A 122192-nucleotide genomic window follows, 5' to 3' on the forward strand; every position below is an offset into this window, starting at 1 on the left:
GTTGATTCTTTTGAAGAGTTACTTATAACGTTGTGTAATGATGCTGCGAGATCATGAATTTGCCATGCTCGTTTCAATAAAATAATCATTTTACACATAAATCATTTCATGGGTCACACATCAAGTATGATCTTTTTTTGGTAACTCTTCCGACCCCCACAAATGTGGCCCAATAAAAACCTAATTCAATATAAGCCCACACTCAGAGTCTATGCTCAGAACTTACCTACTTACCTACCTACACTAAAGCCTATGTTCAGAGCCTAATTTATAGCCTACCTACCAACACGTGTCTTAAACACTTGCGAGAAAGTTGCTTGATTGAATTAAACAACTTCCACAACTTCATCCACATTCAAGATTTCATTTGCAAAACTTCCATCCACACTTTATATCGTGTGACAGTTCTCCAATTTCATCCCATGATTGGAATATTGAAAAAGGAAAAGTAACTGATTACCAATCCTATCTATAAAATCCAACCTTCGTCATTCTCCAAAACTATACCTCGAGACTTGATCCCAAGCAATACAACATTTGGGTACGTAGGCAATTTCAAACCGAAGTCCAGTCTCCTCTTTCTCTAACAACCATCTCCTTCATCATTTCCAAAAACATCACTTCCAACCCTCAACTGGTGTGTTTTGGCAAATCTTACTAAAATAGTAACTACACATCATGTATTATCATTCCTGTGCTATAAATAGTTCATCCGGTTATCATTGTGATAAATATCTATCTTCTTGTGAATTGTGATGAGTTTGTTTGAGACCTGCAAGTTGAGATAATAAGCACAGTATTTAAACAACTTAACTCAAGTTTGTTTGGCAAAAATGAAATATTGGGGGGAATTGAAGGCTTTAGGATAGATAGTTGATGGATTGTGTGTACGTACATAGGTCTAACTTTCTTGAAGCTCGTAATTAGGATGCATTATTCTAAAAATCTTTTTGGAAGGAAAAGAAGAAAATAAATAATGAATATGCATACCAACATTCTTATTTTATCTAAATCATGAGTTCACCTAAAAAACGATTGGTATAAATTTTAACTTCTTAATACCATCTGAATTGATTTTGAACTTCCAACTATCTATTTTCCAGCTTTAGCAATCAAATCATTAAATAAGTATTTAAATAAATAAACCCAACAGTTCTAAATGGTGCCCTGTTTTGTCTACTGATGTTAATATGTTATGCAATATAATCTAATCACATATATATGGGCTTGAAATGTTTATCAATAATTTTACAGGTCGGGTTTGGGTTGGGGCGGTCTAAAAGCCCGCGCGTCTACCGGTTATGAGCTGACACGAACTAGGATTCCTACCTTGCCAAGAGTTTAAATAACTACTCTTGTTGGCTTTTCCTATTGGCCTTGAGAAAAATCAGTTGTGTATCCTGGAGGTATTACATATGAACGTCATTATGAAGTTGCACAAAAGATTGGCATGAAATTTAAGGAGAGGTGTTGTATGGGACCCTCATCTTATGAGAAGAAACTTCCGTGAAAGCGAAGCTCAAGCACTTGTAAACTCATTGCTCCAAGGTGTACGTTCAACTTAGTGGAGGTGATGCATGGGAGTGGAAATGGTCAAAGAACAAAATCTTCTCAGTGAAGTCTTTCTACTTGCAACTTTTCAATGCCAACCGGGTCACTTACTTTCAAATCCTTATTCTCACAAACTTGTGTGGGAGGTATCTATCCCCTCAAATGTCAAGTTTTTTATGTGGTGCTTGTTGTGGAATAAGACTCTTATTGTTGATAACTTGAGAAATAAAGGAATGAGCATTCCAAATAGGTGTGTGCTGTATCTAGGCCAAGAAGAATCCATCTTGCATCTTTTCACGTCTTACACAGTCACTCATTTAATTTGGAAAAATCTACTATCCAGCCACCCCAGATTGGTAAACTCTATACATTCGGTTGAGGTAATTAGTCAAGTTTTCTCAAAATGGCCAATACTTCGTACTAGAGGACTTGGAGAACACATATGGGAAATCCTTCCCTACGCTATTGTATAGTCAATATGGTGTGTTTGAAATGAAATCATTTTCAGAAACGTGACACTTTGCATCAACAAGGTGATTAACAAGATCAAGAGAAGTGTTTGGGCATGGCTTTGCATGAAAGAAAACACCTTTGCAGCTCATCGAGATCAGCACTTTTCGAACTTGCATGGTTTTCAACTAGACAAAGATTATTGACAACCAGTGGTAATGTGTCTTTTTATAGTGGTATATAATCTGTGAGGCTCTCACTCACACTATCTTTCATTGACATGGAGAGCCAGTACCAAATTGTAACACAACCCTATTTTATCTTATATATAATATAACACTTTTTACTCATGAATATATATATATATATATATATATATATATATATATACAAAATTGACATACGCAATCCAAAAGCGGACTTGCACATTGCTCTAATGGCTGATTTTTTGTAGATATTATCTCCATACTATGGATAGTATCTCCACAAAAAATCCGCTCAATCGGATGTGTCTAGTCTTATCAAAAGAGTGTTAAAATTCTGGATCGTCAGATACATTTCTAATTTGAACTCAATTTTTGGTAGGGTTAGACATGTTCAAAGGAGCTGATTTTTTGTGGAGATGATCTCCATGTTGTGGAGATCACATCCTTATAAAATCAGCTTTTAGTTCATTATGTAGGTAGGTAGGTTTTGTTTCAGTGGAATTTGACACATTAATGGATATTGAGTTTAAAGATATAAATGGGAATCATGTTGGGTTGGATTTAAATAGTATGGTTTCGAGTCAAGGTGGTGATTTGGGGTTGGTAGGTGTTGAGCTTAAGAGTGGGGATCTTGTTAGTGCTTGGATTGATTATGATGGAGTGTCTCGGGTGTTCAATGTATCCGTTTCATACTCGAATCGTCGACCCGTTGAGCCAATTTTGTCATTTGATCTTGATTTGGATCGGTACGTGAATGATTTCATGCTTGTTGGGTTTTTAGGGTCAACTCAGGGGAGTACAGAGGTTCATAGTATTGAAGGGTGGAGTTTTAGTTCTAGCTTTAATAGCCTGTCGGCATCGCCATTGCCCTCTACACCATTTGGTTATGGATTGTCTCTACCACCTCCAACTAGTGATTTCTTCAATCCTACAGCACTTGATTCTTTAGCTCCTTCTGGTTCTGTTTCTTTTAGCCCTCAAAAGCGTGAAAAGATTAGCAGTTCATCTTCATGTCATAACCAGCTTTGTAAACAAGGACCTGGTGCAGTTGTTGGGGTTGTAACAGCTGGTGCTTTGCAAAAAGATGGTCATGGATTTCTAATTTGTGGAAGGAAATGACGATTATACCCCCACTTGTTTTTTATTTGGGCCAAATCATTGTAGTTGTTAGATCAGGATGAGATCTGAGGGACCAGGAGGGGTGTGAGATTAGAGTGGCACAATAAGAGTGTCACTATAGCCAAACCATATATATATATAACACCGATTAGAAATTTCCATAATAAGTCTAATTCGGATTGGCAGTCCAGTTTGACACCTTAGGGCATCTCCAATGGAGAGTGTAAATTGTTTAAAATGTAAAATTTACACTAAATGTCAAAAATATGTTTTCAATGGGGGGTGTAAATCTCAGGTGATAAGCTAATAGTTAATAGAGGGGGTGGGGAATTCCCCATCCGGCTATTAGTTAATAAACATCTCGGGCGTCACTTGAAGTAACGTTCCAATTAAAAAGAAATTCAAAGGTCACTTAAACTCACATCTATTTTATTTTTTTTAGAATTGTAACGTTTGCGATGGGTAAAGACCGTCATTTATTGGTTGGGCCAGTTTTAATAAACTACGGACGTTACTCAATGATGTGCATTTTATTTCTTTTTTTAGTTAAACCACTTGCGACGGACTTTGACCGTCGTTTTTTCTCAGTTTTTTAATTTTACAAATTCATAAACTTTGTTACATTGGATACCATTTTGGATGTGGAAACTATTAATGTGTAAGAGGAGTCATAAAATTCTAGTGGCACTTATGTGGAGGTGTATATATACACTCTCCATTGGAGATGCCCTTATGGAAAAATAATCATAACTTTTTCTAGAAACTTTCGTTTTGTGACTTTATAGCACTTTCATATTCATAAGAGACCGCCTCTCCTGCGGGCTATAGCATTACACACAACACCGTCAAAACTACCAGATCATATGAGAACCAAGTCTAGCAAAACTTGAACTCCCCCTTTCCAAACAAGCCATCTCACGCCCAACCAGATAAACAAACCTCTTTCCTTTGGTTTCATAGACCATATATTTCTTAGTATACGAAACCTTCTTCCTCAATGATGGGATATAGCCCTCCACTTCTAACCGGAGAGTCCTCGTCAAGTAATGCAAGTAAATTGGAGAACATACAACAGAAATTACAAAGTCTCTTCTCCTCCAAAAAGGAGATCAAACTAGTAAGCAGCAACGAGGTGGAAAACATGAATGGAAATAAAGCTTACAGTGCTAGGTAAGATGTTCGGTGGACACCTAATAGGCCTGACGGATTTAGGAGAAGAGCTCCACCGGATATGGCAGACTAGAGGAACAATATCCATGGATTTGATTTCCCCAGAGCATGTAAAGGTGGTGTTCGAACAAGAAAGTGAATACAAGTTTGTGGTCGACAATGGACCATGGATAGTTCATGGACACATCTTTTCGGTAAAAAAGTGGAAGCAAGTAGAAGATATTGAGGAGTACTTCTTTGACAGAGTGAAGTTCTGGGTGCAAATTTGGGGGCTACCAAGAGCTCGAATTAATACAGACAATGTGACAAAGATTGGAGCGGAAATAGGGAAAGTAAAGGGCCGGGATCGATCTATCATGTCCACTGGAATTCAAGAAACCAGTAGCTAGAGTCAGAGTAGATATGGACATCAAGGAAAGACTTACAAAGGATGTAACCATCAAGCTGGAAACAGGAGCCATGTTCCATGTTACGTTCAAGTACAAAAAATTAGATATATTTTGCTACTTCTGTGGAGTCATCGGACATGATCATCATCTATGCAGAATTCGAGCACAATATCGATATGATATTATCAAGTGTGGGGGCTCACCAAAAGACATCAAGCCTTTCTTTACAAGTATGATCAGGGCCAACAAGTTCTACAATGGCATAGCGGGCAGAGGCACACAATCCATTACCTTCTTAGGCACGCCACAAAAATTAAGGTATAATGAAACTCCGGCGGCCAGTGGTGGGAGCTATCACAGACGTGGGGTAGCTCAGGGAACACATAGACAAGATGATAGGTGGGACATGCATTTGATACTGAGGGGGCTACAGAGGACATATAGAGACAAGGAGATGAATAAAGCCATTAAGGAAGAAGGCATGGAGGGTCAGAGAATGGTAGGTTCATCTGACACTATAACGGATAGTTTTACAGAGGGGGATATGGGCAGGGGAGTAGAGCTGGACAGCCAGGCCAGGTCAGTGGCCACATCCATTGGGTCCATTGGAAATCATTTAATGAGGCCAGGCCCAATTGTAGAAACAGTTAGGATGGAAGAAGCAATGGACATGGGCATCGAGGATGTGGAACAACAGGAGGATGCCCAAGTGGTGCAGATTGGGGAGGCCTTGTTAATGGAGAGTACAAACACTAGTAGTGGGAAGAATCTTCTTGGGCTAGGCCCAGATAAAGAATCTGATATAGGAAGGCAGACAGACATGATTATGGGCCTTGATGATGTGGATCAGAGGGAGGAGGCCCAACTGGTTCAGATTGGGGAAGCCTTGTTAAGTACGGAGAGCACAAACATCAACACAACTCACGAATTTGAGACAGCTACTCAGCCACCCTCTAACCCTAGATCTGTCTTGGAACTCCAAGCCAATCTCATCCCGTCCCCTGTAGATGATAGAAGTCATACTTTGGAAACCCAGGTGGAATTCAATGCAGACAGAGGCTCCCCTTTCAAGCCGGCTAGGTTGGTTAGAATAAATGGGAAGACTTTTAAACAGCTGGCGGAGAGGAATCCGAGAAGAGGGGAAAGACTCTCGATCAGATCAAAACCAATTTCTCTCCCAACAAACACTCCCCTTTTAAACACATAACAGAGCAAGGAGAAACCAAAAAAAGGAAGTTCAGTAGCATGGAAGGCAAAAAGGAAGAGGATGGAATGCTAGGAAGAGGGGTGAGGATGCAGTAAACAGATCCAAGAAAGCAAGGCTGATGGCAGAGGATATGCACAAGAAAAGCAAAGGGCACAAGCCCATTCCCAGAAATGCACAGATAATTAAGCTCTTTAATGGATCAAGTAAGCAGCCAAGGGACCAAGCTAACAGGACGATTAACCACCCATCACATCGAAGAGAAATGGAACAATATGAATCGGATGAGAGTGTGACCCAACCCACTCCTTTGGCGGTGGATGCTTCACACCTGAGGAATCAAGGGGCCCCAATGCTTGTATATGAGGAACCGACTGCAATGCAAGAGGAGGAAACAGACAGTGGTGCTTGGACTGGCTATATCAACCATTCAGATGATCAATCAGTGGACATGTCTATCTCAAGTGGTTATACAAGGAGCTCAGGATCTGGATCAACAAAAGTGTTCGTGGTGGCTATCCCAACACAACCACCTTCACCTCAATGACGATCTATGCCTGGAATTGCCGGGGTCTTGGTTCTACCACGACGATTCAACATTTAAAGAACCAAATTAGGGGGCTAAAGATAGATGTAGCGTGTTTGTCAGAAACTAAAGTTGATAGTAGGAAGATAGAAGAGGTAAGAAAAGCTATTAAGTTTGAAGAATATTTTGTTGTGCCAGCAGATGGGCTCAGTGGAGGCCTAGTAGTGATGTGGAAGGAGGGAGTGCACTTGGAGATACTTGGGGCTACGAAGAACCAAGTAACAGGTAAATTTACACAGTATAATTGCTCAGTAGTTTGGTTTTTTTCTTTCATATATGAGGATCCGACCCCTAGTAAAAGGCAAAGAGTCTGGCAAAGAGTCTGGTCTGAGATAAGGGATGTTGCCCTTTAGTCCCAGGGCCTTGGTGCCTCTTTGGGGACTTTAATGTCATATCATCCCTTGATGAGAAGGTTGGGGGCAAAAGTAGGAGAACCAAGTACATGGATGACTTCAACAACCTGATCAATAAGCTTAGGCTTGTGGACTTGGGGTTCAGGGGGCCCAAGTTCACCTGGAATAATAACAGAAGACCTGGGAACCATGTCCTTGAAAGGCTTGACAGAGCTTTAGCCACTCCAGAGTGGCTGACTCTTTTTCTACACTCGTGTTAATACTTTTGTTAATGCTTCTTCTGACCACCTTTCCTTGCACATCATCATGAATAAAGAGGAACCCCATTCTCACAAACATTTCCGTTTCTTTGATATGTGGCTAAAAGATAGCTTTTGTAAGCCTTGTATTGATGAGGCATGGAATTCTATAATGAGTGAGTTACCTGATTGCAATGTGATATCTAAAATGCATACCACCAAAGAAAATCTCACTGGCTGGAACAACCATGTCTTTGGGAATATCTTTCATAACATCAAGATAACCCAAAAGAAGCTTGCTCAAGTGCTGATGAAACCTTTCAATATTGTCAATCATTATAAGGCTAAAGAGCTGAAATCCACCCTTCTTGATTGGTGTACAAAAGAGGAAAATTTATGGAAACAGAAATCTACCAATCAATGGATTAAAGAAGGGGGTAGGAACACTAAATATTTTCATCTCTCTACTATATACAGAAGAAAGAAGAATAAGATTGAGAAAGTAAAAGATGAAGATGGGAATTGGAAGGAGGGAAAGGAGGAAATGGGAGTAGCTATCAATAGCTACTTCACTGAGCTCTTCCCCTCTGACAACCCAGAACCAAATAGAAACTTTCTGATTCTTTTTCAACCTTGTATCACTGAAAGAGAGAATGAGATGCTTACTACAATACCTAATGATGAGGACATTTGGCATGTGGTTAAGAAGATGGGAAAGCTTAAGGCCCCTGGGAAATCATTGGCCCTAACATCAATGCTTTTGTAAAAGATTTTTTTATCAATGATAATATTAACCCTTCTTTCAATGAAACTTACATTGCCTTGATACCTAAGATATCCAACCCTGACCATATGTCTAAATTTCGACCTATTAGCCTGTGTAATTTTAGTTATAAAATCATTGTTAAGCTGTTGGCTAATAGGCTAAAATGCCACATAAGCAAAATTGTCTTTCCTTACCAAGGGGCTTTCATTAAAGGGAGGAGTATAGGAGACAATATTGGGCTGGCTTGTGAGGTTTTCCATAACATGAAACATATGAAAACCAAAACAGCTGGTTGGATAGCTCTTAAGATAGACATGGCTAAGGCTTATGACAGAGTTGAGTGGGCTTTTCTTGATGGCATTTTTGAAAGCCTTGGATTTAGTAAGAGGTGGAGAGAGTTGATCTTTCAATGCCTCTCCATGGTTACTTTCCAAGTTCTCTTGAATGGGTTTCCCTTGCAGAACTTCAAGCCTGAGAGGAGACTTAGACAGGGTGACCCTCTTTCACCTTATCTGTTCATTTTGGTTACTGAGGCCTTATCCAGAATGATTGCTAAGGTAGAAAATAATGGAGAGGTTCATGGCATAAAGATTAGAAGGGGTTGTATGTACTAGTGTACTCGTACCCCAACGAACGATCATCTTTGGGTACTACTATAAGAGCCGCCCACTAATGAGGTGTGTTTGCTTGCCCACTATGGCAGTCCCGCTTGCCTACTAGTGAGGCGTGGTTGCTTGCCCGCTACTGTGACATCACTTGCCTACTAGTGAGGCGAGCTTGCTTGCCCGCTACTGTGGCAGTCCCGCTTGCCTACTAATGTGGCATTTGAGCATGCCCTCTATTGGAGCAATGACACTGCCCACTAATATGGCACCCAAGTTATATATAGCAGGTCCAAAGATATGTCAAGGGATTTTTTCCATATGAAGCTTTTGAAAAGATTTCATACAAAAAGGGAAATATCTCATCAAATAAGGAAAGGGTATTTTAAGCACATATTCATTTTCCTATAAATACCCAACAATCATTTCAAACAAAGAACTACGTGCATTTTTGAGACTTGATTCCAGAGAATGATTTGGATACGTAGGCAGCCATTGGTGGTACAGTCTCTCTCACTTCATATCAACCTCTCCAACAAGATCATTGGTGTATTTGTGTGGTCCTTATTGATGGGCCCTCTTCCACGTTACTTCTTCCAAGCACCATTAATGGCAAAAACTACAAGATCTCAAGTGAGCAAGAATGCAAGATTACAACAAGAAGAAAAAGCAACTTACCCAATCCCGAAGTTCAGACTAATCAGGCGTTGATGAATCAACCAACCGCCCCAGATCTGCAACCTCAGCCTTCAAAACTCCAGGTGCCACGACAGCACAGATCTAGACGTACACAACTTCAGGCTCCAATAACTCATCCTCAAGATCTAGATGCTACAAATCCAAACGAGGCAGATCCAAAAAATATAGAGATCCATTAAACAAAGTGAGACAAAAATGTCAACTATCAACAATAGTGAAAACACAAGAGAATTTCCACAAGTGCTCCAAGACGTTATCGAATCTCACACCCTTACTAAGCAGAACACCGAAGTCAACCATGGCGAAAAGCCGAATGAAGAAGTTCAACAAGCATATATTCAAGTTTCAACTAGAAACTGCGTCTCACAAACATAAGTTGTTTCATATGCCATAGTTCCTATAAAAGTGCTCTCCCCTACCAAATCTACAACTTTCAAGGTTAATCAATGGTTGTTACTCGATCTCATACAAACAGGCAAACAAGAGTTCATAAGTCTAACACAACAACTCGCTAGATCAAGAGACTATAAGTTAAAGAGTTAATGACTATTTAGTACCACGAACTTTCACATTTTTTCCTAAATGGTACCCAAACTTTGTTTCTCGCCTATTCGTACCACGAAGTTTCAATTTAGTACCTCAGTTAATTTTCCATCCAATTCCGTCCAATTTCACTAACGGCGTTAGCACTATTCACACAGCACCATTCATGTGAACAGTGTTTTCACTATTCACATGAACAGTGTTTTTTCAAAAATTCAAATTTTGACAAACAAAAAAATACTATTCATGTGAACAGTTTTTTTTAAAAATCAATCTTAAAAATTAATTATTTAATGAAAAATATTTTTAAAATACTATTCATGTGAACATTTTTTTTTTGGTAATCTAATTTTTAAGATTGATTAAAGATTACAAAAAAAAACAACTGTTCACGTGAATAAACACTGTTCACGTGAATAATATTTTTTTGTTTTCCAAAATTTAAATGTTTGAAAAATACTGTTCACGTGAATAGTATCGTGTGAATAGTGCTAATGCCGTTAGTGAAATTGGACGGAATTGGATGAAAAATTAACTGATGTACTAAATTGAAACAAATCGAAACTTCGTAGTACGAATAGGCGAGAAACAAAGCCGGGTACCATTTAGGAAAAAAAACGAAAGTTCGTGGTACTAAATAGTCATAAACTCATAAGTTAAAAGACACAAGTTTTACATCCTCCAGCGTCTTAACAATGCAAATCTAGACTTTTATAGTCTCAAATTCCATTTCTTTTGTTTTGTTTTTTGGTTTTTTATCCCCAGACTTCAGGGATGGAATAATGCTTACGCAAACAAATTACTATCCATGACAATCCAGATCCAAAAGTTTGCAGTCTCAAAGCAACTCGTGGAGGAATAAGTTAACTACCTAACAATGAGGCACTACGACAAACAAGCGTTTTTAATAAGCAACAGTAAAAACTGACAACGAAGAAGATGGACAACACAGAGAACATTTAGATTGTATGCACACCATTATGTCTAGACTACCTATTGCATAGGAATAACAACGTATAATGGAGGAAGATGATACATGGCTAGAATGCAGAACATCAAGAAGGATTCAAACCAGATATTCAAGACATACCTGGTTTCACCACCAATCTTGGCCAACCTAGCTACAACCTACAGGGTAACCTATTGGAGCTTACTTTGCCGCTACATATACTGCAGTAAGTGCAGTACTGTTCGTTGATGGAGAAGACAGTCGTCCGATCTTCTTCATTAGTAAGACACTAACGGGGGCAGAAACCAAATATTCGAGAATTGAAAAAAAAAAATCGCTCTAGCATTGGTTCATGCTGCCAGGCGCCTTAAACCATACTTCCATAGAAGACTAGTTAAAGTATATATGGAGTATCCTCTTCACAAAGTTTTCCGATGTGCTCAAGAATCAAGCAGACTCGCGGAATGGGACATCTACTTGAGTGCTTATAACATTACCTCCGAACCTCACGTTTCAAAAAAGGGTCATGCACTTGCATCCCTAATGACAAATTTCCCTATCGACGATTTCATCCACGAAATCAACCAAGACGAAGGTATCTCTAGTGAATCGGCCACAGTTGGGGACGAGGAAGCCTCGTCAAACCATACTGACTCTTCATCCAATTCATAGATTGTTTACACAGATGACTCACATAACAAATCTAGCTATGGATTAGGATGTGTTTTTTATTAAGCCAAATAAATCGGCTATTGAGAGCTCAGTTCGTTCTAGGTTCAAGGCCTCTGACAATGTAGCAGAATATGAAGTCGTTCTTTACGCCATGCGCACAACTTTGGACTTAGCGAATTCAATAAAGAAAGTCATCTGTGTTTGGGCGAGTTTCAGCAAATGAACTGTGTTCAATTTTCTCACCTTGCCCGTTCGCAAAATGGGGTTTAGACATCATTGGGCCTTTCCCTAGTGCTTCGGGGAATGTCCGTTTTTTGTTGGTTGCTACTGATTACTTTACCAAGTGGGCAGAGGTACAACCCTCAGTGCACATACAAGTTTCCGACGTTAAGTGGTTCCTATGGAAGGATATAGTGTGACGTTTTGGTGTCCCTGCTGAGTTAATATCAGACAATGGAAAGCAGTTTGATGCAGAAGAAATACACAAGTTCTGTGCTAGTCTCTATATTCAACACAATTTTTCAACACCCTATCACCCTCAAGCGAACGGGGAAGCCGAGGCGACAAACAAGTCAATCTTAGCAATCCTCAAACGTCGACTTGAGCAAGCTAAAGGAAAGTGGACAAGAGAGCTACAAGCCATTCTATGGGCATGAGCAAGCTAAAGGAAAGTGGACAAGAGAGCTACAAGCCGTTCTATGGGCATATAGAACCACTCCAAAGCGCTCAACAGGAATGTCACCATTTAACCTGGCTTTTGGAGCAGAAACCGTATTACCTACCGAAGTTTTTGCTGGGACAACCCACACTGCTGCCTTAGATGATGGTCTTATTGACGAATTACTAGTTCATTCAAAAGCCAATGTACATGAAGTATGTGAAGAAAGTATTGCTCGCCTGCTCTATTACCAGGCAACAATGAAGAAGCAATATGACAAGAAGCTTCGCTTGAAAGCTTTTCATTCGGGTGACTAGATCTTATGCAGAAAATCCAAGATCATTGATGTAGGGAAACTAACTAGGCAAAAATTGGGAAAGACCTCAGCATAGGCGAAAATGTCGTGGAGTTTGCGTTTTCAACACCTTTCTCCATGCACTAAAAAGTCACGGAGTTTACGTTCGCAACACCTTACTCCGCACATCACCGAGTCATGGAGTTTGCATTTTCAACACCTCTCTCCATGCACCAAAAAGTCATAAAGTTTGCGTTTCAATATCTCTCTCCATGCACCAAAAGCTGTGGAGTTTGCGTTTTCAACACCTCTCTCCACGCACCAAAAAATCATGGGGTTTGCGTTTTCAACATCTCTCTCCATGCATCAACAGTCGTGGAGTTTACGTTTTCAACACCTCTCTCCACGTACCAAAAAGCCGTGGAGTTTGCGTTTTCAACACCTCTTTCCACGCACCAAAAAGTCATGGGGTTTGCATTTTCAACACCTCTCTCTATGCACCAAAATTCGTGGAGTTTGCATTTTCAACACCTCTCTTCACACACCAAAAAGTCATGGGGTTTGCGTTTTCAACACCTCTCTCCATGCACCAAAAAGTCGTGGAGTTTGTATTTTCAACACCTAATACACGTCTAAAACATCCTCCATACCTTTCGCATTATTCGAACTCATCTCCGTTACCAATGGATTATTCATATACTCTTCGACCATCTCGGTAGAGAAAACTATATCATCTGTCAGCTTTCGCACCTCTATCACATCATCATCAAGAAATACAGTGGGAATGTGATCTGTGTTGTGGATTGGTATACCATTTGTGGCATACAAGCAGACACCAGGCACACCATTTTTAGTCCCATCTTCAATAGCACGATTGGGGGAGGCTTGGACCCGTTCAATTTTCGTAAACGGTGGCTGCTTCTCCATAGTTTCAACATCCTTTTCAGAAACAAGAATATCAGTAATCATATCTTCATGGTTTAAAGCAATATGATGTGGCTGATGCTTAACACCCTAGGTAAATTGCCCCTAACCAGCTCCTTTGACATTAATACCAACACTAGCATTAACAGATGTCATGTCAAACGGGAGGTTGCTACTATAAGCTTTGTCATGCACTTGCATCGCAGATATTTCAATCACATTGTTTCATTCTTTTGCAGTAATATAATATTTATTCTTTACCATAAGAAACGAATTCCATCCGACGAAGAGGGGGCGGTATATGTACCAGTGTACTTGTACCCCTACGAATGACTATCATTGGGTACTACTATAAGAGCTGCCCACTAATGAAGCGTGTTTGCTTGCCCACTACTATGGCAATCCCGCTTGCCTACTAGTGAGGCGTGGTTGCTTGCCCACTACTGTGGCATCGCTTGCATACTAGTAGGCGGGCTTGCTTGCCCGCTACTGTGGCAGTCCCGCTTGCCTACTAATGTGGCATTCGGGCATGCCCTCTATTGGAGCAATGACACTGCCCACTAATATGGCACCCAAGTTATATATAGCAGGTCCAAAGATATGTCAAGGGATTTTTTCCATATGAAGCTTTTGGAAAGATTTCATACAAAAAGGGAAATATCTCATCAAATAAGGAAATGATATTTTAAGCACATATTCATTTTCCTATAAATACCCAACAATCATTTCAAACAAAGAACTACGTGCATTTTTGAGACTTGATTATAGAGAACGATTTGGATACGTAGGCAGCCATTGGTGGTACAGTCTCTCTCACTTCATATCAACCTCTCCAACAAGATCATTGGTGTGTTTGCATGAGTTCTCACCCAAACAGGGGCTCCCCCTCTATCACCCACCTTCTTTATGCTGATGATCTCATCCTTTTCACCAAAGCTGACTTGGAGGATAGTGTTCAGTTGAAATCTATCTTAAAAGATTATTGGGAGGCTTCTGGGAAAAAAATAAATTTTGATAAGTCTAGTATCTTTTTTAGTAGGAATGTGAGGTTTAAAAGCCAGATTAAGTTTAAAAAGTTCTGGGGGATGAGGCTGTTTGCCTCAAAAGAGAAATACCTTAGGGTTCTTATTATGCTTTCAAGAAAAAAAAAACATAAGATTTTGAGTACCTTGTGGATAGAGTTCATAATAAAATTAAAGGGTGGCAAGCCAAGGTGCTCTCCCAGGCTGGGAGAGCAACTCTGATTCAATCAGTGGCTCAAGCAACACCTTTGTATGCTATGGACACTTATATATTGTCTGTGTCCATCTGTGATAATTAAGATTGACAAGGCATGCAGAGACTTTTTTTGGAATGGTACTAACTCAACAAACAGTGTCCACACCATTGGGTGGGAACACCTATGCAAACCCAAAAGCTCTGGTAGGCTGGGGTTCAGGAAGGCTAGGGATATGAACATTGCAATGCTTTCCAAGCTACCATGGAAAGCAACTACTGATTTGGAATCCTTATGGACTAAAACTTTCACTAGTATCTATGGGAAAACTTGGATTGGAGATGTTACTAGACCCCCTGAGTCAGTCTCTTTCTTTTGGAAAGGCATACATAAAACTTTTCCGAAGATAAGTAGTAGGCTTATATGAAGCATAGGAAGTGGTGCCACCACCTCTGTCCTGAATGATCCTTGGCTAAGAAAGAATGATATACCAGCCACTCTCAAGGAAATGAGAATTGATGACCCATTAGTTGAAGGGCTCAAAGTGGTTGACCTGTTTCTTGACAATGGCAATGGATGGGATACTAGAAAACTTGATGGGCTATTCCATCCATTCATCAGCCAAAGGATTCAAGAGGTGGTGGTGAGACCACAAGGTGCTCAAAGGGATATCATGAAGTGGTGTGGCACAAAGAAAGGAGACTTGACTGTCAAGTCTGTCTACACACACCTTAATAAAGCTAAATGGACTAGAAGCTCATCCAGTTATAGTCAGAGCACTGTGGCTCAAATATGGAAAGCCCAGCTTCCTGCAAATGCCAAGTTGTTCCTATGAAAACTCTATATGAAAGTTTTACCTTTGGGATCCTTGCTAGAACAAAGGAAGATGGTGGGAGACTTTGCCTGCCCATTCTGTGGAAGGACCACAGAGTCTGATCAACATCTGTTCTTTGATTGTAATTGGACCAAAGCAGTTTGGTATGACTCTGAGCTAAGCTTAAGGGTCCACAATCTCCAAGGAGATAGCCTCAGGGCCTGGGTACAGCAGTTCCTGAACTGGTGCACAAGTGATGAGGAGCCAATAAGGAGAGCTGGAACCTTAAGTTATCTCCTCCCACATGGCATTTGGGAGGCCAAAAATGCAACCAAATTCGAGCACAAAACAGCCCACAAGGGAAGCTTGCTAAGGAAATGCAGCATGGCAGCAGACAAATGCCTTAAGGCATTCAGAGAATCAACTCAGCATACAAATACTCCTAACCTTCTGAATTTAAATCCTTTTAGATATTATGTTCCCGATTATGCCAAATGACTGTATAGTAATTAGATTTGATGCTTCGTTTCATAGGGACACATAATGGGATGGAGCTGGATGTCTAGCATGGGATGATGAAGGGCAGCTAGTGGGCACAGTAGTTCGTAGGTTCAAGGCACAAGAACCAGAGGAAGCGGAGATGGTGGCTGCAGAGGTGGCAGTACTGCTGGCTAGTAGATTAAGGAGGACTAAGGTTTTGTTTGAGGGGGACTGTGCTAATGTAATCATTGCCTTAAAGGGCACATAAAGTTCTTGGGTATTAACAGCTTTACAAAAGTCTATAATGAACCATGTTAGTTTGTTTGAATTCTGTAAATTTAACTGGATTAGTAGGTTTTCAAGTAGGGATGCGCATCAACTAGCTGGATGGACTTACCATTAGTTGGAGATGCCGCATCTTCCGAAGTGTATGTTGGATGCAAACTCTGATCCGCTCATGCTTTAAGCTTTTAATATATGCAATGTTCTTTGGTGGATTAGGTGACGAGTTCTTCTTAGTGAAACAACTCTCATTTCTTTGGTGGATTCGGTGATGAGTTCTTTGTTTTATCTTAAGATTGTGCTTGTGTTTACTTCCTATTACACCATTATTCTAATCGGTGTCTATATACTTCCTATTAGACTTAATCGGGATATTTCTCAGACTTTTGACTGGATGTTTGGTGAGCATTATACTTTTCCTGTTTCAATTTTTATAGAAAGGCGGCAACTGCATGGTTGTACACCAGTGTGTATGCCATTTGCGTTGAGTGTTTGAAATTAGAATGAACTCAACCTAGTGACTGGTCAAACTTTCAGTAATACGAAAATAATTTTTCTACGATTCCATTTCTTGTATATTGGATGATATTTAGATGGGACATCAGACATGGGAGAGTTGACATGCTTCATACATACGCAACATCTTTTTTTTCCAAAATTATACATACGCAACATCTGAGTATGACAGCTAGAGACCTTTATATAGTATATGAGAACTCATTTTAATTCATCTTTCCTTTAAATTCGGAGGTTCCAACTTCCAACCACATGGGAAAACAGATGAGCTAATCGAAACAAGTCTACCAAATTAAAAATAAAATTATGGTGCAACAACGAATTTAATGAGTCAAGTCTGTTCCTTTGTCCCACTACCTATCCACATGCTGCAATATGTAAATTGACAAGTCTACAACGACCACACATGAACCCATGACTTTGAATCGGGTTTAAATTGCTCTATTTTACTAGTATTGTTTTTAGGTGCCACTTGGACCAAAGTATATAACAAACATAATGGAATGAAAGAGCTGTTTTCATGAGATGTTGAACACGAAGGAAAATGGTGGAGAAACAAAGGAAGATAATAGAATGAAGAATTGCAATGAGATTGAGCAACAAGAATTGCGTGTTATGAGATCCTTCGTCGAAAGTCAGAATCCCGCCTCAAAGGTACTCTTTCCTCTTTCTGTTCACTGCTATTTGTGTATCCTACATGTACGTGTTCTTCACTAATTTTCTTATCACATATATGCTCTTTCTAGGAAGTGGATGATGTGATGCTGAGAAGGTTTTTGCGTGCTCGCGATCTAGATGTTAAGACGGCATCTGCATTATTCCTGAAGTATCTGAGCTGGAGGCAGGAATATGTTCCTAAGGGTTCCATTTCCGAGTCAGACATCCCAAATGAACTAGCCCAAAAGAAAATGTTTTTGCAAGGATATGATAAGCAGGAGCGACCCATAGCAGTTGTCCTTGGTAAAATGCATATTCCAAACAAAAGGACAGGGGGTCTAGATGAGTTCAAAAGTAAGTTTCTAAGCTACTCCATCTATCTAATGCAAATAAAAATGTGCTTGAATTGAGCCTGGAGCAATGTAGAACAGATTAAATTATCACATCAGGTTTAATCATTGTGTAGACCGTTGGATCTTCGCCTGATTTATGTAGACACGATTTTACCGAGCAAAAAAAAAAGTAGACACGATTTTCACTGCATGGGTCTCAAAGGACCACGACAGTAGACAGATCCAGAGGTACACAAATTTAAGCCTGATGTTATTAGGTCAGGTCTCCCTAATGAAAGCTTGAATATGCTAAGAAGCAACTCACACAACTAAAAACCAATTAATCTTTTTAACTGCGCTAAAAAGTTTGAAAGTTACCATAAGTTAGTTTTAAAGATCAATAACCTTTACTTGTATATATATTCCTTGTAGGATTTGTGGTGTACATTCATGACAAAGTATGCGCAAGGTAACTCATTTTTTCCCAGTAATATATTTTCTACTCGAGTCCTAATTAATAGTTAGTTCTCATCGAATCCTTTTAAAGAAAAAGTCATTCCACCAAGGAGATTTCCATCATTTACAAATTCGCTAATTGGGGTCCAACGTAATGGCGTCTCACAATAGAAAAACATTATCTCAAGTTTAACAGTATATAAATACAATTAAATTAGTATTTATCCGGGGTTCGAATCCCGCTAGCTCCTCACTTTTTATTCGTTTTGTTTTTTCTAGTCAAATAAACTGTTCCGCTCCCCTCCAGATGACCAAATGGCTGATCTGGCCCGGGGAGTGAACCTGGGATGGATTGGACATACTTTTAACATCAATACCACTAGACCATACACCATTTAATGATATGGATCTTTTAAAATTGTTATAAATCATATTTAATCTGCATATCATTTTTTACTAACTTTTTAAGGTTTTATAAAGCCTCCCATTAAAGAGCTGGCCTAGGGCCCCTACAATCTAAGAGCCGGCCCTGTCCCTGATAAGTCATTATCATGATCTAGAAATGCCACATGCTCACGTTGGTTAATATTTAACAAACAAATAGCTGGAAAATGTTTTAGTTTCTTGTTGAGTGTAGTAAAAGTAAGATCAGCTCCTAAGATTCCAACTCTAGCTAGTACTAATTACAATTAGAACTCGAGAACGAGGGACCATTGTTGAGGAAAACGATACCAATTGATTCCTACTAAGATAATTTGTACTTAGACAATCTACTACTCCAATCCAAAAATTTAAACTTTAACTACAACCAACAACCACAACCTAAACTATGGATATAATTATCACAAACAGACAATAGAAATATAGATAAAGTAAAACATACCACAATATAAAGATATACCGTGGTTCGGCCAATGATGTCTACTTCTACAAGAGCTAATCTTTTTATAAGTATGAGAAGGAAGATTACAATCACTCCTCTCAAGTCTCTTCACCTTACCAGATCTCTCTTCTCTCCTTACAAGTTTTTCTCTTTGCATGAGTTTTCTCTCAATTTTGGTTGTTCTCAAAATTGGGTTTCTATACAAAACTTGGTTTTCCAAAACCTAACTTTTGTTTTTATAGTAATCTGAAATTTCGGTGCTTCTATGAAATTTTGTGTTACTGTAGAAAAATCAGAACCTGGCATCTTCAGGCATGGGCGCAGGCTAGGGGTGGGAATTTGGCCCTAACGACTCTAACCCGGCCCTGACCGACCCGACCCTAAGCCATATAAAGCCCTTACAACTAAAGCCCTCACAGAGTTTAGGGCAGGGCCGACCCAGCCCTAATGCCTTCTAAGACAGGGTTAGGGACTTAGGGCTAAGGTTCTGAAACATAAGCCCGACCCTAACTAAACCCTAACCAAGCCCTAGTTATAATTTCACTATAAAATACACAACTAAAATATTCAACTCCTTGTTACATATTTTCAATTAAAATAACACTGTCCTTTGTAATTTATCACTTACCGTATGGGTACTTCTAATAACTTGTCTTATATCATAAAAACTTGTAAACTTAATTGTTTCTATCTCACAACTCACATACACCTCACAACTCCCCGTCTAACCTAGTCGCCAAGAACAATAATGAGCACTAGGCACTAGCCTAATGAAAAATAGGTTGACGTCAGTAAAAACTCATTCCATACTCTTATTTGTCTTTGTGTTCTTCAATGTTAAATGTAATTTTGGTGAGATTTGAGTACAAGAAATAACGGATTTATGTCAGTGAAAGCTCATTCCAAAATGTGTCTTGTGCATTTTAACTGTAATTTTGAAATATAAATATGAGTCTCTATGTACTTCAGTTTATTAGATTGTGGATATACATTTTAAATTGTTGGACTTATCAAGAATTATTACTAGATTGGTTGTTATTCAAATTTCAAAGTGGTGGGACTTTGAGTTTGCAAATCTTTGAATTTTTTTTGTAATATAAATGAGTTTTCAAACTGATGCAGTAAAAAGAATAAAATATATTAGCCCGGCCCGACCCGGCTCTAAACTGTTAAAGAGGCTTAGGGTAGGGTCAGGGCTTGAAATTTAGACTTATGACCCGGCCCGACCTGGCCCTATGGGGACTTTAGGGCCGGGCTGGCCCGGCCCTAATAACTGAAAGACTTTAAATGTTTAGGGCCGGGCTAGCCCGACCCAGCCCATTGCCCACCCCTAGCGCGGGCGCTCTGGAATAGGTATAGGAGGGCGCGCATATGAACCTCCTCTTATTCCAACATCTAGAATTCCAGTAGAGTTGTTTCGCGAAGTGGCTGAAATATCTTCTTTTTCACGGCAAGGGCGTGCCTTGGGCAAGGCTAAATCAATCGCGCGTGCTCTCTTTCTTTCTCACGAACGGTACATGTTTTTTCTATTCTTCCTCATGTGAGGGATAATTCCAACAATCTTCCCCTCCCAAACAGTGAGGGGAGATACCTCCATGCATTTCCAAATCAATAGGAGGAGTGTGCTACCATTCCGGCGGTATCACAACAAATATCAAACTTACCTTTCGGTAAAACTTTGGTCATCATATCCGACCCGTTCTTGTCGGTATGGATCTTCTCAATACATAAATGTTTGTCTTTGAGAAATTCTCTAATCTAATGATAACGCACATGTATGTGCTTGGATCTAGAATGAAAACTCGGATTCTTGCTCAAATGGATGGCACTCTGACTGTCATATAGAACTACAAACTGTTTCTGCTTTAGCACTAGTTCATCGAAGAATTTCTTCATCCATAACATCTCTTTGTAACACTCAGTGGCTGCAATATACTCGGCTTCTGTAGTAGAGAGGGCAACATATTTTTGCAATTTAGATTGTCAAGAAACTGCTCCCCCTACAAAAGTAAACAGATAACCGGTGGTGGACTTCATGGAGTCAACATCACCTGCCATGTTTGCATCTGTGTAGCCTTCAAGTAAAGTCTTATTTCCACCAAAACACAAACACGCCTTGGAAGTGTCGTTGAGATATCTCAATATCCACTTAACACATTGCCAATGCTTTTTACCCGGATTTGACAGAAATCGACTTACAACACCAACGGCGAAAGCAATATCCGGTCTTGTACACACCATTGCATACATCAGCTGCCCACTGCGGATGCATAAGGAATCTTTTCCATTTCATTTTGCTCATGTTCAACCTTTGGACACATATCTTTGGTCATGCGGAATTGGCCACCAAGCGGACAACTGACTGGCTTCGCTTGACCCATGTTGAATCTCTTTAACACCTTCTCAGTGTAGCTTTCTTGAGAAAGCCACAACTTCCCACTCTTTCTATCACGAATGATCCGCATCCCAAGTATCTTCTTTGCTTTACCCAAATCCTTCATCTCAATGGACTTACTCAAGTCTTTCTTCAGCTTGGATATCTTATTGATGTTCTAGCCAACTATCAACATATCATCCACATACAACAAGAGCACTATGAAATCCCGATCCGGAAATTTTTGATAAAATACACAATGATTGGAAGCAGACTTCTTGTATCCATGCTTCACCATAAAGGACTCAAACTTCATGTATCACTGTCTCGGTGCTTGCTTCAACCCATACAAACTCTTTCTTAGCTTGCATACCAGGTGTTCTTTGCCTTTGACGTTAAACCCCTCTTGCATACAAGGTCTCCATGAAGAAAAACTATCTTGACATCTAGTTGCTCAACCTCTCGATTCATACTTGCGGTCAGACCCAATACCACCCTGATAGAAGTCATCTTAACTACAGGAGAGAAAATTTCATCAAAGTTAATACCTTTCCTTTGACCGAATCTCTTCATAACAAGGCGAGTTTTGTGCCTTGGATATGGATTATTCTCCTCATGCTTGACTTTGAAGATCCACTTATTCTTAAGAACTTTCTTTTTTTTTCGGTTTCTCAACTAAGTCATAAGTATGATTCTTATGCAAAGAACCCATCTCATCTTACATGGCCTTCAACCACTTCTCATTGTCTGTACCTTCAAGAGCCTCTTGATAGTACATAGGTTCTCCACCATCAGATAGTAAAACATACATATGTGGTGGATACCTAGTTGAAGTTTGTCTCTTTCTATCGGACCTCCTTACCACATCTTCTTGTGGCTCAGGAGGATGCACTTCTGCTTGCTTAGGTGGTGGTTCATGCACTTTATTTGCATCTTATATATCAATATGTTCTATCCCATCATGAGCAATAGGATCATCATCATGAGCTTCAAACCCATGGTTCTCTATATTTTCAATGCCTTCTTCACATTCCACAATAAGAACTTCTGGTTCTAAGTCAACAAGATCATCAATGAATGCTTCTAGCTTCTCACCATTCTCAAAGTCTACTATGGTTTAGTCTTCTAAGAACACAATATCTCGACTTTGGATTACTTTCTTGTTGATCGGATCATAACGTTTGTAGCCAAACTTCTCATCCCCATAACTCAGAAAAATGCACTGCATGACTTTTTCATCAAACTTGGATCTCTCATCCTTGGGAATATGAACAAATACTCTGCACCCAAATATCCTCAAGTATCTATAATCAACATCTCTGCCTGACCATACTCTCTCTAGATAATCACTATTCAGAGGCTTCGAATGCAATAGGTTGATCACATGTACGGCTGTACGCATTGCTTCTACCCAGTAACTCCTTGGTAACTTAGAGTGATACAACATGCATCTCATCCTCTCTACAATGGTACGGTTCATCCTCTCGACAATATATACTATTGTGTTGCAGTATCTTGGGAACGGTCAGCTCATGACGAATCTCATGACTCTTGCAATACTCTTCAAACGGCCCAATGTACTCTCCCCCATTATCTGAGCGAATACACTTCAAAGGCTTCACTGTCTCTCTTTCCACCATGCTATGGAAAGTCTTGAACACGCCAAGTACTTCATCCTTGGTCTTCAAACTATATGCTCATATCTTTATTGATGCATCATCAATGAAAGTCAAGAAGTACAAAGCTCCCCCGTGGGATTTCACTTTCATAGGACCACATAAATCTGTGTGTACTAGCTAGCTCAAGGACATTGTCCTTTCTGTGAGAGAGGAATCTTTGGAAAGACACCCTGTGTTGCATTCCAACCAAACAATGCGTACATCTATTTAAATGCGTACCTTTTATGTTTGGCAAGGCATTTGCTTGACAAGAACTTCCATGCTTTTTTCTCCCATATGACACAGTCTCTTATGTCATAATTCGGAGGAAGCTTCTTCTTGTGTCGTATTTAAATATGTTTTACATAAACTAGCTTGTGTCTTGTAAAGTGAGCAAGTTTTCTTCCCTTTCGCTACTACAATGGAACCTCTGCTCAATTTCCATACCCCGTTACCAAACGAGTTTTGAAAACCATCATCATCTAACTTCTCAGCGGAAATTAGGCTTAGCCGAATGTCAGGGACATATCTTACATTCTTGAGTGTCAAGGTGTAGCCGACATTGGTTTTTACATGTACATCACCAATGCCTATAATCTTTGAGACTCCACTGTTACCCATTTTTACCTCACCAAATTCACCACAGCTGTAGGTAGTGTAGAATCCCCTGTGCGGTGTGACGTGATAGGATGTTCATGTATCTATCACACACTATGTATCCTGGCATGAGGTACTAACACAGCACTCACCACAATCTTACACAATTCCCACTAAACTATCGTCTACTAGTGCAGTAGTATCTCGGCATGTGCTTCCGTTCTTCTTTTCCATGTCTTCATGTACACAGTTATTTTTCTCATCCATCTTCAGTATTCTACACTCATACCTGAAGTGACCTCTAGAATGAGATGGTTTTCTGCTCTTACATCTCCCCCGCTTCCCTGTGACAAGGATCTCTGAGTGAGAGGAGCTGCTTCGTGAACCCCTTCTTGTCTCCTCATTCAACAATGCCCCGGTAGCCATCTCCATGGAAATAATTCAATCCTTAGCGGCTCCACCAAGAGAAACTGCTAAAGTCTCCCAACTGTCGGGTATAGAGTTTAATAGTAACAAAGCCTCAATTTCGTCACTGATTTCAATCTTCATCAAATGCAACTGATTGATGGTATTCTGTACTTCATTAAGATGCTCAAACATTGAAGAACCTTCTTTGCACTTCGTGTTAGCAAACTTCTTAATGAGTTGTACCTTGTTTCCGACCAACTTTCTCTCATAGAGGTCTTCGAGTTTCTTCCACAAGCCAAAAACGGTAGTCCCTTGAAATACATGGTGGAAGACACTATCGTCAATCCACTATCGAATGTACCCAATTGTTTTTCTGTCAAACTTGCTCCACTCAGCCGCAACAATTGCATCTGGTTTTACTCATCCATTCTCAATGGGTTATGCCAAGTCCTTGCAATAAAGCAAGTTTTTCATCCTAGCTTTCCAAATAGTGTAGTTAGCTCTATTTAGACTAGTCATGGAAGTGTTTACAGAATGGTCCATCTTAACAAGCTATTTCAACTCAAATCTCATCTCGGAAATTTTATCAAACACCTTATGGGCAATCTTTGGATAACAACCTTGTTGAAATTAATCCAACCTGGCTCCAATACCACTGGTTGGGAAAAACGATACCAATCGATCCCCACTAAGATAGTTTGTCCTTGGACAATCTGCTACTCCAATCCAAAAATCTAAACTTTAACTACAACCAACAATCACAACCTAAATTATGGATATAACGATTACAAACAGGCAATAGAAATATATAAAATGTAAAAAATACCACAACACAAAGATGTACCGTGGTTCGGCCAATGATGCCTACTTCTACAAAAGCTAATCATTTTATAAGTAAGGGAAGAAAGATTGCAATCACTCCTCTCAAGTCTCTCCACCTTACTAGATCTCTCTTCTCTCCTTAAAAGTTTTTCTTTTTGCAAGGGTTTTCTTTCAATTTTGATTGTTCTTAAAATTGGGTTTCTATCCAAGACTTGGTTTTTCAAAACCTAACTTCTTATTTTTATAGTAATCTAAAATTTCAAATGTGTCTCCGAAATTTTCTGTTATTAATAGAAAAAATCGAAACACGGCATCTTCCATGACCATGGCCAGCTGGCGTTCTAGAATAGGTATAGGAGGGCTCACGCGCACCTCCTCTTATTCCAACATCCAGAATTCCAATAGAGTTGTTTCGCGAAAGGGCTGAAAAAAACTATTTTCTTTTCCACGGTAAGGGCGCGGGCGCGCCTTCGGCAAAGCTAAATCGAGCGCGCGCTCTCCCTCTTTCTCACGAACAGTACATGTTTTTTCTATTCTTCCTCATGTGAGGGATAATTCCAACAACCATTAAATACATTTGATACTGTTTCGATCATGCAGGATGTTGAGAGGACAAGAAAAGTTTATTGTGATAGCAGATCTTCGTGGATGGGGATACTCAAACTGTGATATTCATGCATATAGAGGAGCTCTCTCGATCTTACAGGTTTACTCTTAATGATTTATGAAGCACCCTTGATTTTATACTAGTGTTACATAGTTATATACTGATATTGTTCATAAAGCCAATCAAGATTTTGTCTTAATTGAAGGAAAAAAAAACATTCAAATTTCAAACTAAAAGTCTAGAATACAAGCTGACATACGGATATGTGTTCGATCACATCTAGCTAAACTTGATTTTCAAAGCAAATACTAATGTGGAAAACTGCAACACACAAAGGATCATATCACAGTATGCTGGAAAGTCTGCGGAGGGTCAGATGTACGCAGCCTAACCCACCCAAGCAGATAGGCTGCTTCGAACATAGCCGAGGTCACGTAGGCAAGGATCGTTCTAGATGCTGAAGAACCATTCAGCTCTCCCTAATACTCTGAAGTCTAAACCTAAGAGCGAGTCCAATGGAGAGCTGCCAAAATGAGATGCTAAAGGGCGCCATGTTAGTTAAATAGGAGAGTCAAATTTGAAAGCAGCTAAACAGAAAAACCGTTCTAATGGAGGGATGAAAATGAGGTGCTAAAGGGATACCGACGGCGTTTCTGCCGTCCGTCCATTAGTTGCAAACTTAAGTTGAAATTTTTTTGGACAGACGGCACAGTTTCTGCCGTTCGTCGAAATTTAACACACGGACGGCAAAAACTATGTAGTCCATCTCCCGAAACTTATTATAGCAGCTGCTAGCGAAGGCTTTAACTTTGACTGGGTTTATGGCTCCTTCCAAATTTATGAGCCTTTTAGCAGCCCCATTGAAAACACATTTTGATGGTTTGGGTGCTATATTTGGCTTTAGCAGCCAATATAGCCCCCATTGAACTTGCACTAAGGAAAGATCCACCTTACATTTGATAACCAAAGAAGACACTTTTCCTTAAACAAACTTAAGAGACGAGCGGTGAATATTAATTCCACATGATATAATTAGAAACTACAAAAATGATTTGGGATGCCCAACAACCCACGGTCCAAATAACTTCACAGAATTGGCCAATAGTCTAGAACATGCCTTTGAGGAACCAAACTGCTCGCAGTACAAGCTAGAAATACCCCAATAATTTCAACCTCGGCACGTATTTTCTCACTAAGATAATCTATAAGTGATCTCCTTTGCACAGCCAAATCGAAGTGTGGTGATCTCCTTGGCAATCAAGTACAAGTCCCCAGCAAGTGTCCACTTCGCAATTATCCTTAGCCTAGCCTAATCTTTTTTTCACTTGCAGTTGCAGCTCTGTTGCCATGCACACTGCTGCCCCGGCCCGGAATGACTGAAAGTCTGAAAACCACATTCACAGTACTAGAATTGAAGTTTCTAATTGGGTGAACCATGAGACCTCTAAATCTACCATGACCACACAAACCAAATAGGAGGAATTACGAGCTTCTTAAGAGAAAGGATCCTACATAGACAAAGTAAATTGCACTCACATCAGCAACCTATGCTTGGTTTAATGGCATGATCTGATACATGATTTGGTCACTCGTCATTGACAAACTGTGTGTCGTTATCGAGTCATACAGCATCCACGCATGCCTTATAACACTCTTTGGGTTGTCCTCAGTTCACGCCACAGAATGCAAAACCTTTTCCTTCAGTTTGCTCCACCTCCTTAATGTGATGAACTTATGATACTTACCGCATTCACAGCTTTTTGAACGATCTGTATTCTAACTATAAAAAGTGATGGCAGGATTGCTACCCAGAAAGGCTTGGCAAGGTACTCCTACTTCACGTGCCTTACATATTTATGACAACATGGAAGATCGTTTATCCATTCATCGACAGCAATACAAGGAACAAGGTAACTCAACTCTCCTTACGGACAAGTCTGCATATTCAGGTGTCAAGCAAACGACTGTATCAACGTAAACTCCTTACTCTATGTCTCTTGCTCATTTCAGAAGAATGGTAATTAATTACCAAGTTACAACCACCTGATATATATATGTGACTAGAAATGCCTCAAGAATCATGATATAAATAATCTAACATGAACTATATAATATATAAGATGAAAGAACCAAAAGATCGAAATCGAGCTATGCTTTTGCACCAGTGCAACTCTTAAATGGGATCACGCTCCTCCATTCTCCATTTTTTTTCTCATTAAGCGAAAATAATCATTTGAATCAAAGCACTAGTGTTGTACCAGGCCATATGTGGACTCTCAACTTGTATATTTTTCTTATATGTTCATGTACTACATGCAGATTGTGTTTGTGGAGAACAAAAATCTGACATCAACACTGCTTCAAGAGATTGATCGGAGTCAACTCCCAGATATCTATGGAGGAAATCTACCACTAGTACCAATCGAAGACAGCTAATTATTCAACTCCTTCATACCTCACTCCACCGTTCCTCAAATCAGTTCTTGAAGTAAAACTGAAATTGATCTGTTCATACTATTGTAGCTCTCAACCAAAGCTACTCGGAAACTTTCATTGCGACTGAACGCTGAGATACACTCACCACCACCAAAAATGTGTGCGTACATCAGTCACAGAATGAGACGGGTACCAAATGTATAACCGGCCTATTTAGCAGTCTCACATGTTATCGTAACTGCATTTCATGAATTGTCTAATATAATGTTGGCATTCTGAACTCAAATAACACTACTTCGACAAATAATGTGTCGCAGAAACAAAATAAAAAATATATATATGATAAATTTCACTTCGACTGCAGTAAAATGCAATTATCCTTCCAAATAACTGTGTTAAATGGAAGGAGAATTGAATTGAAGGAATAGGAGAGAGGAGCTCAAAATTTTGTAAGCTAAAACCTCTGCTTCTACGTCTCTACCTCTACCTCCCGTACTTTCACATCATTAATCTCTACTGAGCTCTATTTAATCAAGTAAAATTATATTATAGACAAGGCTTTTCTTAGGAAGCTGAAGTGACAGAGAAAAGTAGGGCCCCTGCTGGCCTTTCCAGGTGTTTTCTCTTGGCAAAATATTTGAACAATTCAAGATGGAAGTAAGATTTCACTGAAATTTTATAGCTATTAAATTGCATCGACACTAATGAGTGTTAGTGTATTACTGCAACTGGGTTGTTCTCCATCTGCCACTCCATAGTCAATAGTGTTTATTGTGCGTAGCAATTCAACATCCACTAAAAATCTCCGATCAAAATACCTAAAATCTCATGTTGTACTTTCTAATGTTTTCTGTTATCAGCAAGGCCAATTAAAAGAAGTTGTTGGTCAGTACATCAGACCTAGAATGATTAGATAAACCAATAAGACAATAAGATCTCTTTACAACTGCAGGTGCACAAGGGAAGTTGAAAGAAATACCCATAAACATCTGTGAACAGCATACCAAAGACCAAAATTTCGATATCAGTTAATATATCGGTGTACCATAAACTCGGTTTTTTTGGTGACCAGTCCAAAGTTTTTAAAATATCGAATATCTCACCGATATATCTCGGATATCTCGCCGATATATCTCGGATATATCATATATTTCAGAAATTTCAATATTAAGTTATTAACAATTGGTCAAAAAGTCAACTGATATATATCAATTATCTTGGAAATATCGATTATATCGGCGATATAAACTTTCATATCAGAAATTCCGATATATATCAGAAAAAAAGGGTTCAATATTCCATAGATATATGTCGGAAATATCAATATCAGTGTACCAATTTACCGAAATATCGGCGAGATATCAAATATCTCGGCGATATTTTGGGCCATGCAGCATACTACTCTACTGCAAAATTAGGCCTTGGGAAGACCATCATTCTACTGCAAGAAGACCATCATTCTATTGATTACCATGTACGAGGGGAAGGTAAACGCATATTTAAACAACCACCATTTTGCTATCACAACATTTTTAAGCATAGGATATAACAAAAACTATCAAGAGCAATTAGCTTACAAGATAGTAGCTCTACTATGGTAGAGTCACTAACACCATGAAAATAAATAATACCATACTTTATATCATCATTATCTGTCTAGCGTTTACACGTTTCCAGCAGATCCAGCTTATCCGCATAAACAAGAAGCAATCACTTGAAAGCTTCTATAACCTTTTCTAAAGAAGACATTCCCATCAAAAACAACTTATTCAGAACTCAGTTCCAGAACGCACTGGAAGTAGGTACATGACTAAAGTTAATAAAAGATTTCTCACATGCCCAATACAGAAACCAGAGAAACATTAGGCGCAAAAAAATGTCTTACACATTTAAAAATGAAAATTGTGAGATCCAACAACCCACAACCTCTGGACAAGAAACATCTATCCTTGCTCAACCAATTAACAACTTATTGTCCTCCAAAAAGCTGTAAGTAGGTACTTCCAGATTGTACGGAGCTGGACCCTTGCGTATCCTGCCAGAAATATCGTAGTGCGAACCATGGCATGGACAGAACCACCCACCAAAATCTCCAGCATTAGGCAAGGGAATGCAGCCCAGGTGAGTGCAAACCCCGACAACAATAAGCCATTCTGGGTTCTTAACTCTTACTGCATCCTCCTGTGGGTCTCGAAGGGTCGCAACATCAACACTGTTGGCCAGCTGGATGTCATCCTCAGTTCGGCGCCTTATGAAAACTGGCTTTCCCCTCCACTTGACAGTCACAGTTGACCCTGGCTCAATGCTGGAGATGTCAACTTCGAGGGATGCAAGGGCAAGAACATCCTTGCTGGCAGACATGCTCAGCACGAATTTGAGGATAAGGAGACGGATTAGTGAGGCATACACAAATCTGCCACCAGTCAAAACAAAGTATGCGAAAGCCCGCTTACTAGGATCTCCAGGAGGGAATCGCTCATGGTTGTAATCATCATAAACAATCTTAGAAGTTGGGTTCTGAACAGCTGCCACTGTTGGAGGAATATTCGGCATTATCCCGGTATCAGGTCTTGAGGTAAGTGAATCGGAAGCAAACCCTAGCACAATTCAACAACAGTTAAGCAGAAATATAAGTGTTACTTGTCACATGGTGTTACATATAAAGAGATGAAACCCTTCCTAGAAAATGACAAAAATCTCCAGATCATAATGAAGTAAAATGCAACAAGGATATATTGTCGACCAGTGACCATTCATATTGCAAATCCTAATTCTAAAATGTCAACTTCTTCTAAAGGGAAATTCCACGCAAGCATATTAGTTAATTACATATATGTACGTTCACGAGACCAAATAAATGCAAAATGACAAACAGGCGCACATACAAAATAATCATATTGCACACTAAATAGTTTATATAACTTTTGTAACCATGAAAAAAGTTCTTCGCCCCTTGGACTTATTTCTAAATTGCAGAATACTACTGAAATTGTCTGGTTTACACCAATCTAAATCTCAAGAGATGCAATCAACCTACGAACCTAGTTCAAGTTTACAATGCACAAGACAAAACCATGTTCCAAAGTTATGCTTCCAAAACAGCTGAGATAAATAATTAGCGGAAAATGCTTTGCATGAGAACAGTTCTGATTTCATTAACACTCAGCTCAATACACTGAATAAAGGTGTTGTACTGACATCTGATCAACTTCAATTAAAATTTATCCCTTCCATAGCATACAAAAGAAAAAATTGGCTTCTTTCACCTTAACCGTCCACGGGAAAGTACATCTGGGAGCAATTCTATTTTGCCTTTGTCCTTTTGACAGTATTTTTATTCATAATAACCTTAAATCCCTTATTCTCGGTGTTCATCCCAAAGACTTTGAACACAATCTCCCAAGGTTCGACTTGGAGCAATTACAAAGAGTAATAGAAAGATAAATGCAAAAATCAAATAACGGAAGAAACGCAAAAAAGGGAGATGTCACCCATTTCTCAGATTTTCATTAAAGTAGCCTACTTTTGATTCACATAAAGTAAATGTTATCTTACACCCCCTGCGAAGATAGCCTCCTATATCCTAATACGGATGCACTACAACTGTCCTTAGTCGCAGGGGACCTTCTGTATAACAAACAATTGGGCACTTCCAAAAATAATGGGAGACTGGCTTCCAACTAAAGAGAACCTTGCCTCAACATTCCATATGGCTATTTATTTAAGCTTATGATTTGTATAAAGAGATATCATCCACTAAAAAGAAAAACTTGAATAAAAAAATATATATAATTTACCTGACCTTAACAATAATAATCAAATCAATAAAACAAAAAACCCCTAACCTCTACTTGACCCGAAGAAGAATAAATCAGATCTAGAATTGAATCCATAAAAAGGAACAACAATAGATCTGGTACTATAATCATCACCATCCTTGCTAGAATCACCACCACCGTTGATCAGATTTCTAGAAATCATAGCTGGCGCGGTCTGATTGGATAGCCATGAGAGAGAAGACAATCTCCTCCCTGAAATTCTCAACATTTTTTTTTTTTTTAATTTTGTTAGGGTTCTTCTTTAGCTCCTTCCTATTTTTTTTTGGTGGTGGAAAAATCGAAATTGAGAAAGAGAGAGAGGTAATGAGACTGGTCCTTATTATATGATGGTGATGACACGTAGGAGAGTATTGGGTTCTATTTTGTACGGTTTGGATTTTGTTGTGTGATTTTTACACACGTGTGTTTACCACAAACACAAAATTCATTTTTACGTACTCAGAAATTTAATTATTCCACAGTTTATTATTATCGTTTTATTCCACAGAAAAAAATATCGGGATATGGATATTTATCGATACTTAATTTCTTCATATGTATCGTGGATATATCCCTCTCTTTGGGAATATTTTACATTATTTCATATGCAAATATCGTGGATATATCTAAAATATCAACAAATATCATGGGTATTGTGGATATTTTTTTATATATCACTATATATCATTTATATTTATTTGAAATATAATGATAAATATAAAATAAAATTGTTATCTACACAAAATATCGTAAAATATCCTCAAATATCGCCACATATCTCTAAATATCCTAAATATCATCAAAATATCACCGACATTTGTAGTCTTATATATCTCTAAATATATCGCGATATTTATGTATCTTTTGCTAAAACCTCAATATATATTGCGATATTTTGTAATGTGTGCACACCAATGGGGAAAATAAAACAAAGTTGTGTACTCAAGGGTGTCAATGGGTACCTGTTTAACCGTCGTATACCATTAATGTGATAGAGTTGGGATGAACGATCTGAGTAGGTCTAGCTCTTCTTATAAGCTGGCGTAGAATGCTAGTTGAGATTCATGTTCTGGATGGAGATTGCTTTAAAGGAATGTGATGGACATGTGTCATGTATTCATTGGATATGATCGAATATATGGTACTTATAGGTGACCAGTAAAATATATTAAGAAAAAAGAACGAGTGTTTCTTCACCAAAGGGCATCATTGTGAAGTTTCAACAACCCTACTAGGTAGGCCTCCGGAAGCCCCACCAATCATATCCATAAACCTTTGTGAACTCAATCAAATCTAAAATAAGTGTTATGAGCAACCTCCCATTTATAGATCCATGGTGGTTTGCCTTCATACAAAAATAAATCTTCTGTGGTCATATATATGTTGCATACTTTGCGGCTTAATCGACACTAAAATTTGCTTCTCTCCATGTGGACGTGAGGATGCATTGAGAGAAGAAGTTCTTGCACTTATGCCACATGTTCTTGAGACTCCAAGGCATATTGCCAGTACCGAAAGCAACAATAGTTGCGGCTGAATTCAACTTAACCCATACTTTCCTTCAATTCCTTTCTACCTCCACTTATGCACTTTCCACTATCGCAAGACACTCTACCATGTAGTTTGCGTTAACGCCTATTTTTCTCCATATATATGACCAGTAAGAAATCTCATGTGTGATTCCTACATGTCGCACCTAATCCTACCACACCCGAATTATCCTTCGACGATCCATAACAGTTGATTTTAACCATGTTAGAAATAGGTAGAGTCCACCAACACTTTTGAATTCTTGGAGCTCTATGCAATCTTGCTTCTAGATTCCATTTTCTCATAATGCTTACATCTACGATACGATGCTCTTGTACATGCAGCTTGAATCTAGGAAATACGCCTGTCTAACCAGTCTTGCAATCTCCTTAGTGCAATGAATAAAGCTCGGTTTCTTATCTTCAAAGAAAACTTGATTCTTTTGCTTCCATATAGTTACCATACCCCCAATCAGTGCTGCTGCCCATAGCTTTTTTTTTTTTTATCATGTTGCTATTACCCCCAGCACACCGCTTGGCTTCATTCAAGGAATGAAAGTTATTTCTAAACCCAAACTATTCAAAAATCCAATTCCACAGTGTTCTAGTAAATGAGCAACCTAGGGGCGGCTCTAAGTTTTATAGGGTCACCTGAGCATATCGCTTGAAATGGGCCTTTTTACATTACCAAAATTTTCAATTGTCTATTTGATTTTATTTAATTAATTGGGAGAATACATTTTGTTTTGGAAACAAAACTAACCTTAATTAGTTATATATATATTAGGAATAAATATTTTTGAAATCTTCTTTTAACAAGTGTTATCTTTATGTTGGGTCAAATATCTCATTACCATTTTGAAAGAGAAAAAATGGGATTTAATTGATAAAATGGAATAAAATACGTAAATGTTTTGTTTACATGTATCTTTTAAACAAAATTTATTAACAAATATATTACTTAATAGGTAAAACCTAAAAAAAATTGGGCCTTCCATAACTGGGGCCCTAAGCGGTCGCACCTCATGCACATCCTCAACGCTGCCCCTAGAGCAACCACATAGCAGATGCTAAACCTATTACATCAATCTTCCTCTTGAGGTTTTATTTAATTTTCCAATTGAGAGTATTACCCCCATTCCCAATAGAAATTAATCAACAACAAACAAGTAAACATGAAAGAAAAATGAAAATAGAAAAAGAAATAAGTAATTTTTATTAACTAAAAAAAAAACTTGAAGAATGTTAATGGAGACTAGCCCTCTATAAAACCTAAAACTAAAATGTAACTAGAGAATGTGATGACATTATTTTGTTTTCCACAATTGACTTAAAACAAAGCAAGTGGGGAATCTCTTCGCCTAATTGTCAAATTTGTTTTTCTTATTTTCTTCCTTGATTTGTACTCTATGTTTTGTGCAATAATTTGCTCCATGTTTCAAAATCCATGTTTTGTGCTCTATGATTAGTGCTAATTTGTCTTTGACTTGCTTCATGGGCCTTGAGAATGGACAATCCCAACAAACAAACCCAAAGTCCAATGAGCTTCTAATGGGTCAAGTAGGAAGATTTTATCTCCAAACAATATTTTGACATTATTCTATGCTAAAATACAAGTTCTGATGAAATTTTAACGTTGACTGCCGAAACCTATAAAAACATGAAAATACAATTATTTTATATTTAATAAACACATAATTGACCAAAATGAATTGTTTCTTCGGGTTTATATCACAGACTTAACTTATTTATTGTAGTTTCGTCTATGATATGTAAATTCAAATTCCTTATTAATTATGACTAGAACGTAATCTCAATGTAAGCATAAAATAAAATTCTAAGTCAAATAAGCAAATAAATGTATCATGTTAGTAAACAATCATGTGACGAAAAATTAAGCATGTTTTAAACAACCTTGCATAACAAATTCATCATGTTTTGCAAGGAAATCAATATCCATCATGTTGTTTAAAAATCATCCAATTGTATCATGCTTCATCATTTTTATTTATTTATTTTTATAATTTTTGAAACAAAACTAAAATTGTACTCTTTTGACATGGGATTCAAGGATTGAGAGAAGGCGGAACCTGGTGCATGCCAATCGTAAGCGAATTTACCTTGTTGTCACACGTTGTTAGTGAATAGTGATCTTTGTATGTGAATTGTGATATTCTCCACACTGAAAAAGATCGATGGATTAGATAGTCTAAACAGTGCAAAAAATCACCAAATATTTTACTTGAGTCTCCTGACATACCAACGATGTGCCTGTAAAAAGTTTATAGCAATTGGAATTTTGGAGATTGTCTTTATTAGCTGTTGTTCCATAAACTTATGTCCTGAAAACTACAGTAACATGCTGGAAACAATCAACTAGTTAGGTAGTTTTGAAAAATAACCAAATTTGTACTGGAAACTCCTGACGTATCAAAAATCCTAGTGTAAAAAATTTATTGTTTCTGAATCTTTCTAAGTAGCTCTGCTCGACTAGTTTTATCGAAGCTTTTGTCCTGAAAACTGTAACAGTGCACTGAAAAATATAGTGTTAGTTGAATAGGTAAAACAACTAAGAAAAATACGAAACAATTACAGTATATCACTAATACCGTATAGACTGTCTCTGTAAAATTTCAGAATTTTATGAAATTTAAAAATATATATACCATATAATTCTTTACCGTCAAACCCAACACCGTAACGAACGAAAATGGTGAAATTGAAATGGGTGGGGGGTTTGGTTTAAGAAAAGGGGGATTGCCCCAACAACTTGAGTCTTCCACGACATATTCAAAGCGACAGCGACGCCATTTGATAAGAAGAAATTTGATGTATATGTGATATTGATAAGTGCCTAAAATTGTGTATATATATATACCAAACAAAGAAAGAGATCAGATAAAACACCTGATTAATGCGGAAGAAGATCAGTCAGCAGCAAGAACACTTGATTAAACTGAACTTTTATTTATAAGATTGTTTATATTACAGGGGGGGGGGGGGGAGAAAAGAGAGCACTCTTATCACACAAAACAAAGAGAAAAATGAAAGGTAAAATGAAAGATGTCCCTCAATAAGGGTGAGGTATCCCTTTTATACTAGTCGGAACTCAAAATATAATTTGGAGTCCGCACAGGAAGTGGCTACATGTGCTGAAGAAGTCGCAGTCGACTGGGCCACCATGACAAGGCATACTTGTCTTTTACTTCTGTTTTGAAAGGATAAGAATCCTTATAATGCTTAACTTTTGACTTTTGAGAAAACAAAAAGTAGGATGTTCCTTTCAAGGGTCCCATATTGATAAAAGCATTGATAATCCAGCTGTAAGGATAAGAATCAAAGAAAAATAATGTTGATTCTGTTTCTGGTCTTTATCATGGGCCATAATGTCTTCCATTATGTTCAGGAGTGCCAAGTTGGGTGTGTAGATTCTCAGCAACTTGGATAAGGATATCATTATCCACATCTTCCGTTACGTGTCGAGGGAAAGGTACCCGAGATGATTAAGAAACTCATAAGGTCCTTCTTCATTAATAAGCTTGAAAATTTCCATAGCTTTTGGGCTAAGAGCCAAAGAACTGGTTCTGCTAAATTGTTCATAAAATCTGGTTCTATTAGAATTGTCCAGAGATTCTGTAAGGATCAAGAATCTATCAAATTCAGACAAAAGAGTGAACTTTGGATGCTTTTGTATAGAATTATATCTGATAAACCACTTAATCTGATGAAGACCAATAGCACGAATTTCTGCCATTTCTCTAACTCTGTCTTCTGCTGTAATGGTATGAAATTTCTCCTTAGATTCCGAAAGAGTAAGAGCTTTTGATATATCAAAAGGTCTCTGTTTATGGATTCAGACCAGAAATACCGAAGGATAAGTTTCATATTCTGTGTATTCAGGACAAGCTGTGGTAAATTCACAGTAAATAGTTCCATGCCATTTTATCATAGTATTTTCTATGGATTGGACCAATGGATAGGCCAGGAATTATCTGTTATTCTTTCCTGTTTCCAAAGAAACCTCTGTACTGATGGTGATGGATTTAATAAATCTCATCTCTAATAATTCATCAATTAAATACATATCTCCAGGAAGAAAATATTGCCAAAATGTGGCTGGGAGGAGGATATGAAGATTTGGGTGCATACCGTGGGTTCCTTCAGTGATATGGGCAATACCTTTAATAATTAAAGGACAAGTTCCCAAAACAATTGAATTCCAATTAAGAATCCACTTCTGAAAATGTGGAGGGAGGTTTTCAATTACTTCTGGCAAAGGTGCTGGAAGAGATATTTTGGCTTTATTCCAAAAGGATTTTGAAAAGTCTTTGGAGAGAGTACTCCAAGACACACAATCAAGGGATCTCTTTGACTTACTGGTTTTATTTTTGAAGTCAGACCAAGGCTTGATTAAATTCTTGTTTAATTTGCTAAAATATTTAGCAGTAATCTTAAGGATCTGGAGAAGATTCCTCTTATTATTATGATTAAAGGAATTGATAACATTGTCCAAAATGGACTTCTGAAAGCTATAAAGCTTCTGATGTGTAAAGAACTTATGCCTGTTATCATGGACATAAGGTAACTCTAGATCATCAAATCGTACTTTTCTTTTACCAGTACTGTTAGATTTTCTAGAAAGACAATGCGAAGAACTCACAATGGTGCTGATATAATTAGACTCCAAGGTTTTACCCTTGTTGATGCTGTCAGATATACCAACAGACTCCTGAGAATAATCCCAGTTAGGGAGGCCTAAATTGTCCTCAAAGATGTTGATAAATTCAACATTAGCAGTATCCTGTAAGGATTCAGAGGCCACTGGTGGTTGCTCTGTGTGCTGTCCATATAATGGATTCTCCAATGAACCAAATTGGAGCATTCTGGATTCTGTAAGAGACATCAAATTATGTCTTAGATGCACAGGATATAATCCCGGAGAAATATTCTCTGAATAATAATGAAGAGTATGTTGTTTCCAAAATATTTGGATACTCAAAGAAACATATGTTTTGTGAATTATATTTCACAATCCTGAATCTTCATGTTCTGCAAAGAAGAAGAAATAAATTCGAAGACCAAAGGGTGATCCTCAAAGTTAGTGTAAATACCATAATTATCAATTTTATTAATAGAAAAAATGGTATTTAGAAAAGGGGTTCCCAGTATAATTTGATGGGTAAGATCTTTTATCAATAAAAAGGATAGAGGTATATTAACCTCATTCTTACTAATAGCAACCTTAGTTTATGTTTGATTGCAATTTTACTACCACTAGCACTAGTCATAGTTTGAGTAGTAGTTTCAAAATATTTTTGAGGAATTAATCCTTCTTGGATGCAATTCATATCTGCACCACTATCAACTAAAGTAATATAATCAGTAAGAATATATTCTTTGTTAATAATCAAAGTTATAAAAATATTCCATTTCCTAGAAAATATAGAGGAAATAAAGTTACAGTGTTGGAAGTTATTGTCTGTCTTTTCTATAATAACTTCCTTAGATTGGAGTTTCTCAATTTGAAACACTCTCTGTTTTAATTGAAGAATCTCCCTATTGAGATTCTGGACCTCTTTATCCAGGTCCTGATAAGAAGATTTTGCAGGTCTAGGTTTATTGCTCCCTAGGCGATCAAAGACTTTTTTCAAATTGTAACCTTCAGAAGGGTCAACAATATTATCCTTTACTGTTTTAAAGCAAGTTTTAATTAACTTTAGCTTAGTGTCTGGGTTAGTAATAGATTCTATAAGATCTAAAACAGACTGCTGATCATGGGTTAAGACATTAATTGTCAACCCATTCATCTGTAAGATAGCTTCCATGCTATCACATTTTGATTGCAACATGTTACACTGACATGGTGCTTCATTATCTGAAGAATTAGAATAAAGATCCTCTGACTCATTATCTGATTCAGAAGAACTAGTGTTAAGTAAGATCTTACTTAACTATAATTTAAGATCTTCATCAATCTCTAAATTATTTAGTTTTTGTTTGGTCTGACACCTGTTAGCATAATGACCAACCTTTCCACATTTTAAACAAGTAACATTAATTTTGTTATGTGGATTTTTATAAAACTCTTTATTAGGTTTCCAATTTTTGTTGAAATCCTTTTTATTTTTTCGAGAGTATTTTCTCTTGTAGGGTTTCTGGGCTTTGTGAGAAGAAATCGTCTTCTTCCTCTCAGGAGGAATATCATAAGCAAATTGCTCACAAAATTCTCCTAATTCTTTTCTACCATAAATATTCTGTTTTTTAAGCTGATGCTGTAGCTTTAGATCATTACAAAGACTAAGACCTTCCTGAATGACCTGATTAATGAGACTCCCATATGTGTGAGACTCATAAGAAATATTAGATCCTCCATTTAAATTTCTAGGCTTTTTCCTAACCTTTTCTGCAAAGAAGTTAGGGAGGCCATCAATAAACTTAGATTTCCAATGCTCTCACTATTAGCATCATGTATTTGAAGCACTTTGGCTAAGAAGACATCCTTATACCATCTAAAATGAGATAAGGTAGGACATCTAAGATTCTGGAGCATCTCTCTATTCTTCTCAGCTGACAGGCCGTCAGGTCCAACAAAATGATGGACAATAGAAAGACATAAAGTGTAAACCGCATCAGATATAGAAATATCCTGGTTTGCTTCTAAATTAAACTCCAATTTGGTGGAGTTAAAGATTTCAAATCCTTGCTCATTAGTGAGAACATTATCCCACCAACCTTTGAGAATACCTACAAAACCATGGATAATAAATCTACATACATCCGCATCTGTATTACCATGGGCTTTGCAAACACTCGCATATATGAGCATTTCCTGTAAAGTGTGATAAATCTGATAGTCAAATTTAGCATCAATATTCCATGTATAAATAGTTTTAGCCTGATAAGACGTTTGGTCATTAAAATAGGCTTCTTCATACAGAATGTCTTGGGGAGTAGGTCGAGGATAATAATTCGTACTATGGCCTATATGACCCATCTTATGAGTATTTTTCTCATAAGTGACTTTGTTAATATTGGGTGAAACAAAATTTGTTTCAATATCCAAAATCTCTTTTGGATTAATCCCATCTTCAGAATTGGATTCTTGAGATAATATATTAAGATTTAATTTACTTAATTGAGTATATAATTTCTCAATAAAATCATTTTTGGATGACGATTGATCCAACTTGAAGTTTGGAATATCCAAAGGAGGCTGAATAAATGGTCTAATATGACTAGCAGAAATATGCTGTTTTAAAGAAATATTCTTTAAAGGTTCTTTATCCTTATTTTTACTAGGCTCTATCCTAAGGGTATGTTTAAGGATATTTTCAGTATTATTCTCAATTATAATTAATTGAGCTCCAATAGTTTGCAAACATAAATTCGTATAATTATTTTGTTTACAAATTTTATTAATATCTTCAATACGAACATATTTGCGTGTATCTTCCTGGGGCTTGATATAAGCCGCAGTTTCCATACTGTCTTTCAGCTTTAAAGATGTTGTTGGAGGATGAACAGCTGTCATCTCCTTTTTATCAGTAGTTGTCCACTTCTTTTGATGAAATTCTAAAACACCAATATAATTATCAACAGGACTAAAACTACATTTCTTAATAGTAATATTCTCCTTATCATTAGTAGTGACAGGTGGAGACATATTTTCTTCCTGTACTTGATTAAGACTTACCTCCTTATTAGGTAAGATACTATTATTAGATAACTCACTATTTACGTTGGCCCTAAGCCTAGCCTCTCGTTTGGATGTTAAATAGTCTGTCATCTCTTTTCTCAGAGCTACACGTTCAACTCTGCCATTCAGGATTTTATGATCCTGATACTCAAGACAAAACCATTTTGCAAGAGTAGTTTGATTCCTTTGATGATAATCATAATAATCATTATAAAGACGAATCATAGGTTTCAATTCTGTAGGAGTAAAATATTTACTCAACTCTTCGTATTTTAATTTATAGAATTGATAAGTTTCATAAGGTGTATAATCCATTATAAAACAAAATCCATTTCTGACGCTGTGGGAGATTCCCTAGCTTTCTGTGTATAAATACCATGTGGTATTTGTTGATTAGAGATACGAATCTCTTCTACAGATTGATTATATTGAGATATGGATTCAGTATCTGAAACTGAATGCCTAGAAGATTGTGGTATAAAGATCTTATAAGAGGATCTCGAAGACAAACTTCTACTAACAAAAGGTTTCTTAAAGTTCAATATAACTTCACCTTCTGTTGATTGAATTATTTGATCTAAATCATTATTAATGATTGGTATTGGTTGAAACAAGATTCTTTGCATATCCATGAATCTGGAAATTGGATTTCACTCCAAGGAATCATCCTGGGTGTTGCTACACTAGAAGTTAAAAGATTTGTGTCAATTAACACAGTCTTTCCTGGTGTAGTTTTATACCGTGCATTTGGTGTTAGAGTATGTAACACCTTATAGTGAATTTTGTATGTAATTCCAATCACCTCAGATCCAGGTAAAAAGTTATAGCCTTTAGCCTGAATTTGTAATGATAAAGAATCATAAAGATTTCTATCCGATAAAGATAAACTTAAATTAGGATAGACATCGAAGTAGACTGGTCCATGACAAAGACTAGTCTCTACAGCTGCTATGAGGGACTGTAAATAGTCAAGACATCTAGCATCTCTGAGAGTTGCTTGAATACAAGCATTCATACCCAAAAGGGTCAAAGGTCTGAAAGCAACCAGTATTAATCCTATATGAATAAATTTATAATTTTTCACATAAGGATATAAGTCACGAGGAGATAAAAGATGCAAATTATTACTCATGGAATGTAAACTAATAGTTTGTTCCATAGTTTTTACAGTAATTTTGCTGGTCAATTTTTCCATCCAGCTACCATATTTATATATGGTCTTGGGATCCATATTAGGAATCGTCCATTTATTCATTTTGTCCTGTGTGTCAAGATCATACTCGATTAATTCTGTGTTCTTAATTGAACTCAGATCATCATTATTTGATGACTGTGCCATGGGTGTTGAGGTGTTAATGCAAAACAGGTAGAGTATAATGAATTATAACTATACCAAACAGTATTAAAACTATTCATGATGCAATTGTTGATACATCGTCTTCTTCTCCAAATATTATAAACAGTACAATCAAAATCAAGTCTTTAATGTTTATACTAAGTAAAACGACGTCTGTCAACGCCTTACGGGTGCAAACGGCCTAAACGCATATCCTGCTAAATGGCACTGCATAATCCCTACGCGACTTGGGTGACGTCCCAGAGTTACCAATATAAACGCAAAGAAACAATAATGACCTATTGCTTATGCAAATAGTCTTATATCAACAAGAATGAAATTAAGTGATCCTAACTTCATCTCTAATAAGATACTATTTATAATACTAGAAAGGAAGAGTCAACAGTATTTTAGGATCCAGACGGACATTCTTGTGGTCGGAAAACCGAACCTTTAGCAAGTAGTCCTTAAGAGTAACCCTCACGCCTTTTTCCTTAATCATACCAATATCTCTTACTTACATCTTTTTTAGGAAATAAAACAATTAAATATAATTGTAAGACATTTCCCATTATATATATATATATATATATATATATATATATATATATATATATATATATATATATATATATATATATATATATATATATATATATATATATTGTGGCACTTTGCACTTTATAATATCATTTATGCTTATTTATTACGTATTTTTAACGTAAACCCATACATTCTCTTTATTTCATGCCATTATGCACATTTTTTTTTATCATAATGGATTATTTGCACGTATGTGCATATCTTTTGCAAAAGTCTCATGCAAAATAAGTTGTCTTAATTTGGTTTAATTTTTGTAGGAAATAAAGATGTTAATCAAAGCTCAATCAAAGCCAGAGCCCATGAGCAAAGATGATCATTTAAAGAATCAATAAGTGAGAGCTCAATGAATAAGTTGGGCTATCAAGAATGGAATAATGAAATGTTAGAGAATTGAAAATTATAAAAGGAAATCAAGAAAAGAAAAATTGCACCTACTAAATGCACTTTTCACTTCATTCAATTTGTTTTGGACTTCCCTCAACTGAGCTTGAAGTAAATTGACTCTACCATACAGGTTGTATGTTTCACTCTTCACTCTGTGTTGTTTTGCATCTTTGATGCCGAACATGTAAAAAACATAACAACACGAGTCAATATATATATTTATGCCATATATATGCAAAAGACTTGCAAAATGAACTAACTTGTTATCTATGCATACCAATCCAATATATGGTAGTTTACAAGTAGGAATATGAATTTGGTACACTAAAGTCTAGAAAAAAGTTATGACCACTTCATCAAAATAAGATTTTGTCGTAAAAATAGGTAGTGCTTCTCTACTAGATATGGTACATAAACACATACACATATGATTCACACTTTGCTTCTAATTAGTGTCACATTTTGCCAAGGATAATGAAGCAACATACCAAAAGGTTGTCACTTTAGTGTCTAAAACTTTGTAAGTAAAACTGTAAGTGTGAAACTTTTGTTGTTATAGCAGATCTAGAAGATGACCATACGTGTGATGAAGGGAATATGTAAAAATGAAGTAACTTTGCAATCATATGTAGTAATAACTGCAATACATCTGTTCATCATCTTCTCCACTGAGATACGTACACAAAAAGCTTAAAAAGATCTACTTACTTTTTCAGATCGCCATTGTTAATTTCTCTGGTTCAAAACTGAAACTTTGATTTTGGAGTGCGATGAAGTAGTGAAGTGAAGTTGTGAGAATGAGAAGTAGTGTGTGTAGGAAGCTAGGAGTGATTAGTCAAGGATGAGTGGGCTAAAAGGGGCAAGTTCGCTGCGAGAAGTTTGTGAATGGATGCGACATTTAATGGTAGGCACGAAGAAGAACAAAATTGATGGGAAATGTTTGTGTTGATACTAATGCAAGCTAACAAGTGCATAATCTAACGTGATTACACTGATCTAAATGAAGGAAAATGTGCCAGCAAACAAACTCATATAAAGTACTTCCCACATGGTCTTCATTTAAGTTACTATGTTAGTAGATCATTTGGTGTCTGGTGTAGCGTTTATAAAATGCATTTATTGAAAATCATTCATTAACTTGTAATTAGCTTTAGAGTTTATTTGATTAAATTTATAAAATTAAAAAGAGAATAAATATTTGGAAATGTAGAAATAGTATTTTCTTAAAGATAGGGGTGAAGTCATTAACCATAAGGAATAATTTTAGTTAGCAATTGATTTATTAAATTTCTTCTCTGTAAATTCTCTACTTCAAGATTGGGTTCGACTCTAACTTACCAATGCTCTTTTAATTGTTGTAGGTTTGAAAATTATTTATTGATTTGCAGGTTCTGGACAACAAGAATTTGTTCAAATTAAATGGCACCGTTGCCGATGCCAAACATACACACAAACAAACATCTTGATTGATCAATACCTTACCCTCTAAATGTATTATGCTGAAGTATAAATCTAGTAAGGGTAGCGTACCCACCTCAAAACAAGTGGAAAGAAATCAAGTTAGATTCAAAGGGTTAGGGGAGAGAGAAGGATTTATTGGATTTTTATTTATACTAGCTAGTTAAACTAGAAAACAAATCTATAACTAAAAAGTAAATAAAATAGTGTGATTGAGATTGGAGTAACTAATTAAACTCCACACAATAGTCTTTCAAATGCAATAAACATTACTAATTTGATTTCTATAACTAATCATAGACAACTAATTGTAATTTTGATCCCTTGTAATTTAGTTATTATCTCTAATAACCAATTCCAAGTATGTGGAACTCCATTAATATTATATCTCTATTGATGCAATGAAATCCCTAGCATTTTTATTAGTGGAGTAAAATCTCTTCAACTCTAAACACAAAAATGTCATACAATCATAGTGAAATCAAACTAGCTAAACATATTATATCGTTCTTCCTCTTGGGGTTTCATTTAACTTTCCAATTGAGAGTGTTACCCCATTGTCATTAGAAGTTAATCAACAACAAATAAATAAACATGGAACAAGAATGAAAATGGAAGAAAAAAGAAGTGATTTTTATTAACTAAAAAAACACTTGAAGAATGTTAATAGAGGCTAACCCTCCATAAAACCTAAAACTAATATTATACTTTAGTATATATTTTAATAACTAATATAATTCCATATCCTATAAATTTATACTTAGCCACATCATATATATCTTTTTTTACTTAACGTAATTTGTATTCATATTTCTATTGAGTTAAAGTAGTACTTTAGACGTGGATTGATACTATTACTTGCCTCTATACTATTATTTATTCATTAGGTTAAGTAAGTTTTTGTAAAGATTGGTAGAAGACAACGACAATCTATAATTAATACACTTTTACCGTTTTTAATTTCAATAGCTAGGCTTGTGAAATGTCGAGCTTGACAGCTGCGTTACCTCCATATCTCTTAATTTTCAGCTCATGCATTTGATCAACTCAGAAGCTAATGCAATGCTAGATTGTGAAAATCTTGAGGGCACGAAACCAGTTTGTTCCTTGGTGATGATTTTTTAGGCAATCTTGTTTAATCTGAGCTATGAAATAATCTTCATCAAAAAATTCCCTATACATATAGGTCTAAACTTAATAGTATATAGGTCTAAACTATAGCATGGATAACCTATGTAATAATTTCATGAATAGTATATCAGTTGGGGTCAGCCCAACCCTAGGCCATCTCATCCCAGTCTCAAGTGCATCAAATACTTTGGAAAGTATAGTAGCGCTCAAGTTCAAGCGGCAGCAAAGATATTCTAATATGCAACATATATATAAAACTATAACAACTCAAGCTTTAAGCGCGTCAGAGACGTTAGTGAGACACTCTCATTAGGAAGAGTAACAATGCACTCATGTCCATACGTCGACTGAGACTAGGCGTAAGAATTCTAAGAACTTTTAATACTAGAAGTAATTGAACAATGGTGCATATCACATGAATCCCAATTGCAATTAAGCGAGAACCGAGTTTTCTACCTTGTACTATAAAAACTTTGGTATGGGTTCAAATCTTGTAAAGGTGGTCGAAATTTTGTTTGGCATGTTGTAAAATCTCGACATTCACTAGAAAATAGTGTTGAAACTTTTTGTGTATTATGTGCCGCTATATATAGCAAAAACCTATAACACTTAGAAAAGTAAAACTTACGAAATATTTTTTTTGTTTTTTAATATTTGATCATTCATATTCCGTAACTATTTAAACCATGTATGAATAATATGGGAATGGCACCCAAGACCTTGTGCCCAACCATCCAAGGCTTCAAACTTTCGAAGTATTTTCCTTTCACACAAGGCTTCAAACTTTCAAAGTGATATAGTTTAAGCACATCTACAAAGAATCAAATATGGTTGCAGACCACTTGGCTAGCTTCTCTGTATAGTACTAGTATGGATATAGACAGGGGCGGAGCAAGGAATCTATATTACCCCGAGCTGAAACAATAATATTATCTAGTAAAAAAATTCCCATAAGTGTTTCACAAAGTGAGTAGTGGTAGGGGCAGACCCAGTGTATAACCAGGGTATTCAGTGAATACCCTCAAGTTTTTAGCCAAAAAAAAAAACTTGGCTCATTAGTTCACAAGTTATTTTTAACATTTTGGATTATGGACTCTATAACGTAGGCCAAGTCTACACTTTTACTTTTACTCCAATGAGTAATTCATTTCGTTTTTTTCCAGTAAACTTCCCAAACGTTCTCGATTTCTCAATCACCTTCTCTATTATTTGGACCTTTTCTCGGATTCATTTTTCAAAACATCTCGAATTCTCAATTCAATTTCTCGCGGGTATCATTTTGTCTTTTGAAACTATATGTTTATACTGAACCTTCTATTTTTAGTGTCCTCAAGATTTTACAGAATTACTCATTGATTTTTTAAAATTTTTTTTTTTTTACATAACACTAAAGAAAATTTTCAGTTGTTGAATTTCTGACTTGAATACCCAGAAGAAACTCCTGGGTTCGCCCCTGAATAGCGGTATGGGTGGTCGTCAGGTGGACTGTGTACAGTCATTTAGGTCATCACAAGTGGTGGTTCTAGAATTCCATGAGATCTAGGCGATGAAAGTTAATATTTCGTAATCTATAAAGAAGAAGAGTACGGGGCTTCTAAGTTCTGACTTCTTTAAATGGGTCATTTCTTTGTCTAGGTGGGTAGCCTATGTTTAAAAGTTTATTTGTTTTTATTTTTGTCCTTCTTGGATCAGGCCGGATCAAGCCCAATGAGAATTGGTAAGCATACTATACACACACATATATATATATATATATATATATATATATATATATATATATATATATATATATATATATATATATATTTTTTTTTTTTTTTTTTTTTTTTTTTTTTGCCAAAATTTACCCCGGACTTAAGCCCTAGGAAGCCCTTTCCTAGCTCAGCCCTTGGATATAGGCCCTTGTGTAAGGTTGCTTTCTCCCTCTCTTAGTGAAACTCTTTCAAAACTTGTAATGGAGGATAGGGAAGGGAAAATGTATTATAGATATTTATATTAGTTGAAGGTAGGGGAGGCTATAATTTCAAGTTCCCAACTACTTAACTTTCAAAAAGAAAAAAACTTTCAAAGCATTCCCAATACAAGTTAGTGTTTTTCACCTCCACGTAGGCTCAATTTTCCCTCTTTGCTATCGTTTTGGTGAAAAACAAGGTGAGGGTGCCCAATGTAGAGGTGACTTTGAATCTCATACAGGATGTTTGATTCCATCTGAATGTAAAAATTGAAAAAACGCGCCGGACGGAATGAAACATCCCGTCCGAAGTTAAAAAAAAAACCGAAAAAACACGCGAGACGGAATGAAACATTCTGTCAGGAAAAAAAACACCGAAAAAAATTAAAAAAAACACACGAGATGGAATAAAACATTCCGTCCGAAACTCACAACTGAGTGAAAATCTCAATAGCAAGTCGTTGTGACTTAGTTACAAGTCACCGACTTTGTCATCCTTGCATTGGGCAAGGGTTTTTTGGTATTCGAAAGTGAAAACTCTCAATTTCCCCTCATAGTGACTTGCATTGGGAATGCTCTCAAAGCGATGTTTTGATCTCAGATATAGATAAGGGATAATTTATATCGTGTCGACGCAATTTTTTGTTTCTATTATGGATGGTCTAGTATAATAAGAGTCAACCTAAGTACTGAGTACTTCACACTAGTCCATTAGATGTGTCACGGACTCTAGCAGTCTAGCCAGCACGGCAATAGAACAGGTACAACAAAGTACGAAAAATGTAATTTGTAGGCTCAGCATCATACGTCCCAAACGGCCAAACCCATATCCTTATATATAGAAGCAAAACACCTGGGCCCCCTTGGACAGAGGCAGGTAGCCTATATATAGCTGTAAAATCTCTCTGCCATGGAAGATGCATGTCAAGCTCTGGATATCAGTGGATGAACATCTATCTATTTATGTGAAAATGTAAGTAAAATAGAGTACCCATTTTGATGAAAAATCTGGTTAGAGAAGACAAAAAGCAAGATATCCAAATTGTTACTAGGTTGTGTCGTTGTAAGAAGAAGAAGATATGTTATAGAATAGAGTATAGGGATGCTATTGAACGTACACCAAGTTAACAGCCTTTCATCGACTGATCACTAATGGCAACTGACTGAACAACTGCTCTAGGCCACCTGATGCCTTGTACTTTCCTACCATTACATTGGCCAGTGTGGATGCAAAGAGATATATTAGTAAGGGCTAATACTCTTTTGAAATATGTCAGATACTGGGCTAATTTAATCTCCTATTTCGTGTAATCTTCCAATGCAACTTCTAGACCTATATACCTATTACCAAATACCAATTCCATAGCTAGAAATATCATATAACTGCAAAACTTATATGAACTGCAAATGTATTTCCCAAACCATACCTTTTTTTCTCTTTTGTTGCCACAATTGAGGTCACGAAACATTTTCAATTCTTATTGTGCAATGCTTTCATAACTGTAATGTTTTTTTTTTATTGTGTAACGTGTTGTAAAAAACTTAAAAAGTTGGATATCATTAGATGAAAATGAGTGTTCAAATGCAAGTTATGACACTCTTATTGAGTCATGATCATTTTGACATCTTATAGGCATGTAAAATTAAAGTAGTGTAAAACTATCCTAGGCATTAGTAAAATTATCCACGAATATTTTTACTTTGGTCAATTCCCACAGTCAACAAGTTCAACCAACAGAATAAGGACCAAAACCCAATCAAAAAATTAATTGATCGAGTACTATATTATGAACATATTTTGATTGCCTAGTGACACTTCACTATGTATTGTACTAATTTCGAAGGACACTTCCCTGTGGACCACTTAGATAAATTGTCCAACACAAACCCGAAGTTGAGAGAATTTAACCAAGTATATGTTAGCTCCCCGTTGCCAAGCATAAAATCAACTCTCTTGTCATCTTACGCTTGAACTAGGCAACAACTTTACTTTCTAATAGAAACAAGGGCAATCATGTTTCCTAACCATAAAGCCTTTAATATGTTCACACTTAACAGAACATTTTTGTTTGATCTCACTCTCCTTTCTTCTTATAAAGCAAACAACAAAGAAAGAGCAAAGCAATTGATTCATTGTTAGTTAAAAGAAAGAGAAAGAGAGCACTTGTTAAGTTGGTATAACATATGGATCCTGTTTCATACTCAACAAGCTTATACAAATGGGAGACAAGAGCAACAGCACCAGTACCAACACCTCTTCTTCAAAACCGCATTTTTGAAGACATAGGAGCAACAACTCTTCCACCTCCTCCTCCTTCGTATCCCATGGCGATGCGACCAAGAGATCAGCATATTGGACGAGGACTAGAAGAGCTGTTCCAAGGATACCGTGTTCAATACAGCACGGTTGCAAAAATAGCTGAGCTTGGTTTCACTGTGAACACACTCGTAGGTATGACTGATGGTGAGATAGATGAGATGTTGGTTACTAATCTCTCTCAAATCTTTCACTGGGATTTACCTGTTGGTGAGAGATATGGAATCAAAATTGCTATTCGTGCTAGGATAGTTGAGCGTGAATGTTTTCACCTTGAAGACGAGGAATTAAGGAGGTGTGGGCGCCATTTCCTTTGCCATGTTGATGATAATACCACTAATAACGTTCTTGATGCACTCTCTCAAGGAGGTTTGTTTCTTTAATAATTATTGCAAAATGAATATGTATACTTTTTTAACCTTTTTCTTTCTTGCCATATCATGTTAAGATTTTATTTATGTGAAATGTGTGTTTGTTACGGATCAAGCTTATCGGAGGAGCCAATGCAGCAACAGATAGAGGCAGCTGAGAGTGGTGGAGGCTCTCCTTTTTGGGGGAACATTGTACCTAGTGCAGAGAAAAAACTTAAGAAGAACAATAAAAAGGTTCAAAATAGGAGGAAGTTTGCTGCGTTGACGGATGAACCTGGTGGTAGTGGTACTGAGAGACCAAGGGAGCATCCCTTTATCGTTATTGAACCTAATGAGATTACGTGAGGAAAAAAGAATGGTCTTGATTATCTTTTCCATCTCTATGAACAGTGTGGTGAGTTCTTGAACCAAGTTCAGAATATTGCCAAGGAAAGAGGTGAAAAATGCCCCAGCAAGGTATGAATTTTTATTTTTTGAATTTGGATTAAGAGTTCGAGCTACTCAACTACATATGAAATATAGTACAGGATTCTTTTAATATATGGTCACTGCTGAATCAACTGATGCATGCGAGTCATTAAGTTGCTTTAATTTCATTATTGTACTATCTAATTAGGTTCGTTCAAACAGAAAAAGTTAGGAACACCCTTGTGACCCGGCCCTTTATGAGATAAGAAGCATCTTATATGAAGTCACTCTAATATCCAGCAGTTCAACTTATGCTTCTTAGTTCTAACAAATGTATTAAACATCACTTTTGATACAATATAGTTCTTTTGGGTTGAAGTATATATTTTTGAGTGCAACCTAGAAAGTAGAAACCACTACCGCACCCTGCCATCTATTCCGTACAAAATTAAGTATAGGGAGTGGAAGTCAATCCAATATCCAGTAGTTCAGCCAAGTTAAATCATTATCTCAGACAAATGTAGAAAAAAATGCATAGATGGGTAACGAACTATACCCTTAATCAAACATTGGGGTTTAAACTTTTTTTTGAGCAAGTTTGGGTATCCATGTCTACCACGTTTTGCAACGTTTGGTTCTGTTACACTTCCATCCATTTATTTCACACGTGTCACACTCTTTTTATTTTTCTCTAATTACGTGGCCTTAGTTTCCAATGTGGCTCTTTCTTATGTGGCAAATGGGTATGATACAATACTTCTGATGCAAGATTGATTAGGCAACCACACATGCACGAATCACGTGCGATTTCAAATGGTATATTTATTTATTTTGATGGTTTTTTCAAATGGTATATAGACTAAGAAATTTCAAATAAATCGAGAAATTTCAAAAATCAAAGAAATTAGAAATTTCAATGAAGTATAACTAAGAACCCTAACTCCCTTTCGGTTCTTGCTCCACCACCCCCAAATTAGATGCACACTACTTTGACAATGTCATCTTGAAGAACTTCATCAATTCACAAGAAATCTTGCCACTTGTGGTGCTCCTTCTCCAATCTGAGTGGCTGGTCCGTGATTCCCAAAATCCGGGAAAAGAAGTTTTTGGTTGTGGGCGATATAATAGGGAGACCAAGACTAGAGCATGTGGGTTCTTCGTCTGGGATGATGAAGAACAAACAAATCATGAAGATGCCCATCATGAAGATGTTTTGATCGCTGAGAATAGACAATTAAAATTGAGAATTATGGATTTGGAGAAGATGAATGCACTTCTGTGGGCCAACTTGGAGAAGAAGAATTTCGAATGGAGGCTGAAGAAGGTAGTAGCTATCTTTGTTTGTGTAGTGATTGTATTTTGGTTGTGTTTTCTTTGAATTTGTAAGAACAATTTGTAATGAGAAGATTTCTAGAAAGATTTCTAATGAGAATGAACGCAGTTACATGGATTTCTACTGGCTTTCTGCTTGAGATTTCTAAATAATTATTTTTCTTCATAGCATTACATAGCAAATTCCAAATACACGCATTCATCTTTAAAAAGCATTACTAGAAGAGGTTGATTCTGATGAATATGATTTCCCATAGTCATCTACACTCCCACTGTCCAAGCTATAACAATTATCACTATCACATTGCCCACATGAACATGAACTATAGGAGGTTGATTCTGATGGAACAGAAACAAGAGGACCTTCACCAATCACCTTAGTTCCTTCCAGTTGTTGGCACACTTTTTTTCCATCCCTGTAAACTATATTGGTCTTCATCATGTTGTTGCTGCTACCCTCCCTCAGCTTTGGGTTTTCGGTTTGCTTCTCTCTCTATTCTTGAACCAGTTCTAACCCATGATGCAATGCGCCCCTTACCCTTACTAGTATTCTCCTTGTTCTTCCCCTGACCATTATTCTCCTTCTTCTTGCCAGTATCCATTATTTTTTTTTCTTTGAGATGTTCATCAATGGTTGGTTTATCTTGGTTTTATAGATAAGATAGCATTGAAGAAGTTCACCAATTTAGTATTGGGAAGGGAAAGATGTAGTTGAAATTGAATGGTATAGGCTAGGCAATGTATAGGCTACAGAGGGAGTACATCTTTGGGTAATTACGAGAATTTAGAATTGAATTGACCCTATGCATAATCTTATCTGAAACAAAACTAGAAGAAAATTTCAAACTAGAAATAAAATAGAAAAGAAACCTACCAAACCCTGAACAAGTAGTAAAACAAACATTTTATAACAAGAAATAAGATCCAACATGCATCAACAAACTATTTTAATGTTTTCCATGTATCCAAAACCCAAAAGAAACATCTAAGACAAACTCCAAAATGACCAAAATAAAGATACATTAATAAACATGAAACATCAACATAAAGATATCCCAGAACCAAGCTACATCATCAAATTTTCCACTTCTTTGCTTCATTGCGGCCGATCTTGTCTTCACACACAGAGTAGTTGCTCTTGTATCCATAGTTCTTTTTCTAGTTCCTTTGAGACCCAAGTGTTGTAGGTTTTTTCTTGTTAGGGCTTTTTGCAGGTACCGCATTTGTAGTTGTGGAACTTTGTGTACCAAGATGAGCAGATACTTGAGTTGATGTTGTATCAGTTGTTTTCTTTGAAACTCTTCCCATTGGAGCAGTTGAAAATTGAGCTCCTGATCTGGTCCCTGATGATGGTCCGTTAGAAATTTTAATAAGTGGCCCTTCTTGTCCTGGAATCTGCATGACATAAGCATAAAACAATAAACTCTAGAAACTAAGCTCTACACTCTGAGAGAAACCTCTGAGAGAATGGCAGCATCAAACATAACTATAAAGAAATTTTTAACTATATATTACCTTAAGCATTTGAGGCCCAGTGTATTCAGAATAATACATTACTGTATTAAACTCATTCTGTGATGCTTTCTCTGTCCCACTAGATACTGTTGCCTTCCCCTTGTCCTTTTGAGCAGTGCTTGGTGTTACATCTCCCTTACCCATACTAGTACTTGATGCTGCCTTCCCCCTCCCTTTACTAGTGCTTGGTGGTTTATTTGTCCCCTTTGCGCGTTGCCTCCTTCTCTTTTCCCTTGGCAGTACTTGCCTCCTTCTCTTTTCCTTTGGCAATGGCCTCCTTCTCTTTTCCTTTGGCAATGGCCTCCTTCTCTTTTCCTTTGGCAATGGTCTCTTTTCCCTTGGTAGTGGTTGCTTTCTTGGCAGTACTTGTTTCCTTCCCCTTCCCCTTAGTTTTAGTTCTTCCCTTACTCTTAGTTTTTGGCCTTGAACTTGGATCTTCAGTTGGAGTAGTTGTTGGTTCTTTTTCTTTTCTTGCTTTCTTGGTTGGCTTGGAGCTTTCACTTTCAACACTTACATCCTTCTTACATGTTGTCCTATTATGGCCAGGTTCCTTGCACTTTGAACACCTAATCAATGTCCCCCTTTTACTTAACTTAGTGCTACCACTACTACCTAGCACTTCATGATACTCCTTCCTTCTTGCTTTCTTAGGCCTACCTGGCATTCTCCTTGAAAGAGGAGGCAAGATAATCTCTCTATTTGTAACAGGCCATAACTTCTCACCATTCAAGGGTTTCATGAAGTGATTGTATGCCTTTTGGTAAACTTCAACTGTGTAGCATCTGTGTACATATATGTCAGGGTTCTCCTTCATTGCATAAATTGCAGCTACTGCATGACGGCAAGGTATGCCAACCAACTCCCACATCCTGCATGCACAACTCCTAGTTGCTAAGTCAACCACATACTTGTCATCTCCATGACTCACTTCAAATGCATGTTGACCACAATACTGAGGTACCCAATACCTAGAGTGCATTTTGTTTTCCTCCAATTTCACCCTTGCAGTGGGAGTAAGGCTGTCATGCCAACCTTCTATTATTTCTCTCTTCTTTTGCATCCTAGCCATTGTACCCACCCTTATATCCTCCAACATTGCAATAATATCCTTTGACCTGGCCTCAATAATCACACCATTATAACATTCACACATATTGTTTTCAACATTTTCACAAGTAGAAACAAATGAGAAATAAGATCTACTCCATCACTTTGAGGATTTTGCTTCTTTAGCAAATACTCTTTTGCATCTGGATCATATCTGCAATTTCAGACATCACCTTCTGAAACTCTGCATGAGTTGCAGCTTTACTTGCTTGCCAAAACAAAACTTTGAAATGAGCACCTACAATAAAGCATAACTCATATTAATTTGAATTTCAATTAATTTCTTAAACTGACAAAACAATAAAAACTTAATGTAAAGGAAGAATGTCAAGTTACCTGAGAAAGTCTTCCTGAAATTTGCATAGATATGCCTTGCACAACATCTATGTTCTGCAAAAGGCAATCTCTCTTTTATAACTCTGTCTAACCCCTTTTGTTGGTCTGTTATCAAAGTCAAACCAAGACCTTCAGCTAAATGTAGATCATCTATCAACAAGTCAAGAAACCATCCCCAGCTCTGAGTGTTCTCTCCTTCCACAACAGCCCAAGCAATTGGATACATCTGGTTATTACCATCCCTACCAACAGCTGTTAATAGTTCTCCTTTACAATAACCCTTAAGAAAGCAACCATCTAATCCTATAACAGACCTACAACCTTCAATAAAACCTTTCCTAAGAGCATCAAAGCAAATATACATTCTCTCAAACACTGCTGGATACAAAAGCATAGGGTTCTCTGGGTTAGTGTTCTGTTGACATTGTCTCTTCACTGCAATCTTAATAGTTGAACCAGGATTCTGCTTTGATATTTCAGCACCATAGTCCCAAAGCTTAGCATACACCTTTTTTATAACCTCATCAATTTGTCCAAAAGCATGTTGCTTAGCTCTATAACACTTGAATTTTGACACATTGAATGCGAATGTTTGCTTGACTTCTTGTACCATATCCTTCACTTTCCAACTTGGGTTCAAAGAAAAAATCACATACAAAGTCATGCCCAACCACTTGGCATCAGCAAGTTGGATAGTCAAATCCCTAGAACAAGTGTGCACACTGTTATAACTCTTTATCTGGAAGCTATCTTCTAATTGCATTTTACTTGCCCACAGCCTCCACTTACAACCCTCAGCACATTCAGCAAGTATTTTACTCTTTTTATTCACAGTCATCCAAACAGGGCAACCTTTTGCAACAGCATAGTCTTTCAAAGCCTTTTTCAGTTCTTCATTAGTCCCAAACCTCATCCCTAACTGAAACTCAACAAGTTTGTAATCAATGCTTGGATTAAATATGGGAAACTTAGACTTTTGTCTAAGGCTGAGCTCACCTTCATCATCTTCTTCAGGGCTATCATAGTCAGAACTATCTGGACATTCAATGTCTTCAATTGTTGTATCACCCACACTAACACAACTTGGTCCACTACCACCTTCACTTCTATCTCCAATAATTAGCTCACATTCTACATCTCCATCAGTTGGTTCAACACCTTTCTCATCACCATCAGTACCCTCAATCACTTGTTTCTTCTTCTTATTCTTCACTTCTAGTAGATTTTTCTGCCTCACTTCAACAAGCTCTTCATCTAAATCACTTAGATGATCCAAACTTGCAGCTTCACTCACATCCTCATCACTCTCATCATCTACATAGTGTATCTCATCTTCAGAGCTAGAGTCTCCAGGTTCAGGTGCTTCTTCAGGTTCAATAAAGACTTCACCAAGTCCACCATGTCCACCATCTTCACCATGTTCAATATATAGTTCAACCTTACCAGTCACCCTTGCAATTTTCATCATTTCATTTGTACTACTATCATCAATGACTAATCTATTAGAAGATCGAAAAGTCTTTCCGGGATGGGCATAGTACATCTTAATCATGTTAGAAATCCCTACTGAGACTTCACCATATCCGATGGAGGTCAAAGAAACGAACTTATCATAATCCACTCTGTAAAAGTATTCTAGTTTATATCCCTTATAATAAGGTATTGGCTCAGACACAAACTTCCCCCCATGGTAAAGTTCTATGCAAAAATCTGGTTCCACTGGAAATAAACCTTCCAATATATGATCCACTGAACAAAACAAACAAGACAAAAGAATATTATTTGACTGAAAACATACAAATATAATTGATTAACTATTATAATATACCCCACATTAACAAACAACAAACCAAAACGTACACTTTAATATTATTTTACTGATAACCTACATAACTAATTGATTGACTATTGTAATATACTCAACATTATTATTCAAATGAGCACTGAGAACAAAGAAACTAATTTTCTATTATTCTAGAGTGGGAATCGAGAAGCTTTACGCTAAATAACACAAAATCAACTATTATTCTATTGAAACCCTAGAAAATTGCACAAATCACAAAAAAAATTACTCGATAGAAGTAACATACTTGATTCTCCAACGAAATCACAGTCCAATTGAATATTACTTGTCCTTTCTCTTCAAATTCGTCCCCCAACGTGCACAATTTGATTTTTATTTGGACATCTCTCAAACTAGGGTTTTGTTTTGCGCTCAGACAGAAATTGGGGGGTTTTTTCGCGCTCAGACAGAAATTGGGGGGTTTTTTCGCGCTCAGACAGAAGTAGTCGGGTTGTGTTTCGGGCTTTGTTTCGGGTTTTGTTTCGTGTTGGCGTGCCACATGTCAAGTTAGCATAGCCACATTGGAAACTAAGGCCACGTAATTAGAGAAAAATAAAAAGAGTGTGACACGTGTGAAATAAATGGATGGAAGTGTAACAGAACCAAACGTTGCAAAACGTGGTAGACATGGATACCCAAACTTGCTCAAAAAAAAGTTTAAACCCCAATGTTTGATTAAGGGTATAGTTCGTTACCCATCTATGCATTTTTTTCGACAAATGTATCACCACTGATTTAACTTTTTGGGAAAAAGCTTGGTCGGCTCATTGAAATATATACTAGTCATTAGAGTGCACACATGCACTATCGTGAATTATTTGGTAGTATGTATGTGGTGTTTTGCTTGGTTGCTATATGGGCTAATCTCAAAAACACCCTTCTCTCCCGTACAAGTTGTACTAGGGAAGGGAAGCACTGATCCCACCACCCCAACCCATGGAAAAGAATCAAAGATTACAACAAATTTACAATAAGGTTTCATATTCTTATATTATTTTCAAATATGTTATTGTTTGCACTTTGCATAGGATAGTATTATGACCATCTCCACAGGGGTCATGGGAGGAACGCGAACATAGAGCTAACATTAATCAAGTGGTATAAAATGAATAGCCACATACTGCACAGTACGTCCACGTACTTATGCACACATCATGGAATCACTAAGCATTGCAGTACTCTTTAAACAGGTCAAGTTACAATTAGTAATTAGATGCCTCGTAGTTCAATGGCAAGATATGACTATGTTGTCTGAACATATACTATATACCTTCACATTTCAGATGACAAACCAAGTGTTTAGACATGCTAAGGAGGCTGGTGCAACCTACATAAACAAGCCAAAAATGTGACATTACGTCCACTACTATGCACTTCACTGTCTAGATGAGGACGCATCAAATGCATTGAGGAAATCTTTCAAAGAAAGGGGAGAGAACGTTGGAGCATGGAGGCAAGCATGCTACGAGCCTCTTGTCGCAATAGCAGGCCATCATGGTTGGGATATTGATGGCATCTTCGATGCTCACCCTCGCCTTTCAATTTGGTATGTTCCCACAGTGCTCCGTAAGCTCTGCCATGCCCAATACAGCAGTTTGGGTGCTGTCATCAACTAGCCATTCATATCAATGGTGATCCTAGAGGTCTATCAGTTTAACAATTTAGTACATCCATATAATATGTATTCTACTGTGTGGTTTAAGAAAGTGAGGGGAAGATATTTTTTCTTCATACTTTGAACTTGTATTCGACCTATTGTTAAAGTTTTGCTGTGTTATGTTCTCTCTATCGGATACCCCACTATTTGGTAGTGGCATCAATATTGTCCACAGAATAGTTACATCGATCTTGATGTTAATTTCTTACTGCATATCAAATCACCAAAATGCCCTTTAAGTAGCTAAATTCTAATTGGGCTTGGGTCGGGTTTCAGATCTAGTCAACACAACCCCAAGCCCAACCAAAATGGGTAAACAAGATATAAACAAAAAAAACGGGAAAGAAACCAAGCCACTAAAAGAGAGAGGTTTTCTTCCACGCGGCATAACGTCTAATGCATTTCAATGTGCATCTTGTTGTATCTCCTCTTTTCTCTTACTCTTCGCTCTCTCACTCTAGATCTCACCTCCTCTTTCTCTTGGGTTTTCTCCTTCCCTCTCTCTCCCCTTCTCTTATTCTTTATACTCTCATGTTTTCTTTCTTAGTCGTCCACCTGTCCCTTCATCTCACGCTCTCCCACTTCTTACGTGTGTGTGTCTCTGCCAAGTGTTTTAGGATTCCACAGCCATGATCCCCTGCCTCGCAATTCTTTTAGTTGTCTGACATCGGGGACATCCCATCGTTGATCCTATCTGTATAAAACAAGCCACCACAAAGGCCCTTCTTGAGTTCGTGAACGTGAATATGATTGGAGGGTCGAGAATCCCCAACTTCAGTTTTCCCCTGTGTCCCATTTCCTTTCTCACCCACGTCACCCGTGTGCGCATGTTGTTGCGTGTAATCATCACACGCGTATCAGTAAGCGTCCCCTCGTTTCTTGTGTCTCCACGTGTCACGTTCCCTCTTATTCGATTTGTGGCTCCTCGATTTTAATTCCCAAGCTTTTTCCTCTGTTGCCCCTTCTCCCAAATAACTCCCGCTCATTCCTTCCTCTCTTCACTTTACTCTCCATTGTCTTTTCGTCTCCCCCATCGCTCTCTTGCTTTGCTCCATCATTACTTCCTTCTCTTCTGTCCTCTCTCCGGTTTGAGCTTATTTCCCACTCCTCACCGTGATCGTTCTGTCGCGCATCCTCACTTTCGGGCTTTGATTCAGGTTAGTTCTCTCCTCCCTTCTTTGTTTGGTTGCGTTTTCTCTTTCCTATTTCCTTTTTGCTTGCTACTGTTCTTAGTATTTCTTTCTTCCTGGAATCTGTTCTTCCACTCCCTTACTCTCCCGATGTCCGAATCCTACTCCGATGCCTCTTCATCTTCCAGATCCAACACAGTGGCGTCCCCTCCTTCGGTTGACACCACCGCGGCCCACTTTACATCCGAGAGGCCCTCCAAACTTCAGCCACCACCCTCACAATACCGTATACCTAACTTAGAAGCGATTAGGGCTACCTATGGGATTCCAGATGACGTCCTTATAGAACACGTGCCTGAGGTAACTCACTTTCCCCATTTAGTCCCTCGTCGACCGGGGTATCTTGTAGCCACAGTCGGTTAGATCATATCCGGGCTTCGGTTCCCTCGATCTATCGCTTTTAGATGTCAAGGTGTGTAATCAACTCATTGCATAATCACTCGGCAAAAACATATATCACTTTCTTTAAGTGTCAAAGCATGTAAATATATCGTGTACCCCAAAAACCAATATATATCAGAAATATCGAAGATATCCATCTTTTTGTGAATCAGTCAAAATATTGATGTATATTGGAAATATCGTTGATATATAACAGTATATATCAAAAATATCAGTCAAATAGTCAAAAAATCAATCAACAGTCAAAAAGTCAAACCAAGTCAATCGATATATATCATATATATCGTAGATATTGGTAACATTTATCGGATATATAGGCAAATGTGATATATATCGGCAAAAAAAACTTCAATATTTCGTGGCAATATATCAATTTTTTCCTTGTCGTGTACCCAAAAACCAATATATATATAGGAAATATCAGCGATATTTTGGTCCATGATCAAAACTGAGTAAAATAGAGTCAAACTCATAAATAGCAAGTCAAATCGAGGTCAATTGAATACTAGAATCTTTAAAAAAAAAATGCTCGCTCAAACTCAACTAATGCAATGCAATGTGTCGTTATCTAACCCATTCTAATAGAATGAATCCATAGATGGTTGTTTATCTTATTCATCCACCCCACCACCAACTATAATAAAAGAAGAAAAAATATGTTTGGTGGCGGGTGGAGTGGGGGAGAGGGGGTAGAAGATCAACAACTAACTATCGAATTCATTATATCATTATATTGCGATGGGTTAGATGACAATACTTGTCTACTAACTAAGTGTAATGAACTAGAAATGAAATAAGTATGGGCATTTTGGTCTCGACAATATGCAAATGACTCAGCTCAATTGAATACTCGAATCTTAATATTTCATTTTTTGCTCACTCAAACTCAGGTCATGTAATGCAATGTGTTGTAATCGAACCCATCATATATTAATAGAATGAATTCACCAAAGGTTGCTTATCTTCTTCATCCACTCCACCACCTCCACCACCAACTAGAATAAAATAAGAAAAATTATAGTTGGTCGTGGTGGTGCAGTTGAACAACCGCTATCGAATTCAATATATTGGGTTAGATGACGACACATGTCTACTAACTAAGCGTAAGGAACCAGAAAAAACAAAATAAGCAAGGGCATTTTGGTCATGACAATGTCTAAAGGTACTAAATTGTAAGAACTTTGAAATTTAGACTGGCTAATATTATGCCAAAAAAATTGTTTAGGTACTATTTTTTAACTTTTGGTAAGTGCAGGGTACTATTAAGTGTAGGATCATTCTCAATCTCATTTGCCAATATTTCGTTTTAAAAGTAGTAATTAATTGTTCATGGTCAAACTGTGTTAAAGACATCATAGGTCTCACTTTCAACTAAAGAAATAATTCACATGTAGATCTAGATGGATTCGAACTATCAACCTCTCAAATAATGAGCACTCTTACCCTTTTGAGCTTATGGATTTATAAACAAAGACAAACACTGACTGGAAAAACTAACCCTAATTCAAACAAAAAAAACCAACTTCGAGTCGGCTACAACTTTCACTATTCTTGTTGCTTTTTTAAAAAAAAAAACAGTCAATAATAATAGCAGCGCAACTTCATTCAAAGCACTACACTTCCATTAGCTCATTAACATTAGATCACGACTTGAAAGAATAAAACCACACATAATGCACTCACAAATATTCAGCAACCAGGCTCATACCAATGGTTACATTCCCATTGTAAGAGGGTGCGACACCATCCTGATCACTAATCAATACAACCCCTAGAAAAAGAGCAATTACCTACAACTTCAAGCAAAGAATGCACATCTGCAAACTACTCATGTGATCTCTCTTCAATGCTAGTAAAAAATATACTCAAGGGGGAAGTAATACAATAAATACATAATTATCCCACTTGATGAATAAAAAAACAAACCTACAAATGGCTTGCAATTTTAGCTCTAGTCAATCCAGGCATCTTCATCAACTCAAGAATTGTCTTTGGATTAGCATCTGCTTAAAGACAAAAGAAGAATAAAACAAGTACATAACTACAATGAGTTTCAGATAAAAATTAAGATTAGGGGAAAAGAAAGTAGAACAAGAAGTTATTCTAAGTTCGATCTAGCTAGCAAGTTATTCTTACTTTCAACCGGTTGACCTGAATGATCAATGGCTTCCAAGAATCAATGATGAAGTTCGTCTGTCCAGACCAGCATTTGTGTTTCTACAAGAGCTAGAGATTCATCACCTTTACATTGTTTGTCCATATCTATCTCCTTGGACAATTTTTCCCTCGATCCTTTTGTCTCAAGTTCTTTTTATTTGCCGAAAAAGAATACTTAATATTCTTCCCCATGACCTTCGCATAAGCTATAACTCACTATAAGGGAGTAGTTAAGATAGAAACATTTTTCTTGTGAAGCACAATTTGTGAAAGCATGCATTTCCATTTCTTCAAGTTTGATTGGCTTTATGACGTAAAATTAACAAGCACCATTGCGAAGAAACTAAAAGTGAAGATCCAGTTAAAGAAACAGTTGCGACAATGACGAGATTACGATTAGGTAGAAAATGAAGTTCTGCGGTGGTGGAAGCAAAATTGTTTGAATTTGAATGGTGGAAAAACTCTCCTGGTAAGGATGAGGTGAGCTTAACAGAGAGAGGAGGGAAAGGGGTGTACAAAATGTACGACTTCTCTTAGTGGAGCTAGGTGGTTAGGTAGCTATTTATGCCAGTCATCTCTGGTGGAGGAGAATGATGCCTCTCCCCTGTCTTTTTGGGATGATCATGTGAAGCTTATCGGCTCGATTCGCAAAAATGATAAAAGGATCTATGTTCATATGTTGCTTATCTCCAAGAAGAACGATAGGAGACCCAAAACTATGTGTTTCTTGGCTGGTATTGATAAGGAGGGTTGGGTTGATGTAGGCTCTAAAATCTTGCATTTACTTGAATCTACAAATCCTCACCCAACTAGGAACACAGGAGGAAGGGAGGCAACCCATCAAACACCTGTCCAACGTTAACCTCAACCTACTACTGTTAATGTTCATGGTTGCAACAGAGGATGGGAAGCTTTGAGGCCTACCATTCGAATCAGCTCTAATTGTGGGGTGATGAATGTGTTGTGGTGGTCATTCACTGTGCTATGCATAGTTTCTAGAGGAGTTCCAAACTGGAAATGGGTAAAGCAAAAGATTTTATCGGTTTTTAGTAGGGCAGATCTTAGAGTTAATTATGGAAGATAGGGGTGCTCTTGTCTTATTCAACAGAGAAGCATAAGCCGAAAAGTTAGCAAATGTGCCTCCTTTAACATCTTGGGATGGGGAGATTTGTTTTAAAAAATGGAATCCAAAAGTGGGTTCAATTCCCAGTGAGAAGATGCAATCCAAAGAGGTGTTTTTAAGTTTTGTTGGTGTTCCCTTTCACCTTAGAACAAATGCCATGGCTAAATCGTTGGCCAAGGAGTGTGGCAACACTTTTGAGGTTAATGATAAATATGTTGATTGGTATCGAAGTTCTATCAAGGTGAAAGTGCAAGTTAGAGAGATCGGAAGCATTCCATGTATTATCAATGTAGAAGAGAGGGGATGCATTTACCCTATTTGGGTAGAGTTGGAGTTCGACAATAGCCGCCTGAGCACAAACTCCATTGAATTTGTTGTTGAAAGGGAGGAATAAGATGAGGTGGATGTCTCAAAAACTGGGGCCCCAGAAAACGTGGACCAATTATTTTCAAAAAATTTGAAAATCAGTCTTGTCAGCACTTTTCTTTTTGCCAGGTGGAAGCAACAGACCTTAGCAAACCCCAAGGTTTTGAAAAGGTTCGACCGGGAAATCTTAATATTTTAAATTTTGAATATGAGCCATCTGCAAACAAGAACTCCCCTCCCATATTGGATCAACATGTGGGTGGTAGTTCTTTTACCCTGCCAGGGCTGACAACGTTTGACCCACAACCAATGGAGACATATGGGGATGAGAGTAGTGTTTTGGGTGGTCGTATAGCTGTTGAAACACATGGGTGTGACTATGGGGCAAATATTGGTCATCATATTAGAGCCCATAGGACAAGGAGAAGGTCCCCTTCTTTTCCTTGGTCCAATGCTTTTATTAGATGGAAAGATTTGCAAAGGTCCAACAAAAAGATAGCTAAGAGGAAGCCCAAGAGAGGCAATCACAGATTCCACACCATAGTTTCTAATCCTTGCCCATGCATTGTTTTGAGTACGCAAAACTCTTTCTCTCCTCTGAGCACGAACTCTCAACTTTTTTCGCCGAAACTTTTTAGAGAGCTACAACAATCTTCGCCTAATCCTCTGTCCCCAACCTGTGAGGAAGTATTAGTGACACCTATGGCAGTTGCTCAAGGATCAGTTGCAGTGGCGAGTATAGATAGAACGTTCTATGTTCAGAATGAATTGGATATTGACGATTGTCGTGCCTCAGTGGATGTCAGCGTGTTGGCGAGTAGATTGTGCAATTGTCAGAATTTAGAGGATCTTAGTGATTGGGTAAAGTTTATGGTTATTCCAATTGCTAAAAATTTGAGGATATCCTCACGTATGAACAATGTGGGATTGGAGAAATTTTTTGGGGATTTTCTAAAGGAGAACTTTCATGATTCAGGCCTTTTTCAGGGAGAGGATAGGCAACAACAAGGTGTTCATATAAGGGAGATGGAAGATGGTCATGTGATTAAACTGATCACGTGGAACTTAAGGGGGTTGTGTAATGTGGAGACCTGTAATAACTTAACTTGAGATGTATGATGGAAGAGCATAATCCTGCAACTCTTTTGCTATAGGAGTCAAAAATAGGGGAAGAGCCTAATGCTTTGTTAGTGGATCTATGGCGACATCCGTGGAGATATACATGTGTTCCGGCAATAGGATCATATGGTTTATCAGGTGAAATTGTAATTGCTTGGAATTCTGACATTATTGAGGTACTTGATGAACTACAAAGAGCTTATACATTGTCTATGGTGTGTGTGTGTTGAAGAGTAATGGTTACTCATGGCTAATGACAAGTGTGTACAGAGATAGTTTAAACAATCAGAGATCTCACTTTTTAAGAAGAGATTGAGGATGTAAGGGCCTGGTCTGTATTACCATGGTGTTTAGGAGGAGATTTTAATCTTGTTCGTTTCAGATATGAGAGGACGGGAGAAAGTAGAACTTCTAAGTACATAAAGATCTTTGATGAGTTTGTGACTAGGAACTACCTCATTGATTATCCGTTAAATGGGGCATTATATACATGGTGAGATAGTAGGAGTCAGAGTCGCATCGATCACTTCCTCATTTCAACGGACTAGGATGACCTTTTTCCTCAAGGCAAGGAGTTAGCTCAACCGAAGTATCTCTAGGATCATAGAATTATTCTATTGGACTGTTCTCAAACTAACCGAGGGCCTATTCCTTTTAGGTTCAAACTAATGTGGTTCGAGGACCTAAACCTTATTTGTCTAATGGAGGAATGGTGGAACTCATTTTCTTTTGAGGGGATGCTGAAGTAGATGTATTATAGTAAGTTCAAAGTTTGAGGTTCACCATAGATTTTTAGAGATGGATTGATGAGAGTTTATGAAGGTGAGAAGGTAGTATTCTTAAAGTTCATGACTTGTTTTTTAAGGAATGAAAACTTGTATTGAAACTTGACTAAAACTTGAATGAAAAAACTTGTATTGATGAATGAAATCTTAGATTGAAGATTGAATGACAAACTTAAATGGAAACTTGTATGAAGAACAAACTTAGATTGAAACTTGAAGAACAAACTTGAATTGAAGAACAAAAAGTAAATAAAACAATAAAAACTTGAAAATATAAAGGACTTGGAATTAAAATCTACTCTACTCTTACATGACCATAGATTAGGTCTAGGTGCCTTCTTTCCTCTTACTTTTTGGCTTTTATATTACACTTTTGCCAAAGACTAATTTACCCTCTCCCTCTACAATGAAGACACCTCACTACGTTACTTTTTGCTTTTGCTTTATGTTTTTGCTTTTGCCTTTTCTATATCTTCTTGAGTAAGCTAGGTTTTTTAGCAAGTCTTCTTTTATAGCAAGGCCATCTATCTCCAGTCTTCTAAATTAAGGACATGGCAGTCCTGTGGTTTTGAGTCTTTGACCTTTAACTTTGACTTTTTAAGCACTTTTTCATAACAACTTGAGTCTTCATAATAAGTGTTAATTAGGCTCTTTTTGGCGCTAAAATGCATCTTTTATGATAAATGGTCTGAAATGGTCTGTAACCTGAAAAATACAGTAAAAGCTATGAGTTATCTGTTTATTATGCGTAAGAAATGTTGTAATGCAGTAATGTAAAGGTAATAAAATGCACATTTGGGAACTGATCGATCAGCTGCCGAGTTATATATGGTGGCGCAAGGTGAAAGAGCTGAAACACAAGTTAAAGGTGTGGAATGAGGATTCTTTTGGCAGGGTGGATCAGATTATCAAGAACAAAACACAGGAGATTGATGACCTAGATCATAAATAGGAGAACTCTCCTTTGTCGACTGGTGAAGAAGTTCACCAGGCAAGTTTGAAATGTGAACTACAGGAGCTTATGAAGAGGGAAGAAATATCTTGGCGTCATAAATCAAGAACTAAATACTTCAAAGAGGGATAGAATAACACCAGGTGTTTTTCACAAAACGGCTAATGCTAGGAGAAAAGTCACTAGCATCAGTACTTTGTTTGTAGATGGTGTGGAGGTTGATCGAGACAAAAATTGTATTAAAAACATCGTTAAATACTATGAAGAACTCTACTCAGAGGATCCCCTGCCACGACCTGAATTGGATGGATTAGAGTTTAATATTATAACAGCTAACCATGCCACATGTTTGGACAGAGACATCTCTAAAAATGAAGTAATTACAACGATTAATGAATTAGAAGGAGACAGAGCTCCGGGACCAGATGGGCTTCAAATGTGTGTGTATAAAAGGTGTTGGCATTTCTTTATATCTGATTTCATGGGCGTTGTGTGGGAGTTTCAAGATCAGTCGACTATGGATAGAAGGAACAATAGTACATTCATTACTCTCATACCCAAGAAACATGGTGCTACATCTTTAACGGATTTTAGACCGATTAGTTTTGTTAGTGGAATTTACAAGATAATATCTAAAGTTCTTGCACAAATGTGCCTTTGTTAGGGGTTGGCAGATTTTAGATGGTCCATTGATTGCTAATGAGTGTATTGACACTTGACTTAAGAATAAGGAGAACGGAGTTTTGTGCAAGGTGGATATATCGAAAGCATATGACCATGTGAGCATATGACCATGTGAATTGAGAGTTTTTAAATTATTTGTTAAAGAGGATGAGTTTCAGCGAAAGATATAGGAATTGGATCATGACTTGTATCACTTATGCGTCATTCTCAGTGCTTGTTGAAGGGTATCCAGTTGGGTACTTTCACAACCAAAGAGGTTTGCATCAAGGGGATCCTATTTCCCCGTTTCCTTTTAATATTGTAATGGAGGCGTTGAACATATTGGTCTTTAAAGCAAGAGATTTGGGTTATGTTGGAGGATTTAAGTCAGCGGTTAATGGTCATGTCCTTACTCTCTATTCCGAAAGGTGTAGCTGATATTATTGAACGATTGATATGTGAATTTATTTGAGGATCTTCAGATGAACAAAGGAAATACCATCTAGTAAAATGGGAGAAAATATGTTCACGAAAATAAGACGACGGTCTTAGGCTACGAAAACTTGTAGTAATGAATCAGGCTCTTCTTGGAAGATGGTTATGGAGATACATGGCGGAAGAAGACTCTCTTTGGCATGCTAGCTGTGATTTGTGCTAAATATGGTTATGACAACCATAGTTGGTAGCCCAAAGAAACATCTCAATCTCATGGTTGTAGTCTTTGGAGAGGCATATTGAAGGTACTGCCGTACTTTTAGTGTGGGGTTAATTTTAGTGTGGGTAATGGACGTAAATGTTTATTTTGGAGGGATGCATGACTTGGTGAAACATCTCTGGCTGACCAATTCCCTCTCATCTTTCAAGTGTCCATCAATAAAAGTGGATATGTTCATGAGTTCGCGCATACGCTGGGTGGCCATTTGGTATGGAATTTGTTTATGAGAAGATGTTCTAATGATTTGGAGGTTCAACAATATGCTAATCTAACCGTGTTACTTGAGACATTCCTATTGAATGATCAAGAGGACAGTTGCTTATGGCGATGGACCAAGACCAACACCTTCTCTGTTCGCTCCTTGTATGATATCATTTGTGCATATGATCGTCCTTCTAAACATATATCCACTCATTTTCCTTCAAGAGTTGTATGGAAAATCACTATCCCCCTAAAAGTGAAGTTAGTCTTTTGGTGTGTCATGCTCGTGCGTACTTAGACGACGAATGCTCTACTACACCCATTTGTACTATGTGTAATATGTTCATGGAGAGTATTAGTCATGTGTTCTTGCATTGTCGCTTTGCTTTGGAGGTATGGTCTATCTTGATCCAGCCAATGGCTATGGCGTTCCCTTTGTTAGCGCAAGCTGTTTCGATCAGTCGAAGAATTTCTTGTAAATTGGCCAAGAACAAGAGGGAAGAACTTCGGACGATCATGTGGAGTCTATTACCATATGTTGTTATTTGGGTAGTATGGAAGAAAAGAAATCACCACATATTTAGGAATAAAGAATGCTTGGTATCACAAATGGTTGGGGAAATCAAAAGTGTGTTGTGGTATTGGATGTCCAATTCCGAGGAAAGGCAACAATACCAATTCAGGAATTTGGTATTAGATTGGCCTCGTGTGATAATGGCCGACTCTAGAGGAATTATATTATAGGGATGCAATTTTCTTTGTCTTCTCTTTTTGCTTCCTTTTAGTTACAGAACATGTGATGTTCTCACTTACTCTCTATAACCGTGTTTTGCACTTCCTTTCTAATAAAATCTACTTATCAAAAAAACAAAAAAAAACAAGCACCATATCGCAATGCTTTGCTCATTACTTCCTATCTTTCATAAGCAGACAAAACCATATTAAGGCTGCATATAGAGTAGGGGTGTAAAACGGGTCGGGCCTGCCCAATCCTCAAACCATGAAGCCCATATGATTTGAGGGCCGGGCTGGCCCAGCCCTCTCATGTAGTGAGGGGCAAGCCTATGAGGGCCAATGCTAAAATTGTGAAGCCCTAACCCTCACCTCATCCCTCTCTTTAGAGAATTGAGGGTCGGGCCGGAGGGTCGGGTTTGATTACTCTCTTAAACTCTTTATTTACAGTATAATCTGGCTAAATTGATACGCGATAAATTAATTATCACGTTTAAATAATATGTTTTCTCAATCTTGACTTTGGTTAATGTACTTAATTAATAATTTAGTTAAAATTTGTAAGATAATAAAATTCAAAAATTTCGTTCTTAGGTTTTATGTGCCGATGTATTTCATAGATCAATAAGAAATGTATATGAGACTAAAAATATGATGTAGTGTTGTAGGTTGTAGAATAACTTTTGTTTGATTAGTTGAAGTTGATTAAAAACTTCATTACCATATCCCAAAGATTATATCACATCACTCTTATTTATATTTTTTTTTTGCTTTTATATATATATATATATATATATATATAGAGATAGGGTTTAAATTTGAGGTCTCATCTTTAGAGTGAAAGATGACAGATGTGCGGTCCAGATCTGTGCGGCATTGGGACGCATTTAAAGCTTCGGCGCATTGTAGATTTGGTACTAAAGAAAAACCCTGTGATGCGATTTCTCACCCCAATTTCTTCGAAAACCAATCTCTTCGTTCCACTCCGAAGCTCATTTCTCCACACAACAACAACTACAACTAATAGCATGGACCCCACCACCGAAGAAACCCTTCGCCGTAGCCTATCAGAAAAACAAACCACTCTGGACTCACAAGCTCAAGCCGTTAGAGATCTAAAAGCCAATAAAGCCGACAAGTCTGAAATCAACTTAGCCGTCGAAGCCCTGAACTCATTGAAACTAGAGAAAAGCTCAATCGAAAGAGAACTCCAATCCATTATGAGTAGTAATAATAACGGGGCAGCAGCTGTTAATAAAGAGACTTTTAGACAACACGTGGCTAATACCTTGGAACGTCGCTTGTTTTACATACCCTCTTTCAAGATTTATCGTGGGGTTGCTGGGTTGTATGATTATGGCCCACCTGGTTGTGCTGTTAAGTCCAATGTTCTCGCCTTTTGGCGCCAGGTATATTTTCTCTATGAGTTGAATTAACTATATCTTGTTTATTGTAATTAATTCATAACTTGTTACAGCATTTTGTACTTGAGGAAAATATGTTAGAAGTGGATTGCCCATGTGTTACACCTGAGTTAGTATTGAAGGCTTCGGGTCATGTAGATAAGTTTACTGATCTTATGGTTAAGGATGAGAAGACGGGGACTTGTTATCGTGCGGACCATTTGTTGAAAGATTATTGTAAGGAGAAACTTGAGAAGGATTTGAGTTTGTCTGCTGAGAAAGCTGCGGAGTTCAAGCATGTGCTTGCTATGTTGGATGATTTTTCACAGGAAGAATTGGGTGGGAAGATTAAGGAGTATGGTATTACCGCACCGGATACTAAGAATGCTCTTTCTGATCCTTACCCGTTCAACTTAATGTTTCAGACATCGATTGGTCCATCTGGATTGAGCCCTGGGTGAGAATTTTATTTTGTCATTTGTACCGTGGTGGATATCCTTTCTATTTGATGCAACTTGTTTAATCAATGCTCATATTTTTATTGCTGCAGTTACATGCGCCCTGAGACAGCGCAAGGTATCTTTGTGAATTTTAAGGACTTATATTATTATAATGGGAGCAAGCTTCCTTTTGCTGCAGCGCAGATTGGTCAGGCTTTCAGGAATGAGGTATGATTTTTTATCTCTCACAATTTCATACCTTTGTGTAACGGCTTGAGCACTTGTTGCTAATATATTTACAGTATACTTGGTCTTACCATCATATTTTTGTTGCCGTGTCAAGCATAAAGTAGAAAATATTTGTATCTAAGTTGAGTAATATGACATTGGATGTCTTCTGCATGCAAAAACTAAGGTTGCATTACGATCATGTAAGTTGTAAATCGTAAGTTTCACCCGTCAAACCTCCTTGTTACTGGAGAATCTTCATGGGATAGGGAAGAGCAATAAGGCATGATAGAAGTTTACCACCCGGAAGAACTTTGATAGAACATTCTCCCATGCTTATTCTTACGATGTGTAAAGATTTTCCACTAAAAGGGGGTATCCAAAGTGGGAATTCCCTTGCGCAATATAACACAAGCCAAGTAATCAAATTGACGTCCCCTGCACAAGGATTAATATGTGAAAATGTCAGCATGCTAGTTTTTTCGGGTTGTTAAATTTCACGTCACTTATGGACAACATCTAGCACCACTGCGTCCACCTTCTAAGTGAAGCATAATCTTGAGGGGCATGGGGGTTGTTGAAAAATTATTACATTTGGTTGTTGCTAGTTTTAAGAGCGTGCTATCTCTTTGGATGTTGTCCTTGGGTCATACACGATCTTCATTGATGCCTTATATAATTTTTTTTAGGAAGAATGTATCTATCTAAAATCTTTTAGTTTGTTTGTGATAAAATCTAGATATCTCCTCGTCAAGGCCTCCTTAGGGTCCGTGAGTTCACGCTGGCGGAAATAGAGCACTTTGTGGATCCTGATGACAAATCTCACCCAAAATACAGGGAGGTTGTGAATTTGGAGTTCTTGATGTTTCCAAGGGAAGAACAAATGTCAGGAAAGGATGCGAAAAGAATTCGCCTCGGTGAAGCAGTTTCAGAGGTTGGTTACTTATAATTTTTCCTTTTGTCTCCTCCATTGGTAGTTGCATATCTTTTCTAAATTCCGGTCATGCTATTCATTTGGCTCTTTATTTGTCAGGGGATTGTGAACAATCAAACACTTGGTTATTTCATTGGGAGGGTATACCTTTTCCTAACACGGCTTGGCATTGACAAAGAACGTTTGCGGTTCCGGCAACATCTTGCAAACGAGATGGCTCATTATGCTGCAGATTGTTGGGACGCTGAGATAGAGTGCTCCTATGGATGGATCGAGTGTGTCGGTATTGCAGATAGATCTGCGTATGACTTGCGTGCTCATTCGGTAAGAGTTTAAATGTTATTTAATTTTTTATTAGATAATAAACTACTATCCTCAACTTTCTTATATTACTATTCTCAATCACTTTGCATGATATTGTGTTGCATTTTAGTTTTTTTTTTTTTTTTTTTAAAATCTGGAATATGCTATTTAATACGCTGAGTTTCTGATCTTCATGATAGCTTGCTTTGGTTTCACTTGTGGCCTTTTAGGTGATACTTGAAAGTTCGAAACTCACTTTGATTAGGCAAGCCATTACCTGCAGTAGAACCTTAGTAAATTTTACCATCTTTGTCCTCATTTACATTAGTACGAAATTGCTCATCTAGAGGGGGGACAAAATAGTTACTTTTTTTTGTCCAATGCAAAACTTTTTTTAGGTGTTCTGCAACTCTATTTGTCTCTCTGTGGACACGTAAAAAGTGCAAATTTAATAATCTACAAGTCAAACCTTGTATTGCTTGGTGAGTTAAATACAATTCCAGGGTGGTGATTTTTCTACTATTGTCAAAATCTGTGTTTTCTTTAAAGAGTCAATAGCGATTGTAAGTCTATAACATTCTTGTTCTGCTGCATTAGGCATTCTGAGTCTTACTAGTATGGCTTGTAATTCTTGACAGAGTACTTATCTCTTAGTCTACGAAAACCCCTAGAACTAACATTACTTCACCATCGAAATATCTTATAACTCCTGCAAAATCACGCCTTGTTAAAGATAGGGGGCTGTTAGTGTGGAGCTTCGTATAGTTTGCATCAAGGACCAAAATATCGAATTCGGTGAATATCTCGATGTACCCAAAAACCGAGATATATCAGAAATATCCATTTTTTGTTGACCAATCAAAATTTTGTTTTGTATGTCGATATATCAGAAATATCGTCAATATATCGGTCAAAGTCAACAATTTATATCTCATATATTGGTCGATATATATCGTTATATCGGAAAAAAAACAGATTCAATATTCGGTTGAGATATATTGGATATTTCCATTTCGGTGTACCCAAAAAATGAGGTATATCGGTGATATCTCAGATCGGCGATATTTTGGGCCTTGGTTTGCATCAGGTTTCCCAATACACATGGTTTGAGCACTTTCTCTTGGTTGGTAAGGATATTGCCCATCTCATCCATCATAGACCTAAGTGATAGGAATCAACCAGGTTGCTAAGTTGTCCTTGTTGGTATTATGTCAGATTCTGCAGAATTTTGTGTTTTGCCATACCCCAAGGTTGAGATAAAGGCCTTTAGATATAACTTATTGTGGCACAGGTGATCAAGGCCCAATATTTCCATGTCGGGCAAAATATCAGACCCCCCAAAAACTGATATATATCGGTACACATCGATATATCGGAGATATTTCTCTTTTTGGTATATTAGTCAAAATATCAGTTTATATTGGTAAATGTCAGAAATATCGCCGATATATAACGAAAATATCGGTCAAACAAATCCGTCAAACAGTCAAAAGTCAAAAGATTTATATCAGATATGTCGAATATATAAAAAAATATCGTTGATATTAAGATATATATCGGAAATTGCGATATATATATCAGTTTAAATACGGTTTAATATTCGGACCCGAAATATTGAAAATATCCATATCGGGTACCCTGATTTCCAAGATATATCGGCCGATATTTTCGGCCCTGCAGGTGATCACGTCAGTAGGATACTATTTGAGTTAGTAAATTGGGTATGTGGGCCAATAGCATGCTTGATACCTGACCATATGGCTAAGGTATAAGGGTATTCGATGATAGGTGCTTGAAAGTTTCCCTTAGAACTATTACATAAGTGACTGGAAGATGTCTGCAATAGTTTCTGTGAATGAGCTTATCCCTGTTGGTAGGTTACGAGAGAATAGTTGACAAGTACTTGCTGTCAGTGAAAAAAAATTCTGTCTTCTTTGTTGAAGAATCCTTTATTTATCATCTTCACCTCAAAACTTAGTTCATGTAGACTTCTTCACTAATCTTATTTGCTGCGGTGCAGCAGATGCAGAAGGAAAGGGATAGAAAGGAACTTGTTAGCAGTGATATAATAACAATTTATGTTCCCTTGTTATCCAGGGTTCTGAGGTTCCTATGAGAATTGGTTATTACCCCAATATTGTACTGCGCTTCAGTGAATCCTCACTATATATAACTTTAAAAAAAAAATAGGGCTTAGATGTTGGCTCGTTGTCTTTTTGTTCTAGTGTGGAGTTGGCAGACCACTTGTCCCTTTTTCTGACAAGTTTGATCACTTTTCCATAGGGAATATGGCTGTAATATGTTGTTAGTCATAGTGGGGGATTGCTTTTGGTCATTGGCATTTAAGGACATTATCTTCTAGGGGGCACAAAAGTTGGAATACATGGGGTATCTGGTTGAAAGGCAATAGGCATCCGTTCTAGAATGGACCATCGGATTTCCATAAGGTTATTCAAGCAATAAAAGGCCTTCTTTGTTATTGGTGCAAAGTGTTTGTCAATATGTGGAGAATGCATTTCAATCATTTTGTAGCTAGATGTGGGTGGAGACATTCTGTGTAGAGAACTTGATTGTAGGTGTTTGGAGGGTGGTAGTTTTGTAAGTGTATCATTTTTTTCCTTGTACATGTAGCTTCTCTCGACCGACTTTCTCTTGCTTTGATGAAATTTATCTTTACCTATAAAAATAGTATTGTCAAATTCTTCCCTGACCATCAAACAATAGATTATATTCCCCTCAGTAACCATAGTTTAACATTAAATAATTGCGGTGGTAATTATTATTATATTTAATTTTTCAAAAATACATCTATGCAGTCAGAAGTGGATCCAGAACTGCGCCTTGAGCAGTAAGGCTGGCAGACCCGCGTGCTTGTAGAACTTCAACTGCATAGTTACTGCTGTTCATTTGTCCAATTGCGCTGCATAAAAACCAACACTAATTGACTGAGATAAAATGCTTTGTTTCTAAGTAGGGCTTTGGGATCTGATTTTTGTAAACTGTCATGCAGTGCAGTGGCGTTTCAACATTGTCCCGAACTACATTCCTGCTTTGTTATAGCAATTTTACATGATAATACATATATTGCTTATTAATCTTGAAGCTTATTACAGTTTCACATAATTGCAGGAAAAAAGTGGTGTCCCTCTTGTTGCTCATGAAAAGTTTCTGGAACCTAGAGAAATTGAGGTTCCTCTCTCTCTGACACACACGTGTCCGTTCATCTTTATGATGTGTCACTAATTTAGGGTTACTTATTGTAGAAACTTGTTATAGCCCCTGTAAAGAAGGAGCTGGGTCTTGCATTTAAGGGAGACCAGAAGAAGGTCGTTGAAGCATTAGAGGTAATATTTATTTATTTAATAGTTACCACTTTATTTGTATAATCCTCAAACCCTTATTCCCCCTTCTGCGGTTAAGGTGGGAACCGATATCAAGACCTTTGGATCCAACATCCCAAGGCTTTCCTAGTAGGCCACTGAACCCTGTCAATGCTAATTGTGCGTAGAAATCATAAGAGGAATTATATATCCTACTTTTTGAGCAGGCTATGAATGAAAAAGAAGCCATGGAAATGAAAGCCACTTTGGAATCCAAAGGAGAGGTGGAATTTGATGTATGTACTCTTGGGAAGGTCGTCACTCTTAAATCAAGTATGGTATCTATCTCAAAAGAGAAAAAGAAAGAACATCAGAGGGTTTTCACACCTTCTGTGATTGAACCATCTTTTGGTATTGGACGGATTATCTACTGCCTGTTTGAACATTCCTTCTACATGAGGTCAAGCAAAGCAGGAGATGAACAGTTGAACGTGTTTCGTTTCCCTCCTCTTGTTGCTCCAATCAAATGTACTGTATTCCCACTTGTTCAGAATCAGCAGTATGAAGATGTTGCCAAAGAGATCTCCAAGTCACTGACTGTGAACGGGATTTCTCACAAGATTGACATAACAGGTATTATCCCAAAGGTTTTTTTATTTTTATTTTTTCCCTGCAGCATTAGTTTTATATACTCGTATTCATTGTGTCTTTGTTTGGGTCATAAATCTTTATGCATGCATTAGCTGCATCAGAAAGGCTGGTTTGCATGTTGGAACTTTGGATAGAGTACATGGCCTTATTTATGTTCTTACAATGCAGGCACATCCATTGGGAAACGGTATGCAAGAACTGATGAACTTGGTGTTCCTTTAGCTATAACTGTTGATTCTACATCATCAGTGACCATCCGAGAGAGAGACAGTAAAAACCAGATTCGTGTTGGCGTTGATGAGGTGGCATCTGTAGTGAAGGAGGTGACTGAAGGACAGAGCACTTGGGCAGATGTTCAATGGAGATACCCAACCCATTCAAGCATATCAGCAGATGAATAATGTGATTCACAAATGACCTACGGTTATTCCTGAAGAACCGGTTATGGATTTTGTCTTCACTCTGGCTGGCAGAGTAAGCTGACTAGAATTTAGATAAAGTGAGGTTGTAATGTAAACACCTCTGTTCATTAGGTGGCCACACTTCAGTGAAAAGATTATATGTCAATCAAGTATTGTTTTCTTATAGCTAGTTGCCTAGTTGGCGACATTCAAGTATTGTTTTCTTAAGAGCATCTTAGTTGTTTGATTAACATGTATCTGCATGGTTTTGTTTTGATGGAGCTCCAACCACTGAAGGATATATATATATGTTGTCAGTCTTACTTTGAGCTATTTTTCTACCAGGAAGATCAATGGATCTCTACTTTTTTGCTTCTTGCTATATGCTGTTGCCAAAATTTGACAAGTTGCCCATCTTCTCAAGATCTACAGCCATTCTTTTGTCTACTCTACTCTTGCTTTTAGTGACTTTAATATGTCTGCTACATTTGAATTCTTTGAACTCTGTAGAAGTAATGGACATGATTTAATGGGCAATAAGCTGCTGAACCTGTCTCTTACTTCCTGTTCCTCCATTAAAATTGTTGTGTCAAGCTTTCTAAAAATTTCAAAGCAAATGGTTAACCAATTTTGTTTTTATTTTGCTCTCTTCTTGGCTGTCGTCTCTTTACCTTTGCAATAACGATTTAATGATTTAAAGTTTGAACACAAATGAAATAGCGGACGTGTATAATTGTGTGTGTGTGTTTTTTTTTTGAGTTGAGTTGGTGGGATTTATTGATTTATTTGTGGTAAATTTGAGTGTAAGCGTATGTATGTTTGGGAACATGTCCGCTATTTGGTGTTGAGCTTTCGCCAGTGTACGCCATTTTGGTAGTAGGTACTTGGGTGGTGGGCCGGGTGGTGCAAAGTAGGAGTGTAAAAAAAAACCATTGACCCATCATCCGGTAGGGTACCCAGTCTTCACCCACCACCCAAATCTGCACCAACCCGAAAATAGACCCATCCCGCCCCGCCACCGTTTTTACGCGGTCGGGCTATGGGTGCAGGTTCTATGCTCAAACCCAACCCGTCAAGTCGCCCGACCCGCACCGTGTCAAAAGCCGTTCACCCAACCCCGTTGACCTGCACAATTTCAAGACTCTAACTCTAATATTTTTGTATTTTATTTATATTTTCTTTTAACTTTTGTAGAAATTTGAGAGATATGAACACAAACTTATGAGTTCAACATCAATTTCAAATATTCAAGTTTGAAAATTGGGCAAATATCAAAAGTTCAAATTCAACTTTCAAATTTTGGATAAGACGAATTATTCATCCTTGTATTAATTTCGAATTCTTTTAGTTTATATTTTATTGTTTTGTACCATAGATCCTCGCTCACATCTTCATTTTATCATGCTATGGAAAACAATCAATTTACAAATGGTAAATCACGAGAGAAATTTTTCAAATTTACAGATATAGTTTAGGGTTCAAGTTCAAGTTTTTTTATTTTTGGTTATTTTTTATTGATTGATTCCATTTTTTTCTCTATGTTGTAAATTGGAAATATATTACTTGCAGAATTAGAAAGTTTTTTTTCCGGTGAAATTGGGTTAAAATGATAATTTCCATCCGACCCGGATGACCTGCCCAAAACCCGCCCCGTAAGCTGACCCAACAGACCGGGTGATAGTACTAAGATATGACACTTCAACCCGCCCTTTGTATCCCCTAAACCCGCCCCGCCCCGACCCATCACTATTTGACCCGCAGTTGACCCAGCCCGCCCCGTATTACACCCCTAGTGCAAAGGGTGGGGACTTATTAATACACTACCAAAAAAAACATGACATATTGGTTATCATTAGTGAGTTTTTGTTCTTGTTTTTGACAAATTGAAACAGAAGCCATCAAGGTATGCCTCCATGTCTTACTTTCTCTAACTGTATTCCCTTTTTCATTTCGTTTCCTGTTAATTGGCGTGAGTTTTTTGTGTTTTGAATTTGATTTTTTGTGATTTTTGTGTTTTGATTTTTGCACTCTCAATCTATCACCAGGTATGGATTTAACGCATTAATTTTCCTTTGAATTGACAACTTTGTTTTCTCAAAGGTGTTTACGAAAGTGTATTAATTGTTTGATCTTTAGATCTATATCTTAATATTAAAACTCTCACAAGGGGTGTTTTTCGAGCTCTATTAAAATTCCACGTCATTTCCTATTAAAACGGGAATTTCTCTCTTATTTGAAAAACATGAATTTTTTTTTACAACGGGAATTCCGCTCCTATTATAACGGGAATTCCTTTCCTATTAAAACAACTTCTAACACTTCTAATTAAAGCGGAAATCATTCTCCTATTAAAATGGGAATTCATCTCCTATTGAAAAGAGAAAATCTAGCATATCTAATTAAAACGGAAATTATTCTCCTATTAAAACATGATCTCTCTCCCAATTGAAAAAACGGGTTTTTAAAACTTAATTAAAATTTTATTTAAAACAATTTGTTAGAAAATTAAAACAAGATAGCGACTAAAACGGTAGTCCCAATTTTCTAAAAAAAATCTAAATATTTTCCAAAGAGCCGGTGCGTATGCATGGGGCCTACAAGCTAGTCTACTATCTATATACTAAAGCAGAGACCTCTAATAGAGGATTTTCTCTCTCCTATGTGGCACTCTAATATGAGAGTTAGTTTTTTTTTCTCTCTTATGTGAAACTCTAATATGAAAGATAATTTTTTCTAATAGCTTACAATCTCACGTACATAGAACCTCTTTGGAAAGTTTTAGTGTATTTCTAATTATTATATTTGGAGAGTTAGAGTGTATTTCCACTTCTTATATATTTGATAAGATAAACAAAATTGCTAAAAAATAGGTGATTTATAAAAGGTTACGAATCAAACATTTTTAGTGTTCCAATTCTTATATATTTGATCATATAAAAAAAATTGTTAAAAATATGTGATTTGTATAAATTAATTCCCTATTACAAATCATACAATTTTAATAAAGCACCGACTTATTTCGAATATATCTTTAACACGGCCTCAAAACATACTTAAAAACAATTATACAAAAAATAACATCACAAAATATATAATAGAAAATTAAAAAAAAAATAACGACAAAGCAATAATGACAAATATTTTAAAAAATATATAATACTGAATGAAACTAGCGTAAAAAAATAATTAATGGGGAACCGAAAACTGGATGCAAATGCATCAAACTATAATCTCAAATAATATTTAACAGAAAATCGGAAACTAGATGCAAATGCAAGTATTAAACTAATCTTAAAAAGTAATATATAGAAAATTGGAATATGGATACAACTGCATTAAACTAACCTCAAATAATAATTAACGGAAAATCAAAACTTTGATACAAATACATCAAACTAACATAAAAAAATAATTGTCGGAAAATCAGAAACTGGATGCAAATGCATTGAGCTAACCCTCAAAGATTAAATTAACGGGAAATCGGAAACTGGATGCAAATGCATTAAACTAACCTCGAAGAAAAATTAATTATAAATTAGAAACATGATGCAAATACTGGAACTAATCTTAAAAATTAATTAACGGGAAATTGAAAACCGGATGCAACTGCACTGAACTAATCTCAAAAAAATAAACTGGATGCAAATGCATTGAACTAACCTCAAGAAATAATTAACGGAAAATCGAAAACTGGATGCAAATTCATTGAACTAACCTCAAACAATAATTAACGGGAAATAAAAAAACTAGATGCAAATGCAATTTTATCAAATAATAAGCGAGAAATTAGAAACTGGATGAAAATGCATTAAACTAATCTCATGAAATAATTAATGGGAAATCAGAAACTGGATGCAAATGCATTGAACTGACCTCAAAGAACAATTAACAGAAAATTGGAAATTGGATGCAAATGTATTGAACTAATCGAAAAGAATAATTAACGAGAAATCAGAAACTGGATGCAACTACATTGAACTGATCTCAAAAAATAAATAACGAGAATTGAAAATTGGATGCAACTGCATTGAACTAACCTCAAAATATAAATAACAAAAAATCAGAAATTATATGCAAATGCATTGAACTAACCTCAAAACATAGTTGGGTTATATTATGGTAATATCTCGATAAGTATAGTTTTGCATTTAAAATGGTATTTATCTTATCTCTTTCCGTATGATTGGAAACTCCTTACTATTCAAGTAGCTTCAATATATATGAACTTCACCTTATTAGGCAATCTCACAAAACTTCAATCAAACTTCTATTATTAAACAACAAAATGAAGTTAAAGGGTTTTATCAAATGTGAGTTATTTTTTTTTAATAGAGAGTGGGGTTTTCATGTTATAAGAAATTTGATTGAGTGATTAATATAATATTAATATATAAAAGTTATGCATATTTGCAAATATTTTTCAGAATAATTAATATAACAACACCCATTCATAGATAATCTTTGAATATTCCACATAATGAGAACACCCGTTCATAGATAATCTTTGAATATTTCACATAGTGAGTCATGCATAATTTAAATAATAATTAATGGGAAATCGGGAACTGGATAATCTTCGATGATCCCACATAGTAAATCAAGCATAATTTACTTTTTATGTCATGTTCGCAAAGACACTACAAATGAATCAGTAGAAGTTGGTATTACACACCACATTGAATAATTAAAAGGAAATCGGAAACTGGATTCAAATACATAATAAAGCTCAAAAAGTGATTAACGGGAAATCGGAAACTTTATGCAAATGCAATAAACTAAACTCAAAAAGTAATTAACTAGAAATCGGAAACTGGGTGCAATTGCATTAAACTGACGTCAGATAATAGCTAACGGAAAATTAGAAATTGGATGCAAATCTCTGAAAAATAATTAACGGGAAATCGGAAACGGTATGCAAATACATCAAACAAACCTCATATAATAATTAATGGGAAACCGGAAATTGGATGCAATTCAAATGCATTGAATTAAACTCAAAAAATAATTAATAGAAAATAAAAAACCGAATGCAACTGCATTGAACTAACCTCATAGAATAATTTGTGGGAAATCGAAAACTAAATGCAAATACATTGAAATAATCTCAAAGAATAATTAACGGAAAATCAGAAACCGGATATAATTGCATCGAACTAACCTCAAAGCATAAATAATCAGAAACTAAATGCAAATGCATTGAACTAACCTTAAAGAGTTATTAACGAGAAATCGGAAACTGAATCCAAATGCAATAAACTAATCTCAAAGACTAATTAATGAAACATTGAAAAATGGATGAAACTGCACTGAACTAATCTAAATGAATAATTAATGGGAAATTATAAATTTGATGTAACTATATTGAACTAACCTTAAAAAATAATTAACGGGAAATCGGAAACTTGATGCAAATGCATTGAACTAACCTCAAAGAACAATTAACATAAAATCGAAAATTGGATGCAACTGCATTGAACTAACCTCAAAGAATAATTAACGGAAAACTAAAAACTGGATGCAACTGTATTAAACTAAAATCAAAGATTAATTAATGGAAATCAGAAATTGGATACAAATGCATTGAAATAGCCTTAAAAATAGTTAACTGGAAATCAGGAGTCGGATGTAACTGCATCGTGCTGACCTCAAAGCATAAATGTCTGCTTTTTTAGCCTTCTCACATAAGTAATTAGGAACCCAAAACGAAAGTGAGTTTATAAAAATAGAGTCTTACATGTATGCAAACTATATAGAAATTGTAAACTATCGAACTAACCTAGAAAAACAATTAACGGGAAATCAGAAACTGGATGCAGATGCATTGAACTAACCTCAAAGAGTAATTAATGGGAGATTAGAACCTGGATGCAAATGCAATGAACTAATCTCAAATACTAATTAACGAAACATTGAAAACTGGATACAACTGTACTGAATTAACCTTAATGAATAACTAACGGGAAATCATAAAGTGGATGCAATTGCACTGAACTAACCTCAAATAATAATTAACGGGAAATCGGAAACTTGATGCAACTGCATTGAACTAACCTCAAAGAATAATTAATAGAAAATCAGAAACTTGATGCAAATGCATTGAACTAATAACCCTAAAACATATTTGTATTATATGTAGGAGGAATAAATATCTCGACAAATATAGTTTTACATTTTAAGTAGTGTTTATCATAATTCTTTTATTGTGATTAGGAATGTCTTGCTATTCAAGTAGCTTCAATATTATATTCGCCACATTAGGCATTCTCACAAAACTTCAATCAAACTTCTATTGTTAAACCTAACAATAAAAAGAAGTCGATGAGTTTTATCAAGGTTTGATGCTTCCTTTTTATAGAGCTATGCATAGTGGTGCAAGAAATTTAAATGAGTAATTAATATAATTTTCATATCTCATAGCTATGCATAGCTGCTAATATTTTTTAGAATAATTTAATATAACGGCACCCGTTCGTAGGACACGTTCACGTGACAAATCTTTTCAAGCGGGAGTAGTGTATTCTTTGAGGATATGGAAACAATCAATCTATTTTAGTGATTTGTACACATTAGTACATAAGCTGAGTGGTGATAATTTACTGCTAAATCACCATAAATCTAATAAAACTATTATACAAGCTAGATCGAGTTTAAAATAATTCCATTTAAAAATTACAAATTAATATCCTAAACCACAAAGTGAAGATGCTATCTCAATTTGATCCCTTAGTTTCCAAATACTTATGCACCATAATCACTGCTCATTAACGTATTTCGGTTTATTTTTAATAAAAATATATTGTGATTCAAAAATTTGCCGCTAAATCACCATAAATCTAATAAAACTATTATACAAGCTAAATCGAGTTTAAGATAATTCTATTTGAAAATTACGGATTAATATCCTAAACCACAAAGTGAAGTGGCTATCTTAATTTAATCCTTTAGTTTCCAAGTACTTATGCACCATTATCACTGCTCATTAATGTATTTCAGTTTATTTTCAATAAAAATATATTCTGATTCGAAAATTTGCAGTTAAATCACCATAAATCTAAGAAAACTATTATACAAGCTAGATCGAGTTTAAGATAATTATATTTGAAAATTATGGATTAATATCATAAACCACAAACTGAAGATGCTATCTCAATTTGATCCCTTAGTTTCCAAGTATTTATGCACCATAATCGCTGCTCATTAACTTCTTTCGGTTTCTTTTCAATAAAAATATATTTTGATTCGAAAATTTGTGTAAAACATTTTGTAAAAACCTTTTCAGCACACAAAATATTTAATAGATCCCGGGCGTATACCCGAGTCCAAAATCTAGTATATATTATAGCTATACCCTCTCGGCTCTATTTTTCGTGGCTTCACAGAGTCTCCAATATTTTCACAACACTCAAAATCTAATTACATAAATTTAGGAGAAATCTTACTAGCATAGACAAAAGTTAGTAGTTTCAAACTAAAACAGTAAAGCTAAACCCAACAGCTTCATTCTATGAGTAAAACTCTTATACTCCATTCTCTAAATATATTAAACTATTTATGGCTGATTCCTATTACCAAGTTCTCTTAAATCTCACCAGGAAGAGTCAATATACTTCCATCATTATGATTCTTATTACCAAGTTCACTTAAACCTCAATATACTTCAATCATTATTCAATACTGATCCAAAATATCGAAAAAAAAATCCAAAAAACAGAAAAAATAAATGTAAACAAGATTTAGCAAGTTTGGTTAAGATATATATACAAAATTTCTTCCTGTCTTTGTGTCTTTGTAAGTCGTAACCATCTAAGATTAGTCAAGCTATTCCCATGAACTTTCGATAAGAGAAACACATCTACCCAAGATTTGAAATAAATCTCTGTTTAGTTTTAATTCAGAAACCATGATTCTTCATACTTTCCTTATATTGTGCGTAGTGCTTAAATTATAAGTAAGTACTCCGTGTCTAAACACGCTTCTTTGTCGAATAGCTCAAATTGATCATTGAGATTAAGGTGCTTTCATAGCCTAGAGCCAAAAGCATTTCCTTGAAACATTAGATCTATCACAAATGTCTCAAAGTGCGATTATCAAATTGTTGGAAAGATAGCACATACAAAGTTCCATGAAAAGTGGGTACAATTTTGCTTTTCTTTTTTGTCCTTTTTTCGTTCTTTTCATTTTACCTTTTCTTAATTTTTTTTTTTTTTTTGGTAAACTATTTTCTTAAAGAATTGAAAGCTTCATTAACTAAGCGAGGAATGATACAACCAGAAAATCTAAGGCATCCACATGGTAAATTACATATCCTAATTGGAGTTAATATTCTATAGTTCTATCATTTCCACTTACTAGATAAGGGAGCATGTATCGAATACCTCCTCAAGAGAAAGAATATGACCTTCTAGTTAGCAACAAATGCTTTTTCCACTTTTTTCATCTTTTCTATAATCTAGAATTAACATTATTGATTAAATATTATAAAGGATGTTTGTTTACCATGCTATCGCTATGAGTATGTCGGAAGCACAAATTAGAAGGTTTACCCTTAGGCTTATTTAGTAGTTTCTTATATATAATCACATAAAAAAAACTCAATCACGTATCCGTAAGAACTTGCTATAGTTTCCATTCATCATGCTGGACAATTGTTCTTGAAACTTAAGCACATCAAACAACTTCAAGCAACCATAATTGTGTCTTTCAAAGCTAACACCAACATAACATATATACGGATTTATTAATGTGAGTTCTTATATGATTCCATGCATCCTATTACAATTTTTTTCCCTTTGTTCATTGGTTCTCTTTAGTTGATTTTTGCTTCAATTAAAGTTGACAAATTGGCATCGTATGGAGCAGACGTTGTTGGACTCTCCTTTAATGTTCAGAAGGTATTGACTTCTACTTGCTAATTCAAGTTTGTTCTATCTATGTCGAGGGGGTGTTAGAAAGCGAAAAATTTGATACGGAGAATTGATAGTGAAGGGAGCAGTCTAAGGCCACCGAGCAGTAAAATAACGATGGAAACTCATATTAAGTATATTTGTACCCGGTACCTCTATGAAGAGGAGATCTGCCAACGAAGAAATCGACAATGTCGGTATGATTTGATCCACTAGTTGTAATATTTGCAACTTTTTTGTATGTGCGGTTTTGGAGCCTCCTTTGTAGAATTGTAAGTCATGCGTGAATTTTTTTGGTGATTAGTGATTTTCCATATGGTGTGGATCGACTTTATTCATGTTATAGAGTTACTAAAGTTGCTTTGGACATAATATATTTGTATCCTTAAATAAAAAGTTAGTGCCTAAGGCATATATATCTCTTATGTGTAATCTAACAGAGGTGTTGTTAGAAATTAAAAGATGTGGTGTTAGAAATTATCTTTCAAAGGCTCAAATATGCTACAAATTCAGTTGCTTAATTTGGACTTAAAAATATGTCGCTCAGATAATTAAACACCAATAGATTAAACAATGTTTTTTCATATTTCTCAACAATGGTTGATTGTCTAATCTTTTGACACATTGTTCAAGCTAATGCTTTTTACTCATTATAAAATCTACATATAATGAGGTTCCTTTTGGGAACAAGGATTTAGAAAAGGAACTAAGGTCGTTGGTATACACTGGGGGCTGGCGCTGAGCTTAAAGGTATTTCATTTCTAGGGTAACCAATATGTTAACTCTGTGGTGGTTCATTACATATAATGAGTTTTAATTTGTGATACAAATTAAATGTATTGAACTAACATCAAAGAATAATTAACGAAAAATCAGAAATTGGACGCAACGACATAAAACTAACCTGAAAGAATAATTAACGAATCGAAAATTAGATGCAAACAAACTAACCTCAAAGAATAATTAACAGGAAATACAAAAGCGGATGTAATTGGCGTTGAACTAACCTCATATAATAATTAATGAAAAATCAGAAATTAGATGCAAATTCATTGAACTAACCTCAAAGAATAATTAATGGGACATAAGAAATTGGATGCAATTGAGTTGAACTAACTTCAAAGAATAATTAACGGAAAATTAGAAACTAGATGAAACTGCATCAAACGAATATTTAAGAAAAATTAACGGGAAATCGAAAAAAAAAAGATGAAAATGCACCGAACATCAAACTAACCTCAAAGAATAATTAATAAGAAATCGGAAGCTAGATGCAAATGCAAGGAACTATCCTCAAAGAATAATTAACGGGAAATTAGAAACATGATGCAATTGCATCGAACTAACATCAATGAATAATTAACCCGAAATCGAAAACTGGATGGAAATACATCGAACTAACCTCATATAATAAATAACGGAAAATCAGAAACTGGATACAAATGTATTGACCTAACCTTAAAGATCGAATACTCAATAGAAAATCAGAAACTAGGTGCAACTGCATTGAGCTAACCTCAAAGGATAACGAAAAATCTAAAATTGGATAACCGTTAATCGGAAACTGGATGCATTTTACGAAAAATCGAAAAATAGATGCAAATGCATTAAACTAATCTCAAAGAGTAATTAACAGAAAATCGGAAGCTGGGAGCAGCTGCATTGAACTAATCTTGAAGAATAATTAACGGAAAATCGGAAAGTGGATGAAACTTCATTGAACCAAACTCATTGAATAATTGATGGGAAATCGGAAACTTGATGCAAATGTATTGAACTAATCTCAAAGAATAATTAATGAGAAATCAGAAACTGGACGCAACTGCATTGAATTGAACTCACTTAAAAGAATAATTAACAGGAAATCAGAAACTATATACAAATTCATTGAACTTAACTTATAGAATAATTATTGAGAAATCGGAAATTGGATGCAAATGCATTGAACTAGCCTCAAATAATAATATTTAATGGGAAACCGGAAACTAGGTGCAAATGCATTGAGCTAACCTCGAAAAATAATTAACGAGAAACTAGATGCAACTGTATTAAACAAACCTCAAAAAATAATTAAAGACAAATAAAAAACAGGATGCAACTGCATTGAACTCACTACAAAGAATAATTAATGGGAAACAGAAAATTGGATACAATTGTATTAAACAAACCTAAAAAAATAATTAACGGCAAATCGGAAACAGGATGGAACTGCATAAAACTCACTACAAAGAATAATTAACGGGAAATCGAAAAGTGGATACAAATGCATCGAACTAAACTTATAGAATAATTAATTAACGAAAATCGGAAACTGGATGCAACTGTATTAAACAAACCTCAAAAAATAATTAACGGAAAATAAAAAATATGATGAAAATGCATTGAACTAACCTTAAATTATAATAAACGGGAAATCAGAAACTTGACGCAACTGCATCGAACTAACAGAAAATCATAAACTAGATGCAATTGCGTCGAATTAACCTCAAAGAATATTTAACGGTAAATCGGAAATTGGAAGCAAGTGCATTAAAATAATAATTAACAAAAAATTGGAAAGCTGGATGCAAATACATTGAACTAACCTAAAAAAAAGAATAATTTAACGAAAAATAAAAAATTGGGTGCAAATGCATTGAACTGACCTCGAAGAATAAGTAACGAAATATCAAAAACTGGATGCAATTGCATTGAACTACCCTCAAATAATAATAAACAACGAGAAATCGGAAACTGAAAGCAACTGCATAGAACTAACCTCAAATAATAGTTAATGGGAAATAAAAAATTGTATGCAAATGCATCAAACTAACTTCAAATAATATTTAACGGGAAATCGAAAACTGAAAGCAAATGTATCCAACTAACTAATTAACCTAAAAAAATAACTAATGGTAAATCAGAAACTGCATGCAAATGCATTGAACTAACCTCAAATATAATAATTTAATGGGAAATAAAAAAATTGGATGCAAATGTATTGAACTGATCCGAAGAACATGTAACAAAATATCGAAAACTGGATGCAAATTCATTGAACTACCCTCAAATAATAATAAACAACGGAAAATCAGAAATTGGACGCAACTGCATAGAATTAACCTCAAATAATAATTAATTGGAAATCAGAAGTTGTATGCAAATGCATCGAACTAACCTCAAAGAATATTTAATGGGAAATTGGAAACTGGAAGTAAATGTATCCAACTAACTAACCTAAAAAAATAACTAACGGGAAATAAAAAACTGCATGCAAATGCATTGAACTAACCTTAAAGAATAATTAACGGAAAATTGAAAACTGGATGCAACTGCATTGAACTCATCTCAAATAATAATTAATGAGAAATTGGAAAGTGGATACAACTCCATTGAATTAACCTCAAAGAATAATTAACGGAAAACAGGAAACTGAATGCAAATGTATTGAACTAACGTCAAAGAATAGTTAATAGGAAATCAGAAACTAGATGCAAATACATTGAACTAACATTAAAACGTAGTTATATTATATGTAGTGGAAATGTCTCGACAAGTGTAGTTTTGCAAATGATGATTATCGTATCTCTTTTTGTATGATTGGGAATGTTATTCAAGTAACGTAGCTTCAATATAATCTTCGCCTCATTGGGCATTATCGCAAATTAAACTTCAATCAAACTTCCATTATTAAGCAACAAAAAGAAGTTGAAGGGTATTATCAAGAGTGTATTCTTTCTTTTTATGGAGAGTGAGGTTTTCACGTTGCAAGAAATTTGGATGACTGATCAATATAATATCCACATCTCATAGCTCTGCATAGTTGCTAATAATTTTCTAAATAATTTAATGTAAGCATCACTCGTTCGTAGGACGGGTTCAGAAGCTAGTTAAATTTCTGATAGCAATATATATCTTTCAAAGGGTTGGTCTTCTTGTGTGTGCTTGTGCTTTGGCTTATCGCTGGTGCACCTATATTGCTTTCGAGAGGCTAGCCACGTTTCATGTTGATTATTTAATTGAACTTTATTTCTTGGGAGATATGAAAGACAGATAATTATATATACTGATTATACTAGATAACTGTTAAGCAGTGGGGGCATTAGCGGAGGGTGGAGAAGAGAGAGGGAGAGATCGGTTTGTGGGTGGGGAGAGAGAGAGATTTAGGGTTTGGTTTAAAGGGAGAGGGAGAGGGAGAGAGAAGGAAGGAGAGGGATAGGTGAGGACAGACAGAAACCAACTAACTTAGTTTTTGTCCACCCACCCCCCCCCCCTTTTTGCCCAGATTGTTCGCTCCGCTCACTTGACTAATAGGAAAACTTTCTGATCCTTGATTTCATTGTCCTTTTGACGGTAAGATGCTCACTTTTGAATTCCCTATCTTCCTATTTGTTATTACATATTTTTGCTATATACAATGTCATTCTAATAATTTTACCAACACTAATATTCAAACCCACTCAGATGTTTGTTGAGTGCCTTTTTAGCTTGATTCAAACCCACAGTACTGTTAATTATTGTGCAATGATGCTGTTGCAACCAATTACCGTGACCAATAATCTTACTAGTATTAGAGCTCTATTTGTTATCGGCTGCACCAATTCGGTTGCCTACGTACCCATTTCATAATCAAGCCGCCGTAGTTCACCTCTCTCTCCTCACCCCTCCTGCCTCTTTTCGCAGCCCCTTTTCTCTCTCCCTCTCTCCTTCATTTTATATCCCTCTCTTAGGTTTACTCATGGGGCGTAGTATGGTCTTGGGCCTATTCTCTGGGCCCAATATATACTATGGTTTAGGCCTTATCTCTTGGCCCAGTACCTATATGATACATCCCTGAATATGGCTACTACATTTGCCCCCTCTCGGGTTCGGTGACGATGACGACGGTGGACCCAAGAAGTCCTCAAACCTCCTTGTCTCTCTCTTTGAACTCTAGATATCCACAGTATCCTGCGACTGTACGTAGTCTTCTTCTCCTCAGGACATTTCATATCCATGTACTCTGCTACTGGACCGTATGTCTGTGAAGTACTCAATCCATCGGTTCTCGTTCGTATGCCCCATTAACGTATCCACGAAGGGTCTCATCCCCTTCGCTCTCTCTCTTCAACTCAATACAATGCCCACGATGTGTCTCAACCCAGCCAGCACCTCTCACAAAGAACTCACTACCATGTCAGCGGAACGCCTCCCCCAGCCACTTGCTCTCCTTCTCGGAACTCACTGACCTGTCCGCGGAGTGTATCACCTCAGCCACTGTCTCTCCTTCAGAGAACTCATCACTATGTCCGCGGAGTGTCTCAGCCCAGCTATAAGCTCTCCTTCACAGAACTCACTACTATATCCGCAGAGTCTCCCCTTTTCATTTTCCTTTCGTAGAACTCAACTTTGTATCCGCCAAGGGTCTCATCCCCTTTGCACTTACTCATAGAACTCGATATCTCATCCGCAAAGGGCCTCATCCCCTCTATTTCTCTTTTGTCGAACTCAATAGTATTGTTTCTTCTGGATACGCTTCTTGCTCCCAATTGTAATTTGGAACTCCGGCTCGCGGAAGGCTCATCCCCCCTGCTGTCTCTACTTTGGAATGAAGTCTGATGAGGGGCAACTCAACTTGCCCCTAAGCTTGATTCAAATCTCATGTCCGCGGAGGGCTTATCCCCCCTGCTGTCTCTGATCAGGAGTGGAGTCTGATGAAGGGAACTCAGCTTGCCCCCATGTTTGATTCGGATCTCATGTCTACGGAAGGCTCATCCCCCCCGTTGTCTCTGCTCTGGAATGGAGTCTGATGAAGGGCAACTCAGCTTGCCCCCATATTTGATTCGGATCTCATGTTCGCGAAGGGCTCATCCCCCGTTGTCTCTGCTCGGGAGTGGAGTCTAATGAGGGGCAACTCAGCTTGCCCCCATGTTTGATTCGGATCTCATATCCGCGGAAGGCTCATCCCCCCTGCTATCTCTACTCAGGAGTGGAGTCTGATGAGGGGCAAGTTAGCTTGCCCCCATGTTTGATTCGGATCTCATATCCACAGAGGGTTCATCCCCCCCGCTGTCTCTGCTCAGGAGTGGAGTCTGGTGAGGGGCAACTCCGCTTGCCCCCAGGCTTGACTCGGATCTCATGTCCGCATATCCTATCCCGCTCGAGGCTTCGGACACGAAGGTCCAGGACAGCTCTGCCTGCCCCACACGCGTTGTTTGGACACGAGGGTCTGCGGATCCTATCCCGCTCGAGGCTTCGAACACGCCGGTCCGGGACAGCTCTACCTGCCCCACACGCACTATTTGGAAACGAGGGTCCGCGGATCCTATCCCGCTCGAGGCTTCAGACACGCCGGTCGGGGACAGCTCAGCCTGCCCCACATGCGTTGTTCAGACACGAGGGTCCGCGGAGGGCTCATCCCACCCGCACTCATTCGGATAGCCCCACGACATATCCGCGAAGGGTCTTCTCGAACCCCTCCGCTCTCATTCGGAATGCTTATCCGGGAACAGCTTGGCCTGCCCCATATTTGATTCGGACCGCGAGTGGTCCGGGAGGTTCATCCCCCGACTCGATTCGATACCATCTCTGGGTCGACTCGCAGAGATGGTTCAGATTTGTCATTTGGAACTTCACCCACTTTCGTACACTCTAGACTTGGAAATAATTCTGCAGACAGTCCAAGATCTTGCATTTTCAAAACTGCCTTTATTTGAGTGTAACTTACTTGTTCAGGTAATTCCTCCTTTATTGACTTCAACCTTTCTCTTGAGCCAACTTTAGAAATAGCACCCTGAATATTTAAATATATCTCGTGAGTCATGCCAATCTCCTCGCAAAATCTGTTCCAATTGATTTCGTATCCTTCTTGGACAGCTTCAAAAATGTATTCGGAAACAATACTTTCTTTTATCGGTGCTGCTCTCCCAGGGAAGTTAGCGATTTTCTAAATAGTGATGCCATCCTTATGCCACATTCTCCAAGCTTCATACTTAGATGATGTTAATTCCCTCTGGGGATTTGGTGTTGAATACATTTTATTAGCAACTTCAGTTTGTATGCTGACTGCCCGATCTAAAGAGAGGTTCAACCCTTCAGAGAAATCGCGGACATTTTGAAGAATGTGATCTCCATATGTAGTTACAAGGTGCTGATTGACACCATCAATGTTTGCCAATCTGGCTTTGGTAGATGGGCAGCATAGTGCAATCTTCTATATTGTTTGATCTGGAGCTATTCCCTTGATCCTTGCAAGCTTCAGTCTCATGTCTAACAGCATGTGATAGAGTTTCACCTCAACCTCAGAAAATCCTTCATATTCTAGCGAAGCAATGTTTTTAAGATCTCCTCCAATTTTTCCCGTTGAGTTTCTATGTTCTTCCTCGTCAAGCATTTCATCTGTCACAGTTCTATACTTATCCTTCATGGTCTCTTTCAAATAACCTTTAGAAATCAATTGATCGGCAACTGCTTTCCAACAATCTGATGAAAAATATTTCCCAAGTCCATGGAGTGGAAGCTTATCATATTGATTCTCAATAACTTTTTTTGAATGAGAACCTCGTAGTACGTCTATGGGCATATTGAGGCCCCAACGACCCACAAAATCCTATGCACGACACCAACAAATAAACTTCTATGGACATGTCACGCTCCTTTTTCATGTTGTTATAGTTATCACAATTACCACAATCACTGGATGCGGATTCCTCGCCGAAATACTCTAGCAAGAACTGTCAACAAGCAATACTTTTGTGCTGCCATCAAAGATTCAATAATAGCTTCTCTCTGAATTCCTTGTGGTTCACCAGAAAAGAAATCAGCCTTCGCAAAATCACTTCTTGTATAGTACAACCAACAAATAGAAGCTAAGCCATCTCTGCCACAGCGTCCACGTTCCTGATAATAAGATTCTAGACTTTTGGGACAACCATAGTGTATCACACACCTTATGTTTGGTTTATCAATTCCCATGCCAAAAGCTACAGTTGCAACCATGACATGCACTTCGTCTCGTATGAACGACCTGTGGGACTCCTCACGATCTTTACCAGACATCTAACCATGATAAATTCCAGCTTTGATTCTTCTGTCCTAGAGTGACATGTAAATCTGCTTGGATTCTTTGACTGTTGTACAATATATGATAATTGAGCCAGCAGAAGTTAAGTATTTCGATATTTCTCCCACACGTTCATCCATAAGTGGAAGACTTCAACCAAAACACTTAACACCACAGAAAAGATTTGCACGATCCAATGAACCTTTTGAAATAAATGGGTCCTCATCTTCAAGGAGCAGATAATGTCCCTTCTTACTCACTTCTAAACCTTGTGTCATTCCACTAAGAGCCTTTGTTAGTTTGCCCTATCCCAATCCGAACAAACCCAAGTTTTATCACCTAACTCCGAATACAAATCCCCAACACAAAATCCTCCAACGAAGAACAAGACCGCAAGACACTGTTCAAGCGTCCAAACAAGGTGAGGCTGATATTTAGTTTGAAACGTGATTGGAGCAGCTGCTTGTCCCTTATAAACTTTCTCCACTGCTTTACTCGCAACACTAGCGTTCAGAATAGGATCCCCTGAAGCACCGGTTTCAACATCGAATCCTGTAGCACGCCATTATGGCAAGCCACCATCTAATACCCAAACTCTCTCATGTCTAAACGCTTGGAACATCCACCAAACACAAGCGGCGCCAAACATTCCTTTTCCATCATAAACAACCAGCCTATCTTTATTATGGATACTAAGCGCTGAAACCGTAGCAGCAAACGCTTCTTCCTTTGGTAACAGGTGCGGTAAATTTGAAGCTCGATCTGAAATTCCATCTACATCAAAGAAAAGTGCGCCTGGAATGCGGGCAACCTGATATTCTCGAAATGTTCTCTTCTCGTCTGGTATGTACCAAGATGCATCTAGAACCTTCACATCAGGGCCTCTGATATTCACATGCAACCAATCAGCTTAAACAACAGGTTCACTGGTAGATACCACATCGCCATCCCTCACTACCCCACAGCCCCAACAAACCTCTCAGGCCCCATCTCCACTACGCGTAGCCTCAGTACTAGCTCGTAAAACATCCTCGGAGTCCCCATCATCTCCATTTTTGGCTGGCGACATATCCCGAACAACTTTCTTGACTAGCCGTAGCAGATCAATCAGGAAGGCAGCCATTCCGCCTTTTCCGTCTTCCCTGGTTCACTAACCCAGCACCACTTGCCCCACGACCTCCTACCTAACAGCAAACAACTCAGCCCAGCACATCAACCCGGCCTCCATTTCGGCCTCCAGGAGTAGCTCCTCCACGTCCCTCTTCACAACCCCAAACCCCAATAAGGGTCGAGTCTCGCCCTCCATCTCCAACCCGGACAGCATCTCGAATACCATCACTAGCAAACAAGTCCCTTCTCGACCTCAGGCTACGCATATAAGTGAGTTTGAGACTCCCTCACCAAACAGGGCAGCTCGAGCGGCCTCTCAGCCATCACCACCATCTCAAACAGCTTTCTCCCAACCTCAAGTACCGGCAAAAACTGGTTCTCAGCCAACAGGTACGATAGGTACGCCATTAAGGACATCAAAGCAATTTCACGATCAGTTGCAGGCCTCCCAAAGTATAAATCTTTAAGAGCATAAGCAGTAAGAAGCCCAGCAGCAATTTCAAGCGTAGTGCTCATTGAAATCACCAACGACATGGGCTGCTGCCCAGCCATTTAATTTGAAAACCTCCAGCTTTTGGATTGCATTGCAGAGGACCACCGATGTTGCATCATTTACTACTCCTCTCCGAAAACAAGGCTGTAAAGTAAATGGGGTCCGATCTTGGTGCAGAACCTGGAGAGTACATACGACATCCGTTGATGAGAAGATTGTACCAATTAAAAGGCGTCAACCGAGATAGTTCCATGCATCTAGGCCAACAACCCATCCTTTGGGAATAGCCACCATCTACCTGAAATCCAGTGTTGAAGACTATGGGTGGAAGAAGATAGACGAAGACAAGTTTTCATCAAATCTTAGGATGTGAGAGTTCGTGCCTCTGCTCATGAACAAAAGTATAATTCCTGTAATACATCCATATTGTCTTCTTCAAATTCCCATCTTGCAGACGAGACAAGTTTATTAAATTGTGATAACAACGCCGAGATTTACTGTGGTGTTTGTTAATTAAAGGTGACACCTTTCTCTTGTATTTGCTGCGGAACCTGGTATTAGCGGTAACTGCCAACCATCTTTGCCTCATCTACTGCCTCGTTCCCCACAGACGGCGTCATTTGTTGCAACCAATTACCGCGACCAATAATCTTACTAGTATTAGAGCTCTATTTGTTATCGACTGCACCAATTCGGTTGCCTACGTACCCATTTCGGGATTAAGCCGTAGTTCACCTCTCTCTTCTCACCCCTCCTGCCTCTTTTCGCAGCCCCCTTTTCTCTCTCCCTCATTTTATATCCCTCTCTTAGATTTACTCATGGGGCGTAGTGCACTTGGTGCACCTATATTGCTTTCGAGAGGCTAGCCACATTTCGTGTTGATTATTTAATTGAACTTTATGTCTTGGGAGATATGAAAGACAGATAATTATATATACTGATTATGCTAGATAGCTGTTAAGCAGTGGGGGCATGAGCGGAGGGTGGAGAAGAGAGAGGGAGAGATGAGTTTGTGGGTGAGGAGAGAGAGAGAGTTAGGGTTTGGTTTAGAGGGAGAGGGAGAGGGAGAGAGAAGGAAGGAGAAGGAGAGAGAGGGAGAGGGAATGATAGGTGAGGACAGACAGAAAGAAACCAACTAACTTAGTTTTTGTCCCCCTTTCTGCCCAGATTGTTCGCTCCACTCACTTGACTAATAGGAAAACTTTCTGATCCTTGATTTCGTTGTCCTTTTGACGGTAAGATGCTCACTTTTGAATTCCCTATTTTCCTATTTGTTATTACATATTTTTGCTATATACAATGCCATTCTAATAATTTTACCAACACTAATATTCAAACCCACTCCGATGTCTGTTGAGTGCCTTTTTAGCTTGATTCAAACCCACAGTACTGTTAATTATTGTGCAATGATGCGTCTTAAACTTTATGTAATTCTCCCTGTAAGTTGCGATCCTGTGTGTTGACAATGTCAATTGCGAAACTTTCTAAGTTACGTGAAGATAGATATTTGTTGGATTATGGATTCCTTCTGTACAATTTGAAGGTCTTTAATCTGATTTTAGTTGGGATTATGGTCTGTGACCTTATTTCCATTGTTTGTGAAGGGATAATAACTGTGTTGCCACATCGGTGTGGAACTTTAGCGGGGTACACTTCATTTGTTTTTGGCATTTTTCATAATTTATTTGGTCGTAAGTGTAAAAAACTGTATCTTGGTTGTGATATTGCATGTGATTTGATGTAAGAAGTTGCCAACTGATGCATGTGTTTCTATTTGTGTACTTTCCGTACATTGTATCAAAGGTAAAACTGGTTACAGTTCAATTAATCATGAGAGGAGGTACGGTGGAAATGAAACTAGTCCATTTCATTTTTCTGCATGACCTTTCTATCCACCACACACACACTTCACTGTGACCTGACTTCACATTGTATCTAACTGCTTGCACTGCTTAGAGGGAAAACTGTTCAGGGATAAGGACAAAACCAAAAGCTGGTTTAGTACTTTAGTGTAGTGTACCTTCTATTCATTTAAATTTAAATTGTTGGTGTAAGAAAATGGTCTCATTTTTTCCTTTCTTCTTTGCATGTTTTAATGTCTATGCAGATTTGATAAGGGGTTGACATGCATTGGAGCAAGTTATAGATTCTATAGGAAGTTCTCTAGTGAGACCAGAATGTAAACCCAAATGTCTTATCTCTCTTTCAACCATCTCGTATACCAAACGGAGGACCAGAATGCAAGCACCCAAATGCAATCCGTCAAACATCGAACCAATTATAAGACATTTGATTTGATGTTTGAATGCTTGTATTTGGGTATGTATTCTGGTCTTCCGTTTGTTATACGAGACGAGATGGTTGAAAGAGAATGGGATAAGACATTTTGGGTTTGATAGAGTCAGAGAAGATAATAAGGAATAAAGTTTTTGTTGTGAATAAATAACTATGGAAACAACGTTACCCACAACAAACGGATCAATCCAACGCAAGGATCGATCATTTTCAATAGACAAGACTTCAATACCTTTCAAGCAATATCCCAACACTTCTCAATATCAAATAACAAGCATATAAAGTAAAACAATTAATGTAAAAGAAGAACACACTACATGACTATAAGACGAGATATATCGTAGTTTGTCAATTTGCCTACGTCCACACTGCGAGTTCCAAGCTTTACTAAATGTCCGGAGTAACAGATTACAAGTCTCTCAATTCACTCACAAAGCATGAATACTCAACTCACAAAGAATTGCTCACTTATAATCTCTCTCTTTCTTGGTTTTGGAAAAGTTAGGTTTCTACAGAAAAAACCTATATTTATACTATTTCAGAAAACTTCCGAAAAAGGGCAAATTCGTGCTGAAATAAGGTAGAGCGTAGGTTGCGCCCTCGACCGGGGAAAAAAGTGGAGCCGGTTAAAATCAAATCACCGGAGGTCGCCAAAGCATGGCCCTTGGATCGCCTTCTTCACACCAAAATGAAAAAAACGTCTTTTTTCTCTACAATTCTCCACCTTGGTGAGGTTTTAATACATAAAACCGAGCCGAACACATCCATCCAGAAACTCGCAGTCCATCCGCCCTTAAGGGCCATGCCCACAAAGGGCTCTATCAAGCATGTAGGATTTGGAGCAAGTCCAAACAGTGTTGGAACTTAACTCCAGTGACAACCTTAGTCAGCATATCAGTAGGATTGTCATGGGTGTCCACTTTCTCAAGTGCTACATCACCATCCTCAACGACATCTCATATAAAATGATAACGGACATCAATATGCTTGGTCTGAGCATGATGAACCTGGTTTTTCGCCAAATGAATAGCACTCTGACTATCACAATGCAAAGCAACACTGTTCTGCTCAATACCCATATCATCCAGAAGACCTCGAAGCCATAATGCCTCTTTCACTGCCTCTGCTACTGCCATATTCTCTGCCTCAGTAGTAGATAAAGCAACTGTAGCTTGTAGCATCGACCTCCAACTAACTGGTGCACCATGCATCATAAACACATAACCAGTAGTCGATCGTCGTCTATCTAGATCACCTGCATAATCGGAATCCACATATCCACTGACATAACAAGTGCTTCCACCATAAACTAATCCCACATCCAAGGTACCATTCAAGTACCTTAATACCCATTTCACTGTCTCCCAATGTTGCTTCCCATGATTAGCCATATACCTGCTTACAACACTAACTACCTGTGAAATGTCTAGGCGTGTGCATACCATAGCATACATCAAACTGCCCACTGCATTAGCATTAGGAACATATGTCATATGTTTTTGTTCCTCCACCGAACTAGGAGAGAACTTAGCTGAAAGCCGAAAATTCCCAGCCAAAGGCGTAGAAACTGACTTTGCATTCTCCATACCAAAACGCGAAAGTACTTTCTGAAGGTATTTCTTTTGAGATACAACTATCCGTCGAATCTGCCTATCTCTGTCAATCTCCATGCCCAGTATCTTCTTGGCTCCACCTAAGTCTTTCATCTCAAACTCAGAGCTAAGTTGAGATTTCAACTTGTCTATCTCTACCATGTTTTTGGAAGCAATAAGCATGTCATCTACATAAAGTAGAAGATAGATGAAGTCATTACCATGAAGCCTTCTAAAGTAGACACAACAGTCATACTTACTTCGGGTGTACTCATGTTGTATCATGAACGTGTCAAAGCACTTGCACCATTGCCTGGGAGATTGCTTTAACCCGTACAGTGACCGATTCAATTTGCATACATGATCTTCTTTCTCAGCAACGACAAACCCTTCAGGTTGTCTCATATAGATCTCTTCCTCCAAGTCCCCATGCAAGAAAGCAGTTTTCACATCAAGTTGCTCTAACTCTAAGTCGAAGTGAGCAACTAAACTCAATAACACACGAATTGATGTATGTTTGACCACCGGGGAAAATACCTCATTGTAGTCGACTCCTTCCTTCTGTGAAAAACCCTTTGCTACCACTCTTGCCTTGTACCCAGTACTATCGGACTCAGGAATGACCTCTTTCTTTCTGAACACCCATTTACTGCTGATAGTCCTTTTGCCCTTTGGCAATAAAACTAAGTCTCATGTGTGATTTTTATCAAGAGATTCCATCTTTGCTTGCATAGCTACCAACCAATCTCTATAATGAGCATCTCTAACAACTTCCTTGAAGCTATCTGGCTCATCATCTTTGATATTCAGTGCATATGCCACTAAATCCACCTGACTATAGTGTTTCACCGGCTTCTCGTGCCCATACTTGTGCACTTCTTTAACTTGTCTCTTTGGCCTAGGGTCAGCCACTACAAGTTGCGGATGCTATTGCTCTTCTTCCTGTTGCTGTGTGGTTCCATGATTTGGTACCTCATCATGATCTAACCAGTCATCTGCTGCATCAGACAACTCAAGCTCAGTAGCTTGAACTTCTATAAACTCACCATTCTGCCCAGATACTTCCGGCTTACTGAAAGATAACACGGAAGTCTCATCAAAGGTAACATCTCTGCTGACCAGGAACTTGTGGTATTCTAGACACCACAATCTGTATCCCTTTACCCCATTTACGAAGCCTAAGAATATGGCCTTCTTAGCTCTAGGATCTAGCTTGTTTTCCTTCACATGGTAGTAAGCTGTCGATCCAAACACTCACAAAATACTTTAATCAGCTGGGTTACCTTACCACACCTCATAAGGTGTCCTGCAATCTATAGCTGGTACTGGTGACCTATTGTACAGATAACACGCCATGGACACTGCATCTGCCCAATACTCTTTGCCTAGACTGGCATTAGACAACAAATGCCTCGCTCTTTCAAGCAAGGTTCTATTCATCCTCTCTGCCATTCCATTCTGCTGTGGCGTTCCCCTGACTGTCTAGTGTCTGGCAAGTCCTTGTTGCGCACAAAGCTCTTGGAAAGGTCTATAGGTATACTCAGTACCATTGTCAGACCGTAATGTCTTTACCTTCTTATCTGTGCGATTCTTAACCTTTGCCTTCCACTTCTTAAGTGTCTCAAACATTTCATCTTTCGATTTCATCATATACACCCACACATAGCGAGTATGATCATCAATGAATGAGACATAATAGCGGTTACCTCCCTTTGAAGCCACCCTGGAGGGTCCCCAAACATCCGTATGCACATAGTCAAGGATGCCTATTGTCGTGTGCTTGCTTGACTTGAACTTGACCCTACACTACTTCCCATAAACGCAATACTCACAAAACCCCATACTTGGCTTCTTCAAATTCTTCAAGAACCCTCGCTTGCACAACTCAGACAAACCCGTTTCACCTATATGCCCTAAACGCATATGCCATATTTTAGTGCACTTAGAATCATTACTACATGCACCCACTGCTACATCGCCTATCACCATACTATCTATCAGAGTATACAAGGTTCCATGTTTTTGACCCTTCATAACAACTAAATAGCCATTAACAATATTTAGGACTCCACCTTTGCCCACAAACTTGTGGCCTTTGGAATCCAAGGTACCCAGAGAAATAAGACTTTTCTTTAGCTCAGGAATATGTCTCACATCGGTTAAAGTCCTCACTACACCATCATACATCTTGACCCATATAGTTCCAATTCCTACCGTCTTACAAGCAACGTCATTACCCATCAAAATGGAACCACCATCAATGCTCTTATAAGAAGTAAACCACTTTCTATTCGGGCACATATGATAGGAACATCCGGAATCAAGAATCCACCTTTTGGTCATATAGTCTTGTGTGGACACATAGAGACTGAACTCATTCTCTTCAGAGCCTGAAGCATAACTTGCCTCAATTTTTGCCTTACCTTTCTTCTGACCATCTCTCTTGTTCTCTTTCTTCAGGTGAGGGCAATTACTTGCGTAATGTCCCTTTTCATTGTAATTGTAGCACTGTACATGTTTTAAAGGCTTCTTTGACTTGGACCTAGAATTCTCATTACTTATAGAATTTTGTTCATACGAATTTCCTCTTGCCACTAGCCCCTGACCTGCATCAATGTTATTCTCTACACGTGTCTTCTTCATCAACTCATAAGAAAGAAGTGCACTCTGAACTTCGTCAAGATCGACGACTTCTCTGTTCATAAATGTAGTCATTAGATGCTCATAGCTTTCTGGCAATGAGAATATTAAACATGCCACTTGATCATCATCATCCATCTTCATACCAATATTCAAATAATCCGCTAGACGTCGACGGAACTCACTAACGTGCTCTTGCATCGTTGAACCATCGACTATCATGTACCGATAAAGACGCTTCTTAAGGTACATCTTGTTCGTCATGCTCTTGGTTATATACATAGACTCTAGTTTGAGCCAAATACCGGCAGCGGTATTTTCTCCCATCATACTATACATGACCTCATTAGCAAGACATAACCGGATTGATGAACAAGCCTGAAGATCAAACTCTTCCCAATCATCATTACTCATATTCGCCGCCTTAGATTTAATCCCCTTTAAAGCCTTGTGCAAACCTTGTTAGATGAGGATGTCCTTTACTTGGACTTGCCAAATCCCAAAGTTATTCTTCCCATTAAACTTCTCTACTTTAAACCTTGCGTTTGACATTTTGGGAACCATCTTTCAAGTTACACACAATAACCCAAAATAAAAAACAATTCACTTCGGAATTTAATCGAACACTTTGTCTACACAAATTTCGAGCACTAAACTCAAAATCTTAGGTCATAAACTTGGCTCCGATACCAATTGTTGTGAATAAATAACTGCAGAAATAACGTTACCCACAACAAACGGATCAATCCAACACAAGGATCGATCATTCTCAATAGACAAGACTTCAACACCCTCCAAGCAATATCCCAACACTTCTCAATATCAAATAACAAGCATATAAAGTAAAACAATTAATGTAAAAGAATAACAAACCACAAGACGAGATATATCGTGGTTCAGCAATTTGCCTATGTCCACACTGCGAGTTCTAAGCTTTACTAGATGTCCGAAGTAACAAATTACAAGTCTCTCAATTCACTCACAAAGAATGAATACTCAACTCACAAAGAATTGCTCACTTATAATCTCTCTCTTTCTTGGTTTTGGAAAAGTTCGGTTTTTACAGAAAAACCTATATTTATACTATTTCAGAAAACTTCCAAAAAAGGGCAAATTCGTGCTGAAATAAGGTGGAGCGCGGGTCGCACTTAAATCACTGGAGGTCGTCAAAGCATGAGCGCGGGTCACACCCTTCACACCAAAATGAAAAAAAAAACGTCTTTTTTCTCTACAGTTTTCATAAGGTGATGTCTTTTTTGGGACTTACTTTCGTAACGTGATTCATCCTACAATATGCATCAGGAACAGATTTGTAGCCACTTAATTTTACACACTAGTAGTAATTTTACACACTAGTAGTAAACTAGTGATATATGCATGTTTTTATTTATGTGATAACAGATTTGAAGCCAAGAACAGCTAGCACACACAAGTAAGATACATTTGCATGTCCATTTGACTGAAGACTTCACCATGTAACACCTTGACCAGTACTTGGAATACCTCTCCTGCTAAGGGTTACCTTCAGTCCAAATTTCATGTACAGGGCCAATGGTAACTTGGGTGCTATAGCATGATCCGTTACAACCCTCACTCGATAACTATAGATTTTGGAAGATGATAACGTGAATTAGACAGTAATTTAGTGTTTTACCTTTTCCTTTGTTGGATTATTTGCATAAGATGATATGTTTAGAATGGGCGTGCTTGTTGATTTGAGTGGGAATGCTGGAATAGATTATTTTTGCAAACACAGGAAAAGGCTTATAGTTATGGTGGTGTTGCCTATCACTCTGTGAGGTTGGAATTAAGGTTTTTCTAGACCAAGCCCTCCACCAGTCCCACTTGACCATCTACAGGCCATAACAGACCACTCCAGGGTCCCTCAACTGGCACTACAGGCCACATTCACTCACCTTAGGCCACTGGAGGCCACATCCAGTCACCCTACACCACTGCATGCCACATCTAATCACCCCAGACCACTCTAAGGTCCCTCAACAGGCCACCCCAGACCGCATTATGTAGATTGGTTTCTTGGCACATGTTAAAGTATGTTTGTGTACTGAATTTTATGTCAAATGATGGTCTGAAACTGAAGTAGATATTGCCCCACAAATGATGCACCTTTGGGTGTACTACTTCTTACTTGTGCATGTATAATGAATGTGTATAAAGTTATTTGAATGAGCTAAGGATTTGCTTTGGCATGAGTTTTAATTTATTGATCTAGTGCAATAGTCCAATTTGATTGAAGAGTTTTAATTTATTGATATGGTGCAATAGTCCAATTTGATTGAAGATGGCGTGCCTTCCTCCTAATGCAACCTGATTCCCTGTCAAAGTTGATCGTATTTCTTTCGTTTTGTAGTTATTGACTTTTTTTTTTTTTTTTTTTTTGAAAAAGTAAGTTGGGGTTAAGGTAGACCCCCACCTGTTATTATTACAAAAGGTTAAACCTTACAAGCCTCCCTAAGAGTTAGATCATTAAAAGGAGGAACACAACCACACTATACCGACATGCTTCAAGCCTAACATACATAAGATAACATCCTAATCATCCTACAATCGAGCCTAAGAAAGTAGAGATATTAGTCTTACTTCCTAGTCATGATTTCTTTAACAATCTTAGGATGATCCTTCCTAAGATGAGTCTGCGTTTTCTCATAGTTACAAAAGAAACATTCACAAGCACAACACACATAAGTGAGTCCTAAAGTATCATCCCAAAACTCTTTATTGACTTATTGTGCTAGTTAGCATTGTTTGTGTATTTTTTTAATACTGTGTAGAAGTGGTTATAGGATTGTATTTTTAGTAAACAAACTAACACATTCTTTTTTATATTGTTTTTTAGGTTATAAGTGAGCTTCGATGGAGGAAAGAGTTAGCATGGTAGCTCGATTAGGTTTCTGGACCGGCTTCATCGGTCGATTAGTATTTTGTTGGAGGAGTTATGTAAATTGCATTATTGTTGGATTATGAGACTTGATTTTAAATCAAGTGTTCGAGTTATTTAATTTTTTTATTCATAAATAAATCATGTAATATGAACAAGTTTTTAGAATCATTTATGTTGGTAATAAAAGTATGATTCTAGTTTTCATAATGGAGTTGAGTTGTCAGGTGTATGAATGCATTGTCAGTTTACAGGAATTTCAAATTTATAAGAATTTTCATATTTACTAGGAGTGCCAAAAAAAAAAATTATGACGGTTTCCAAAGAATTATCGTTTTTACATGTACCAATTCTTAACAGTTTTTAGTGTTAGTTTCTTGACGCTTTATGGGTCAGAATGACGCTTACATAGAAACCGTCATAAAAATAGGTTTATTTACTTTTTTCAGTCCAACTACGACTGTTTTTGTTAATTTTTACGATGTACTCTATAATGACTTATTAAATCTGTTTCATAATGGCTTTTAGCCGTTTACAAGCCTTGGTTTTTTAGTAGTGATACAAGATGATGTTGGGATTATCAAGGAAAAGCTGGATATCAGTGTGTACTTTGTAGTGGACTGGGTACGAGGAGCAGGTTATATCCTTAGTATCATTTTCACTGTTACCTAGATATCCCACCTGCCCTTTTCAAACCATCACTGCCTGCATAAGTTAAGGTACTTTTGAACTCCTGGATGAGTGTAAGGTCTTTTCTTAGTGGGACTTTTGAACTCCTGGATGAGTGTAAGGTCTGGAGAGCAGCCTCTTCCATAATTAATTAGTTGGCGAGTCCTGACAAGTCTCTTTCAAAATTTATTGGGGCTCTATGCCCCTAGCCCTTTGTACTTCTGTAGTACGTCTAGACTCAACGTCTCAACCTGAAACCTTAACAGGGAAACCTAAACTAGCTCCTGCACTTTGACCCACCCTTTGAAATTTTTGGCAAGCCACCCAGCTAGTCAGCGATCTTTTCATCCTTTAAAGTTTGAACATCAAACGAAATTGCTCCTTCACAGTGTGAGGGAGTGATATTCTCATTCAGAAATATCAAACACGTATCCAGCATAGCGGAAATACCACACTGATCTCTGACCTCATTTCCCGAACTGCTTTCGGAGCGACCGACGTTATTAGCTCACACACCCGAGTTATGAGATCGCTCCAAAACAAGTCAACTTGCACATCCTCACACAAAGCGTTCTATCTCGTGACACAGCTAATCTTCTAGAAACAATCATTACCAAAGCCGTACTTACACATTCTATTACCGCAAATTACGAACCACTATAACCACTCTACATTATTACAGAATTCCAACCAACACCATTCCAACACTCTTTCTCAATCTCAACTATACATTTGTATTTGTCAGCACACGTGTTGGATAGATCTCCACTTTCACCAGTTATAAATACCCCTACATGAACTATGCCAGACCTGATTCTGCTCTCCCCTCAGAAACGAGAGATAGATACGTAGGCAGTTCGCTCAACAACGAACTTGGTCTTTCCCATTTCCAAACCCATTCTTTTCCTTTATCACATTTGTAAGGTAGAACTAAAACGCTCATTTACATTGGCACCGTCTGTGGTCTCGATTTCTTGAGAAACCACTTTACCAAAACAAAAATACTCAACCCCACAAAGCATGACAAGCCTTGAAGCTCAAATCCAGGGCTTAGCAAGCCAGTTAGGTACAATGAATGAGCACATCACCCTGCTCATGCAGGAGAATGTTGCTTTGAAAACACAAGTGGACGCGCAAACTCCACCGGGTGCTTTAGCAGAAGACGGTATCAATGAAGTCAATCATTAGATTAACGAGCTGTCACAAAGAATAGACTAAAGCACAGTAAAAAAGGACGCCACCCAGATCGTTCAGAAGATGCTAAAGACGTACCGCGCGTCCCCTTTCACTGTGGAGGTACTCAGTAAACCCTCCCCTCCAGATTTCGTCCAACCAAATTTTGTAATGTACGATGGCAGCTCGTGTCCAGGTCAACACGTAGCTCGCTACATTCAGAGCCTCACACTCTATAGTGCTCAGGAGTTCGATCATCTCCATTGTCGTCTGTTTCTTGCCAGCCTACAAGATGGCGCTCTTGATTGGTTCTTTTCACTTGAACCAGACTCGATAAAGAACTTCGAGAATCTCACCGACCTATTTGCTAGCCAGTACGTACACAATAGGCGTAAAAAAGCAGATCTAGATTCACTATTCCAGCTCTCCCTTGGTGAAAATGAAATCATCTGCACTTTCTTAGGTCGGTTCAAAACTGAACTGCTTGGCATGGAAAGCGGCCTCAAAGAGTCATTTGCAACATTGGCATTCTCCAACGCCTACCAAGTGCGCAACACAGCGCTCTCCAGATCACTCATGAAAGAACATCTAGAAACTTTATCTGAGTTGTACGCTCGAGACTCGAGTAGACAAGTACATCAAGTTGCAAGAAGGCCTGAAGCATCATGGCTTAACAGAAGAACAAGAAGTGGCAGCGATCTCTGAGGATGCCCCACCTTCAAAAAAGCGACCCAGACAGTAAGGACAGAAGACTGGAAACATACCAAGCAACAGCCGCGAGTTCATTGTACTCACCCAAACTCTAAGTTACATATTGGAAAAGATCAAGAGAGCTGCCTATTACCGACCTAATGTGCGGTAGCTAGAAGACTGACCTGGCAAGCCTTACTGTGCCTTCCACCGAGCAAAATGGCATGAGACCGATGAGTGATGGGGCCTCAAGCACTACTTCCAAGACCTCATCGAATCAGGACATATCAAACATTATACCAATATCGCTGATGGCGACCAACGCCATAAGCTTATGGCTCACAGAGAACAGAACGCAGTTGATTTCTAGCTCGCCATAATCGCCATAGTGGCCAAGTTCACTTCCATAGTAGAGGATGCCCCAGCGACCGTTCCCGTCATAAACGCCATCAGCACTCGTCAAACAAAGATAACGACAGAATGATACACATGATCACATTCCAAGATGATTATGTTTCATCCTCTAGAGAAAAAAGGATGCGTGTAGGCACTCTCCAAGAAGTCTACCAGTTCTCTTCACAGGCCGCACTTGCCCCACGCAGTTCAAGTCACAATTCAGGTGATATAACTTTCACAGAGGCCGACCTCAACAAGGTTTGCCTCCCTCATAATGATGCCCTAGTTGTCCATGTCAAAATCAGCGACTGGACAGTCAAACGTGTTCTGATAGATCTTGGTAGTTCGTGTGACATCTTGTTCTATCACACCATCAAAGAGATGAACCTGCCCAAATTGGTCTTCATAGATCCAATAGCCTCTCTCTATGGATTTAATGGCTCCCAAGCTGACCCAATTGGTGACATCATATTACCAGTCTTCGTTAGATCCAGAGAGGACAAAGTCAGCTTCAACACGCATTTCAGCGTTCTAGACATCCACTCGTCCTATAATGCTATCCTAGGACGCCGCTGGATCCATCAAATGCAAGCAATACCCTCAATACTCTACCAAGTGCTCCGCTTTCCTAGCCCTAGAGGTATGATGGAGCTTCGCAGCAACCATCTCGAAGCCTACCATTGCAACCAGATCCTCTCAGTGAACAAGTCCACTGGCCCGTCTATCAGCATTAGGAGCGAGCCGACCAGCTACACGATGGCCAAAGATTTAATCGCTGAGGTCAAATCCAAAGCACCAAAGCATAACGGTGGGGGCTTTATCAAAAAAGTCAACTCGTCAGTCAGGACCCCAGAGGTCGCCCCAACACTTGTTAATCCACCAGTCAGGACCCCATAGGTCGCCCCAGCGCTTGTTAGTCCACCAGTACATATTCAAGAGGTCACACCAGCCCTTGTTGTCATGACCACAGAGGTCGTATCAGCCCCTGTTGTTGTAACCACAGAGGTCGCTCCAACTCCTGTTGCCAAGACCTCAATTCCTCAAATCAACAAAGCACCACCAGAGATCAGTTCCCCTGAGATCGCCTCATCTTCAAAAGCAGTAGTTCAAACTGCAGAAAAGGAGCGAGTGAACTTAGGAACAGAAGACGATCCCAAGTTCGTCTATGTAGGGGCTAACCTTGACCCTACACTCAAGGCCCAGCTTGTAAACTTTATATCAATGAATAAAGATATTTTCGCTTGGTCGTATATCGATGTGCCTGGTATAGATTCTAGTGTTGCATGTCATAGGTTAAACGTCAACCCTAATGCTAGGCTAGTTCGGTAGCAACCTAGAAAGTTATCCCTGAGATTTCAAAAAGTAATCAATGATGAGATCGACAAACTCAAACAAGTCGGCTTTATCCGGAAAGTCGATTACCCAGAGTGGATCGCTAACATAGTAGCAGTTCCAAAGAAGAATGACACAGTTTGCCTCTGCGTCGACTTCACTAATGTCAACCAGGAAATGCCTAAAGATAGCTTTCCTTTACCTAGAATCGACTGACTTGTGGATCAGACCTATGGCCATGAACTCTTATCATTTATGGATGCATATAGTGGGTACTACTAGAGCCCACTCACTAAAGAAGATCAAGAGAAAACTTCATTCATCACAGAACAGGGAATCTACTGCTACAACGTCCTTCCGTTCGGCCTCAAGAACGCTGGGGCGACCTACCAATGACTCGTTACTAACATATTCCATGACATATTGGGGGACACCATAGAAGTTTATATCGATGACATGGTGGTCAAGAGCAAGAAAGCGGTTGACCACCTCACGCACCTTGAGCAGGCGTTCTCCAGATTACGCTAAACTCAAATGAAGCTGAATCCCGAAAAATGTCTTTTTGGAGCATCCTCTGGGAAGTTTCTTGGGTATCAGGTATCACAACGAGGGATTGAGGCCAATCCATACCAAATCCGAGCGTTCTTGGAAATGCCCAACCCAAAGACAAAGAAGCAAATACATAAACTATCAAGTATGGTTGCAGCACTCAACCGATTCATATCACGGGCGTCAGACAAATGTCGACCTTTTCTACAGCTTTTCAAAAAAGGTGAACAGTTCTCATGGAACGATCAGTGCCACCAAGCGTTCTCTACTCTCAAAGAATACCTGACAACACCGCCTGTCCTAGCAAAACCAACAGATGGTGAAACATTGGGGCTCTACCTTGCGGTGTCAGACTTTGCTATCAGTTCGGTTCTCTTCAAATAGGACAACAACTCAGAGAAGCCGATCTACTTCACAAGTAAGACATTAACACCAGCTGAAAAGAACTACTCTTACATTGAAAGAGCAGTACTCGCATTGCTATACTCTGCAAGGAAGTTCAGGCCTTATTTTCAAGCACACCCAATCAAAGTACTCACCAACCTCCCATTGAAGAAGATCATTCTTAAAGAAAACAAGACAACTCACATGGCAATATGGGCAGAAAAGCTCAGGGAACATCACATCGAGTTCGTTCCGCGCACTTCTCAAAAAGGGCAAGTCGTTGTAGATTTCCTAGTAGATTTTCTCGTTGCCGACCTGAATTGGGAACCAGAAATAGACATCACATCCATTAAAAAACAAGACAAGTCCATCTGGTCACTCTTTGTGGATGGTTCTAACAACCCCAGAGGGAGTGGAATTGGAGTCGTCTTAGTATCTCTAGATGGAACTATGGTGGAGAAATCAATTCGCATCGACTTCGTGACCTCTAACAACCAGGCGGAATACGAGGCACTAATCATGGGGTTCATAATGGCGCTATAACTCGGTGTACAGGAATTTCAAGTCTTTAGTGACTCGCAACTGGTTGTTCGCTAGATTGCTAAATAGTACACTACCCATGAAGGTAACCTTTCTAAATACCTTCAAGTTGTTTATTAGTTACTTCATTCTTTTAAGAAAGCCACCATACACCACTTCTTGCATGACGAGAACCGTCACGCGGACAGTTTAGCTTATCTAGCTACTCAAACACCGAACTGTGCCCCTAGACAGTTACTCATCGAAGTAATTGACCGACCTGCTTACCAAACTGAACATATCCTGGAAATCAGCAACCCTCTGATAGTCAGATGAGTCAAAAATGGATGCAGCCCATCATAGAGTACATTTAACATGGTACAATCCCGGAAGAACGTACCAAAGCCAGACAAGTTCAATATCAGGCACGTCGTTACTGCCTAATCAACAACAAACTATTCAGAAAGTCTATTGGCGGACCTTACTTGAGGTGTATAAGCCCAGAACAAAGTCAGTTGATTTTTGCAGAAATCCATGAGGGCGAATGTGGGAACCATGCGGGAGGTCGCTCCTTGGCTCACAAAGCGATCTCCCAGGGGTACTTCTGGCCACAAATGCAGGTCGATGCCAAAAAGTACGTACTTAAGGTGCATCAAATGCCAGACTTTTTGCCACAATATCGTTCAGCCAGCTAGCGAGTTAATCAACATTGCCAGCCCTTGGCCATTTCACATGTGGGGCTTGGATATCATGGGACCATTCATCCCACAAAAAAGTATTGGCTTTCGGTTCGTCTTGGCCGCAACTGATTACTTTACTAAGTGGGTCGAAGCAATCCCCTTAGCTCATGTCAAAGAGTCACACGTCAAAAACTTCATCTGGACACACATCATCACCAGATTTGGCTTGCCACACACACTGGTGATGGACAATGATTTCCAGTTCAAGGGAAAAATAGTCAAGGAGTTTCTAGCCAAGTGGAAGATCGTTCATGCATTTTCTACTCCCCAGTACGTGATAAGAGCCCAAAACTGTAGTTTTAACCCTTAACAATATTGCTTTTAGACCAATTATGTGATTAATAAATAAGAGTTAGTGATGTTTATGTGCTTTTATGTATTTCAGGCATTGGAGTCAATTATGTGAAGAAATATGTCCCTTTTGTGAGATAAAGGAGCAAAGGTTGGTTGCTAAGAAGTTCTATGATTAAATACCAATATTAAAGGAGAAAAAGCCTTTAATCATAGAACTTCTTAGCAACCAACATTTGCTCATTTATCTCGTAAAAGAGACACATTTCTTCACATAATTGACTCCAATGCCTGAAATACATAAAAACATATAAACATCACTAACTCTTATTTATTAATCACATAATTGGTCTAAAAGCAATATTGTTAAAATTAAAACTACGATTTTAGGCTCTTATCAAACCACCCCCAAACAGCATTTTGCTTGTCCTCAAGCAAATATGAGAAATTAAAATAAGTGACAAAAAATGGAGTTCTAACAAATCTCGTTTCGCCGAGTGCGATTGCATTGACCATATGCAACAAGGCCTTAAACCACTAGGAATTCCCTAGTGGACGAGTTATAGCCTCGTGAGAGTTTTCCAGTGAAGGTACTCACAAACTTCGTCTATACTACAACGACTAAGAAATATAACTAATGTTTCCTTATTTATTCTTAGATATCTATACATCTCACTAGTAATGAATACATAATAATCAAGTTCGAAACCTAAGCTAATATGTGCATAATAATCAATCATCTACAGATAAACATATATATATATATATATATATATATATATATATATATATATATATATATATATATATATATATATATAATGAACTATGCTATGTAATGCACTAATAGGTCTCATTTTCTCAAACTTTGGAATAACGCCCTAAGTAGGTCCTCACATATATGTCAAGACAAAACCACTCTGATTTTTCCACTCAAGTTTAAGCTCACTCCAAAGTCTTGTGATGGGCACACTTTACCTTACAATCTCAATGACACACAAGGAAGCCGAAGTTGATCAAACACATCTGCCACTTACTATCACACTAACCTATTCCTAATTGAGCTAGAGGTCTTTATTAGGTGTTGCAGGGATTAGGAGATGGTTTAAGAAGGAATGAAATAGATATTCAAAAAGAACAAATCTGAGATAATAGAGTCTTCATATTATATAACTAGAGAAACCAATGTTCTTACTTTGCTTCTACACTTTGTTTCCATCCTGAGCCATTTTTTTTTTCCTTTTTCTTTTGACTTTTGACTCATTTGATTCTATTTTTGGAGTTCTAACTTTTTTTTTATATATATTTTTTTATTTTTTTATTTTCTTTGGATGGAAAGTTCATTTTTTTATTTGAAGCAACTAACAAATTATTGGTTTCACAGGTCTTTCTCTTTTCTATTCTTCATTTCATCTCTATTCTCAGACTCATTCAAAAATGGGTAGGCTGATTTTTATTTTTATTTTGTTTTGTATAAAAAGGGTAAAGGATTTGCGGTTTATGAAAGGCTAAAGAAAGGCTCAGAGGGACGACTAGCGGAAAATAATTTTATAAGGTTTGAATTTCTGGCTATATCGATCTAAAAGGGGCCTAAATTCTCGCTTAGGATATGGTATAGTGATCAAACAAGTGGACGTGTGATTTCTCTATTCGGAATTTACTTCTCCCTTGTGTCATTTCTCAAATATTTCACTCATAAGGCTTTTAGGCTATATTCTCACAAGATTTGTAGAATAAGTATACTAGCCTAGATTTCAGAAACTTAATGTCAATACAAATATAGATGCTCATGCAATATATTTATAGAAAGATGCAAAGATTATTACCTACATACTAACCTAAGTTTCTAAAAGCTATTATAATGCAAAACCTTACGTGAAACTTCTTGACTATTATCATCATAGAAAAATAAACAATACCAGTATTTCTAAGTGTATAACATATATATTTTTTTTTAATTTTTGAATTTTTTTACTATAAAACAAGTACATATTGTACATATCTATATCCTAACATGTGCCTTAAATTACACGTGTTTCTATGTCACCCCCAAACAAGAACATGCTTTATCCTCAAACTCAAAGTATTAAAATGAGAAGGGTATGAAATACCATGAAAATGTGTGAAAATTGAAGAACACCTACAAAACAAATATAACATACTAATATAGGCAAAGAAAAATAGACGCAACTCTATATGAGTTCCACCCGTTATGGGAATAACGAAAATCAAATTGCTTGGGATGTAAGCAGATACTAACAAAAAGTAAAACTTACCTCCTATCCAGCATTTAGGCGTTGTCAACCTCTTCTATAAAGAAGTGAGTTTCCTTCGCATCCTGCCATGCCATGATGATTTGCCAGGCCTCACGCCATTTATCATCGACAATCGCTAACCTGTTTAGCACCACTTGGTCGGATTGGATGTAAGGGGCAACCCAATTAGGTTGTATCCTCCACCCCGACCAAGTCATTGCACGGAAAGAACGAATAATGCAGTTGGTGGGTCTCACAATGTCAACCCCAACCCAATCCGTAAAACGGGCACAAAATGCAGGAAAGAAACATAGCATGATACGACAAACTAAGACAGGCATAAGAAGGTATACTTATGCCTCATACTCTGGGCTCATGCTAAACTAGACATTAATGTCTTGGGAAGGTCATATAGCAGACGTCCCTCAGCTAGAGCAAGAAAAACGTCGCAAGTGGCGTCATTCGCAGAAGAAAAACAACATTCCCCTAATATGTTTAGCATGATAAAAAACATCATCGTGCCCACGTTAAGGGACAAGCTACCAAGGGCTACGTTATATTTCCCTTGGTCCTCTACACGGAAAATTCCGGCCCCATAGGTCTCATGCAAAAACTCATAGTTGTAGGCATAGAAATTATCAACTAAATATAATAGCCCCATGAGTCCATGATTTCGGCCGGCATAGGAAGGTCAATAGCAAAGGCCAATAAGAACTTGGTTATGTCCATTGTTTCATCATCAATGGCGATAGAGAATACGTGTTCTCCATCCATCCGATAAAAGAATTTACAATGTTCATAAACATACGCTGTAAGTGCAGGAGAGTAAAGTTCATCAAAACTTACCATTAGAGACTGCCATCCTGCTTGTATGATCACTTCGCGAAACCAAGATCCATACGTGTCACTCGAGAACAAATCTTCGAAAGACTGCTCCGGTATGAGTGTAGGAGACTTCATATCAAACAACACACTCTAGAGCTGCTGGAAACAATCTTGGAAGAACCCACAAATAAAAATCAGAAGTGGAAGTGCTGCAAAGGCCAAGGCATGGGGCGCGCTCGAGAATTGGCTGTGATAGGTGCGGGGCGCGCTCTTGTCTTACTCGACTTCCAGGCACTTGAGGGCGTGGCGCGCTTAGGATTTGCCTATGAATGGCGCGGGGGGCGCTCTTGTCTTACTCGACTTCCAGGCACTTGAGGGTGTGGCACACTCAGGATTTGCCTATGAAGGGGGCGGGGCGCGCTCTTGTCTTACTCGTCTTCCAGGCACTTGAGGGCGTAGTGCGCTCAGGAATAAGCAAACTAGGGCACGAGGCGCACTCCATGTACTTTGAGTGCTCTGACTTGAAAAATGAAAAATAAAAGTGAGAGATAACAATGAGAGGTGCAAAGTGAGAGGTGTGGTGTGGTGTGGAATGTAGAGTGACCCAATGATTTATAGAGGTTTAGTTTCTTAATCTAGTCCCACAAGTTGTCCAGATTGTTAATGCAACTTAATGGAAACAGAATATTTCTAAAACTAAAACAGAAACAGGCCAGATTCATTATTCCAAAAACAAGCCTAATAGCTTAATGGTTTGAATTTAGAATAGCAACCTTCCAATTCCATTTCTTGAAATTGCACCACTATGACACTAGCTAATCTTAGCTATACCAAATTAGCAACCTGCTCCCATAATCATATTCTCACAATCTTGCAACAATAACTTCCAAAACGGTGGATAGAGTAAAAAAAAAACAATGCTGAACAATTAATGCCACCCCCAAACAAATCGGGAAAGTGGGATTCATGAAAAATAATAACATGTTTGGACAAAAATTTAATTAAACTTAACTAACAACCAAATATTCGAAAACAATTTCATAATCCAAAATTAACTACTTAACTAAACAACTAAAAATAAAATTCTATGAAAAACAGGGAAATTTCCTAAACACAATACAACTAAACTACGAGCCACGAGATGAGGATGGTCCAGAGTCATCAGTCCTGCGTCAATGACGCTCATGCCCCTCAGAATCGTCAGAAGTATAACTCTGATAAGGTGGCAAGCATCGTAGAACTTATACTTGGAACTTCCGCTGACCCTCTAGATATACGTTCATGGATTCCTCACGCTCCTTTTCACGCTGGACTAGGGTCTCCATGGTAGCCTGGAGCTCCCGATTACTAGCACTGAGCTCCTCAAAATTCTAATGGATGTTAACCTACCTAGTGCGCAGATCCTCACAAATGGTATTAAGAGAACGCATGCCACGATGAAGCAATGCCATGCGTTCTACATTAGAAGTAGCCTTTTCCAAGGCATCAGCCTCAAAACATGTCGTATCTTCCTCATCATCATCCGAATCAACAACCCTATCCTCAGGCAACCGCCACGTCTTCTGAATACATTCCAAATAAATTTTTGCATTTGAATGCAACTTCAACATAATCCGATCAGTTTTCGAAACAGCTCCAAATTGCAACATGATCTTAGTAATCAAAACAGGGAAGGGTGCAAAATATTTTCCAATGCCTCTAAGCTCATAAATCAAAAAGTCGAGGATGCATAACTGATACCTCTTCTCTTGAAGAACCCAAAGAACGTGCAGACAAGACGAGCTGATGTCGCTGACCTTCGAGATGCCAATGATGTTCTTACCAAGCCACTGAGCTACAGCCAGTTGGTTGGTTCTCAGAGACGACTGTCGAACACAATGTGATTTCACATTGTACTGTCCCTCCAATACATTCTCTCTCATCGATGCCTCGATTCCACCCCACTGCGATTCCTGTAATGTAACTATAGGGTGGTTGTTTGGCTCAATGCCTAGCAACCTAAACAACATCCCTGTACACACTTCTCTCCTCGTACCATTCACCTTCATAAAAATCTTCCGATCTTCGATCTCCTTCTTCTTGTAAAAATTGAAAACCAAATCCAGATGGTAAAAATCATTCTTCGCATACCACAACATTTGCCATCTCCTTCGCCTCATCTCATCGCCATAAAAGGGGGAACATTGGTTGAAGGTGAAAACTTGTTCGGGAAGAATTTCGCGATTGTTAGCAGCTATTGAGGTTTTTGAATTCGAAAATGGGGTTAGGGTAAGGTGGGGGAGAGGTAATGAAACAAAGAATCGAAATTTGGTTTGAGTGGAGTGGGCATGCAATTTGTTTTTTTCTTTTTTGTTGTTCGGTTTCACTCGAACTGATGGCGGCGTGAAGTGAAGAAGATGAACGCGAAGGGTTTTTGGCTATTTTGGAGACTCACGTGCGAGGTACGTGACTTCGAGGTTTTGGGCCCAAGCCCAAACAAATTCAAAAATGCTCATTCTGTCCTTATGCGCGCAAACTTAAAACTGAAATTCTTAATTTGTTAAAGGTCTGATTTTTGCGAATGAGCTATTAAAATGATCAGCAAAGAGAGTGCAATCCAATGATCCATAAAAAACTCAAATCTAACGGTGGTTGACATATAAGAAAATGGAAAATACCTCAAAGTGCGTGCATAACATAAGTTATGTGATCAAATAAAATATAAATTTATAGATATTGTCAACCCGAATCAAAATACGACTAAATGACATAAACAATAAGAGTATGAAGTTGAGAGATTCGACTTTTTTAGTGAGAGATTCGATTAAAGTATGGACCTTAGCACCAACATGGGAGGGTTTGTACATAGTGGAACACGTCATCGACAATGGAGCGTACTGGATCAAGACCCAATAGGGGAAACCATTACCACATCCTTGGAACACTTATTTGTTAAAGAAATTTTATCAATAAAAGTGTAATATATTGCAATCCATGTTTATACCTACTGCAAATTTAGGTATACTTTACTTATGTTTATTATTGCAATCTACTCCATTCAAGTTCACCGACAGACAAGGAACTCACACTGAAAGAGCCACCAACATATGCGAACCACAAACACTCTCATGAGTTCGAACGTTCAGCAACACGCTTTCTTAAGCTAACACGCTTTCCGCGGGCAACACACTTTCTTAAGCTAACATGCTCTCCGCAAGCAACACGCTTTCTTAAGCTAACACGCTTTCCGCGAGCAACACGCTCTCCGCAAGCAACACACTTTCTTAAGCTAACACGCTCTCCGCGAGCAACACGCTTTCTTAAGCTAACATGTTCTCCGCAAGCAACATGCTTTCTTAAGCTAACACGCTCTCTGCGAGCATCATGCTTTCTTAAGCTACCATGCTCACTCGAGCTACCAGGCTCCATAGCTTATACAGTTCTTACTAGTTGACGACCAACAACTCTAGGATCAACTAAATGAGAACGCTCTCTACGAGCAAAATGCTTCCTTAAGCTAATTCTCAGGCTTCTTAGCCCCTACATGCCTTATTTATTGTGGACAAAACAATAGGTACAAGCAGTTAAGCATAAGCAAATGACATGCATTCCATAAACATCCATAATTTCAACTGCCTGAATAAACTCAGGAAACCAGTTCACAAATCCACCGATCTGCTGGGACTACCCAGAAATCCAGATTGGCCTTCTTACAACTTCTGAAACTGTCGAACTGCCACTTGCTTGGAAACCAGTTCGTTCTGTATCTGTGTAACCATACCAAAAAGGCGAACCGCCCAGGCAAGCCTGAGAAACCAGTTATATAGTTTAATCTCTTACAAAGAGAGGAACAGGCAAAACATTCAAAGTATTTCACAACTTACATCCAAAAGACAAATCCAGCAACCATTATCAAGAACCAGGAACAATATGTTTATCATCAGCAGGCATAGTGGGAGCAGCACTGGTCAAAGGAGCGCTCCTCACATCTCTTGGTACGACACATATACTCGTACCCAGAGCCAAACGATCACACTCCTCTTTTAGCTGCAAGTACTTCTCTTCCAGCACTGCATATTCGTAGCATGCCCGATCGTATGCACCCTGCGCCTTTCGTGCAACGCCCTGGCAATGCTTAGCATACTCCGTCACTACTGCCAGCTTTTCTCGTAAGTCCATCATCGAACTAACGAACACCGACCTCTAATCAGTAACGTCCTGGTGCGTTTTAGTCATAGCTTTCAATTTCTTCTTGTCAGCCTCCCATGCAGCTCGCGTGTGTCCCAGCTCGACCTTAGCACTATCACCATTATCAGCACGTTGAACAATATCTTTCATCTTACCATACCCAGCAAGGAACTACAAATGAAACACTAAGGTTAGATTCGCCAATCAAACGTGAGGAAACCAAACCAGATGAAAAGCTTACCAAACAACAAGCCATGTCCATAGTCCTTAACAGCATCCCCAAGTCTTCCTCTTCAACTTCTGCTTTATCGTCGTCCAGTACTATCCCTTCCAGAAGGTAGGTCGCTATGGGTGCCGAGTAAAAGCTATAGTCAGAGCGTTTGACCATACGCTTCTTCCCCGTCCTCCCAAAGTAGAAGAACTCACTCCCCATGTCACTAACATGTTGTGCAGAGCTATCACCAGCAACATTTTGGCCTTGACCCAGGTTGCCACGTTCCTCAGCCGTCAGGTCGCCCCCATCCCTTCGACTCGAGGACCTGAACACTATGCCTCCAGTAGAGCGACCTGCACCCTTAGATCATTTTCTACTCTTTAAATCAAGAGCAACCACCTTCCGTTTGCCACGATCACAGTGACGACGAGGCTCAAATTCTATATCTTCCATCACAAGGGGAGAGGCTTCCCTCATCCCTTCATCACCAGCAACATTTTCATATCGCCTGGCCATAATAGGTTCTACGAACAACCCAACGTTCAGCGAACAACCACAAAAGCAAACCCCTCTTATTAAACCGGAAAATAGAACAATGAAAGAAGCTTACCTGCAACGAGCAAAGAGCAGAGACAAATACCTTGGAGAACGACTTGAAGATGAGGTAGAGCAAATACCTTTGAACTTCTAGCAACAGTTCTTTTTATGTTCAAGTTGCGTACCTTCCCAAGGCACATCATAATTACATCGAGACGCCAAACAACAGGCTACCTGGCAACTGTCATTTTTTGCATCCCCAACTATTCATATTCCTACACGTGCTACGATCTCCTCTCACCAAAGCACTCTATAAGGGAGAACGCTTCATAAGAGCAAGACGCTTAGCCGACCTCTCACAATTCGAGCCCTACAATGCTAGAATTAAATAGCAGAACACTCAATCAGGCTCACATATTACTTAACCTCACCCACTCTTACCAAGGGTCGCAGACATAGCCAGACAATTACAGCATTATCAAGAATATCACATTCAAAGCATCAAGGAGATAAACAAAGACAAGAAACATGCATTTAATAAAAGAAAAAGAGTGGCCTCTAGACCTAGTTCATCTACTAACTGAGCTATTGAGTCTACTTAGGAAATCCAGCTCGATTAGCCACCATTTAACACTTCCCAAGCTCCCCAGAACAATCCGGGAAGTCAGTTTGTTCAGTATTTTTACAACCACCAAAGAAAGGCGAACTGCCCAGGTTATCCCAGAAAACCAGCTTTATTGTATCATAACTTACAAGATCAAGACAAGGAAAAACACTCACAACTCTTCACTTCAAGACAGAACATATATATTTTTAGTAGACAAGGGAGTCAGGTCCTCTTCCGTGATGGGTTCGTCACCCGCAACATTTACTTCCACAGGCAAAACAGGAGCGACTTCTTCAACTTGTAACTCAACGACCTCTAGAGCAGGTGCAGAGGAAATAGGAGCATCACATGCATCTCCCAGTACGTGTACCGCTAGTGTACTGGAAGCCCCGCGTTCATGCTCCTTTTTGAAAGCTTTGTACTCTGCCTCCAACTCGGCCAAATCAGCATCCAGATCCCTGTACGCCTTAGTAGCTTGTTAAGCAACGTCCTTATAATGTTGCGCGTAACTAGTCACCCTGTCACGCTCCGCCCTCGCAACATTGATCTCTGCCCTAGTAGCATTGAGCTCCGCCCTCACCGTATTAAGCTCCAACTTCGCTCCATCCAGCTCGGTATTCATTAGCATCTTTGCTAAACAAGCATCCTCATGCGCTTTCTTCAGTTCCTCAAGCTCCTGACGATCAAGCGCATACGCCTCCTAGACATTCTTCAACTCCTCCTTCAGCTTTGACACAGACTCCTTATCCGACTCAGATATCTGAGCGATCTCCTTCAGCTTCTGATATCTGCTCACAAGCTATATGAACACACACATACACCAACAATCAATCACTGATGTTCCAGGAAATAAGTAAGAGCAAGATTTGGAGAGCGTCACTTACCAGGCATTGATCCAGATCCATTCGCATCAGATTCTCAACAAGGCCCTTGGAGTCCAGTTCCTCACGGCTGCCATCTAGAGACATGTAATCAATCAGGCAAGACGCAATCTTACTCGACTTGAAGCTGACATCGGTTTGGTTAACAGTTCGCTGCACCCCCTGGTCGTCCATGTACACCACTTGGCGCTCCAAATCATCATCAGCCATAAAAGACTTCCCACTCACCTTACTCTGGACCTTCACCCTAGCCGATGAGTTGGGCTCTCAAGGCACTGGTGGTGGACTCTGACTGACCCCAAAGGCCTCCAAATCCATGAGACTCAAGTTGGGGGCAGGCCTCGACCTGGTGCTACGAGTGGTTTTACCCCTAACTCGCTCACCACCAGCACTGAAGTCGCCCCCAATAAGAATCTCCGCAGTTCTTGCAACCTTAGCAGCCTTAGGCTCAGCCATATCAGCTTTTCTCTTCAGCAAGCTACTTCGCTCGTGTGGTATGAAGGCGATCTCCTTAAGCTCAAGGGGAGAGCTACTCGACCCCCCTGCCCTTTCAGATCGCCTACTCGACCCACCAGCCCCCGAGGTCCCAGCACCTCCAACAGGTCACTTCGGACCAGAGCGGCTGCGGTTCCTATCCTCCCTCGTCACCAGATCGCTCTTATTATTCTCCATCCCTACTTCGCAAGATGAGTTGCGAACAGTTTGGCCCCAAGCCCTTTTCTTCTGATCCCTCCTCTTCTCCCTGACCACGTGACCTCCTCGCTTTACAAAATAGTGTGCGACCTCTGGCAGTTTCTCCCATTTCTGAGCTCGAGTTAACTTAGCAAACTTCTCTATCACCCCTCGCTCAGTTCACTTCTTTATAACGAGCTCTGTAAAAATAGCACAGAACCATGTCAGTTACAATATCAACAATCCAAACATCAAAACAACAGAACAATACACTCCTACCCACTCGAAAAATTACAAACCCTAGTATGCAAACTAGATCCTCTGACACAGAAGTTCCCAACTAACAACAACGGTCTCTTTTCCCAAGCCTCATTACTTACACCATCTAACACGCTCGATCTTCCTGTCACTGTTTGCAAGCTAAATTTGAAGGCGCGAGATCGCTTTACTGAGTAATGCTCAATAATGTCAGTGACCCGAATGCAGTATTTACTACTGGCATTCAGTAGATCAAACACCCTTAACGGCCGGCAGATATTACCCACAAAC

The 122192-nt window shown here is 38.0% G+C and overlaps 4 protein-coding genes and 2 pseudogenes across 6 annotated transcripts; 4 read left to right on the forward strand and 2 right to left on the reverse strand.

The window, feature by feature from the left end:
* Nucleotides 1-4471: 4471 nt before the first annotated feature.
* On the forward strand, nt 4472-4885 carry LOC147515603 (uncharacterized). Its single transcript, XM_086592976.1, has one exon. It carries the CDS (start codon nt 4472-4474, stop codon nt 4883-4885), a length of 414 nt encoding a protein of 137 aa, XP_086449102.1.
* A 12256-nt stretch (nt 4886-17141) lies between these two features.
* Nucleotides 17142-28276, forward strand: LOC147515604 (CRAL-TRIO domain-containing protein YKL091C-like). Of its 2 annotated transcripts, none has more exons than XM_086588504.1 (6): nt 17142-17337; nt 17430-17694; nt 18105-18141; nt 25471-25576; nt 27277-27451; nt 27797-28276. In XM_086588504.1, exons 1-6 carry the CDS (start codon nt 17209-17211, stop codon nt 27847-27849), a joined length of 765 nt encoding a protein of 254 aa, XP_086444630.1. In that variant the 5' UTR covers nt 17142-17208; the 3' UTR covers nt 27850-28276. The 2 variants fall into 2 exon arrangements, with proteins under 2 accessions (XP_086444630.1, XP_086444629.1); XM_086588503.1 differs by having other exon boundaries at nt 17148-17337; nt 27277-27387.
* A 1258-nt stretch (nt 28277-29534) lies between these two features.
* LOC147515605 (cytochrome b-c1 complex subunit Rieske-4, mitochondrial-like) lies at nt 29535-32171 on the reverse strand. The gene is made up of 2 exons (XM_086588505.1): nt 31759-32171; nt 29535-30510 (listed from the first exon to the last, which is right to left on the reverse strand). Exons 1-2 carry the CDS (start codon nt 31958-31960, stop codon nt 29867-29869), a joined length of 846 nt encoding a protein of 281 aa, XP_086444631.1. The 5' UTR covers nt 31961-32171; the 3' UTR covers nt 29535-29866.
* A 17832-nt stretch (nt 32172-50003) lies between these two features.
* Nucleotides 50004-58819, forward strand: LOC147515606 (floricaula/leafy homolog; annotated as a pseudogene). The gene is made up of 3 exons (XR_015213472.1): nt 50004-50509; nt 50624-50963; nt 58332-58819. The product of XR_015213472.1 is annotated as a floricaula/leafy homolog (transcript).
* Nucleotides 58820-69977: 11158 nt separating this feature from the next.
* On the forward strand, nt 69978-77119 carry LOC147515607 (glycine--tRNA ligase, mitochondrial 1-like). The gene is made up of 9 exons (XM_086588506.1): nt 69978-70519; nt 70588-70970; nt 71064-71181; nt 71921-72115; nt 72215-72439; nt 75548-75607; nt 75682-75762; nt 75966-76371; nt 76558-77119. The coding sequence occupies exons 1-9, from the start codon at nt 70046-70048 to the stop codon at nt 76788-76790; spliced, it is 2175 nt and encodes a 724-aa protein (XP_086444632.1). The 5' UTR covers nt 69978-70045; the 3' UTR covers nt 76791-77119.
* A 15091-nt stretch (nt 77120-92210) lies between these two features.
* On the reverse strand, nt 92211-94836 carry LOC147515608 (uncharacterized; annotated as a pseudogene).
* Nucleotides 94837-122192: the final 27356 nt, after the last annotated feature.

Source organism: Coptis chinensis, chromosome 2 (genome assembly GCF_015680905.1).
Source record: "Coptis chinensis isolate HL-2020 chromosome 2, ASM1568090v1, whole genome shotgun sequence".
Lineage (NCBI taxonomy): Eukaryota > Viridiplantae > Streptophyta > Magnoliopsida > Ranunculales > Ranunculaceae > Coptis > Coptis chinensis.

Coding starts and splice junctions, on each gene's coding strand:
- LOC147515604 (XM_086588504.1), top strand. CDS start 17,209: ATGTTGAACACGAAGGAAAATGGTGGAGAAACAAAGGAAGATAATAGA. Junction 17,338..17,429: donor GTCAGAATCCCGCCTCAAAG/GTACTCTTTCCT, acceptor TGCTCTTTCTAG/GAAGTGGATGATGTGATGCT. Junction 25,577..27,276: donor GAGCTCTCTCGATCTTACAG/GTTTACTCTTAA, acceptor AAGTGATGGCAG/GATTGCTACCCAGAAAGGCT.
- LOC147515607 (XM_086588506.1), top strand. CDS start 70,046: ATGCGATTTCTCACCCCAATTTCTTCGAAAACCAATCTCTTCGTTCCA. Junction 72,116..72,214: donor TCGGTGAAGCAGTTTCAGAG/GTTGGTTACTTA, acceptor TTTATTTGTCAG/GGGATTGTGAACAATCAAAC. Junction 72,440..75,547: donor ATGACTTGCGTGCTCATTCG/GTAAGAGTTTAA, acceptor ACATAATTGCAG/GAAAAAAGTGGTGTCCCTCT.
- LOC147515605 (XM_086588505.1), bottom strand. CDS start 31,960: ATGTTGAGAATTTCAGGGAGGAGATTGTCTTCTCTCTCATGGCTATCC. Junction 30,511..31,758: donor CTTCTTCGGGTCAAGTAGAG/GTTAGGGGTTTT, acceptor GAATTGTGCTAG/GGTTTGCTTCCGATTCACTT.
- LOC147515603 (XM_086592976.1), top strand. CDS start 4,472: ATGGAAATAAAGCTTACAGTGCTAGGTAAGATGTTCGGTGGACACCTA.